This window comes from Acipenser ruthenus, chromosome 5, assembly GCF_902713425.1.
Source record: "Acipenser ruthenus chromosome 5, fAciRut3.2 maternal haplotype, whole genome shotgun sequence".
NCBI classification, from domain to species: Eukaryota; Metazoa; Chordata; class Actinopteri; order Acipenseriformes; family Acipenseridae; genus Acipenser; species Acipenser ruthenus.
Window position 1 is genome coordinate 13,950,165 of NC_081193.1, and position 144,179 is coordinate 14,094,343.

Consider the following 144,179-nt stretch of genomic DNA (forward strand, 5'->3'; position numbering starts at 1 on the left):
TTTTTCGTCCGTGAACATAAAGCTGATGTGACTTGCCAAAAAGCTCCAGTTTTGACTCATCTGTCCAAAGGACATTCTCCCAGAAGGATTGTGGCTTGTCAATATGCATTTTAGCAAATTCCAGTCTGGCTTTTTTATGTTTTTCTGTCAAAAGTGGAGTCCTCCTGGGTCTTCTTCCATAGAGCCCACTTTCGCTCAAAATGCGACGGATGGTACGATCAGAAACTGACGTACCTTCACCTTGGAGTTTAGCTTGTATCTCTTTGGCAGTTATCCTTGGTTCTTTTTCTACCATTCGCACTATCCTTCTGTTCAATCTGGGGTCGATTTTCCTCTTGCGGCCGCGCCCAGGGAGGTTGGCTACAGTTCCATGGACCTTAAACTTCTTAATAATATTTGCAACTGTTGTCACAGGAACATCAAGCTGCTTGGAGATGGTCTTGTAGCCTTTACCTTTACCATGCTTGTCTATTATTTTCTTTCTGATCTCCTCAGACAACTCTCTCCTTTGCTTTCTCTGGTCCATGTTCAGTGTGGTGCACACAATGATACCAAACAGCACAGTGACTACTTTTCTCCATTTAAATAGGCTGAATGACTGATTACAAGATTGGAGACATGTGTGATACTAATTAAAGAAACTAATTAGTTTGAAATATCACTATAATTCAATTATTTATTATCTTTTCTAAGGGGTACCAACAAATGTGTCCAGGCCATTTTAGAATATCTTTGTAGATTAAGCAATAATTCATCTCTTTTCACAGCTTCTTTGCTTTATTCTATGACATACCAAAGGCATGCAAGTATACATGATAAAATAGCTTTTAGTTTCATCACTTTTCAGGAGGAATGAAGCATTATTTCAATGAGCTGTAAGGGTACCAACAAATTTGAGCACGTCTGTATATATAAATATATTAACTTATTTTGCCTGTTCCTCTCAATAAAAAAAATAAAAAGTATAGCTTCTAAAGGCCCACATCTCATGTGCTTTCTGCACAATCTGTTTCCCATAATGATTGACACGATGCTAGGGACTTCCTATCCTGGCTCATTCCAGAACACATTGGAAGGGAAAGACAAGCACTGTAAAAAAAAAAAATAAATAATAAAGAAACTTATTTACTAACAAATATTACTATTTTAAAAATCAAAATACATCTTTGCCCGTGACACCTACGTAGTGATTGGGCAGTACATTACAATTCATAACTGTTTGAAAAGCTTGACACATTTTCCTTCTGAGATATAAGAAATGGGAAAACCCTTTCCCAGAGATAAGAGGATACTGAGGAGGACTATGTAGATGCCTGGTTACATCCATTCATGAAGACATGAGGTTTCCGACTGTGGCCGTGCAAGTCACAATACAACAGTATCTACAAAGAAGACATGCATGGGTTAATAGACTGGTACATATTAATACAATATCTTCAAGAGCTGGCATATTTGAACATCTATAAAAGAGAAAGCCCATTGATGTAAATGAGCGCCTGAGATCAAGGGACTGAGTCGTTAAGTTAACTTCACCCGAATATTTGAACTGCTCTATTGCAAATATACTGGTGTCACACTTTCAGAAAATACTTAAATATCCTTATTATTATTATATGTTATTATATATTTAAACCTGTAGTATGGGTGAAAGTATCAAAGGGAAAGAGTCACGTACATACACTTAAACTACTCACACTGTGGTCTTTTTGAAATTCCTCTATCATTTTATTTTTGTGTGTCAAAAACACGTACACGTACACATTCACAAGAAAACATTATGCACTAAGTGACAAGCTCATATACTGAGACATGGTTGTGATGACATAGCCAGCTGTCTCAGCTTAACGTTGTGTTGGGGCTCCAAGGCAACACTGGTTTTAATGTAGTAATAGGACTGCAGTAATCACTTTACTCTCTAAATTCAGTAATTTAATAGAACAGTGAAAGGGGCAATAATGAAAAAAACTTTTTTTCGACAGTCCAAAGCTTCACTGCTGAGCAAGCTTTTTGTTTGATGCTGAAATTGCAGGTGGATACACAGACTGCCAAAAGTCAGTGCTCATAAAGTCAAAACACTAGCAAGTTATTTTTCCTATACAGTATGAACCAAAAATATCTATAGTGTTTACCTGTAATTTCCCACTATTAGACCACCTGGATTCAGCCTGAAAACAAATCTCCTTCTTAGTTCCTGGCAAAGCAAAGTATTTTTACAGTGCTCCCCCTTTATAATGCTGTAGTCGGGAGCCATATTTAAGAGACTGTGCTATTTGTGTTCCGTCTTATAACAAGACTACTAGTGTTAGTGTAATGGCATTATGGGGCAAATGGGAGCCATGGCCTGCCTTATAAAGGGGGAGCACTGCATTATTTTGTTACATAAGAAAAGAATGATCAGAACAAGATGCCATTTTATATTACCATAATATAATCCATACCATGGGCCAGTATAATGTGAATAAGGTTGTTATTTATTTTTTTGCCTGCTACATCAGATTAGTGGAACTATTGTATTTGGGTCTTGCCCACAGTGAACATTGTTTGTGCTGTCCAACATGCTGTTTAATCTCTGTTCAGTCTAATTCATGTTTTTTTTAAATAAATATATATATATATATATATATATATATATATATATATATATATATATGGATTTACTGAGAGTGTGAAGTGGAAAATAAAAAAAAGCGTAATCATAAACCAGTTAATTTAATGCTGCATTTGGCATGAATAAAATATAATGGCAAACTGCCCCAGTCTTACAAATTTTCAACCAAAAAGTAGACGATTTATATTTGTAGTCCTATTTATATTTTACTTTTATTTACAAATTGTTTCCAGTTTGACACTGGTTTTCACAAACAGTTTTTCAATGTCAGTGGTTTACAATGTATCAGGATACTACAAATAAAATCAGTGCAAGGTCGCTTTAAGATGAATATTATTATAATTTAGGAATGACATTTGAAATATGGCACCTGGGCGAGGGGTGCCTCAGATGTCAGGAAAGACTCCTTTCATTACCCAGTTGGAGGGGGTCTCTCCCGGGTGGACCCTCGCTGTCAGCCCCTCCCCCAGTTTACTGGAACAACTCTCCACTGTATTCACAGGACACACAAAGCGTTCATTCAGATTACATTTGTCTGTATTCAAATTTCCCTTCACAAAAAAATAGTGCAAACTTAACTTTTCAGTTAAGACAATAAAAAAGTCTTCCAAAATGCAAAAACGGAAAGGCTTCTATAACTGACCTTCAAAATCTGTAACTGTCAATAAAAAACAGGTATTTCTAGCCAGGGTCTCTGTGACTCCATTCAAGTGTGAGACAAGACAGGAAAAGTGATACGGATAACTATGAGCCAGGTAATATGTATCCTCAGCATGGCTAAATTCCTGGAAATGGAAACAGGAATCTATATGGTTTACATTCTTTCACAGAAGGGAAATCTTCGTCAGCTCTGTGGGAGCTCACATTTCCCCTGAACTGGACCAGAAACGACAGAAGGTGTGGATGACTTCCTATCTGGTTCCATCCAGCAGGAGTCGTTTAAGAAGTGGTTTGCGAGTTCTCAAGAATGTAAATGAGATATGCGTACGTGTAGGGCAGGTTGTCAAACCACCATGCTAAATGCTGTGGGAACATCCACACTTTGAAAGGCTGCTTGCATTTGTGCTGCTCTCCACAACACTGTTAGCTTTTCTTAGTCTTTATGGAGAACAGCCATCAGCACAAATTCAAGCAGCTGTTTCTCCAATTGTTTCAGCTGGAATGGCAAATTAACATCATTGACCATGGCTTACTTGCTGTAGAGAATTCAATTATTATGATTCAGTTTTCTGTTTGGGCAGCTGTTGCTTTTTATTATTTCTGGTAATACTTACAATAGAAACTGTAGATTGTAGTATTGAACAATGGAGAGGAGGAGGATGTTGTATGATGGGTTGTTCCATGGTTTGTAGACAATATGATGCCCTGATTGAAAACCAATCAACCTGCCCTTCCTTGGCACCCCATCTTGAGTACACCAGGGGTTTCATTCCTTTAACAGAGAAAAAAGATGTGTATATGTGAAAGAATTTAAAACTGGCAACAAAGTTGTGAATTCCCCCCCCCCCCTCCTCAAAAAAAAAAAGTTTGTATGTATTCACCACTGGGGAGAGGGAGAGAGAGAGAGGGATGTGTGAAACCTGTATCTTGTTCCTGGGGGGTACTGACACACTTTAACATTACTACAGTACATACAATAAAACATGCATTATTATGATCTGCCACAGTTTAGATCAGTAAACATACCTTTACATCTATTTTAAATTAATGTAATATCTGTATACTTAACTGCAACAATACAGCAACCCCCCCCCCCCCCCCCCCCCCCGATTAATATGGCTTACCTACATTCAGCCACAATATTAACAAAATAGATTAACCCTTATCATCTTAGTGTTGAAGATGAGACTTTTCATACATGTTACTACATGTACTAGAACAAAGTTATATCTGATGGGACAGCATAGTGTATTTTTTACCTCAAAATGAAAGTCTGAATTGTGTTATTTATGTGCAACTCAATAACAGAGAGAGAGAGAACACTTGACATTTGCAAAGATTTCAAATGTCATAATACTGTACATACGTTCTCTTAGCCTGTAGCAAATTCCCGGATTCAAACCTCGACTCTAATTGCAGGCTGGTAGCAGAGTCTTTTGGCGTTAGACAAAGTGGTTCTTTGTACATTTCTCTGAATCAGACACCAACACTTTACGTCTCCATGGGTGACTCATACTCTCCATCTTACAGACAAGACCTGTAGAAAGAGATTTGCTTTACAGTACTGAAATTTAGTTTCACAATATTCTCCTTACAAATGATGTATGTAAACTTAATATCTTCTGACCAACATTGAAGATATAGATACATAAATCATTGTTTTGAGTAGTTTCTTGCTACTTAAAATTGTTTTATTCTTCGCTGAAGTTTTTATTTGCCTTGCACTTGCTTCCAAATAGGGTCCCACAGATTTTAATAATATTGTGAAAAAATCTTTCATTACAATATAAAACAAATGACTGAGCCAATAGTGCTATAAATCTTAATTTAAATATATGCTACAATTGTACAAAGCACAGAAAATAAAGACTAAGCAGCATTTCCAGTCTTTTGACCATAATGCTTCAGTGTCTCGGCAGGTTGTAATATGAACTGGTGTTGGACAAAGCTGTCTGAATCCTACTGGCCAAAACAGTCCATAAGGAGTTAAACACCGCATGGAGCACCCATTACCTGGCTTTTAGTCAATGTCTTGCATAATAGACAATCCATCTCAACACATTGGCCCAATTTCATAGGGGAAACCGTCATGGGAAAATATACATCTATACAATAAATGGAACAAATGTGGAACAATATTATATTTTGATTAAATACATCACCATCAGCGATGATGTACTGAAGTCACAGTCTGGGTGATTTAATTGAATTGGACCTCAAAGCCCAATATAATTTTTAAAAGCAATGATTTAATGATTTGGACAACAGATTTTGAACATTTACTGTGCACATGTGACATTTTATCATTTCCTGATCTGTTCCTGTTAAAAACTTTCCCACGAAGCCCTTCATTTTTTTCCATTCTTTCATACCAGAGTTACAAATTGAGTAACTGTTTTTAACAACAGAAATCCATATTTTTAATGGAAGTATACAGACGGGTGTAGGCCAGCAGTTGACATGCCATATTAGGTTGTGGTTATTCCAAAATATCTGAGTCACAAAGAGACATCACCCTGTAAAAAACAAATAAAACCCTAATAGATTTAATGAAGAAGCCATTCAAGATGAAGTATTTAACTACAGCAAGACCCAGAAAGACATGTATAGTCAGTTTTCCCCATTTAATCCACCTTGCAATAGAGGTCATTTTTTTCATAAACAAATACTTACTGTATCTCATTAATAGATTTATTTGGAAGGGGACAGTAAAGCTGCTTTCATGGTATGCCAGCATAATGTATTACTTTTGGCAGCTGGAGTAAAAACTTTAAAATGTGGTAAGGGATAGAGACAGTTTTCAATCCCAAGTTTTTTTTTTTTTTAACTAAAGCAAAATAAGATATGATTCATATTTTTTTATTTAATCATGATGTTAGAAATGACTTAATACACAGCTTATTCTTATTTAAATTGCACATAGTTTCCTAAAATGTTGTTCAAAAATGTTTAAGAGAGAACAGAGGGATTGTTTTGGTAATGGGATGTATACAAAATAAATGTACACAATCGTGCGCAATTTGAAATTAGATCACTTAAAAGAGACTCAGAGCAGGACTGCAGTTTTTTAAAAAAAAAAGGATCTTAATGAAGACTTGGACGACTAGCATCAGCAGCGGGAAACAGAAGCGGCTCTGTGGTGTGGAACCTGCAGGGAGTTTGGGCACCTCAGGGAAGAGTGCCCCTACGAAGACCCTGCTTCATGGAGGTGTACAATAGGAATGAGGTTGAGTCCCTTGATGAGTGGCTCTGCCTAAAGGTCCAAGACCAGCTGGTTTAGACGGTGGTTTAGACACCCTCCTGAAGAACCCAGGTTGGTGCCTCACCTGTGGAGAGTTCAGGCCCCTGACGGTGTGCTGCCCCCTTCAGGGTGAATAGGAGTTGCCACCTGCCCGAAAAAGGTAAAGGAGGAGGGGTGGCCACTCCCAGAGGAAGACAAAGAAGGAGCCGATGCTGTCTCCAGAGCCAGCAAGGGAGAAGCCATTGCCGTCTCCAGTGCCAAAAGGGGAGGAGCCATTGCCCTCTCCAATGCAAAAAGGGGAGGAGCCATTGCTGTCTCCAGAGCCAGAGGGGAAGGAGCCACTGTCATGACAACCTCACCAGCCGTTATACCTGCTTATGAGGGAAGTATGGCGAAAACCAGCTGCATATCCAGGCAGTGCAGCGCCCGCACATCCAGAGGGTCCAGCGCCCGCACATCCAGATGGTGCAGCGCCCACACATCCAGAGGGTCCAGCGCCCGCACATCCAGACGGTACAGCGCCCGCACATCCAGACGGTGCAGCGCCCGCACATCCAGAGGGTACAGCGCCCGCACATCCAGAGGGTCCAGCGCCCGCACATCCAGAGGGTACAGCGCCCGCACATCCAGACGGTGCAGCGCCCGCACATCCAGACGGTGCAGCGCCCACACATCCAGAGGGTCCAGCGGCCGCACATCCAGACGGTACAGCGCCCGCACATCCAGAGGGTACAGCGCCCGCACATCCAGACGGTGCAGCGCCCGCACATCCAGAGGGTACAGCGCCCGCACATCCAGACGGCGCAGCGCCCGCACATCCAGAGGGTACAGCGCCCGCACATCCAGACGGCGCAGCGCCCGCACATCCAGAGGGTCCAGTGCCCGCACATCCAGAGAGTACGGCGTCGCTATTGCTAGCGCAGCCCCTGTCGGAGTGCCCAACACCACCTCCCCTGCCAGAGTGCCAGCGCTGCCTCTCCTGACGGAGTGCCCAGCACCGCCAGGCTCAGGGGTTGGAAAGGGGGTTAAACCTGCACTGCCTCACGGAAGCCAAAAGGTCACCAAGGGGGTTAAACGGGCACCACAAAAGAAACCGAGATGTCACCAATGGGGTTAAATGGGTGCCCCCTTACAGAAGACCCAGGATCACCGAAAGAGGAGACGAGGGGACCACCTCCACCACAACCCTGACCTCCACCTCTATGTCCCAACCCGGTGCCTATGGGTCAGAGATCTCACCCCGGGCTCCCAGACATCCAGTGTTTGTGACCGGAGCTTTGGTTGCTGGCCCTAGCTCATGGGTTGCAGCATCACCAGGCACAGTCGGTCATCTGGTCTCCTGCTCTGCTCCCCCTGGTGATGTGGCTCCACGGTCGCCAAACCTAAAACTGACAAACACCAGTGAAATGCATTTTCATATATATCATCAGAACACATATAGGATTTCATTTGCATTATATATATATATATATATATATATATATATATATATATATATATATATATATATACAGACGTGCTCAAATTTGTTGGTACCCCTCCACAAAAAACGAAGAATGCAAAATTTTCTCTGAAATAACTTGAAACTGACAAAAGTAATTGGCATCCACCATTGTTTATTCCATATTTAATAGAAATCAGACTTTGCTTTTGATTTTTTATCCAACATAATATTGTAAATAATGAAATAAATGAAAATGACATGGACAAAAATGATGGGACCGCTAACCTAATATTTTGTTGCACAACCTTTAGAGGCAATCACTGGAATCAAACGTTTTCTGTAGCTCTCAATGAGACTTCTGCACCTGTTAACAGGTAGTTTGGCCCACTCTTCCTGAGCAAACTGCTCCAGCTGTCTCAGGTTTGATGGGTGCCTTCTCCAGACTGCAAGTTTCAGCTCTTTCCATAGGTGTTCAATAGGATTCAGATCAGGACTCATAGAAGGCCACTTGTCCAATGTTTTGTTCTTATCCATTCTTGGGTGCTTTTAGCTGTGTGTTTTGGGTCATTATCCTGTTGGAGGACCCATGACCTGCGACTGAGACAGAGCTTTCTGACACTGGGCAGTACGTTTCGCTCCAGAATGCCTTGATAGTCTTGAGATTTCATTGTGCCCTGCACAGATTCAAGGCACCCTGTGCCAGGCGCAGCAAAGCAGCCCCAAAACATAACCGAGCCTCCTCCATGTTTCACTGTAGGTATGGTGTTCTTTTCTTTGAAAGCTTCATTTTTTCGTCTGTGAACATAAAGCTGATGTGACTTGCCAAAAAGCTCCAGTTTTGACTGATCTGTCCAAAGGACATTCTCCCAGAAGGATTGTGGCTTGTCAATATGCATTTTAGCAAATTCCAGTCTGGCTTTTTTATGTTTTTCTTTCAAAAGTGGGGTCCTCCTGGGTCTTCTTCCATGGAGCCCACTTTCGCTCAAAATGCGACAGATGGTGCGATCAGAAACTGACGTACCTTCACCTTGGAGTTCAGCTTGTATCTCTTTGGCAGTTATCCTTGGTTCTTTTTCTACCATTCGCACTATCCTTTTGTTCAATCTGGGGTCGATTTTTGTGGCCGCGCCCAGGGAGGTTGGCTACAGTTCCATGGACCTTAAACTTCTTAATAATATTTGCAACTGTTGTCACAGGAACATCAAGCTGCTTGGAGATGGTCTTGTAGACTTTACCTTTACCATGCTTGTCTATTATTTTCTTTCTGATCTCCTCAGACAACTCTCTCCTTTGCTTTCTCTGGTCCATGTTCAGTGTGGTGCACACAATGATACCAAACAGCACAGTGACTACTTTTCTCCATTTAAATAGGCTGAATGACTGATTACAAGATTGGAGACATGTGTGATACTAATTAAAGAAACTAATTAGTTTGAAATATCACTATAATCCAATTATTTATTATCTTTTCTAAGGGGTACCAACAAATGTGTCCAGGCCATTTTAGAATATCTTTGTAGAATAAGCAATAATTCATCTCTTTTCACAGCTTCTTTGCTTTATTCTATGACATACCAAAGGCATGCAAGTATACATGATAAAATAGCTTTTAATTTCATCACTTTTCAGGAGGAATGAAGCATTACTTCAATGAGCTCTAAGGGTACCAACAAATTTGAGCACGTCTATATATATATATATATATATATATATATATATATATATATATATATATATATATATATAGATATATAGATATAGATATATAGATATATATTCAAGTAATAGTTGAAAAGGTATAAATAATTTAATATGACAGCTAACATGTAACAACTCCTGTTTCAATTTGTATTATCATGCGCCACTAGATGGCATCATCCTTCACTGGAGAAAACATTGAAATGCAATGATTTTTTTTGTACACAGCCCAGGAACCTATTTTAATACAGCTTAATGCAAGAACATTTTTAGAACTGTTTTGTTTCTAGCAACCAATAACTTCTACCTACAGAAGCGTCCTAGTGCCAATTAAAAAAAAAAAAAAAAGTATCTACTACGTAGGACTTTCTATCTTCTACGTATTTATTTATTTATTTTTTTAATTGGCACTAGGGCGCTTCAGTACATGCCAGTTTTAACTGTTTGTAGGGGGGGTCTACTTTCTAGAAGTCAAAGAACATGTTTAATGAGAAAGTAGCTTCAAATGTCATTAAAAGTCACCTGCTCTACATTTATATAGACAGAGTTTAAGTGAGGCTGGCTGTGCTGAAAGGTCACATTGTCAAATGATTTGTATGGCATGAGGAAGACGGGTAGGGTTCTCCAGAAAAGCTCAAAGCCAGGTAAATTTATTATCAATTACTATTAAGGAAACGCTTTTATCCAAAGCAACTTATAGAGACTTGGGGGTGTCACTTACAATAGGGCCTTAGTTTTACATCTCATCCAAAGGATGGCACACAAGGAGGTTAAGTGACTTGCTCAGGGTCACACACAGTGAGTCCGTGGCTGAAATTGAACCTGGAACATCCTGCTAACAAACCCTTGGTCTTTAACCATTGGACCAGCAAGCCTCCTAATTAAAAGATTTAAAGGAGAATATAAATGACAACTGACTACTAAGGGAAATATAACAAATAAATTAAAATGACATTCAAAGCTTTGGGAAGGATTTCTTGTTTTTAAAATCTAAACTTTTAGGAAGTTTTACACAATAACAAATGTACAAAACTACTGGACTATGTTAAAAAGAACAACATGTATGAAGTGAATCTTCAAGGCTATGCTTGCTAATAATGAATGTTTAATTTCTTACTTCAAATGCTTTAGCTTCTTACTGGCTTGTGGTGATGGGTCAGTGAACGTCATTGACCCTTTAGGCTCCGTACCTTCTGAAACACTTCTGAGGCCTCATTTACAAGGGGGTCCTGGAAAACAATAAAAAATAACAATCACAAAACACGAACAACACAGTAAAAACATGTGCGGTCCAAACTTAATCAGCAGCTTACAGAGATCAAAAGGACAGAATAAATAATCTTTAAAACCAGAGAAAGAAATATTTTTCATCTTCATACTACAGTGTGATGGAAATCGTTTTCTCTTGGGGAGTTGATATGCGAAAGATAATTTTCCCAAATGTGTTCAAACCCTTGGAACAGGAATGGAATGGAATAAGCCAGTGGCGTTTCCAGCCTTGGTGTTTTGCACCCCACAAAAAAAAATGGCCCTACCTGGAACTGACCAGATCTGTTGTGTCTGAAAGTTGACATCTATTCACTTATATAAATTATTAGTTTACTTATATTCATACCAATTAACCTAACATCAGTGTGGACACTTTTTTTGTGATACAGCACAGACAACAACTGGTGCACAGGCCTGATTCCTCTTTCCTACAGTAGTAAGCCGCATGGCAGAGAGTCTGACCAGTGTGCAATGTCTTGATATTCTTCACAGCCTGTTCTTCTGCTCTAATCTGACCTGCACATTTGGCTCTCGTATTTATCCCTTCCTAACTCCAACCCTCTTTGACTGATGTTGCTAAACCCACACCATGTGTGCTCTGCATTAGATTGATTCAACCCTGAAATAGAAAGCAAACCACAGAGACTCAATAGCTATAAATACTCATAAGCAACATATGCAATTTATTGACCAGGTAAATGTATGCAGAGTAGCCCAGCTGGGGATAAGCCGACATTAGTATACGCAGTCGAAACCGTGTCCGCAATCCAATAGGACAGTCGCTGCTTAGAGAGGGCTTGAGTCCGTTCACCATGACAAACGAAGAGCTGGTCAGAATGACACAGCACTGTCATTCTATCCATATAGTATCTCAATGCCTGAACCGGGCAGAGGAAATTAATCTCCTATCTGACTTCCCAGTAAATATTTATCACCTCAGGAGGTGGGACCGAGGACGTCACTCCATGGAGGGGCCTAGCGGCAGCTTTGATATATTTGATATATCTGACAAGCAGGCATATCCCAAAAGTATTGTTTTAGCAGTCATTGTCGAAGTGAAAGGGAACAGACAGCCTACTGGAGCTAAATTATCAATTAGTTTAGTGTTTTTTGGATGAGCGTGAGTGGGTCATGTGCAGGAGCGCCCCCAGAAATCTTTCACATGGTACCAAAACTGAACCACACTGACATCCCATCTCATGCCGATAGCAACTCTGCGTCAACATGCTGGAAAGTGTTTCAGCCTATCAGAGTGCTGCATTTTTGTTCTTTCACAGCATATACATTTTCACATTAGAAAACTGCAATCAAATATCAACACCGTTTCCCTTTCTAATGAATAACCACAGCACGCTGCCATTGAGACAGAACAGTAACTACAGTGACAGCCAAATAGTCCAGAACAACAACAAAAGGTACAAATAAACTAGGGGAAATCTAGCTCACAAATCTGTTATGCCGGTTTCATTTCTAATCATTACTCTCACAATCACTACAACTAATGTAATCATTACTCACCCAATAAGCATGGCTGTAGCAGGACAGAAGAGCCCTGCATGCAAATTTGTTGTGGTATTATAGTTTGATGTGGCTTGGCGATGTTTGCAGCTCTTCTCCGCCAGACTACATCTCGTCAGAATGCGTGGTCGGCAGCTAATGAATTATTAACAAATTGGCTGTCGAACAACACATAGTAAAAGTCTCGTGCAGAATGTGACCATCTCCAGGATGATTAATTTATTGCTAATTTGGAGATGGTCATATGTATAAAAACCCGTAGCTTTGGCTGAACGGGGTGGGTATACAGAGAGGAGGTATGTGAGTGAGGGAGGGAGAGAGCCAGACACGAGAGAAAGATTACAAAAATAACACAATTGCTAGGCGTGCTGGAAGGAACAGCATTTTTTTTTGTGATTTGTTTTAGTTTAAAGTTTTATTTTGCTCTGTGAGCAGTGCTTTGTGTAAAAGTGTTTGTGTTTATTAATTTGAATAAATATGCGCTCAGTGCTTCAACCTCCAGCACTGTGAGTGTCAACTTCCTGGTCTGGTGATGTCACCACTCAGCCTGCCAAACTTTTTTATTTTTTTTATTTTACACGTTGTGACAAAACAGGCAGTTAAGAACAACAACAACAACAACAATAATAATAATAATAATAATAATAATAATAATAATAATAATAATAATAATAATAACTTGGCAATTATGTGTTAATGGAGCGAGGTAACCAGTGGTGTACCACAGGGATCATTAGGTCCTCTGCTATTCCTAATCTACATTAATGATTTAGATTCTGGTATAGTAAGCAAACTTGTTAAATTTGCAGACAACACAAAAATAGGAGGAGTGGCAAACACTGTTGCAGCAGCAAAGGTCATTCAAAATGATCTAGACAGCATTCAGAACTGGTCAGACACATGGCAAATGACATTTAATAAAGAAAAGTGTAAAGTACTGCATGCAGGCAATAAAAATGTGCATTATAAATATCATATGGGAGATAATGAAATTGAAGAAGGAATCTATGAAAAAGACCTAGGAGTTTATGTTGACTCAGACATGTCTTCATCTAGACAATGTGGGGAAGCTATAAAAAAGGCCAACAAGATGCTCGGATATATTGTGAGAAGTGTTGAATTTAAATCAAGGGAAGTAATGTTAAAACTTTACAATGCATTAGTAAGACCTCACTTAGAATATTGTGTTCCGTTCTGGTCACCTCGTTACAAAAAGGATATTGCTGCTCTAGAAAGAGTGCAAAGAAGAGCGACCAGAATTATCCCGGGTTTAAAAGGCATGTCGTATGCAGACAGGCTAAAAGAATTGAATCTATTCAGTCTTGAAGACTACGCGGTGATCTGATTCAAGCATTCAGAATCCTAAAAGGTATAGACAATGTCGACCCAGGGGACTTTTTTGACCTGAAAAAAGAAACAAGGACCAGGGGTCACAAATGGAGATTAGATAAAGGGGCATTCAGAACAGAAAATAGGAGGTACTTTTTTACACAGAGAATTGTGAGGGTCTGGAACCAACTCCCCAGTAATGTTGTTGAAGCTGACACCCTGGGATCCTTCAAGAAGCTGCTTGATTCTGGGATCAATAAACTACTAACATCCAAACGAGCAAGATGGGCCAAATGGCCTCCTCTCGTTTGTAAACGTTCTTATGTTCTTAAAGATTTTCACTATTTTTCAAGGATTCAACCAAACTTATCTGCTTCCGTTTGCTCATTACTACCACTAAATAAACAGTGCAATCCTATAAGCTTAAAATGTCTGTTTCGCTTCAACTGATCACACAAGATTATATGTGAGTCCACACTCATGGCACAAGGATTTAATGTTGCTGGCGCTATGAGGTACCCCAGTGCTAGAATCTAGCACCATAGTGCCATATTTGAAACCCCTGAGCTAGTATCGCACACCGACTTTTTTATAAAATTACCAGTATTTCCATTCTTGGGTGCTCCGGTCTCCCAAATATCCCAATATTGATCATAATTAATGCAAGTAGGTGCAACACCATAATAATAGATCATAGATCACATTTCCATTCTTTATTTAAAAGAGCAAAGTTAAAAACAGAGCAACATTGCAGCCAAGCGGCCTTCATCAAGCTGTAGAGAATAGACTTCATCGGTAAATACATTAACACGGCCCTCAATTAGTGATCCAATCATTCAAAATTAACAATTCAAATAGTCATCATGATGTTTGCAAACAAGACTATGAAGATACAGATATTTGAAAACATGTACATTTATTTGACTTTTATGATCATACATTTCAATATTACCTTATTCAAAATGTAATTTAAATCTATTTTTTTAAAACATATTCAAAAATATTCATGACTGCACATACCCAAATAAATCCTGTGATTAATTAAATCATTGCATTTCAAAGCACACGTATCCAATAATGTATCGATCAAGGAGAAAGCAGCTTAAGTAATATTCTTTACTGAGTCCCTTAGGGCTCAGACTATCCAATGTAAAAATCCAGAAAGCTTCACGGCATAACAGAAAGAAACACATGTTAAAATGGTGTATCTGATACTACATAATAGGTCAAAGGAACCTCTTGCAAGCCTTGATTTCAAGGATTTATCTTATGCCTAATTAAACTAACCTTGTCCAGTAAGCATAGAAATGTATGATTCATTGGATTCCAGCATCATTTGAATGGGCCACTGGTGTACAATTATAAGAACATTTCCTTTAGATTTACTGTTATCTTGCTGATTCATCCCAGCCACCTACAGCTGCATATGAAATCAATGGTTTAGTCATTGCCATGTGTTAAAAACAAGCTGCCTCTGCAAATCTCTTACCAGGGTAGGGAAAAGAAGGAACTTAAAAATACAAGCTTTTCTAACCGCACCTAGCATTTACAAGGACTAAATTGAGTTTTGTGGCACATATCAGACTATTAATCATTGTTTTACTATACTATTAAAAAAAGACAAAAGCTCAAATGAAGCCAGCCCATGTTTGTTGTTTCTGTAAAGTGAGCTGCTGGTTGATCAAGTGAAGAATATTGAAATCTGCAGCCTCTTTGTGCAACTTCATTAAATTGTGAATACCTAATGGCCTAACTGTCAATAACACAAGTTCTCAAATCTGCTTTGTCTTCACAGGGGGGTGGGGTGAGTTGTGACAGCAGACAAGGGTGGGTGGTCAAGGCTCTGATTACTTATTTAATAAATACACATTTATTTACAATTAGGAATACATTTATTTATTTTATTATGCCAGGAAAGGCTATAATTTTGAAAACAGAAAAGAAAATGTTTTTTTTATTTTTATTTTATGCACATTTTTATAGGGAAACAGGATATTATGTAATAGATGGAATTTTACAGAGTTGTCATTGTACATAATCTACACCAAGGGAGGAGAACAATGTATTTTGGTCATGGCATTTGCAATGATTTAGAATATTCTGAGAATGTTTTGAATCCTGTTGTGTCAAAATGAATATACTGTATTGCACTCTCAAAATGATCATGTTGTGTAAATATGTTTTTCAATACCAATAAACTGGTATACAGTAATACACTGCATACAATGTAAATTTAGATCACATGGGATTCGAGGGAATCCAAAATTAAGTCATTTCCTGCAGGCCTGCCAAGAGCTGTAAAGGGCACCATGACATCTCTCATCTGCAGCCACGCTCCTGTGAGTCTAACAGATCATATAGAGCTTAAAACTTAATCTTCTGTATAAAAGTGTCGATATGGTTAAAAAAAACAGCCCCACAAAATGTGTATTAAATGCACACTAAAATAAGAAACCCTGTGGTTTTGAACTATTGTCAGCTTTTATTAGTATATACTGTATGCATTTTTATATAGGCAAATCGCTCAAGCATGGGAAGTATTTTCATTATGTCTGTGCCTTGAACTCTGAGAGGGTGAATTCTTAAAAGAAATGAGACTTTTTAAAACAAGACTGGTAACCATTACAAAACTAGTAAATTCCCAATGATTGCTGGACACCAACAATCAAACCATTAATGGAGTTTCCACAGCAGTGCTGGTTTTAAGCCTTTCAATGACATTTTAAATAACTGTGGCTTGTCACTGCGTTTAATGGGAAATTATTTTTTGTGTGTTGCTTTGGGGCACCAATAGATGATATAAAATCTCACATGTTTTGCAACAAAGGAATTACATTCCTGTTTGCATTATATGTTCCAAAAAGCACCAGGAAGTTAATTTACTGGCTAAATTCAAGAAATTCGCAAATTTCCACCAACAGAGGTCGCTGTACCCATATTTTTGTTTCTTGCCAATTGACCATATCAGTTATTATAAACACCAAAACAAGGGCATTCAATCATCAGGTATTTTAACACCTTTTACCTACATAAGTGCAATAGAAAAGTCAACAGTGAACAGTCTGACATTCCGAAAACACACAACACTCTCAGCCACTATAAATCAACACCAAAATCAGGTGGTTATTGCTATGGGACCATAGCATACAAGAAAAACATCAAAAAAGACAACACAAGTTACACGTGTAAAGAGATGCTTTACATATCCCCTGCAAAGAACAATATTTTACACTTTTAAAACTGTTATTTTTTAAAAATGTAACATGATCCTCTGTATAATGCACATGTAGCATATAAAAAGCTTATATACTTTTTCCAATATTATAACTAAGTTTTTCCAATGTTCTAACAGCAAGAGAACATTCAAAAAGAAAGTTAAATGTCTACAGTCTCTTCACACAGGGGTTGTACCGACAGACTGGAGAATTGCAAGCATAATACCTATCCACAAAAAGGGAGACAAAACCGAACCAGGTAACTACAGACCAGTAAGCCTGACTTCTATTATATGGAAACTTATGGAAACTATAATAAGATCCAAAATGGAAAATTACCTATATGGTAACAGTATCATGGGAGACAGTCAGCATGGTTTTAGGAAAGGGAGGTCGTGTCTAACTAACCTGCTTGACTTTTTTGAGGATGCAACATCGACCATGGATAATTGCGAAGCATTTGACATGGTTTATTTAGATTTCCAGAAAGCATTTGACAAAGTCCCGCATAAAAGATTAATTCGCAAACTGAACGCAGTAGGGATTCAAGGACATGCATGCACATGGATTAGGTAGTGGTTAGCATGTAGAAACAGAAAGTACTGATTAGAGGAGAAACCTCAAAATGGAGCGAGGTAACCAGTGGTGTACCACAGGGATCAGTATTAGGTCCTCTGCTATTCCTAATCTACATTAATGACTTAGATTCTGGTATAGTAAGCAAACTTGTTAAATTTGCAGATGACACAAAAATAGGAGGAGTAGCAAACACTGATGCAGCAGCAAAGGTCATTCAAAATGATCTAGACAGCATTCAGAACTGGGCAGACACATGGCAAATGACATTTAATAGAGAAAAGTGTAAAGTACTGCACGCAGGAAATAAAAATGTGCATTATAAATATCATATGGGAGATAATTAAATTGAAGAAGGAATCTATGAAAAAGACCTAGGAGTTTATGTTGACTCATAAATGTCTTCATCTAGACAATGTGGGGAAGCTATAAAAAAGGCCAACAAGATGCTGAGATATATAGTGAAAAGTGTTGAATTTAAATCAAGGGCAGTAATGTTAAAAATGTACAATGCATTACTAAGACCTCATCTAGAATACTGTGTTCAGTTCTGGTCACCTTGCTACAAAAAGGATATTGCTACACTAGAAAGAGTGCAAAGAAGAGCGACCAGAATTATTTCGGGTTTAAAAGGCATGTCATATGCAGGCAGGCTAAAAGAACTGAATCTATTCAGAAAAGGAAAATGTTTAGCAAACCAAATTTGGCAATTGCTTAACCATACAGAAAAGACAGGACACTGGATTAAAATATAAAAGGGAAGGACCTTTATTAGGTATTTTCCAGTTCATTGCAGGACCAGCAGGGAGCACCTGACTAAACAGCTCACATTTTACTGGCTTTGACTTCAGCGACTCACCTCTCCAGCACAGACAACAACATCCTTACCATGCACATGTCAGATCTGGAAACTCTCCTTGTGTCTCAGAATGAAAGCAAGCCCTAGAGCTGGCCTCCCAATACTCACTGTTGTAAACCTCGGACAAAAACACAAAAGCTGAAAGCATATGGTAGATTTGAAAAGTTTGGGTCATAAAATAAACATGGAACTAGTTTCAGTAATCTACTCATAGCTGCATTAGTGTTTAAGGTACTGTACCATTTCATAAAACCTGTAAATGGTTTTAGTCAGTGCAAGTTACATGGGCAATGTTCCACTACTTACAGTTGCATAAGGCAGAATAAATGTCAGACAAAATGAATCATGCATCAAGGGGTGTGTAATCTAACATTCCCAATGCAGTGAAAAGCAAAACAAAATGAAGTAACATGAAATAAAAATAAAAAATGCATTTTAAAATGTTTTAACAAAAATTGCATCACCATTACGTTATTCGTTTGGAAGTTGACTTGCTGCTACAGTCCAGGAATGATCTTTTTCATGATGTATATATAAATGATATATATATATATACCTGATATATATATATATATATATATATATATATATATATATATATATATATATATATATATATATATATATATATCTCTGATGTCTTCCTTTTCAAAGATGCATTGGGCATTTGACTCTACAAACCCTTTTTTAGTGGTTACAATTTAAAGTGCTTGGACTTGCTGTTGCTGCATTATAAAAATGATGAAGTGTTTTTTAGTATGGTAATAATTTCATATAATGTTTATTAACTGCCAGCAATCACATTTTTATTAACACACCTTGTTAATAACAATGTATTTATAAACAATTACAACAAAGTCATTAGTTAGGGATTACCAACTCCATCTCTTCCAAGTCACCATCACTGAAATATATGGACTAGCCATTATCAAACACAAAGAGAATGTATTAATAGTAAGCTAGTTGTGCCACTTAAAATAAAGCATTACTGTACCAAAGCGTGTATGCGCTATTTTGCTGGACTTCACTTAAAACAAATTCTTATCTTGGGGGAGATAGGAGAGCCAACAGCCAGCAGAAGGATTTCACCAGGCCCATTGATAATGACATTTATTAAGATACATGTATTTGTTTTCATTAAATTATGTATTGTGAAATGAACAGACCTCTCTCAAATGCACAATCCTTTTCTAAAATCTCCAACATTGTATATCATTTCATTTCCATCTCTATGATGGATGAAAGTAGAAGTAATTTTCTATTTGGCATTTACAGTATTATGTGCAATTTTATGCTTCTTTACTTTTTAGGGTTGTATGTCAGAGAGACTTGTTCAAAACCAAGCATAGACTGGTGTAAAAAATATATAGTTAGAAATTATTATTATTATTTATTTCTTTGCAGACACCCTTATCCAGGGTTACTTACAATTGCTACAAGATATCACATTATTTTTTTCATACCATTACCCATTTATACAGTTGGGGTTTTTTTCACTGGAGTAATCTAGGTAAAGTACCTTGCTCAAGGGTACAGCAGCAGTGTCTCCACTGGGGATTGAACCCACAACCCTCCGGTCAAGAGTCCAGAGCCCTAACCACTACTCCACACTGCTAATTGGAAGTAATTTCCATTACAGTACGGTATGTAAATATTTTATATTTGCCTCATTTACATTGATTTGTCTGTGTCCTGCCCTTTTCACAGAAAACACAAAACCTGAAAAACAATTAATCTCAAGCTAACACACTCCAGTAAAAAAAAAAAAAATCATTTTAATTATGTTTGCATTTTCAAAAAAACAAAACACAACACACACAATCTGACTTTCCAATCCCCCAAATCCACAGCAGCTGTTTTAACATTTCATGACCCCCGCCCCTTTCCCTAATTCACATCTGGTCTGTGTTAGCTTTATTCACCCACCATGTCCTGTCTCCTTTAACTCTACTTTCCTTGCACAGTTGACCACATGTGATGAACTCAGCAAAAGTCAAAACAGCACAGGCTCAGGTTTTGGGGAAGGGACGTTTTGCATTTCTCCATGCAGAACGATATTGTCTTATTTATTTTATCACCCTTTATGCATTCAGGAAACTTTTTAAAAATTTTACATGACCAAGAGGGGCTATGTATAAATTATTACTGTAAATGTTCCAGTACGTTATTGTACCTTTTTAACTTACAACCGTGATTAACAGAGGGCTGTGCAGTATATGTTTATATTTATAGCTGCACAATAACTAGTATTACTCAGGGCCGCCGAGAGCTGTCATGGGCCCCGGGAAAGGATTGGTATGTCCCTCTGTCACCCCCCTCCCCCGCCGTTTTCTCAAAGCAGTTATGTTTAAGTTATTTACAGTATTCAAACTTTTTTTTAGGTAAGTGAATAAATATTTTTTTTAGTACAAACTCCATGTGTAGGCTAATTGTCATTTTAATGGTGTTGCTGTACACTATTTTATTTATCCCATGCCAAAAATAAACCACTCATCTCTGCTCTTAACTAATAGCCTGTATTGGTAAATATATTTGTATTTTAAGAAATATAACCGATCATTCTCTAATTGTGTTTACTACCAGCTGAAGAAAGTACTTTATTTATTTTACACAATACAATTTTTCTAACAAACTGCTGCACCACGTTGTTTTGAGCAAATTATAGATCTTAATAATATAATAATTCATACTGTGGTATATATTGTGCAACTTTCGGGTTCTTTTAAAGTTTTTAAAAGTCTTTAAAAAATACACAAAATTGCTATGCCTTTTTTTCTGCTTTTTGGTGTAGTAAAAATATGAAATGCGAAAGTTCAAATCATTGTGTGAAAGGAAGTGTTTGACAGCACCTGGATACACAATCATTACACAACAGAAGCACATTGGCTCGGTGTGCAGTACGGGAGTTTTTCTATTTAATGTGGTGGTGGGAACGCAAAGGGTCTTGAGCAGGCCTAGTTGTTTTAAAATATTTTATATATATATTAAAAAAAAGTTCCCCCTTCATCAGAGCCCCCCTTCAGAACATTGGGCCCCCTTCGAGGCGTTGGGCCCCGGGTAAATTTCCCCGCCCTCTCGGTGGGCCTGGTTTTACTAGTAGTAGTGGAAGTTGTCACAGTAATACACTGAATGGCCAAAGAGATGGAGAATCTTAGTAAAATTAGAATGTCCACTAGTCAGCAACGTATGCAGATGTATGTGGTCATTTGACATAAGCACAAAGCACAACAAATAAAAACAAATGCCATTAAAAAAAAAAAAAAAAAACTAGCTAAATGCTATATAAATAGTTTTGTTACCGGTTTTGTAACATTACAGATGTGTTTTCCTTTCTCGAAAATGGAATACAGATTACATAAATTGGGGGCTTCAAAAGTTTTGAATGCTTGAACACTGAAGACAGAAACTAAAGTATGTTTGCATACAAAAAAGAAAAGATAAAACACGGTATATTTACAAATGATGTCAGACAATTTGTTGTTTAATTTGAACTGCTGACCTATAATTAAAAGTATGGTAAACCACAATTATGATATCGGTACCCTAGGATGTTAGCATACATATATTTAATTGGCAGTTTGACTATTTTGTGGAGCAATGCTATGATTTGCCATACTATTTTACAATAAACTATTCATAAAACAATATGATGGATTGCAAGGTTAATTAGATACAACGCTATTCCAATTTATTATTGTATTTTTACATCTCCGCTTTTAAACATGATTAAAAACGAAAACATCTCAAAACAATCACTGCATTTGAATCCCTCTTGGTAATCTGGTAGTTAAATGCACCCAAATGCTGTCGAAGAATAAAAGGTTTGCTTGGACCATGGTCTGATTCACAGAGTTCCAGGAACAAAAGGCAGCACACAAATACAAATGGGCCAAACAACATGCCTACATACATGCCTCGAGATAAACTTGATCTTAATAACTTGATAAAAATGTTATTTTTCAACATACAGTAACAGTACATCACACTGTAATTGGCTAGGTGGTTCTCTAGCTATGTAAAAGCATTAGTGTGACCAGCCGACAGAGTGATTCTAGATAACCCAAATGGATAAGTGGCTCTCCAGATGTATGCAAAACTATAAGTGTAACATATAGATGGCCAGACAGACAGACACACACCCCGTTACACCCCCAATATCTGATGCTTTATATAGCTTGTTTTTAGACAGGTCATTTCAACTGGGGAGTGAAATTGTCCCAACCCTTACTGGCTTCTTTCCTGCCAATAACCAATCAGTTGCATCCCTTATTGACTGATTTTTACAAGATCAACAAATAATAACCTGTGATCCAACTCTGAAAAAGAACGCTATGCAACAGTGTCTTTAGTTTCTGGCTGTGGGGTATTATTAAACAATACGGTGGTGCACTTTTCTTTTAAATTTGGGATTTTTTATTGTGTAGTGTTATTATTTGTTGAAATCTAGCTGTCCCTTTGATTAGTGTATTATTGTCTTGGGCATTTTTCTTGTAGCCTGGGCCCTTTTTTTATTTAATACGTGTCTTCTAGTATTTTATGCATTTGCTTTTTTGCTTTCCCTCGAGCATGTCTAGTGTATAAATACATAGACTAATAAAGATGAAATGATAGGGAAACCATTGCTTTTAAACTAAGTACCATCACTTCTATTCAATATTTTTAAGTATTAAAAGTAAACCATATATTTGAATGTAATGCAATACCTTTTTTCTACTGGTAACTTACATATGTCCTATAAGTAGGCGACTAACCGTACAGTACTGCACATGGATGCTGAATGTGATACTAGAGGGTAGCCATGTGTGTCTGAAAACAAATTAATATAGTGCAGGTACATACATAATATCATGAAAAACATTTTTTTTATTTTTGTTTTTGTATGTTTACAAACATTATCTTATTATTAGTATCCCTCCTGTTACACCCAGCTTCCAGTCTTGGTTCTAACCAGATTTGAAAACGCACTGTTCCTGACTAAACTAGACTGTGGTCATGCCCACCGGTTTTAAAAACTCACCTAATTATTGTTTAATAAATTCATAATGTGAGGGTTTTTTTGACCTATTGAACATTTGTAACCTAATTGCAGTATTTTTATTTGTTGGGGTTGAAAAAGCCATCTAGATGCATCATGGGCTCACCGGTTGACAAGTTCAAAGATGGGTGGTGTCCCTCTGAAGAACATCATTCTATCAAATTCTCCTCTTCAGGTTAAGGCTGGAAGGTTGAGAGGCCACAGGCCACAGGCCACATGCTAATAGTACCATAAACATTCTAGAGAATTCTGGTACTAGAAAGAGTGCTTCCACATAAGCACTCTAAAATGAACGTTCTATAAATATAGCCCTCCATAACAACGATCTTCTCTATAAAATGAGTATAAAACAGCGTTTTTAAAACTGTATACTTGTATTTGAATAAACAGAGAACAAAAGATTGTGAAAAAAAGATGGATTATTATTACTACTACTATTAATGACTTCGATGAATTAACTGAGGACAAAGATTAAAAATGTTATTATTGAAAAAAGGTTTTTCAGTTTGTCCGACAATACTTCTCTCTATACTACTTCGACTGTAGACATCTCAGAGGTGCTCGTATTTTCCGGGATGTCTTGATCCTCAATCCTCAATTGACATCTTATTAAAAAGGCTGAAATTTACTTTAAAGGACATTTCAATCTTTCCATTGAAGTATACATATATATACTCAAAATTGTCCTGTATTGCTTAAGGAAATACTAAACATTGTCCTGTATTGCTTAAGGAAATACTAAACATTTTTTCATTGTTTACTCTGTAGACCATTGTGCATCCAGCGCTCTCTGGATTTCTAAGTAAGTCTGAAGCCAGACCAGATAATTGAAGGCCAATGATCCGTGATTAATTATGCATGATCATGTGGAAAAGAGGATGATACCAGAGCTACCCAGTGGACAGAGAATGGCATGGTAAAGACTTCCAAAAAAATATTGCAACCCATTTTTAATTGTATAGTGTTGTAAAATGTTAGATTATGATTGATTGATTATGACAGGCATCAGTATTTGGATGGTTGTTTTTATTTTAACTGTGGGTACGCATGTCAGAAAAGGATCTGTAATAAACTATAAGGAATAAAATGGTCTTTCTTTTTACCCAGTACACAACTTTAAGGTCATTAAAGTCAGGAATAATAAAATGATATTTCTTAATTGATTTTGACAGAAATGTTCAAGTGGGGCCTTGTCTGGTTTACAGTTCTTATTTCCACATGGCCTAAAGTTTCGACTGTGCCTCATAAAAAGAATCATTAAAAAACAGTTTCCTCTTGCAGACCATCATGTTAATATCTGTTGCCAAATTGGAATGACTGTAAAAAGCAATTGCAAAATCCAGACATCCAGTATCATTTAGACAAAAGCCAAACATCTGTTTTTCATAAAACAACCAAATGTTATTTTCTTTAACAAAAACAAGATAATTACATAATATTATTGTAATTTAGTGCCACCGTGCTGATGTAAAAAAAAAATGTACCATTATTTGTTTAATTTGAAACATGTATTTAAGAAGTTAGTATTACGTTTTGTATCTAGATATTTACTGAAAACAAACTTTGTGTAATGTAGAATATTGGTAATAGATTTGTGCCAGTTTTGCACGTTAGGCTATTGACTCACACAAGGTACAGAATTTAAGTAAGAGAAATGACTCTGCTAAACCTTTTGTTAAAATGTAATTTATGGCTTTAAATGCTGCACACTGGTGTGTGTTATTGAAGAGTAAGTATAGGATAGCTGATTCCATGGCTATTAGGTACAATACACAACAGCAAGGCATGGAGTAGGTTTATAAAAGCAATGATGAACATATTTTACAAATTTGGTTTCTCTTGTAGAAAGCTGTAATGATTATCTGCAACTGCCTAGGATTCTCATTGAATGGCTGGTGTTGAGGGAGAAGGTTTCATGGAAGGAACCTTTCAAAAGAAGGAGAAAGTGCCAAGGCATGCGTGTTATACAAAAAGTTTACATCCATTTCTATTTTTCTTTTAAATGTAAACAGAAAATAATGTTAAAATAGTTCTCATACCCATGTCTTTTATGCCATGGTTTTTGTTCTCTTTTTCCATGACTTTCAGCTAATAAATTGTCAAGCAACTTGAGAGGTGTGTGTAATATATAATACATGGATGAAAGCTATATTTGCATTCTGAGCCATTCGAAAAAAAGGCATAATACCACAGTAGTGACGTTACTTTCCTCTAGAGGAAAATATACTTTAACTTTGACCTGACCATCACTTTCAATTGAAACACAAAATGTCTCATTTTCAATCACTCGACAACACCCACAGTACAGAAATGTTTATTAAATGATCAACAAAATGAGAATACGTATAAATTAAAAAAAAAAAAAAAATGTAAAGCTGGTACATTCATATCTCAGAGAAACTGGAGAGGAACGGGAAATTAAAACAAGGTAAAGGCAATCATCCAAATAAAGCTGAAGCACTAACGGATAATGACAAAGAAAGTCTGTACAGCACTGAAACACTATGTTTAAAAAAAAACAACTGTACTGCTGAACCTCGTCTTCTTTAATATTAGCATCACAAGGGTATCCATGTATTATAAAAAATAATAGATGGGCCTCTTCAGCGAGTTACAGGAAAACAATTTAATCTCGGGTTTCTGTGACAGTTTATAAACTCGACCTTCGGTCTCGTAATTTATGACATCACAGAAACCCTATATGTAATTATTTTCCTATAACTCACTGAAGCCCACCTATTATTTACATATATATTTATATATTACAGGAGGCTGTGTGGTCCAGTGGTTAAAGAAACAGGCTTGTAACCAGGAGGTCCCCGGTTCAAATCCCACCTCAGCCAGTGACTCATTGTGTGACCCTAAGCAAGTCACTTGACCTCCTTGTGCTCCACCTTTCGGGCAAGACGTTGTGGTAAGTGACTCTACAACTGATGCATAGTTCACACACCCTAGTCTTGTATCTTGTAAAGTGCGTTGTGATGGTGGTCCACTATGAAAGGCGCTACATAAAAATTATATATATATATATATATATATATATATATATATATATATATATATATAAACAAAATGATCCCTCACCAGATTCAAGTGCTTTAGCATGGAGCCAGTCATTCACTTATAACTAAAGCTGACTTAAGAAACTGATTGTTTTTTAAACCAAAACGGTTTTGAGCAGGTAGATGGAATTGAGGAATTGAGGTGTTACTTGATTGCTCTATGGCACATACCTTTCTCTGGCATATCTATGAACTGGTCAGAAACCTTATTCACTCATAATTGGTGCGCTGTGTTCATCCTGGTGAACAAAAACCAAAACCAATAAACGAATAAAAAATATATGTAAATACATCACCGTGTTACAATTTTTTTTTTTTTTTTTGGTTCCTGGGTAGTAAGTGTTATTTCCTAATTGCTTATGCCTCAAAAGTATAGAAAATGGCTATTATTCCCCACAAACTTTGCTTTTGTGACCAGGACAGTGATATTTTGAAATTTACCTATTTCCAATGAGAAAACGGGCGAATTTGTGTCTTTTCGTTCACATAAAGTCAGAAAAAAACAACATATGAATCCAAATTAACATGTATTTATACTAAAGTAATACAAAAATGACTACAAAAGATTTAGAAGTGAGTAGTTTTTTGAGATTTACGATTATACTGTAAATCACTTTCACGAATCAGCCCCCAAATGTAATCTCCCATCATGTTCTCGTTATACTGTCCTTGGTAGCGGCGTTCAAAGTCCAGTATATCCTGGAAGCGCTCGCCTTGCTCCTCCGAGTACGCTCCCATGTTCTCCTTGAATTTATCAAGATGAGCATCAAGGATATGGACTTTGAGGGACATCCTACAGCCCATTGTGCCGTAGTTCTTCACCAGAGTCTCAACCAGCTCCACATAGTTTTCGGCCTTGTGATTGCCCAGGAAGCCCCGAACCACTGCGACAAAGCTGTTCCAAGCCGCTTTCTCCTTACTAGTGAGCTTCTTGGGGAATTCATTGCACTCCAGGATCTTCTTTATCTGTGGTCCGACGAAGACACCGGCTTTGACCTTTGCCTCAGACAGCTTAGGGAAGAAGTCTTGAAGATACTTGAAGGCTGCCGACTCCTTATCTAGAGCTCTGACAAATTGTTTCATAAGGGCCAATTTGATGTGCAGTGGTGGCATCAGCACCTTCCGGGGGTCCCAGCCGTACTCATCATACTTCAAGGCGTCCAGCAAGGTCTTGATGCTGTTGTAATCCTCTTTGAGGTGCACCGAGTGAGCCAGGGGAAGAGACGGGTACTTGTTACCATTATGGAGCAGCACGACTTTGAGGCTCCTGGATGAGCTGTCAATGAAGAACAGTATAACGAGAACATGATGGGAGACTACATTTGGGGGCTGATTCGTGAAAGTGATTTACAGCGTAATCGTAAATCTCGAAAAACTACTCACTTCTAAATCTTTTGTAGTCATTTTTGTATTACTTTAGTATAAATACATGTTAATTTGGATTCATATGTTTTTTTTTTCTGACTTTATGTGAACGAAAAGACACAAATTCGCCCGTTTTCTCATTGGAAATAGGTAAATTTCAAAATATCACTGTCCTGGTCACAAAAGCAAAGTTTGTGGGGAATAATAGCCATTTTCTATACTTTTGAGGCATAAGCAATTAGGAAATAACACTTACTACCCAGGAACAAAAATTGTGTTACATAGTGTTATGGTCACATACACCTCACCCATTTTACTGAATGTGAAAAATATCAAAATAAATAGTTAACTCCCTAAAAAAATTATATTACATAATGTGATATCGACTTGTGTGACTGAAGGCAACAGAGGGAAGAAAAAAAAATGTCACAAATAGTTCGAGGATGAAAGGCCGCCTTTTGGAAATCTTGCAGAAACCAGGACCTGGAGACTGTCGGGTTCTGCACAGTTAGAAACAGCAGGTCCAAAGGTGCGGATTGGGGTCTGGAAGCCAGATATCTCAGCATGGGAACAAAAAAAAAAAACACCACACACCACACAGGAGATGACGTAATTTCTAGAAGGACATCCTTGAATGGGGAGAAGCATCCGGAGCACAGAACGTTGACAGAACTCCAGGACTTCTTAGTGATGGGCGGTTTGGAAGATAACGGTTAGAGTAGATCTTTAGCTGTCCTGCAGCGACATTTGTATCCTTAATGTTGTAGCAGATCCTTGAATGTCCTGCAGCGTCATTTACGAATTAGAATAGATTTCCTATTGGATCAGTTGAGATGGTTTGTTGATCTGGAGGATTGGTGTGTGTGTGAGTGAGTGATAGAACATCCAGTTTATCAGGGGTTAGAAGCAAACATTAGAGAAGCGAGTACAATGGATTCTAAGGCGACGAGCAGCTTTTGTAAAAACGTGTAGAGATGGCTCTTTATAACTTAACTGCAGTAATTCCCTTCTGGTAAGTTTGTCTAGCTTGTGGTTAGAGAAGTAATGTGAATAATGAAATGGAATGTCCCAGGCAAGTTACTGTTTGAATTGTTCTAGATCTTGAAGAATTGGCTGTGTGACACTTAGAGAAATCTGGCACATGGAACGAAATGATCACAGTATGATAAAACGGCACTTTTTATGTATTTGTAGCTGAACATTATATTTTGGTTAAATACTGGGAACACCTGTGTTATAAATGAATCACGGTAGAAACATCTGATTAAATACGAATTGGAAACTTCATATCACACACGCAAAATAAACTTAATACCATTATGCCCTCTGCAGACCTGATTGGCAGTCCAGTTCAGCCCACTCTCCGCTCTGAGACAACACCAACTGCGAGCTCGATTGCCAGTGCAGAGAAGGTACCAACCGTCCTCCGTCCGCCGTCCGCCTAATACCACCACATATAATATATGATATGGATAAATTCAGATGTAGGTCTTCATTGTAGAAAACTAGTGATAATCTGAATATGTAGCACATCACATTTTCTTGTTTCTGCACCCAAAGCTCAAATAATTCCCAAATATTTACAGTTTAGGTCTAATCCCTGAATCCCCAAAATATCTTCTTTTGGAATTCATATCACACTTATTAAGACTCATTCATAGTCTTGCTCAGGCATGCAGAACAGACTAAACTACAAAGGATGGACACAAGAGCATAGACAAACTTGGCCATTGTGCCTTGGTTACTAAGCTTAAAAACAACCCTCAGGGAAGTACTTTCTTAACTAAGATTTCAATCCCAAGCCTGGTGAAAACAGACATTCAGTGCCGAAAGAAGCCTTTGAAGGTTATACAAGGGCAGAACTCAAGAGGACTGTGGTAGAACTTATTAAACTGACTCAGAAGGGACCTACTTGGCATTTTTAGTAAGACGAGGGAACATGTATTGCAAGCTCTGTGACTTATGGGTGCTTGAATCCCCTTTGGTTGGTTCATGATATGGCGGTCTGAGAAAAGTGTCCAGTCGGAATGGACTCAAACTTTTCTGTACTGAGTGTTTAACTCAATTAAGCAGATATTTTACAATACAATAATGTAACTGTCTTACAATTATATAGCAGTTTCCAATCAGAAGAATCTAAATGAGCTTTACAATGTGTAGTGACTGCAGATAGGCAGTCAGAACTTTGTGCACAGTAATGTACGGGTACACTTTCTTACCAGTTTCAGTGACAATAATGGATGTGATTTCATGCAAGTACATTTCCACTGCACCCACCAGTCAAGGCTGCATGCTAAGGTTAGTTGTAACATGTACTTTACTGTACTTGGAAAGGCCTTCACCATTTTTGGTACCGTATTATTATTTTTTATGATTTATCACATTATAACAAATGTAGTTCAAATCCAACTTAGAGCACACCATTGCAACCAAAACATAGAATTGGAATAACTTCAAATACAAAATTAAGCTCTAGCATAATCATTGTACACTGTTAGAGTACATGTAATTCATTCTCTTGTGGATTATTATTCATAATGTATATTTAGCCTTGTGCCTGACCCATAAAAAAACATAGTTTATGCTTGAATAAATAACCTATTTGTTATGGAGAAAAGTTTCAATAGCTATAAAATTCCATTTAATAGGTAATATAAAACCAAGCCACATATATAACTCCCTCATTGCTAATGTATATGATCCGTAAAATATAGGTTTTTTAATCTTTAGTTAGAACAGATGTTTCATCAGCCAAAAGAGTGAGAAAATACATGCATGAAATGTATTCCACCTGGAGAAGGAGAATCTGGCACTTGCCAGCAGCTGAACATCTGGTAAAGTTTATTCTGGCGAGCCTTGCGTTTTTCAGGAGAGTGTAAGCACAACGCCCTTTTACTTTTTGGGTCTCAGGTGGAAAGCTGACATTTCAGAGCCTTAAGGTGGATAGGATATTTTCAAGAACAGAGCTTCTATATAGTGTTTATTAAGAAATCATCATCAGAGTCATCTCATCTCACCACAACCTTTCAAACTCCTTGAGAGCATTACAAATTTCAACTCATTTTTCAGAGGCACACCCTCTTGTCTGAATGTGGCCCAAAAGCCTTTTGTGGAAGCAACACTTTTAAAATGGGAATGGAACTTTAAATACCAGTATACCTTTTTTTTTTGCTGACGTCACTAATATGTCAGCAACATGACTGTGTGTTAGCTCTTCATATGTACAGCAGGTGCATATATAAACTGAAGGTTAGATGGCTCAATGCCTTTTAATTTACTGAAAAGTAACACAACTCACTTAAAGGTCATCACCTTCACTAAAAACACCCATACCAACTCCAGAGAGGTATAGACTAAAACCAGGAAAAACTTCTCAAATCATCTGGAGACATTAAAGGAGATTTTATACCCGGTAATTGTGTAATTGAGGGATGTGATATATTCGGCACATTTAAACAGTGATTAACTCTGGAACTTCCTAGCAACCTGATTTTGGACAAATCTGATCCTAATTAGTTTAGGATCTATACTGATACTCCCTTAACGGGATGGGAACCATAAACTGTATAACTATCCAGGGATTATTGACCCAGCATATATAGACTTAGCTGTCGGAACACAAGTATCTCTTTCCCCAGCAAGAATAATACTGTATGAAAAGCTTTGGTATTTTTTGTAATTACTGTAATAAGCTACTTTTTTTTTTGCAACAGACACAAGTGGTAGTTTAATGTGTAATTACAAGAGCAGATGCACAGGATGGCACTTGTCACCTCCAAAAAAACAGGAATGTTCCAGTAATGCAGTTTAAAGCATACAGTATGTTCTTGTTTCATAAGGGAACATATTTTCTATAAATTTTGTCTCAACACTCATAACCCTCTTATTTCCTGATGGGTAAACTGTGACTTTTATTTATTTAGTCACATTTAATAAAGATGGCAAGGGAATGCATTCTACTCCACTCAAATACTGAGTCAGCCACTGCTCAGGTAACAGCTCTGCTCTGTTAGATTCTGTAATGATGTGAATTAAAAAAAACTGCAATTGCTAAAGGGCATTCACCTGTTTTTGAGATGAGTGTTTGTCTTGGCCTTCAGAAGGGCAAGACAAACAGACTCATCTCAAAAACAGGACACTGCTAAGGACAAAAATATGAGGACAAAATCATTTTTTCAGACAAATGTTTCATTAAAACATCAGTTCTAAAAATGGTTTATTGCTTAGATGTCTTTTTGTGTATTTATATTTGTGTTCAGGCATTTAAAAAAATAAAATAAAATAATAACAACAACAACAACAACAACAACAACTATTATTATTATTATTATTATTATTATTATTATTATTATTATTAATTTTGATCCTGTTATTATATACAGTGCCTCAACTAAAAATGCTATGATTTTAGCTCTAAAAGCTTGGTGTAAACTAGTCAAATGCAGAGAATTCAGTAGGACTAAGTTCTATATGTTAGATAATGTCCAAGAGTTACTGTATAGACTCAGTTTTGTTTAGTTTATTTAACAGACGCCTTTATCCAAGGCGACTTACAGAGACTAGGGTGTGTGAACTATGCATCAGCTGCAGAGTCACTTACAATTACGTCTCACCCGAAAGACGGAGCACAAGGAGGTTAAGTGACTTGCTCAGGGTCACACGAGTCAGTGGCTGAGGTAGGATTTGAACCAGGGACCTCCTGGTTACAAGCCCTTTTCTTTAACCACTGGACCACACAGCCTCCTCTTTCACACCCAAGTAATAATAATAACCCATTCCTTCATCAGAGGCTGAAACCGACAAATGTTGCATATCAACTGTAAGCCATAAGTCAAGCCAGAAGTCAACCTTAGCGAGGCGATTGATATGCAGTTGATTATTTTAATGAGTGCAGAGGAGTGAGCATAAGACCCAATACTCATAATTCTGCCTGATTTAGTTTCAGGATTCATTTCCAATATCAAAATTATTCATGTTCCATGTCAGTCTAGAACGTGGTATTGTTGGGATGGCCGTTTTGGCTTTGAAAGCTCCCCAAGTGTTTACTTAATATTGTCTGGATCAAACACATAACTGAGGATCTCTATCCCACAGTGTCACAACATGGTACATGGATTCATTCATTCATTTCCTTACCTTTAAATAGTGTTTTTCTTTGGAAATGCTCCTCCTCACTGTTGGATAATCCATCTTCAACCCTGGGGATGTTTGTTGGTATAAGCACAGATTCAGAGTCTCCTATATGGGTGTATGATGTTAATATGTGAAGGGCCTTCATCAGTGTTCAAAGATCTCAGCCCTACAGTATTCATTGTTGTTTAGTAAATGCTGGCTAAACTTTGGTGAAACAAAAATTGAGAAAATCTAAAGATAAAAATCAGCAAAATGAAAAACATTTCTTGAATGTGGGATTCATTTTTTCAAAATGTGAAAATTGCATAAATGTTGTAAGACATTGTTAAAGTTTATAAAGTAGGAGCTTCATGTCTCTTGCTAATTCTGTTGTTTAGCTACCCCTGTGCCATCACTGAACTGGATTGAAAAATAGGGTGTAGGGTGTTGAAGTAGAACACTACATTTCCTCTACCTGTTCACATCTCTTCTAAGTTTTCATGTTCTTTTCAATGATTTCTGTTGTCTGTTGTTTCTCCATTTGTTTGACAGTAATTATACCTACAGATTAAACAAAAAAAAAAAACTAAGTTCAGCATCATGGTTGGACAGTTCAATTAAGTACAACTTAAACAATATTAAAGAAAATAAACAACTCAAAAGACAGGATATTACTTTTTACTGCAGTATTATATAATAATTCATTTTTCGATTAAGCTGCATTCATTCCTGGATACTGCCAGCCAGCAACTTGAGCTGGTTTCATAATACAATGCTTATAATGAACACAGTTCCCTTCATTCCAAGGAGCACACTTTCAGATGGCTATGCAATATTGGAAGCATGAAACAAAGCCTATTGTACTTAAAATCTGCCCTAATATTGCTCAAAGGCATGGTATTTTTGGGTATGTTTTGTCATCCACATTTATTGCATTAAACACATCATCATAGTTAGCTGTTTTTCACCCACGCTTGCATGACCCCGTGCTTTTTTTTTTTGCATGCTGGCAAGTTATTGCATTTTGCATTAGGCAGCAAATTGTCATGGCCCCTTTACATAGATTCTTTGAATAATTCAGAATTACTGAGAGCTTTAATGAATTCTAAAAGCTGAGTGGCAAAAATAGACACAATGGAGTGAGGCATGTATATTTAAAGACTGGGTGAAAAGAATGGAAAAAGAAGAGCAGAAACAAGAATTACTGTAGAAGGGAAAGACTCAGCAAAAACTGCTGGCAAACTAAAATAACCCTATCATTTTTAACATTCCTGGAGATTCATTGGAATTTTTAAGAAAATAGGTTTGTTATTTTAAAAAATACAGGAAAATCTATCAATATGCAGGTTTTTTTTTTAAAGTATAACTTTTGGTAGCACTATGCATTAAGTTTTTTGGGGTTTTTTTTGAGTAAATGTACTCACTTTTACACATTTCTGAAGCATAAATCTGATTTATTTTTGTATTTAAACTCACATCTATAATCTGTTTTGCCCAGTTAAGTAATGTTGTTTAAGTAAATATGCACAAAATGTAATTTTTTTTTTTTAAGTTCCAGAGCTTTATTAGCAGACTGTGTGAAATGTGACATTATGGAGTAGTCAACTTTATGTATCTCATTTTTGAGTCTGTCTAGCATTCATTCAGTTTCAATGACAGACAAGGCAAATCGTACTGTTCTAAATTGCATTACTGTGCTGTGTTACTAAGCAGATGCAGAGCTTGATCTAAGGAAAGTAATCCTCCAAATGTAATTGTTTAATTTAGGTTTAAACATACTTTCTTTTCCATGCATTATACATGCATTTATATATAAAAATAATATTCTATGAGCTTTCATAGAATGCTGTGTTCAGGGTCAGGGGCTTCTGGGTTATTCAGCTCTCCTCATTCGTGAAATCACTACAGTGCTCTATGAAAGTTCATGGTGTATCCTCTATGTAATCATACTTTGAAACACTCCATACGTGTGCCTTTAAAAAAAAGACATTTTGTTTACACTTCACAAGATTAATATCCCAATGCGTCAGAAAGCACAGTGGCCACATATTTCCATAAGCATTCAATTTCAGGACATTCCCAGAACATATGTAGATACGTTCCGGCCACACCCTGAGTGCATTTATGGCAGAGAGGATGTGAAACGTTCATCTGGAATCGTCGGTATGGTGTAGCATATATTCTGTGTGCTAGTTTAAAGTGAATTAGCTGGTGTGCAAGATTTTTTGAGGACGAAAAGACATTGTCCCATACTGCTTCCCAATCAGGACTACTGCCCAGTTTTTCAAGCTCTCTATCCCATATTAAGGTAACTGGAAGGGAGCTATTTTTAAAAGAAAGAAAAAAGTGATATAAAGAAGAAACTAAGTCTCTTGAGGTGACTGTTGAAGCAAATATATTAGTCACAGGGTGGATAGGTAACATAGAGTCCAATGGCACCCCATAGGCGCGAAGGGCTGACCGGAGTCTGAGGTACATGAAATAGGTAAAACCAGGGAGCGAGTGATATCCTTAAGGTCCTGGAACGTGCGAAGGCCATTATCATCAAAGATATCACTAAGAATATGAATATGTCTGGAGGACCAGGGTGGATAAGTAAAAGGCTGAGAGCCTGTCAGTAAAAAGGGATTTTTCCATATAGGTGAAAGCTTATGAATTTTTGAGGGGCTGCCAAGAAATCTGTTAACTTTCTTCCAAATATCTAATGAGTTTGCAACGATTGGTCCCATTTGAAGAGAAATAGCCCTGTCCTTAGGGACGGAAAATAGAAGATCCTGGAATCTGATTGGCTTAACTAAGGCTTGCTCAATTAGTCGCCAAGAAGCTGTAGACCTTGAATCCAGCCACGTTTTAAATACCCTTAGCTGAAAAGCCCAGTAGTAATATTTAAAATTGGGTACTGCCAGGCTGCACAATGTTTTAGGGTGCTGCAAAGTAGTCAACCAAATTTGTTTTGTTTGTTTAACTTAATTGCAGAATCAATAAAACATGTACATTGGGCTCCATTCATTATTAATTGTCGTTGTTTTATGTGGTTTTGCAGTATCCCATCGCACATGCTTTTACTGTGTATTTATTAAACAAAATAGACAATTATGCTTTTGAGAATGTTTTTTAATAAATTGTATAGATTTACAATCAATACATGAATAAATAATACAAATTAAAAAGAAAACATGCAGAATACATACAATTATTTTAAACGGTGAGGGATCTAAATATATATATATATATTTGTGTATCCAGCACAAGTGTTAAGTAGCCTAACAATTCTTGTTTAATTATATATATATGAGGGGAAACTAATTACTGCAGATGGAAGACCCACTTGTTCTCCTCCACAACCCATTATACTCTCCCGTTGAAGGGTGAATGAGTCAATCTCCTACCCTGACATCAGTGGCTGGCCTGTGGAACAAGTGACCAAAAATAATATAGTTTTATTACATGGTACTTTTTATGGTTATAATTAGTACACTTTTTTATAATAGGAGAAGGAAGTATAGGATCTTGGACCAAGGAAACAGACAGGACCACTTGTTCAAGAAGGAGAGAATTTTAAATACGCCTGGAAGAAGAAACGACTGCTATGCAGTACTAAATAAAGCTAGGTATTCACTACATTAAATAAATAGTACTAAATAAAGCTAGGTATTCACTACATTAAATAAATAGTACTAAATAAAGCTAGGTATTCACTACATTAAGGAAAGTTGGTAAAAGAGAATGATTCAACAGAAGATTAATTTTGAGCTTGCTGTTGTTTATATATGATCCTGCAGTGAAGAATGTTGTTGGTACAGTAGTTGTGGTTTAAAATGATTCAGTAAGATATGAAAGTATATTTAAGAGTAATTCTGGGATGCTGAATTAGGTTTTGTTTATGTCTGTCTCCAGGGTATCCCGCTCTCTCCCGCCTGTTTGAACATCAGCCCAGGTCACAGGAGTACCAGGAGGAAGGGCAGACCGCTGCATCATCTGATAAGCGAAGTCCTACTCTGCAGGAGTTAAGTAAGTGGCCGGGTCGGAAGACCAAAACCTGATTGCAGGGTGGATCTCCCTGCTTGTCCTTTTCAGAGTGGAGGGAGAGAGGAGGAGCCCCCTGGAGGCATATTGTGGACCTAGAGAGATCTAGCTGGCAACCGGGAAATAGTTGCAATTTAAACCCCAGGATTAGGGGGTTTTGTATCAAGTTCAAAATGAGTAAAGGGGAGCTAAATTGGACTGCAGGAATCTGGACACTGGAGGCCGTGGAAGGCCAGGTGATTATACAGCTGTATCGTGGATATACACTTTCGCTTTTCAAGTATATGGTTCAGGACATTGGAGGACTTAATAATCTGGTTCAGTTGGAACTGTAATACTTACCTTGCTGCTGAAAATCTGTGCACTTTAGTGTAGGCTTGTACTGTGTTGTTAAGGGTTTATAACATGTTTAGGATATTCATTGATAGATGCTGTATAGTGGTGATATATTTGATCCTTTTTATTGTGCATGATTTTACTGTTAACTGCATTTATCATTGTCATAAAGTAAGTTTTACTTACTGGTCCATGTGGTTCCTGTGCGTTCTTTGGTCAGGCCGGTAGTCAGTCTGAGATCCAAACAGCCTGTGGGGTGAAAAGAAGGAAAAATGTTAAAATCTGTAATACAATACATACCTGTGTAAAGTCAAGTATACCCCGTGACAGAGGTGCCATGGCATATTTCGTCCCTGTATAAAGGTATATTAACAAAGGTTATTAATGCATGTTAAAACTACAAGACAATAGTACTATGGTTTTGCCTGTGTAAAGAGACAAAAAGAGTCAATGTACTCAAATTTGGTTCAGGTTTTTCAATGTTACAAATAATAACTGAGCTATGGGTAAATATGTAAAGCATGTTATACATACACATGCATATAGTTTCATTACCATTATATATTGTAATTAAACCATATTTTATGTATTTATTTACTGTAAAGTTATGTATGTAATCACAGGCAGATCAATGTAATGTAAAGCATCCAGAGATAATACTGTAACGACCCTGGGTCTGCGGTAACCGCGTTCGGGAAGGTTCTGGCCCAGGGTCAACAGTTCAGTGCAGCAGGTGTTCAGGGACGTCAGAAACAGGAGAATCGCCACCAATCGGGCTCAGCTTGCCGAGAGTGCTACAGTGTTGGCAGAATCAGGGGATGAGATGTTGCAACTTCAGGGGTTTGAGAGCGGGAAGCCATTGGTGGCTGGTGCACCGGGGGTGTGCCCTGGATAGAGAAATAAGTAGGGGGCTGCTGCGGGGAATAGGGAGACAAACAGGCTGGTGCTGAGAGAAACGGGCTACTGAGGCACAGTGCTGCTGTGAGAGAGTGTGCTGCTGAGACTGCTGGAGAACGAGAGAGAGACAAGCTGGAAAGTGGGAGAAAGAGAGCAGAAGAAACCACGGGAAAGAGCAAAAGAGAAGCAGGACTAGAAAAGGACCAGAGACTGCCACTTTCATCTTATGTTTATTATTTGTCACAGTCTGAGTAGCACTTTGCTGCTCAGCTGCAATTGGACCACTGGCTGGTAAAGCAGCACACTTAACCTGCCCAGTGTAGAGTCCCAGCTTAATAAACCGTGAATTCGAGAGCCTGGTGAGCCTCGTTCATTTCCACACAACGATTAAATACCAATAAAACATGAAAAAATATGTTTTCATTTTTTTGTCTGCTGACTTAATCGCAAAACAATTGTCACGTTACTCGTTTACAACTACAGTGGAGGGTGAAATTTACCATGACAGAGGGACCTCCACTTGTAGATACTGCAGCCAGGCAAGCAGATGATAATTTGTATTTGCTTTGTTGAACCATTTTAATTTGTGCAGTTCTTCGGATGCCGGTCAAAGAAGCATTCATAGAGGCAGCTATTTGTTCCCATCCCTCTTTCACCTTATTTTCCCTGGGTTCTCAATGTTTTGTGCCATATATTATTGTCAACCTCCTGCAAAAAAATCTAATCATGTGGCGTGAAGTGTTCCTTTCGTTGTCTGCGATTTTTCAAATTCCACTTCATGCTGTGATGGTGTCTCTTCCAAGTTGGATACAGATAACATTGCTGAGTATCCTGGCATCAGCGCAAACAGCTTCTTAAAGGGAATGTTACTGTCTCACGATTGGGCATCAGATTTCACCTCCCACGCGGCAGTGATTGGAATAGAGCAAAAACATTGTGTCGGATTACGCTTGCGCCGGGCTCTCTTGGGGTAGACCACTCCCTGCAGCGCTACCGCAATGACTTTGAGCATTGCCCTTGTGCTTGCCCCTGTGTTATCAAAATTGGGCCCTTAGTCTGTTTTGAATTAACCTGAAAATAACATATCATAAAAAAAACATATAAACAACCACAGAAGCAAAGTTCTCAAGAAACAAACTACCCTCCTCAGAGGGTAGTTTTCTCCAAGACATGAGGAAGTGTTCATTACTGATTAAAAACCACAGACCACCACTGTGGGTGAAACGAAAACAGAATAATGAAGGGAAAACCTAATAGAAGCAATGCCAGCTGGATTTTTCAAATGTCTCTGCTTCAAGGGCTGTCTTTCACATTAACCTCCAAGTTGACAGGATCTGCGTTTAGTATCTCGTAACTGCATGGTGTACTTTAATAACTTGCTAGTGCATTTTCTGAAATGAAGAGTGCTTTTCCAGGAGCACCAATTGTTCCCTGGAAGTCTATCATTCAAGCATTGATCAACATCAACCTAACAAGACTAGAATACAAGGTGGACGACCTTTTATTGTCCAATTTAGATTTTAGCGTTTTTTTGTCTGTGTTTAGTACTCAAAAATAATTTATATCATATGTGAAACTTAACTGGGCCATACTAAATTTTTCTGCAAATGACAGTCCCTAACCTCCCAAACCCACAGGAATGCCAGAGCCAATATGATGCTCCATCTGTAATCCCAATCAAATACCAGCGACTTCACACAGCCAGGACACAAATCTGCACTCCTCTAACCATATGACTCGCCCTGCAAACCACAGCTGTGCTTTTACCATTCCTCTGTAGCATCTATTTGACAAGTGTTATTTAAATTCAGGAATTTGGTATTTCTTTAGGGCGGCATGGTGTTGCGGTGGTTAGTGCTGCTGCCTCACAGCACCAGCGGCCTGGGTTCGATTCCGGCCTGAGGGGTCAGTCTGTGTGGAGTTTGCATGTTCTCCCCGTGTTCACGTGGGTTTTCTCCCACAGTCCAAAGACATGCTGGCTAGATGGATTGGCCTCTCTTAGTTGCCATGCGATGGACTAGCATCCCATCCAGGGTGTAGTCCTGCCTTGTGCCCTGTGTCTGCCGAGTTAGGCTCTGGCTCACCGCAACACTCTATAGGATTAAGCAGTTACAGATTATTAATCATGCTAGTAGTGAATTTTCTTTTTGTACCTTTAGTTTCTTTTGCTATGTGCACAGTGGTAAATGCTCTGTTTCCCATGTAGAAAACATTTATTTATTTATTTATTTTGGAATCGGAACAGACTAAGGGAAAATAGACTTGAGATAGTTATTTGACCTCTGGAAGCCAGTTCACTGATTTCTTATTTACATTGTAAGACAAGTTTTTACATTTACATCCAACCTTGCTAAAGTAAATAAACTGTGTCAGGAGGCCTTATAAACTGTGTACTTAAAACTTTAATTGCAAATCATCAAAAAAAAAAACATCATCTTGGAATCCCCTGTGGGTCATATAAACGTTAATTCCTAACTTGTATATGTGACTAGTATTAGCAACTGTATACAAAGGAATCTGAGTTACTGACTTTGTTTCCTTTTGCTGTCTACTCCCTTTGCTATCACCTTTCAATCAGACATTGCTCAGTATTATATAAACAGGGCTTGTACACATTCAGATTAAAGAAAGCAAAACATTTACTATACTAAAAATGATATATGCTTAAGAAGAGTAATCCAATTTATAGTTTTTAGATGTTATTACTGTTGTTAGTGGCATTGTGTTGGAACCCAAACCACAGATAAAGTTATTTGCTGTTTCCAAAAGTCCAAAATGCATCACAATGGCACACTGCTAGTCAGAAGAGCATATTATACTGCAATTACTGTTAATCTTGATCTCAATCAACCCAGTAAAAAATCTATATTAAGTAATGTTTTTTACAATTGTAAGAGGAAAAAGTAGTTAACAGTATCTGGCAACTTGCATTATCAATCTAAAAAAAAAGAAAAAAGATCAAAAGCAAAACACAAGTCTTACCTAATACTCTCCTGTTTGATCAACTAAGATAGTCTTGGCTCCACCTGGGACTCCAGTTTTATCCATCAGTGATTGATTTTCAGCAACTCTTTTAGGACTAGATCCGTTATTATCATGTGGAACATCAGAGCATTCTAACACCTGTGTCTCTGAAGTTTACTCATTAACAGCTTGACAGCTACAAGATGTTCAGTTTATTAAAAGAGATTTGTTGGCAAGCCTTCATAACATTCCTTTCCATAATAGGGCAACAGCAAACTTAAAAATAATGCTTGGTTCATCAGAAGAGGAAGAATGCGGCTGTGTTCGTGAGGGTGAAATAATAGATGCAGCACAAGTTTCCATAGCGACACTTTGTTGAACATAACTCATGTGAGATAACACACTCACAGCTCAATAAATGCCTTTTATTACAAAGTGGCTGTGTTCCATACAGATAAAGTTACAGACAGTGGCTTCTTGTTACAGCAATGCTGATTAATTATACCATAATAAAGCAATTATGTGGATGCAAATTTCCCAAAGGCTACAAGAGAGGTTTGCATTGTAAGCTGACCATTAGGGCTTGAAACACTGCGGTCCTCAGTCAGAGATCTTTCACTATGTTATGGCCACGACTAAGCTGTAATACAAGAGTGTATCAGTAAATGAAGGTTACTCTTAGAATGGCATTTGAATTATGGCACACTATCCTTCCTTATCCCTATACATTTTTTGTACACAATTAATTATCACTTTTGTCCAATTTACTATTCCTGAATCACAGCTGTTTCTGAAGGGGTTTTTGATGTTTATTCTTGTGTTTAACTTCAAGCAACTATGCAAGTGCTCTGATTAAAATGAGTGTCTATTACAGGAACAGAAAACAAGCAGCATTGCTGGAGGGAGCATGATCTGCATACACATACAGTGACATGTGTTCCCAACACGGACTACACGGGATACAGCCAATGTAAAGCAATGTATTCTTGTAAACACTTCAGAATGTTCTGTCAGTAAAGTTATCAGGAGGGAAAACAAGAAATAGTCAAAAGTTGCCTAGTCAAGCAGAGTGACTTACAAGACATTTTGATTGAAATTATTATTATTATTATTATTATTATTATTATTATTATTATTTTTTATTTATTTTTTTTAAGTGAAGATCAACAGTATCGTATGAAAATAACAATTCATTACCTAGTGTTTCAATAAATATGCTGTCAAGTTGCATTGCAGTTTGTGCTACAGAACCTTCTTTAACCTATTTAAGTCTTTTGTGGCTGGCTGTTGAAAATCTATCCATTTGCTCAAAACAAACCTTCTCATGAGATTTATTAACTACCTGTGACTAATTGTCTCCATTCTTCCTCATAAAAATAACAGCGCCTGAAAAGGGTAAAAGGGGAGGAGAAGTGAATTCTTGCATTTCACAATGTTTTGATTTTCATAAACGTTTTAAATGTTAGGTATCAGATGCCTTTACTGTGTTTCACTAACTTGCCAACTTGACTAAATAAAATAGTAAACTTAACAAACCACATGTTCTGTTCTTTCTATTGGCAAATACAATGATGATTAACTAATGTAAAGAGCGTGCAAGAAAACCTGCTTAAGTCAATCTTTTTTTTTTTATTTTGTAGTATTGCCATTTTAGTTTAGAAAAACAATAAAAAAGCCAAGCATCATGTTGAAGTTTGGGCAATGGAAAACAATGGTGACTTATAACTTAGAATATTGTTTGTGTGTTGCATTTCACAGTGTTAGTGCAAAATGGGCTTCAGGGCATAAGTGCTATGTACCTGGTAATTGACACATGCAAGATCTCTCTAATGGTTCATGGTTTTTGTTGTTTTGTTCATGCATTTGGAATATACTGTAATAAAACCAGTGAAAATAATACAATACCACACTCAGTAAATAAACATTTCTAGGTTTAAATGCCTTTATTACTAATGTATGCAAGCCAGTTGCATAGATACAGGGACAGCATACAGTATAACCTTACAATATTTTGCAGTAGTAAGTTTTTTTTGTTTTACTGAAATGTTACATTTACCTGTGATAAAACAAAATGTGTCTCAGGAATAAAGATCTGGAGTACAGGAGGTGCAAAAAGCATTACAGTACCTAATGGGTAGTTTTAACAAGCAATTTGTTTGTATAGTGAGCTACATTCAAAAGATTAACAGTACATTGAATATTGGTGAACATTAACCAGAACAAAGGATGACATATTGTACAGGGATGTGAGTGATGTTCCAAGTCTGTGAAAGTACTGGTCTCATTTAGGTCTCTCAGCCCAACCTTTCACTGGATTTGTGAATGTTCTGCCTTTTTCTCTTAGCATTTTTAGAATATACAGGAGTTTAATATGAAATGTTAAAATGTAAAGGCTTGTGACAGAGATCGAATGATTCTTGGTGTTAGATCTCCCTCCCGACCTGTAAGGCAGCTGCATAAAGGGAACAGAATACCCTGGACTAAATGGCACGACAGTTTATTCCCAGGGTTAGGTGGAAGTCGGCCATCTAGAAAGGGGGCAAAGGTACGGTATACAAACTCAATGACCTGGACGGGAAACGGCGTGGTATCCATGGATTGGAGGAGCGGATGACCAAGGGGTCGTGGGTGACGTTATAAAAAGGGGTCATGGGTGACGTGATCTGCCCTTTTGTGAATGGTTATATTAAAGGACTAGAAGGGGAACCTGTATTGTGAAACATTAGTGTTTTGTTTGTATTTGTTTGTTGTTAGTAATACTGTTTGTAATTATTTGGACGGCTAACACGATCCGGAGCTGTCGCCAAAGGCCAGCATTAAACCCAAATCAACAACACTGCACTTTTATTTAACACTAAAGAACTGTATTCACCATGAGCACTAGAGCACGCACTGTGGACTGGTGTTTGTGTTTGTGTATGTGTTACGTGTGGGTGAACTAAAAACGGGAATACAAATAAGCAATCCACGCTGCTGTATTGTTTCATTACCATTGTTATTATTTACTGTTGTTTTGCCATCAGGCCACTGGATTTAAAAAACATTAAACAACATTGCACCTGGATTATAATTGTCTGTCTGTTTATTGATCACCTGCACCTGCACACTGCTAACCACTTTGCCACAAGGATTTATACTTATACTAAAGATATATGGTATTTTGTTACTGCAGCAGTCAGGCATAACACAGAGATGTTTTACAATCTCTAAAACATTTTTAATCTAAAAAGATAAACCTATGCACCCAAGCACCTCCACTTTCTGAAACGACCCTCATCGCTAACATCCATACTCAGATACAGGAGGCATTCCAAGTATGGTACCTGAGATATTTACATGAACGCTTGAAATAATTCTGTACCTTTGTTTTTTTTTTTTTTGTTTGTTTGTTTGTTTGTTTATTTAATTAAATTTATTTTAAAGTTGGTTGATATGCGTTTACTATCATAAAATCACATCTTTGGCCAAGCAATAACTTCCTCGATAACTACATTTGTTCAGAGTACCTGCTCTGAGTATTTAGCTCACTTATTGTATACACTGTATGCTATTAGAAGATGAGAATAAGAGTTAATCAATAATCCATTAATGCATGACTAACATTTACATTTTTAAAATGAAGTTAGCAAGTTAAAAAAAGCATACAGAACAGTTTACCTGCAAACTTAGATGAGCAGATTAGATTCTGCATTTGTTTTGCTATATTGGGGAGCTCATAGTAATGTATTGGCATCTCTATATGAAGGATACTTTTAACCAAATCTTTTGTGGTTCACAGATCTCATATGTCCACTAAGTATTTTAGTCATGTGATAACCAAGACATCCTCTCTTGACTCCATACGGCATATTTGCAAACTATTTACAGCCTTTAATTACTGTCTATTTTCAATGTTCTTCTTACAAAATGTGAAGCAAGCAATTACAAAGTGTTTAAGTTATCTTTCAAAATTAGACATAAAACCCTTCCATTTCAGGAAAGTACATGGGCTCCATATTTGCCATCTTAATACTGGGTGTTATGGAAATTAAAGTTATGATGAGATCAGACTTTTTGTAGAGTAACTTTTTATGCCCAAAGTTCCTACGGTGTGCATAATATGTTAAATATGTTGCTATGTGAGTGGTGTATCTTTGATTTTAGTACAGCTTGCACGACACTTACAAATATTTAAGCTAAATATTGTTAGACTTGCTAAAAAGCTAGTGCCATGCTTAAATTAAAACAGTGTCATTCTCACGGTTAAAAGACATAGAACAGACATGACAGCTTTTTAAAAGAAATGCTAAGAATGAAATGTTACAGTTCCAACCCTAAAATCTTATACTAGTACTGATTTGCTTGGGGGAAGTTTAGTAGTTATTTATTTTTTTGTAACTGTACACTGTAATTAAGCAACATGATCTGATTTAGTCAAAACTGGGTTCAAGATAAACAAGCTATTATGACCATTTTTTTTTTACCAAAACAATATATAATAATGGGTTTTTACTTTGTTTCTTTCAACCATATTTTAATTATGAAATTCATTGTCCCATGGATAGTAGTTATATTATAGCTTTATTTGCCAGATGGCTTTCAGTATTTCTGTCCTCCATAGTAAGTGTTTAATTCCATGTTTTATTGCTCATTGAGCTGGGGCTCCTGGGGGCCCGGGAGGCCCGGGTGGTCCAGGGGGGCCTTGTTGTCCTTTGGGACCTGGAAGTCCATGAATTCCTGGCAGACCTCTCTGTCCTTGTATCCCTGGTGGTCCTTTTGAACCAGGCAGTCCATCACGACCTGGTGGCCCCATGTCACCCTTTTGTCCACTTTCTCCTGTTGCACCTGGTTGTCCTAAAGATCCTTTTACTCCCTTGATGCCTGGACTGCCTTTATTCCCTGAAGGGCCAGCTTCTCCTGGGGGACCTGGTGGACCAAGGTAGCCCCTCTGGCCCTGTGGCCCATGGGGTCCTGAAGGCCCCACATCCCCTTTGCGTCCTGTAAATCCAACAGGCCCCTTGGGTCCAGGTTCTCCTCTATTTCCTTTCGGACCTGGTGGCCCTGGCAAACCTGTAAATTAATAATATAAATGATACGATTCTTTAAAATAGTGCAACAAGAGAAAAAAAAATAATAACTGCACCAATGTTTCTGTTTTCAAGAGGTTTTAATGATTATTTTTTATTATTTCATTATATTTGTTATATTTTTGATCATCTAAGAAGCCCATTGGATTTAACTGTGAGATAATTAGGTAAATCCTGCATAAAGATACATAAAAGTTCAGCTATAGTAAGCAAGAATGTCTCTTCACTACACCAAAACCAGCACATTACTTGATCTTTTGGATAGTACTTTATGCACTGCATGCAATGGCGTGCATAAATTACTGCATTGTGTGCTGACCCCTAATTTAATAGAGATGTGTTACATATAGCATGAAGCTATCATGGTGTGTGAAATTTAATTTCTCTTTAACCAATATTAATTACACAGTAATTCAATATATAGATGTGTAGTTACTATTTAATACTATGTAATGTGTGTAGTTACTAAATGTGAAGTAGAATGGTTGTAATTAGGCAAGACATAATAACAACTATGTCCAATAAAAAAAACCTCCAGATTAGGTCGATAAAGTTTGCCAATTCTCTTCATACAAGATTGTTTTATCATGTATTAAATTCACAGTGAAATAGTTTGTATCGTTTTTGCCATAGTGTCCTGAATCTACAATGTAAATGGTGTTTATTTTTAAAGATGAGCATATTCTATAAAAAATAAACTTCAATAATCCTAGCATTGTTTTTATTTAATTCTCTGTCTTATTGTTTTTTTGTGTTTTCATAGCTTTATCTGATTTCAGTTTAGTTTTCTCTAAACCTTTGCAGGGATGTCAGAATGTACCCATATAATACAGCTCAATGGTGTTTCTCTGATTGCATGCAATAGCACAAATAAAATTAATGGGACCCATCATTAAATTTACTGAGAATTTGTTCTTTGAAGTTGGTTTTATGGGATACTTAAGAAGGTATTAAACTCCACGTCATCTGCAATTCATTATACTTACTATATTTGAAAAATATCAAAATTCATAGCCAGTGTGAATGCTTTATGTTGTCTTTTTAAGTCATCTATTATATTTATAGTGTGTGTAGCTAGCTATTGTGATGTGATGCCTGTAACATAATCCTACGAGTCTCACCTTTCACAATGGTGAAGTTCTTGATTATCTGCCCATGCTTTATGTCCACCAGTTTCATTTCTTCCATAACCATTGATAGATTCCTTATCTCAAAATCTAGTCTTCCAGTCAACAGGCTGTACCTTTGTCGCAACAAATCTGCTGTGTAGATCATCAGATGGATTGTATTATTTAGATACTGTAGTTCCTGTTCATGGGTGCTTAGCCCAGCAGCACAGGACACTCTCACATCATCAATGTACTTCAGCATTCTGTGCACATGGTTATCCGTGGCATTGATATTGGCGAATATGGTACTTATTTCCATTTCATGAGAGGTCATTCGGCCCTCGAGTGTTTCAAACCTCTCGCTGGTTCTGTTTTCATAGTATTTTGAATGGTAATGGAAGTCTTGCATGTTTTCCTCATGCTCATCCAAAAAGGAAGAGATGTTATCAAGCTGCATCTGCAAGTTCATTACTTGCAAGACAAGGTCATGCATGGTGTCAGAGTTGAGACTGATGCGTTGCAGTGTGGTTGAAATGCCATTCTGAATACTTCTTACCATATCATTGGTTTTGCCAGTGGAAGACCTTATAACTCCCAGTATTTTGCTGTAATTCTGCCATTCTATCACGACTTTATGTAAAACCAACATTTCTTCATCCATCTTCCTCTGAATGCCATTGATCCATGAAGAGCTCAGCCCAACTGTGGAATTAATTTGTTGAACTGTGGCTCTTAAATCATATTGGTCCTGGACCAATGATTTCATTGATTCATCAGTTTCAGTTATAACAACCTGCCAGCCATGGACTTGCTCCAAGTATCTCTCCAAGGATTGGTTGATGAGCTTAATAGAGATTGAATAATTTTGGATGTCGCGAGCATATTTGCTATTTGAGTAAGTGAGACTTTGCTGAGTCTTGGCTGCTTGGTCCAGGGACTGTTCCTGAACCAAAATCATTTTTTGAATCTCTTCAAACTCTCCTTGTAGCTTCTCAATCTCCTGTCCAAACTGGGTGACGTCATGGCAGTCTATGCAGTTACTGGAGGATCTGTGATCTAAGCATAAGGATAAAGAAAGTTTTTTTTAAAGTGCTTTTTTCTTTCTAAAACTAAAGATCTGTACATGATTAACTGAAATAAAATGTAATACATTTAACATGTCATCGTATACAGAGAGCTTACCAGTCTAGTATTTTGAATGGTAATACAAGAGGCTAAAAAGACACTGCCTGTAGACTTTTCATGTACTGTGATATCAATTGCTTTATTAATCAATCACAAAAAGATATACCGAGCATTAAAATAAACTTCTCATTATTATAACACATTTATTTAAAAAAAAAAAATAAGGTATATAAATGGTGGACATTGAGGAAATGTTTTTGGTTTCTTTTAATCACTCGATCATTCATCCTTTACCATGACATGCTTGAGTGACTATGACTGAAGCATATGCACTTAAATCACCTAATTAGTGAGACAGTTGATTGGACACTGGATATGGAGTGATTTCAGCTGTTGAATTGCAAGCTTGAATAAAAGCAATAAAGAAAATCACAGAAAAAAAAAACACATGCCACGTCTGTCAAGAGAGCAGCACCTTCGTGCAATCGACATGTTGGAGGCTGGACTAGGGTAGCGTACAGTGGCTTGTCGTTTTGGGTGCTTACAGCCAGCAATTTCAAACCTGGCAAGACAGTATAACCAGACACACTCTGTCAATGACAGGCCACGAACTGGGAGACCAAGAGTCACAACACCTGCCCAAGATCGACAGATCATTTTGCAGCATCTTTGTGATGTCAATTGTTAGTCAGCACAATAAAAAGTCACTGCACTTGCTCTAAAACAGAGTTTGTCATCTAGTGAATTTTATCCAAATATAAGTGATAAGTTTCTTTTGATGCTCAAATATAAGTGATACATTTCTTTTGATGCTCAAATATAAGTGATATGTTTCAGTGTAATTTAAAAATACTTTTGCATGAAACTAAATTATTGTGCATATTACCGTTACAATATGCAAAACTGGGGGAAAAAATGTACTTAAACTAAAAGCAGGATAGGGACAGTTTTTGATTTGCATATCTACACAAGAAATTGTGACAAACACATGAAATAATGAAAAGTGAGACCCTACCCAGTCCTTTTATGCTTTCCTGGACTGTAATGATTTTTTTGTCATAAAGAGATTCGGTTGTGTTGAGGTCTTCTGATAAAGAGTCGACTTTCCTGAATACTTGTAAAATAGAAATGAGGAATGGTTTATAATAACAGCATTATTTAAAAAATGTAGATGTTTTCAAATAAACATCTGATACAACACACAATGGTATCTTAATTCAGAATTCCTCTTGATCCTAAATAAAAATGAATCACTCTGGCCATAGCATTTTTTTAAATTATTATTTTGGTGTAAATTACAATACAAGTATTACAATTCGTCCATAAAACTGTTATTCTGTTTTAAAATGCCTTTGCTACAGTATAGTGTACAACCTACATCCCATATACATATACACACACATATATATATATATATATATATATATATATATATATATATATATATATATATATATATATATATATATTTAATAGAAACATCAATCCAAATCAACCAGATGCATAATTTAACATTTCAAATGAACAGATTGTTGCAAAAATGACTTACCTAAAGATGCAAGAACTGCAACAGCAATAATAAGAAAAGCAAAGAAGCCATATAACACCTTGACAGCCAACTGGAGAGACCGGGTCTGCTGGCATTGTATGCAGCCACCTCTTGTCCTCCCTGTGAAAGCAATATATTGTTTTTATTACATGTCCTTTTCAAACATAATGCACTGAGGTTCAGTGGTACACACTGGTTTTAGGTGGTTATTTTCACGTTTAGCTTTTTGAATGAAGCCTCCATCAGAGCTGCCTTTGTTTGAACCTTGATTGGAAGCTGGTATGACATGGTTGTGTTGGCTCTCAGCTCACCATGTTGGGTGGTATGCTATAGTAAATACCAGTAGAACTGAAAATGCTATCTCATTTACTGTAAAATGTAACAGATGACTAGGGTGAAATTCACTGTTAATTATGCCAATCGCCATAAACTGAATGTCACTCTAACAGGATGGAAAATACATCTCTCAGTTTGGCACAGGTAGTTGGAGTGACTTACTTCTTGTATGCCGGTTGTGAATAAGCACATGCTTCTGAGCCAGGGCCTGTTTATTTTGGACCAGCTAGCAAACAAACATTAAAAGCTCAACTGTTTTCCATAGAGCACATGCTCTGACTCTTTGTAGAGCAGCCAACACTATTACATGTCAGTGTTTATGATCTGCCTCACCCTGAAACATGTACTGCATATATTTTTAAGCAAAAATAAAAACAATTACAGTACATTTAAAACAATTTTAAATGCTTGTGCTTGAATGTAAGCCTTTCTCTTTATTTTCTTTTGGATCAATTAAGCACTTTCTCTCCTTCTACTCCCCAAGATCTGGTCAAATAATGGATCTAGAATTACACATGCTTTTCCCAGTTCCCATGCATACTTGAGTACCTGTAAAGGGCAACTCAAGTTCCACACATACTCATGAAATTAAAAAAAAAGCAAAGTGACCCATACATTTTCATTTGCATATATGTAACAGTCAGTAATGTAGGTTACACTATTTCCTGTGGAAAGGGTGCAAGTGTGCTCTTATCACTTATCCTCTCCCATATTAATAATGAGTGACTGTGGGTAACAGACTTTGAGAAATGTTAAATCTTAAAATTGGGGCCTGGCTGGCTAGAGCTTCTGTTACATCAACTGACTGGAAAATCACAGGCCTGTGTTTCTACAGTAGGGGTGCCTGCATGGATGCAAACATTGCAAACGTCCTCTTTCAAACATAACTCTGGCCTGTGCTTCAATATGGGATGCTCCAGCACCATTTTAATAGCTCGTCTAATTGATTACCCAACCTTGCCAATGCAGCACTCCCTGTGGGCCCCCAAGCAAACAGTGACAACTCAGCACGACCAGAATTCGAACCTGAAAGCTCCTGATCATGTAACTCACCCAGCACCCTGCAATGAGCCACTGGGACCCCTCAAACACTGGTTTCTAATTATTTGTAAAATAAATGTTTCTTGTAAGCATTAAACAAAATGTATGTATGTTATCATCATCATCATCTTCAGCCTTTTTCAATCCACTGCTGGATGAAGGCCTCCCCAAGATTCTTCCACAATATATATACAGTATATTACCATGAATTCCACTGGGGTGACCTGCTAGTGTGATAAATATGAGTATACACATGCCTCTGCTGTGTAAATATATCATTCAAATTGCTTCAGAAAAAAAAAAAGATTGTTACAAACCAGTTTGCTCACAATTAAAGGAATGAATCAATTCTTCTTCTCCAGTCGGATCTTCCTCTGAAAGATAAATAATTGGAACCACAAGTCATTCTTCTATTCCTCAAGGAGAGATTGTACTTTATAATGCTAAAAACAATAACCTTTTATTTATATGCAGGTGGATTCCTGCAGTATAACAAAACTGGTTTGTTGTATTAGATGATTTCCAAGAACACATTTACAGATGTCTTTATTTCTCAGACTTACTTTTAAAAAATCTAAAGCACTAAAATACAATCCATCCAAAAGGATGTTATTATATTAGATAACCCAATCACTGTGAATCAATCCAATCACCACTGACTTTACTTGCAATTACTCAGATCATACCTTTAAACAGCTGGTTTTCATAGCCACAGCGAGTTTCTAGTGGGAGCAACACAAAAAAGAAATGAATTTAAGACAGAAATAATACTTGCAAATAGGTACAAAATAAAAATGGTGATGCTTCACTGTACAGGATAGAAGTGCTTAGAGAACTCTGATAAAGAAAAAGCTGAAGCACAAATACAGGCACTGTCTCGTTTCTTACTGAAAACTCCAGCACAAGCTCAAGCTTTTTCAAGCATAGTAAATGCTTTTTTAAAAATCAGGTGATGCTGCTAGTCTTTCAGACAGAACAGGATTTTTTCAAGCCATGAACGTTTATTTTCAAAGTCCACTTTTCCACTTTGTTTTCCAGTTCCAAGAGTGATGACTTATTAAGTTATAATCTTGCTCAGGGTAGGGCTGTAAAATACAGAATTACCATTTTTGGTATGCAGTTTTAATGTAATGTTTTTTTTCTTTTATTAAAATCACATGCTTTTTAACATTTGTTCTTAATAAATATATCCCATCCTACAACATTGCTGCAGCATTGGGTGTATAAAAATATCAAAACATTCAGGATTATGTTGAAATATAAATATTGTTGCAATATAGAACACAGGATACAGCAAAGATAAATGAATATGTTTCCTGTAAACACTGCAGGTGCTTTCTGTAATGCTTCAAAGAACAGCTGATAATTGATACACTAACGTCCAACAATCATTAGGTGTCCAGATACTTCCCTAGTGCTGCCTTGGTTTATTTACATCACATGGTATGCAAGGGGCAACCACTAACATGTATAGAGATTACATGCTACTTCTTCTATGGGTAAACATTACTAGCAATCAGAGAGAAGAAATCTAGAAATATATATATATATATATATATAACATGATTACAAAAATCTAAATAATGTTTTTTACACTAAGTCGAACGATTAATTTGTGACTGAATTAAACAAAGTTTCTTTAACATTATACAACACACACCAACAATAACACCCCCCTAACTTTTTTTAGATGCAGTACATGTCACATTAAATACAAATATAGGCAATACCAACAGTGTCTGAGAAGCCAGTGAAGAGTCTTGGGAGATGGTACTACGGGGATCCAAAGGACACAGTTCGTGTGGGAGAAGTTAGACAACAAGCAGTGGAAGGGTTGAAGAGCATAGACAGCTGCGCTCTACCAGGTAAACTAAAACTCTGGTGCTTTCAGTTTGGTCTACTGCCGAGGTTGCTGTGTACGAGGTTTCTTTGACAACAGTAGAGAAGCTGGAAGCTTTAATCAGTTCATACATCAGGAAATGGTTGGGAGTTCCACGCTGTCTCAGCAGAGTGGGACTTTATGGTAAAGGAATACTGCAGCTACCAGTCTCAGCTCTAACCGAGGATTTTAAGTGCGCCAAGGTCAGGCTGGAAATGACATTAGTAGAGTCACGCGATAAATGCGTAAGGGAGGCAGCACCTGTGTTGAAAACTGGAAGAAAGTGGGCGGCAAAGAAAGCTGTGGAAGATGCAAAGGCTGCCCTTCGAATTGGTGATATCATGGGGCAAGTTCAGCATGGAAGAGGGGGTCTTGGTTTCAGTTCAGCTCCTCCTACATGGCACAAGGCAGCCCCAGCTCAAAGGAGGAAGCTGGTAGTCAACGAGGTGCAAAAGCAGGAGGAGAGGATGAGGTGTATAAAGGCCATTTCCCAGGCCAAGCAGGGAGAATGGATGAGATGGGAGAGTGTGGAACAACGCAAGATTGGCTGGCAAGACCTATGGTCAATGGAACAGAGCAGGATCAGTTTCCTCATCAGGTCAACATATGATGTGCTCCCATCACCACAGAACCTAAACCTCTGGGTAGGAGAGGATCCCTCATGTCCTTTGTGTTCATCACCTGCAACATTAAGGCACATTTTGACAGGATGTAAGGTGGCTCTTAGCCAAGGACGGTTTACTTGGCGCCATGACCAGGTGCTGCGATGTTTGGCCTTAGCATTGGAAGACAAGCGTAACATGACCAATAAGTTGTCACCTGTTCCATCAAAACATTACACACAAAAGACAACATTCCTCCGCCCAGGAGAGCAACCACCAAGAAAAGGTGTTAAAACCAATCCTCGCCCAGGACAACTGGAAGCTGCTAGAGACTGGAAAATGCTGGCAGATTATTTTTCCACCTGAGATTGCCACCACTAACCTTCGACCAGATATTGTCTTGTGGTATGGATCAGCACGCCTTGTTCACCTGGTAGAGTTAACAGTGCCATGGGAGGATGCTGTAGATGAGGCGTATGAGAGGAAGAAACTGCGGTATGCTCAACTAGCCACTGAAGCGGAACAGCGAGGATGGAGAGTTCGGGTTTACCCAGTGGAAGTGGGTTGTAGAGGATTTGTGGCACACTCTACAACCCGGTTTCTCAGAGACGTCGGATTCAGTGGCCAAGAGTTGCGTCGCACAGTGAAGAACTTATCTGAAGCAGCAGAGAGGAGCAGCAACTGGCTGTGGTTGAGACGGAAAGATTCTGGCTGGGGATCTCAAGCACAATAGAAAGAAAGAAACGCTGATGTACAGGTAAGTAAGCTGGGCTGAGTTGAGTGGAGGACGGAGGGGGGTGATGCTGGGGCGCCAGAATCACCGTCAAGCCCTCTTGAGGTGTCGTGGGCTAGTCGACGAAACACTGAGGATGGAAGGTGCCCACTTGAAAACCCCAGAGATGTACCCTACTTAGCTCAATCCAGACGGTTGTCATGCTGATGCGCTGGGGAGGCCGCACTGTGGTTGATCCCCGGAACCAGCATCGCAGCCGTTGTGTGTGCTGATGCGCCAGGGAGGCAAAATAAGCTGATCCCTGGAGCCAGCATTACACTTCAGCCATTAACACCAGACAGAAGGATATCTACATCATCATATGGAAGGAAACGTAAATGGATGGAGACACATATGGATCACATTAGTTTACTGTAAAGCTACGTCTTAGTTGGTGCTTATCTTGGCGAGAGCCGAGTTCAAATCAGCATGAAGTTTTAACATCTACTCTCGTGTAATGGAAATAATTTATACTTTACACTGTAAGAATACTTATTATAAGCTTAATTGGTCCAACTAATTAATTTAGGGTACTGTTGGAACAGAAACTGGAAGGACACCGGCCCTTCCAGGACCAGGATTGGAGGCCCCTGCTCTAGACTGATTCCAATGTGTGCTGAATGGAGAAGCAGAGGTAGGTCCTCTGTTTTTCTTTTTTTTTTTTTTTTCTGTTTTTCACTTTGTTGACATCACCTTTTTCTAATTTATTGCCAGGTCCGTTGCATGTCAGAGAAGAAGTCTATTGGCATTAAAGTGACCTCACCTAATGGCACCATACTAGATGATGTCATCGTATAACTTTTCCATTCTTCTACTTTTCCCTCCAGGGTTCCTCCTGGCATACACTCAGCACTCTACATACAGTATGACTTGAGGGTGTTTAAACAGCGAACATCCCTAAGAATTAGCAATGATCAGGCCAGACAATCAAAAGCCTCAAGTAAGTGTGAGCTGCCTGTGTTACAGACATAGATTGGACAAGAACCGGCAACAGTGCAGTCTTGTTGCAAGTGAGCATCTTAACCACAGTACAGTTTAGCAAATTCAGGGTCAGTAATTACAGTGCTTTTCCTCATCTTACCCATAGGGGTCAGAATCCATAACTAACCCATTGCCCAATGCACAGAAAAACAACATTTTGTAACCACAACATTGACACATAAAATGACAGCTCCTCAGAATCCCATTTAAAAGGTCTATAGCACTTCATTTGTATTATTAATATGGGATCATTTTCTCAAGCTGCTAGGATCTTTTTTTTGCCTTATTATTTGATTTCATATTGTTTGTACAATAAGCCAACCTTAGTTCAGCAGTTAAGACAACCCATAGCTTAAAAAAAAGAATGTGAAATTGTATATGAAGATCACAGAACAGTCTGGACCTGTGATAAAACTAATAATTGTGAGCTATTTCCTAATATGAAAGGAATATGAAATAGCTAAACATTAACAAGACCTGCCAAACAAAGTTAATTACAGAATTATTTTCTTAACAGCAACATTAACAAATGACAAGTCTAACTCTCAGATTCCTGTGTAACACATCCAACATTTTCCTTTCCTAAATCAATGTATTTTCTTGCACTGTGTTGGTTTAGCACATTATGTTCCAAAAACAATGCAATAACACAAATAACCATGCTGTAATTGAATGTATAGTATGTTATCATTCTCTGTCAGTGAGATTAGATCTTTTGGAAGCCATGTGTTTATTAGAATATATCAATCCCTTATCATACCTTCCTGTAGTCCTAGCTAATTAAAGTGTTATACATAGCTGTAGCTATGGTGAACTTTTGTTTTTCAAGCAAACTATATATACAGTATATTGTGGCATAGCAGTGTCACGGTCAAGACTGGTCAGCAGCAAGAATAGCGGACGCAGAGACAGCAGACTGCTATTCAGCACTTTGGCACACTTATTTACCAACAGGAACAAACTAAAGCTTTAAACAAATCCAAACAAAAACACTTCAAAACAGCACCCAGCAACCAATTGCTCCCAGTCCTTTCTACACTAATTCTTAATACTGTTCAGGCATGGCAAAGCCTTCACTGAACAATCTCTTCATGACTATCTCTTTTTGTGACTATCTCTTCTGGACTATCTATTCTGGACTATCTCTTCTTGTGACCATCTCTTCTGGACTATCTCTTCTGGACTATCTCTTCTTGTGACCATCTCTTCTGGACTATCTCTTCTGGACTGTCTCTTCTTGTGACTATCTCTTCTGGACTATCTCTTCTGGACTGTTTCTTCTTGTGACTATCTCTTCTGGACTATCTCTTCTTGACTATCTCTTCTGGACTATCTCTTCTTATAACTATCTCTTCTGGACTATCTCTTCTAGACTATCTCTTCTTGTGACTATCTCTTCTGGACTATCTGTTCATGACTATCTCTTCTGGACTATCTCTTCTTGTGACTATCTCTTCTGGACTATCTCTTCTTGTGACTATCTCTTCTGGACTATGTGTTCTGGACTATCTCTTCTTGTGACTATCTCTTCTGGACTATCTGTTCATGACTATCTCTTCTTGTGACTATCTCTTCTGGACTATTTCTTCTGGACTATCTCTTCTTGTGACTATCTCTTTTGGACTATCTCTTCTGGACTATCTCTTCTTGTGACAATCTCTTCTGGACTATCTCCCTTCTCTGCTACCGCTGCACAAACAAACATTTGTTTGTTCTTTATATAACATGTGGCCAGGGATTGACTGATAATCAATAAATCAATACACACTTTTCCCATTTAACCTAATTAACATGTGGCTGTGAAAAGGATGGCCATCTTGGCTCCAGGCTGTTCCTCCACTCCTGAACCAAGATGTCAGCCAGCCACAACAACATATTTCTAACTCTGCGGGGCCTCTGTCCTGCCACTATATACTGTATATATATATATATCTTATATATATATATATATATATATATATATAGTATTTATTTATTGTATTGTATTTATTTCTTAGCAGATGCCCTTACCCAGGGCGACTTACAGTTGTAAACAAAAAATACATTTCAGGAATCACAGTACAAGTATTAATACAATTAAATATATAAATTAAACTATGGGTGGAACTGACAACAATAATAAATGAAATTACATTTTCAAAGCCTTCAGGATTTAAAGATTTTCTGGGTTTTTTTTTAAATGCTAAATTCCTTTCTCATTTCACATCTGTTTTTCAATATCTGTCCACCTATGAAAACAAGCTCAGAGGTTTGTAAAACATCCATATAGGCACATTAGAGTGTGGTATTTCATGCTAACTCAAGGTTTTGCTCAAAATAAACCAGATGATTGTAACTACATCCATATGAGTGCCTCCTAGGTAAGTTAAAAAATAAATACCATCCCAATGTTAAACTGGGTGAACCCAGACAAGTTCTACAGCTGTGCATGCTCTGATGAATGTCGAGCTTGTGGATGTTGAAGGCTAATGCAGCACTGGTGTTTGTCCACAGAAACGGCAGAGCTTGAGCAGTGTGTAAGCCTGATAAGTGACTACACCATCATTGGGTTCATGCTTTAACAGATCACTCAGTCATGAACAGTCTCTGAGATATAACTACTCCATCATTGGGTTCATGCTTTAAATAATTTCATTTGAGAGCGATTACAACTAAGAGCAGTTACTTAAAAATATTTGGTTATAAGATTAAATTCCATTAAGAGCAAGTAGTAAGTACAATAAATGGATAAGAACAATTTCAAGAGCAATTATATAAAAAAAATGTGAATACAGTTACCTTTAAGTGTAAAATCAAGTACAAGATACAGAAAATACAATTATGATTGAGAGCAGTAGTAGAATATAGCAAAGTGTGGAGCAGTTAAGTGCAAGTACAAGATGATGCAAGTACTGATACAGTTGGATGCCACATAGTCCAGTATAGTCAAGAGTTGTGAGGCTTACAGATGCTGTTTGAACAGGTGTGTCTTGAGGAGGTGCTGAAGGTGGTCAAGGACAGAGTAGTCCTGATATCTGTGGGTAGGTTGTTCCACCACTGAGGAGCAAGGGTCGAGAAGGAGTGGGGGAGTGGAGGGGGTGTACAGCTAATCTGCTGGTGGCAGAGGAGTGGAGGGGGCGAGAGGGGGTGTAGGGAGAAATAATATTCTGGAGATAGGAGGGAGCAGAAAGGTTGAGACAGCGATAGGCGAGTACAAGTATTTTGAATTGGATGCGAGCGGCAATAGGGTGCCAGTGGAGGGAGCGGAGCAGCAGAGTAGCGTGGGAGAAACAAGGAAGGGAAAAGACAAGACAAGCAGCAGAGTTTTGGATGAGCTGGCGTGGACGGATAGCGGAAGCAGGAAGGCCGGCCAGGAGGGAGTTGCAGTAGTCAAGGTGGGACAGTACCAGGACCTGAACTAGGAGCTGTGGAGTAGTCAGTGGTGAAGGGCATATGTTGCTGAGGAAAAAGCGACAGGAACGTGCCTGAGTAGAGATGTGTTGAGAGTAGGAGATGGAGAGGTCGAGAGTGACACAGAGGTTCTTTGTGGATGAGGAGGGAGAGAGGGTGGTGGATTCAAGAGGAATAGAGATAGAGAGATCAGTGGTGGGGGAGGAAGAGGGGGGAAGAAAAGGAGGTATGAATTGGAGATGTTTAAGATGATGTGAGTGCATCCAGAAGGAGTTGGTAGAGAGAGGTAGTGATATGGGAGGAGATGTGGGAGTCAGAGGTGGGAAAGGAGAGGAAGATCAGGGCATCATCAGCATAGAAATGATACGAGAAGCCAAGGGAGGAGATGAGGGGACCCAGGAAGCAAGTGTAGAGAAAAAACAAGAGGGGTCCCAGGACTGAGCCCCAGGGGACATCTGTAGAAAGAGAGCAAGAGGTAGAGGGTGAGCCATGCCAGGACACCCGGTACGTTCGATCAGAGAGGCAGGAGGAGAACCAGGCAAGAGCAGTGCCGGAGAGTCCCAGGTCAGTGGGGGAGGACAGGAGAATAGAGTGGTCAACTGTATCAAAGGCTGCAGAGAGGTCAAGGATAATTAGGACAGAGGAGAGGGAGGCGGCATGGGCAGAGAGTAGAGAGTTAGTGATGGAGAGAAGAGCAGTTTCAGTGGAGTGTGCTGGGCAAAAATCAGGTTGAGCAGAGAATGTGTTGACAGAAAAGCAGAGTGCTGGCGATGTACTGCTCATGTAAGGGTTTTAGCAAGGAAAGAGAGAAGGGAGACAGGACGGTAGTTCTGGAGGGATGAGGGATCAAGGGAGGGTTTTTTAAGATGGGGGTGATGCAGGCCTGTTTGAAAGCAGAGGGGAAGGAGCCAGAGAGTAGAGAGGTCTTGAGAAGAGAGGAAATGAAAGGGAGTAGAGCATGGAGCAGCAGCCTGGAAAAGGTGAGTGAGGAGGGGATCCAGAGTACACATGGTGGGTTTGTGGCCCTGGAGCAGGGAGTCCAAAGGAGGAGAAGGACGGTAAATTAGTAGGGATTGCAGAGGGTGATGGGGAGGGAGTGAACAGAGGACAGGGGGTGGGTGGAGTAGATCAAAAGTGGCCTGGTAGCTTTTTCACTGAACAATAAAGTGTCTACATGTCAGTTTGCAGACAGGCTTCAGGGTGATGTGTGGGAGGGCTACTTCAAGGTTCTGAAACATTCCATACTATATGAAGGCAATAATGCTATATATTCATTACCATGAAGAGATTCTGTTGTGAGGGGGCTAACAGTAATTATGTGCCCGTGTGATAGATTAAAATCATATCTAGGATGCGGATGTAAGGATGATACTAACCAAACTAATTTTGAGTGCCTTTATTCAATTAAGCCAGTAAAACATGGCTATAATTATATTTTTATTGGAAATAATACTCACTGTATTAATTCTATGTATACTCATTTAAATGTTGACAGAAATTGTGATTAGATGTTGTATCTAAATGTTCTTGGCATTGACCCTGATACAGACATGCAGGTGCAGTTTGTTAATATAGATAAGCATGGCCTTGATAAGAACAAGCTTTCAATAAGATGAAGCATATATGGAACGAGTTGTATAGTTCTGTTGCAGGAAATGTGGGGGGTGTATTGACTGCTGTAGCTTGTACGTTCTATATATGGAACAGCAAAAGGGTGAATGTATGTGAAAATGTATTGATATATTGGTTAAAATTCCACAGACAGTTGAAATTGGTTTCATTCGCTCGGGACCAGGAGATGCCTGGGTTGTGTTTTTCTAATTGCATAGCGGGGTGTTCCAGAACATTCTGTTGAGTACATATCAGCTACTTGCCTAACGAGGTGTTCCGGAACATTCTGTTAAGTTCATATCAGCTACTTGCATAGCAGAGTGTCCTTGAACATTCTGTTGGGTACATCCCGTGTTATCAGATAAGAAGTATGGTAACCATTGGAGGAGCCTGGAGGAGGCTGTGTGCTAATGGCTATAAATATCAAATGAAAAGGGTGCTCCTTTGTAGTTCTCTGTACTGCAGAGGGCTACCCAATCCGTATGACGGCATTGTAAGCTATGAAGATTTCTACTGAATAAAAACTACTATGTTGAGAAAAATAGTAAGTCTCAGTGTAAATGTTCTCCTCAACCACACTCTACAGGTGGGGAAGGAGGCGAGGTACTGAAGAGTTTGCGAGTGTCAGTGATTTTGGAGGAGAAGAAGGAGGCTGAGATAGAGGGATTCCCTGATTTGTGATTGTGTTTGTAGGTGTTGAGCTGCTTGCCATCAAAGGTACAGTGTAAGGGTTAAGGTTCTCAGTGGTTCAAGAACATGTAAGCACTTATTTGAGGGGTAACCTACTACTAATATTAAAAGAATGTAAAAAAAAAGAAAGTAACAACAAGGTTCTGTATTATTGAAGATATTAGCACATGTGGGAATATTTACAAAAATAATTATTATTGGAAATGTTTAGTATGTTAAGCAATATGCTCCTAGTTAAATTTACTGACATTTCTGAACAGTTAATGTTAGCTACTTGCATAACTATGATACATAGTTGCATTACTTGTACTGTAACACTTGAAATGTATTTGCTTACGATTGTAAGTCGCCCTGGATAAGGGTGTCTGCTAATAAATAATAATAATAATAATAATAATAATAATAATAATAATAATAATAATAATAATGATACATGTTAAATCAGTAGTATTTGACTTGCTGTGTCTGAGGGGTCAACTCAGGAATTGATTCGTTTAAGCTAGGGAGAGTGCAGGGGAATGTGAACAAAGATGGTGACTGTACCTGCTGTTTAGCTGTGTATAGATCTGATTGAATTATCCATTAAAGAGTTTTAAGAAGCCAACATCCATGGCTTCTTAAAACAACAGTTAACATTTTACACAAGCGAAAATGTGTAAAATATTCTGAATAAAACTGTAGAAGCAAGTGATTCTTGAAATGTATTTTTGTTTACGACTGTAAGTCGCCCTGGATAAGGGCGTCTGCTAAGAAATAAATAATAAATAAAATAATTATAAGTAGAGGAATGTGCACATTCTGGAAACAATGGGACAATTAATGCACATGTCCTGAATAGACAGTCTGAAGCACACACTGTAGTAAGATGAAGATTAAATAATCAAAATATTATTTATATGTATTTTCATATTTTAAATCATAACATAACGCTTGAATAAGGAACTACAGGGTAGAGCGAAATGCTTGGCATAGTAATTCCAACAGGTAATTTGTGGCTCATTAAACAAAGTTCCTTTAGACACAAGATGCACCAAACCCCCTTACCTGTAACTACCTTCTAGATACAGTACATGTCACATAAAATAAATAAAAATGTCTACTTTTCACTGTCAGAATATTCTGATAAACCTTGATTAAGGGAATAATCTTTCAGACATGATTTATCAGTCAAGGCCTAATCCAGTTTATGTCATCAGATTTTTTACTTTAATTTATCAAACAAGATCTCAAATTCAGCAACAGATGTTCCACCTAGCTCCTAGTCTTTCCATTTGTTTCACTTCATAGCTCTTTGCTGTTTTCCTTGGATTAACACCATTTATTTTATTTAGTTATTTCATATTAATGTGGTGGTACCAAATCAAACAAATCAAGCCTGTGTGTGGTCTTGGTGTGACTTCACATTCATTTTTATACCTGACTCATACAAACTGGTCAATTGTTTTTGGCGTAACCTTCTACTTTTTAAATATGAAGAATAGCAATATTCCTAGGCCTCCAAAAAACAGGCTACACAAAAATGTTGCTGTTTATCGTTGTCTAGTAACAAAAAAAATGTATTGTTTATTTTTGTGACAAAGATGGAAAAGGTTACTGTTCAATTGGCTCTTAAACACTGTAATTATCAGTTGAGCAAACTGTAAAGAGAGACAGGGCATGACTGTTTTCATAGACACACACAAGCTGCTCACCAGGACAACGCTAAGCTGACCTCAGCCGCAGTTCCATTAACTAGTAAACCCAGGAACTCTTGTATTTATTCATGTCTCTCATGCAGTTGAACCAATACACTTTCCAGTAAAAACAAAGTCCTCATACTTGTTATTCCTTGTGGATCCTCCTCCATTGTTTTGTTCATTGTATTGTGTTTTTACTCTATTTTTATAAACTTAAAGTGGTTATTTTCAAAGGAAATGCAATGAGGGTCAGCACAAAATCTTCATTATGGTTTACATTTCAGGACTGGCATGTACTGTATCCTCCTCAAAAATGCTGCGTCATTTAAGTATCTTGATCTCGGAATGCACATTGAGAGAACTATAATGTAGATTTAACCTCATGGTTCCTCACTAAATTGGAACATCAGTCTGAAAAGACTCTTTGTATTTTAATTAAGCTGTAAAAATAAGAGAGAGAAAACTGTGCAACCTTTTGGGGATATAAATGATCCAACTCAATGAAATCGGACCGTCTTGACAATGAACCAAAGTTATGTGGGTAGCTTGTACAAAAAACATTCTATAATAATCATGGAGACACAAAGATAATTACATTGTATCCCAAATGTGCTACATAGCCAGAGGATGTCATACTTTGCACACCTTACTCCAGTTACATCATAAAACAAACACATCAGTTTTAGCTTTACACTGTTAAAGTGGTGCAACATTTCCATGGTATAATGTTAATATAAAAACATTTACTTATGGGGCTCCCGAGTGGCGCATCCAGTAAAAGCACTCGCTAGAGTGCAGGATGCACTCTATAGCCTGGATGTTGCGAGTTCGAGTCCAGGCTATTCCACAGCCGACCGTGGACGGGAGCTCCCAGGGGGCGGCGCTCAATTGGCCGAGCGCCGCCCGGGGGGAGGGAGGGTTAGGTCGGCCAGAGTGTCCTCGGCTCACCGCACAGCAGCGACCCCTGTAGTCTGGCCGGGCGCCTGCGGGCTTGCCTGTAAGCTGCCCAGAGCTGCGTTGTCCTCCGACGCTGTAGCTCTGAGGCGGCTGCACGGTGAGTTCGCAGTGTGTAAAGAGGCGGGCGGCTGACGGCACACGCTTCGGAGGACAACGTGTGTTCATCTTCGCCCCTCCCGAGTCAGCGCAGGGGTGGTAGCGGTGAGCTGAGCCTAAAAAATAATTGGGCATTTCAAATTGGGGAGAAAATAATAAAAACTAATTGGCAACGACTAAATTATTAAAAAAAATAAATAAATAAATAAAAACAGGTACTTAACTATTTAAAAACCTCCTGAATTTGTATTTGCAGCCAAAGCACAGCTGTTCATTTCCAAAACAACAACAACCATCATGACAAAGTCACCCCAAAGCAGTGCACAAAGGAGGAATATGCACTTCATTGATTAATTAAAGGGCCATCACAGTGACTGAACATGCTGACATGCATCTGTATTATTTAGACACTGTGGGGATGTCAACACCTCCTGGGAGGCAATGTGGGATCTGAACATCAGACATATTTGTTTTTACATCCTAGCGCTGAAGAAGTCCCTAATCACACAATCTTACTTCTCTGATTAATCTACTTTCAGACACAGAAAATCATGACGAATGATGGCAACAGTAAGCAAGTTCAAAGGGATTCATGAACAATTGTTTAACGTAGAGTTACACTGAACTACCCTGAACTCTCTTTGCAATACACTATAACTGGGCATGATGGGTCATGCAGTTGAGGCTTAGAGGGCTGATGCACTAGTGCACATGCTGGGGTGTACTGTAGTGGTCTTAATGGTACCGGTTACCAAATTATTTTACCAATTTTCTCCCAATTTAGAATGTCCAATTATTTTTTCCTCTCACCACAGCTATTCCCTACACAGCTCATGGGAACTGAAGGTTCAGTGGGCGTCCTCCAATCCCACGACCAAACCAGCTTCCTCTTCAACACCCAGGAACTCTAAAGTGGATGTCAGCGAGCTACCGGCCTCTGGAGAAAAAAGGCCAGCCCTGAAGATGACCTCCTGAGCTCACCAGGTGCCTGGTTGGCAGGGTCCGCTGTAGTGCTATGAGGAGAAACAGTCCCTGACAGTTTTGCAATGCGACGCTCCCTCTGGAATCACCAGCGAAGTCCGCACGGCCATGCTTTTACCAAGTGAGCCACTGGAAATGGCACTGGATCTTAATTAAAATAACAGCAGTATTTACAGCAGCCGCCAGTTTGATCAATTGAATATACTTGCTTTCTCTGATACTTTTAACAAACATTGATTTCCTAATATAGAATCTAAGTAAACTGTTACTAGTACTCTAGTCACAGGGGAGTCGCAAAACATTTCAAAATACTTAACAGAACTAAAACAGGTAACCACTGTTTAGTTTAGTATCCAATCACAAACTTCATAACTGAGGTTTAAAACTGACATATGAGCTAACTGCTTAAAAAATACTTGGAGTCGTCAACAAAAATCATGTTTGTCCAGGAAACCAAATCTCAGAGTGGCTTACAGAAAAAAAAACACCATTCCGTAGGAAACTGGCTTTGTTTCAGATGGAATAACAAACACACCTGTTGACCAGCAGGTTTTGGAATTTTACCAGTCTGCTATTGCTTATTTATTAAAGTCTGCTATCGTATTAGCAGAAAAAAAATAGTTAATGTAATTAAGGTACAATATATTTTGCAAGCAAACACTGAATCCAAAGTCAGCTATTTAGTATGTTAATATTATCTTAATATAACAATAATATAAAAGGAGTTTTGGGATTACATTTTTTATAAAGCCTACTTAAGATATCATCATCATCATATGAATGGCAAGTCTCCAGAATCCACCTTGCTATTACTGTAGCTCAAATGCTCTAAATGGCACAGTGTTTTCTGTAATACTTTAATTGTAGTCTTATTCTTAGTCCCTATGTTGGACTTCACACAGTTTCAATATTTTCCTTTTGTATCAGAATCTGGGTTGCATTAGTCCGCTGAAGGAAAGCAAAACAAATGTCTGTCTGGTGTAACTGTTACTTTAAATCAAAGCAGGAAAAGGATTTTAGAAATCCAAAGAAAACTGAGCTAACGTTTTTCCTGGACCCAGCACCCTTTATTTTTTAAAGAAGTTGTCTGTGTGCGTCTGTGTATTTAAAGGTTTTAAACTCAGTTATTTCGCTCTGTGGAAATCAAAAACAAGTACCCACACTAAAAAAAGACCAGAAAAAGACAAATCACTTACCTTTCATGGTTTTGCTGATTATCACTTTTACTAAACAGGTTGTCAAGTAATGCTTCACTCCTCAAGTGCTTCTCAGAACAAATCCCCCTTCTTTAAAGGGTCTGTTTTAGTACCAAATAGTTTCCTGTAACAGAAGGCATATGCAGAGCAGTTAAGCGACTGTGTCCCAATGCTGTGAACCATAAAGTGTACTTTTCTAAGCTATCCCTTTAGGAATTTCTTGTACAACTAAGTCTAAGGAGTTGTAAGGCAAGCAGAAAACTTTACCCAACTGATTTCTCTGCTAGAGATATCTGTCTCCCTTGTAACAACTGCAGTAAAGGCATCCCCACTGAATCTCAAGGCAGCTTTCACCACTAACTCTCTGCTTGATCTGTAGCCTATGTAAACTTCCTCTATAAAAACACGAAGAAAGATTTCAGCAGGCTACATGTTACACATATATTCTACAGTGCTGCTCAAACCAGACATGCTAACACAATTGGAAAATATAAAAAAGGAAAATAAAAATGCTAGCTAAGAGAAACATGTTACAGAAAGTATGTGCAACAGCAAATCAGCAGTTTGGATGAGACTAATTGCTAACAAATGCCCAGGTCCAAAGGAAAAAAATAAAATAACTATGTTTTTAACCTAACACAAAAAATTCAAAATGATTGGGGCACCACTGATGCATGATCATCACCCTGTCCAGTGTGGGATTTCTGACCTCATGTCATTGTGTCTTTTTAGTTTTCCAGGTTCAGCTTTAACTCTTTCCATACCAGAACCAGACACAACTACTTCCACTTAGATACAACTCTACATGCTCTGGATACCTGTCTAGATGCAAGATGCAGTATCTGAAAAAAATACACATAACAGAAGTTATTTATATATTACATTACCATTGTGTAATTATTTTACTTGAAAAACTGCTTTGTATTTGCCTTTATAAAAGTTTGCTACGGTATTTTTGCAGTTTTCCCATGTTTTTCCCTTTGTTATACTATGCATTTACCATAGTTTCCTCATGGTTTCTCATGTTTTTTAATATGCTTTAATGTACACTGTAATTGAGCATTCTTGCCTATGCTTTAGCATGCTTTCACTGTGTTTTAATACACTTTACTAAGTTTTTACTTTGGGAAACATTTATTAGGGTGGTCTTACCATGATGATAATGGCACAATAATGGGAAACTACCATGTACACTATTTACTACATTGCACCCCATAGTGAGTTCAATGATAATTTTAAAGACACAAGATAAAAAGACAGTGCTCATTGAGGACATAAAGACTTGGACATGTCAATATCGTATCGTATCTATCTATCTATCTATCTATCTATCTATCTATCTATCTATCTATCTATCTATCTATCTATATCTATCTATCTATCTATCTATCACTATGCAAAAATGACTAAGTAATGCTAAAATAATTACCTCATAATTATAGTAAGAAACTGCCTAGAGAACCTTTCTTGAGTCTGTTTTGTATAAACATAATAATGGCATGATGAATATTGTAATCGACCTGTGCTATGAGTAAGACTTACTCTTCATAGTCAAGTTTGCCTGAGTGGAAGCAAAGGGTTTGTCATAAATTCAAGAGTGAAAACGCTGTAGATGTACTGTATTTCACATTCCAGACCACAGCATCTCACATACAGTAAAGACACTTTTATTATAAACTGAGCAGAACTTAGGGCTCCTCCCCTGTTCTCTACCTCCAATAATATCTGCCAAGCTCCCTATTTAAATCCCAAGTCATGCCTTCATTCTCTGTCTGTGATTTTCATTTCCTCCATCCTCCGTTCCTCCTCCACTACGTTGTTCCACGTAAGTGAAGCTCACTTTCCAATCTTAGAGGCCCAGCCACGCTGGCCTTGCCTTCCGCCAGGAAGGTTCTCTGCGAGCCAGAGGGGACCCTCGGCCAGATCTATCTTAACTTTCATTTTCCTGTTCTCTCCCCTCTAGTTTGGTTGAAGTAACGGTTGCTGCCCAGCCTTGGAGGCTGATCGGTTTGGTCTCACCTCCACGAGGGCGGATCTCCACGAGCCAAGAGGAAACCCTATACTCCTTCCTAAGTCACAAAGCACTTCTCTCTATTCTGAATTCCTGAGGTTCTTCCTCCACACAGGCCTTGCTCCTGTCCCGTGAATTTTCCTTTGGATCTAAAACAAGGTCTGCTTCCATACTGTACACTTCCCGATAGGTGCAGATGGGCAGATGTTCTGTACTGAAAGCACATTCATTGTCTGGCGTGCCATGTAAATATTATTTTTTTAAATGCCAAAATGAATGTGATCTGCTCACTTATTCAGAATCACGAATCACCATACTGTAGGTCTTGATCAACATGTTTATACTTTGGAGGTGTGGGAGGTTACAGTTATTTTAGTCAGAACATTATGATATCATGTACTTCCTGGTAGCCAATTTGACAAAATAAACAAACATATAATAAGAGACACCTACTGTACCCTGGGATCTGACTTAAAGCTGCAAGGTCTCACATCCACACTCAGTTTTATACAATATCATTCCTTGGTGTTCGTTCACTGCATTTTGTCATTGTTTATCCTTGCATGCACTGTACTTTATCAGAAAGTAAACATGTTGACTTGAAATGCAGTGTAGCTGTAGATAGGGAGACAACCTGCCCCCATCCCCTCTCTGGAACCTGCTTGCCATTACAGTTTATCACGCTGTGAGCCAAACGTACACGGTTTTTTTTAATACTACTGGCACAGAAGGAGGTTATTTAGGCTCTAAAAAAGACATTTAAAAAGAGGGCCACGTGATATTTTTTAAAACTAACGCAGAACATTTTCAAAATGGGCTTAAAAGGCAGAAACATTTTAAATATATAAAAACTTGAAAACAGAGTAGCTGGGATCTGTGTGCACGTGTACAGTGATGCGCACATTCTACTAATTGCTTGTTATGTTAGTTAATGAGTGACTGGCGCTACACATGTACTTAACCAAGGTTATATGCATTCTTGTTGTGAGCACACTAGGTGAGTTGAGTAGCTGAACAAAGCTGTTTGCAAAGTTGAGACAACTTTTGTGAATGGACATGTTAAGTCAGCATTAAGAGTTGTGGCAATAAAGTACCATTGCACCGAAGAAACAGTTTGTGACTTTTTACTGGATTCACAACACACAGCTCTTAGCATTTTCCTTCTAAAAGCAGATGACTAACATCTGGTTTCACAGAACGTTATTAGGTAAGATATTGCTTGATGTTGGTGCTACACTGTAACTCGGGTGTGTGAAGCCAGACGTTCTGTAAGTATATTAGGTCAAGGTCTTTTATATCTAAAAAAAGAGTATCTAAGTCCTGGGCCACCACATTCAAACAGAAGAGTATCTAAGATAGGGTCCTGGACCACCACATTCAAACAGAAGTTTATCTAAGATAGGGTCCTGGGCCACCACATTCAAACAGAAGAGTATCTAAGATAGGGTCCTAGGCCACCACATTCAAACAGAAGAGTATCTAAGATAGGGTCCTGGACCACCACATTCAAACAGAAGTTTATCTAAGATAGGGTCCTGGACCACCACATTCATACAGAAGAGTATCTAAGATAGGGTCCTGGGCCACCACATTCAAACAGAAGAGTATCTAAGATAGGGTCCTGGACCACCACATTCATACAGAAGAGTATCTAAGATAGGGTCCTGGACCACCACATTCAAACAGAAGAGTATCTAAGATAGGGTCTTGGACCACCACATTCATACAGAAGAGTATCTAAGATAGGGTCTTGGACCACCTCATTCAAACAGAAGAGTATCTAAGATAGGGTCTTGGACCACCTCATTCAAACAGAAGAGTATCTAAGATAGGGTCCTGGGCCACCACATTCAAACAGAAGAGTATCTAAGATAGGAGTATTCCTTTCTGGTCTGACATCATTCACAAAGTCACCCTGTGACAGACACCCACTCCGATCAGCAAAAAACAAAGAGAATTAAAATAACAATTGCTACGTGTGCTGGAAGAACCAGCACTATACTTGTTTGGGGTTCGTCAACTGTGTGTTTTGTCTGTCTATTTATTTTGGCCAATGTGCCGTTTGTTTTGTTCAGTGTTTTGTGTTTTCTTTAAATGTTTTATTTGTTCATTTAATAAACCAGCGCCAAGGGGGAGAAATCAACAAAAAAAAGTACCATCTCTTAGTAATACATTAATGTGACCACCAGATGGTCACATTCTGCACAAGTTTTTAATATCTGCATGGTCGACAGCAACTCTTAATTAATTCACTGCCAACCATGCATTCTCATGAAATGTCTAACAGAGACGAGCTGCTACCATCGCCATACCACATATAAACCAAACAATAATACATTTAAATATCACAACCGTTTAAATAACCCCCACACAATACATTTAAAGCCCAATACACCACACACTAATTATACCCCCCCCCCGTGTTTTTAACTAAACACTAATGCAAATCCCCATTCTTAAATAAACAAAAATAATGCATGTCATCAGCAGAGCTTTGCCCTGCCCCCTCTAATTTCTCGATTGATATTTTTCTGCTTTAGTACCAGATTGCCTAGTCACTTTTATCACACATGCTGACTTGTAGAAGAAGAATAAAACCAAGCAATTTCCTGTGCATCATAGTTAGAGCAGCTAGAATAAAGTAGATTGCCTACAAATGGCTTGTGAAGGGCCAACAAGTCCACTAAAGCTATTAAGAAAAAGACAAAAATCTGACTACAAGCTGGGAAAAATGTGTTTGTCAGGAAGAGAGAGGTGAGAAATTATCAAAAGCACAGTCAAGAGAAATTAAAACAATCATAGCTAGCATTCAGCAAAAAAGGGATGGTGTCTACATGCATCTTATACATGGCATGCAAGGCATCTCTCAATTGAAAAGTCTAACTATTCAACCCTTCTTCACACTTCTGTTCAAGAAACCACCATGAAAGGAACTCCTGAAAGTGACGTTCATAGCAGAGAAAGAAGATCTAAAGCAGACTGGAATATTTTTTTCTTTTTCTCGAAAAAGTCATATAAAAAAGACAAAAATCTCTGTAAGGTGCAAACTTATAATGTTCAACAAAATATTCTCAAAGCAGTTGAGATTCGTTCAGACAGTAAACTTCTCATTAAGATCAGAAATGAAGATCTTATTGCGGCAGAGGCACTGTATCACAAGACTTACATCACTTTATACACAAGTAAATCCAATCTGAAGACTTGTACGGGCTGGTAAAAATGAAGATGATCCATATCAAGAAGCCTTTAATGCCCTCATAAGAGAAATAGGTGATGATGTAATACTCAATAGAAAAGCATTTCTGTTGTCAGATTTTCTAATGCAATTTAAGAAACATTCCCCAGCTTCAATCACCGAGTCTTCAGCAAATTACCATGTAGAAAAGTGACAGAAGCATTTGGAAAATCATTACGGTTCTGATATAATTATTCAACGCCAATATGGTCAGTCTAAGTCCGTCCTTGCTTTCAATAGTAAGAGCTCTCTTGCTGGTGCTGCTGCACTGAAAGATGAAATCAATGTACTGAAGATACATGAAAATCTATATGGAGGTGAAGAGCAAATATCCGATGACTATAAAAATATTGTGTCATGCTGTATCAATTTTATGAAAGGAAATTGGTAACATCAGAAGACCAAAAGAATACCCAAATCCAGATGAGCTATCTATTCAACATTCACTGAAATTTGTGCCATCACTTCTTCATTGAACAGTGCTGTGGCTCTTGGACAAAAAAGCTTTTGAAGCAGTAAGTGATGACTATGAGCTTAGTCATGACTGTATGGAGAAGAGCTTAGCTGTTTCTGAAAGCATTATCTACAATAGCCGAAAGAGCTTAACTCATCTGCATTTTGGACTGCCAGTTCAGCTTCACGCTGCAAATAGTAAGAAAGGAAAAATCAACATCCCACATTCATGTGGCTTTTCATGTTCGTATGATGTCCATCGATTCACCACTGCAGTTGCTAAAGAAGAGATCAGTAAGATCAACAGTGGAGTTTATATGCCAACTGGGTTACTTCACCAGGAGAAAGGTGGATGTCTTATACAGGAGGGGGATGATAACATTGATTTAAACACAGAAACTGTAGATGGAAAATAAACTTTTCATTCACTAGCAATGGTGGGGTTTCAAAAAGGTTTCACAGTAAGCAGCGAGGTGAGAAAGATCAGGATAATCAAAGGAAGTGATAAGTCCCTCAACACAGAGGATATCATAGCAAGTACCAGGAGTGCTTCCTTTATGAAGCCTAACTATAGACCTGAACCTCCAAGGGTTCATAATGCTACAAACAAGATAAAGAGCTGCAAATATCAAGGTACAAATACAGAAGATACTTCATGGGTGCTGCTGAGAATGGTGAGTCATAATGAACTGCCACTGCCTCCTTCTGATGGTACACAAATTATTCGATTTTGGACAGGTTTCAATGCAAGTCTTTTTCTCTGAAGTACAGAGCTTTACAAGAGCTGTTTACACACCTGTGATACAAGCAGAGCATGCAAATATTGCCACAATATTTACTTGCTTGAAAAAGATCAAATAAATAACAAACGCCCTGGGTCAGTCTACCCCAATACAAATATTTGACCAGTAGCCATATGCTGTGGCCCAACAAGTAAAATGGACAGGGCCTGAACTTGGAAATGTGTTAAGGCTTGGAGCATTCCATGCCCTATGCACATTTATAGCAGGAATAGGAAAGCTATGAGATGATGCTGGCCTGAAAGCTTTGCTTGTTAAATCTGGTGTTTATGCAACACACACTGCAGAAATGCTGCTAGCAGGAAAGCAGTTTCATAGAGCTGTATGTGGGCTTATGCTCTCATTTGAAGCCTTAATGCAACTGAAGCGTGTGGCATTCTTTGACTAGAATGAGACAAGTGATGAGGGAAGAGCCATGTGTGAAGCTCTCTGGCAGCATGTAGCAACACGGCATGCTTCCTACCAAAATGAAAATGCCCAGAAAGCTTTCACCATCTTGATAACTACCTTGAGGGAACTTTTCTAGCATTACTTGTTCATTTCCAAAATATCAGAAGAGAGCAATCTCCAACATTCAGGCTTTGGGATATGTTCCCAGATGTAGTTCATATACTGCTGAACAACCTTAGAGCAGAGCGAGTCGCTGGTTGCTTCACCTTGGTCCTACTGCTTCCAAATTACTGTAAAATGTGATGTGTGATTTTCATGGGCAAATCCCCTGTGAAGACATGTGTACATGTGTGCAAAACAACTTACCTTGCATTGAAATGTGTTCCTGTGAGTGTGGGAACATGCCTTAATCCTATTGTAGATGCCATCACAAGTGATGATGAAGATTGAGGCACATTATTCAAGATACGGTAGAGGCACAGAAATGCCTTTTTAATTTATTTTTTATAAAAAATACTTAATCTTAAGGCTCATAGACTTTTGTTGTCATTATTGCAATTTGTTAACAAAAAAAGTTTCAGTTTTACCTTGTTCAATAAGAAATGTACAAATAAAGTTAATTAAAGTGTTAAAAGTGTCTTTTTAATAAAAACATAGGATGGCGTACAATTACCCACGTTCTACGACTGAACAAAATTTTCTCTGAGGGTAGTCATAAAACAACATTGTGGCAGGGTGCCCTGCCCCTCTGCGTATTTTTGTGTTTTATGGTGTGTGTACGTATTGGTGCACGGAGTGTGGGTTATGTAGCACAGGTGATTTAAAATGTATATTTGTATTTAGGCACAGAGATTGCACAACCACTTCACATGCAGATCAAAGTGGGTATTTGTTTGGGGGCACAGGGGTGCACAATTAGTCCACGTGCAGACTGTGCCGAGATTCAAGTGCATGACTGATTAGCAATCGAGTTTCGGCACAGCTGCATAAAAGAGCGAGTGCTTCACACAGGGTTGGTGTGTTTGCAGTGGAGAATGGGGGAGAGAGGAGAAATAAAAATAAAGAGAATTAAAATAACAATTGCTACTCGTGCTGGAAGGACCAGCACAATACTTGTTTGGGGTTCGTCCACTGTCTGTGGAGTTCGGAGGAGGAACGTGTGGGGAGTTCAGAGGAGGAACGTGTGGAGAGTTTGGAGGAGGAACATGTGGGGAGTTCAGAGGGGGAACGTGTGGGGAGTCCGGAGGAGGAACGTGTGGGGAGTTCGGAGGAGGAACGTGTGGGGAGTTCAGAGGGGGAACGTGTGGGGAGTTCAGAGGAGGAACGTGTGGGGAGTTCGGAGGAGGAACGTGTGGGGAGTTCAGAGGAGGAACGTGTGGGTTCAGAGGAGGAACGTGTGGGGAGTTCAGAGGGGGAACGTGTGGGGAGTCCTTATGGTTTAAACATTCCAGGACTCCTTCAACATATGCAGTCACAGACAAAAGTATTTGGGCAATTAAAAAAATTAGAAAAACCACAAAGTGATTTCTATAATTTCTAATTGATCTATTGAAAGATATAAATTAAAGTAGAGATTCAGCTTTATAATAAAACAACAAATTATTACATAACATGCATAAAATGAAAAAGAACATGCAAAAACTAATTTCATACTTTGACAAATGTATTTGGGCACCCTTCAGTAGTATTTTGTGTGCCCACCCTTTGCTTCCTTTACAGCTTGCAGTCATTTTTTGTATTTTGAAACCAGTTCCTGGCATCTTTCTGGAGATATTTTTGCCGATTCTTCAAGACATACGGTTCTTGAGTTCTGCAATCGACTTTGCTTTCCTTTTTGCAACAGCAACCTTCAAGTCAATCCACATCTCAATGGGATTCAAGTCTGGGGACTGAAATGGCCAATCCATAACTGTAATCTTCCTTTTTTTCAGAAATTCCTTTGTAGACTTTGCAGAATGATTAGGGTCAGAATACTGTTAAAATACAAACTTCCGTCCAATAAGCCTTCTAGCACTGGGTAACAAATGAAAGTGCAAAATGTCTTGATATTTTGCAGCATTCATTGATCCTTCTACAATACAAAGGTCGCCAGTGCCTGAGGAAGAAAAACAAGCCTATACCATCACACAACCTCCACCATGTCTAACACTGTGCATGATGAACTTTTCTTTAAATTCTTCTCCTTCTTACTCCAAACATATTGATGCTTTCCTGGTGAGAGAAGTTATATTTTGGATTCGTCTGACCATAACATTTGGTTGAAGAAATCATCTCGCTTCTTCAAGTATTCAATGGAAAAAGCTTTATTTTATGTATTGTTTTTAATAAAGGTTTGCATCTTGGTTTTTACGCCCATGGACATTCATCTTGTTAAGGTATTGCTGAATTGTTCCTTTGCGAATTTCTTGACCATCTTCTCTCAATTCTTGTGTCAAATCAGTAATCCAAGGATTTTGCCAGACTGCTCAAATGATTCTTCTTCCAGTTGAGGTCGTAAATAACAGTGAATTTTATTTACAAGACAAGTTGAGTTATTTATAATCTAAGGGGAAATACAGTGAATGCTGGTGCTGGTTCTCGGGAAACGAAAAACAATAACAAACGAAAAAGTGTCCACAGGAACAGTCCTCTGTGACGGTGGTCCTTTTTCACCCCGTTTTTCTTTTGTTCTGTCCATTCACGCTGTTCCTGTCTTTGTTTATTCTGCAATATATATTTTGTTAGCACACATTCCCTAGCCTTTCTCTCACCTTGCTCCATTCACCAACCTAGCGTTGTGAGGCAAGACACTCCCTTTTGTACCGAGCCCCGCCCCTCTAGTCAGCCGAACGCCACTACCTACTACACAGGTGTTCTCAAAGATGGCTGACTAGAGTAACAGAGCCTGGACCACGTATGCTGTCCTCCTTTATCTGGAGATCCTCGTCTCCTCATGTCAGGAGGTCGAATTGCAGACGGGACCCCCTTCTGTCCAACACAGTGGTCAATGACACCTTTTCTCCCCAGGAGTTGCAGGGGCCTTGGTCAAAGTCATAACACTGTCAATGTATTCAAAAATGGACGCTTTTGTTGCCCTGTGAAAGCAGATTAAAGTGTTTAAGTTAATGGGTTTTGGTTATTTTAACTTATACCCTTTGAGCAACATGTGCTGACTCTTACTCACAAGAACAGGGGTATGAAGTCTGAATGAGGCTTGTGAGAGCACCGTGCATACTGATGTTCCAAAAAGAAAAGAAAAAATCAAGAAAATGAAAACAGTACTTGTACTTGAAACCTTCAACGGAAAATTACTTGAATCATCAATCACCCACAGCAACATGTTTCTGACTCTTACATCATCTACTGGATGAATTTAGAGTTTGTGAAAGTGTAGTGTGCATTGGCATTCAATATTTGACCTTTTTCTCATCAGATAATGGAATTGGAGGCTTAAGTATAAATGTCCTCCTTTTTAATAGGTAATCTGCCATGTGTGGGCATCTGAAATGAGACACAGAACTAACAGGATGCTGATTCAATGACTTCACCTGCGGAGACTTTGATTCATTTATTTTCTTTTCTCCTAGTGTAAAACAAGCCGTATACTGTAGATTGTTAAACACAGCCTGAAGTAAAAGATGCACAGAGCTTTGTGAAAATTAATTAAAACTGACTAACATAGGTGAGGATCAACAGGCAGGCTTGCTTGACTGAGTACAGATTATTGTTCTCATTTTTATAATGTCACATCAAATATCGAATTTACTTTGATGCTTTTAATTAGAATGAAACAAGAAACAAAACAAGAAACTAAGGACAAGTAGGAGTGAGTACAGTTCAGCATTTGGACAGGATGAGGAGCAGGAGTCACAGTATTGGAGGAGTTTATTATTATTTGTTTATTTAGCAGACGCCTTTATCCAAGGTGACTTACAGACTAAGGTGTGTGAACTATGCATCAGCTGCGGAGTCACTTACAATTACGTCTCACCCGAAAGACGGAGCACAAGTGATTTGCTCAGGGTCACACAGTGAGTCAGTGGCTGAGGTGGGATTTGAACCGGGGACCTCCTGGTTACAAGCCCTTTTCTTTAACCACTGGACCACACAGCCTCCAGTTTATTCAAGGCAGGCTTGTCTCTGAGGCTCTAAGAACCACAGCCTCTTCTCATAGTAGACACAGTGTTTGTAAAACAGCTCTTTTAAAACATGTTTAAATTGCATCTTCGGAAGTTAGAATAAAAGGATACTTAATAGCAAACCTCATTAAACGTCTCTCCTGAGGACATCAGTCACAGGCATATAGGGACGATACAGAGTTTGAGAAGCTCAGTAATACTTCTTTATAGGGTCTGTTAATGATGTTTTTAAAAAAAAAATCTATTGTCCAGAGTTTAAGAAGAAAATGTTGGCCCAGCTGGAAAAACTGTTAGACAGTGGGATGGAAAGCGTATTACTGTATGACAGAAAACATTGCAACGATTTGAAACGCTGCCGTCTGCTGTTCGTCATTATTATTGTCATACTGTAACCCTTTTTGTTACAACTATAAGATTGTGTAGTTTTGAATCAGATCATTCTTTTTTTTTATAGTTTAGATAAATATTACTGCATTTGCGACTGATTTTACTGACGGGTCACATATATTTCACAGCCTACAGTAATATCTATATATTTCGGTAAAGGAAGCAACTACCTTGGAATTGGAATCAAGAATCAGAATTATGGCAAAACCTACAATAGGGAGAATGCCAGTGAGAGTCTCTCTTGAAATGTTAGCTTGTACAAAAGAGTACATTGAAAAACAGTGACCAAATCTATACACACACATACTACAAATGAAAAAAACAACTTAAGAGAGAATAAATCAGAATGTGGTGTGCAGAGAAAATGTTGAATAATTATGATAAAGCAGATATATTTCAAAATCTCCTTCCAAGTAGCATTTTGACCCTGGCACTGCGGAATGCGGCCTGTTATTTGCTGCAGAGAGCTGCCCTGGCCGTGTGCCCTTAAGGTGGTTTTTTATCCACTGTCATCCAACACAGTACAAGAAAAGCAAGACTAATTTCTTAGTACAAAATGTACCCTAATATATAGTAACTATACGTTGTAAATAGACATGTATTATTATTATTATTATTTATTTCTTAGCAGACGCCCTTATCCAGGGCGACTTACAATCGCAAGCAAATACAAATACATTCAAGTGTTACAATATAAGTCATACAATAAGAACAAGAGTCATACAATAAGAACCATTACTTTACACTGTTTTCCATGGCTCCATCTAATTTACCATGACTTTACCATGGTATGTATGTACAGTACTACATTCTATAATAGAAGAAAGGTGAGTAAATCCATTCAAATATTAAAATATGAAATCTGATTTCAAGCAGTTTCTCAGTGTCTCCCTGAATTGAATTTGTTTTGTTTGATTTGATTGCCCAAGAAAGGTGGCCTATGCAACATCAAATGTTTGGATGCATCTTGATTAAACATTACAAATGGCATTGAAGATTGAGCACAATAAACAGGTTAAAGATCAGAACGTAATATGAGTAAACTGCAACTGTTTTTAAGTGAAAATATCTCCTGGCAGTAGATACAGTAATGACGGCTCCTTCTGTTGATGTTGCAGTGGTATATTTGAACTGATATTTGCGGTATAACATTGCCCACTACTGGGGAGAATTAGGAATAGCACAGAGTCATCACAGACAACGACACAACTTCTAGAAAACTCCAAAACCACAAAGAGCATTCTCGAGGGGTGACTCACTCCAGTGTCTAGGTATAAATACCTACAATAACACAGCCTCTATTCAGTGCTTCCGCTGGGAGAAGCAACTAATTAAGAAGGTAAGTAGACCAAATATGTTTTTTATTCATATTTATTTAATTATGGGTTTAAATATCCTGAAAGTAACATTTAAAAAAAAAAAAAAATGATGTTGCGATACAACTAAATTAACAATGTTGATGCATGAAATAACCTGTAATTTAATTATCCTGTATCCTTCTTTAATTAGTATTCATCATGGTTTACGCTTTGTAGCATCATACGGTATTGCTGATTTCATATTTCTTAATATTGCAGTGCTGCAGTACTGGCATACTTAAAACATGTATAGTCTAGAAGTCCTGTCTGACTGTTGCATTTTAAATGTGAAAATGATTAGAATGTGTAACCAGTTATTACAGTGATCCAAAGCCACCTTGGGCTCACTTGTTCTAGTTAAATTGGTCCAGCATGGCAGTTGAGTTGCAAGCATTAAATGACATGATTATTTGACATACAGTACTTGGCTGTTGATTTTTTTTTTTTCTCTTACTTCCATAGCAAATTAATTTGACATTCAGGGTATAATGGTTCAGATGAGTTTCCTTCCAATCAGCTATCTTGTCAAAGGTAGTTTATCCCCCTGGATTGATTGCTCTCATAAGTCAATGATAATGGAAAATTCCAGTCAAAAAAGGTCACTTACTGTAAGTGTAACTAAAGAAAAAACATTTGCCTTTCTGTACACTGCATTAATACTGCATCTCTGCTGTTACACTGTTAGAAATACAGGTTGTGAGATAAGGAATGGTTTTATTTAATGTGGTTTTATAAAATGATTTAATATTTACATCAAAAATTGCACAGCAGTGTGTATATCTGAGCAAAGAAAAACAAGCAAAAAAAAAAAAAAAAAAAAAACCAGCACAGGAGTGGCCCATTAATGTTAGATATATTTGTTATAAGATCATTATTATTACCAGTTAAAAAATTAAAAAAGTGACACTTATATATATATATATATAATATGACCATTGAAACCATAGTTCTGTTTAAAGATTTACCATTTAAAGCTAACTGTCAATATAATGCAGAGTTTTATATTTTTAAAGCAAAAAAAAGTGCATTCTCATCATGATTTAAGTCTCACTAATGCTCACTTTGTGTCACTGCATTTGCGGCACAGGTAATAGGATATTTACTATCTTCAGGATTTAAGTAGCTCTGCAGGAAAAAATAAAGAAAACAAGAAGACAATCTATAACTGCCACATTGCTAGATCTGCATTGCGAACACATGATGGCTCCGAGTTCTGGTTTCATAATGCATTTCAGTGCCATGAGCACATTGTGCAAGTTATGTAACAGTTCATGCTGACGGACAGCCTCTGGTTTCCCGAAATTTCCAGTTCACAGTTTATTTGTTGAGAAAAGGCTTCCTCAGAAAAATAAGTTAATGGAAATGTATTTAAAGTTTGGGGCACTGTAAAGTCATATTTATTACAATGTAGCACAACTGTTAACCCACTTATAATATTCTGACCTTGCCTGTCTCTGTCAGACTTAAAACCAAATACAGATGCATTGCAAAGGAAACACTGTAAAAAGCTTTGTTTAATGTTAATCTTCATATGTTTTGAGCTTTTCAACGCTGTACAGAAAAGAAGCTTTGTTAGCTTCAATATTTTGATGTGGGTTTTATTGAGATGATGAAACAATGCAGGATTACATGTGAACTGCAAAGTAGCTGTTTATATTGTACTGCAATTATTGAGAGTTCTAACGTTGATCTGCTTTTGCAAAATAAACGAACTATACAGCTTACACATTTCAAACAAACTGCATGTATTGTATTGCAGAACGTGGAATGAGAGTAATGGTCTAGCAAGCATATCTGAAGGTAGAGGTTTCCAAAAAATGTACGTTGGCCCATATACGTTCTCAATTTGAATCGTCAGTTCCAATGCAGTGCTGGCAAGCTGCAACGTGGTGGTGTGTTTGGGTTCCTAATTCCTAAAGAGCCGCAAAAAGACTATAAAGTATTAATCTGTCTTTTCGATTCTATTATTATCTTCTGTTATCTTTTCTTGACCTTGCTTCATGTTCAGTCAAAGAAATCTGATCTACAATAGCAATACAATGTATTTATATTATATTTACCAACTGACAGTAGACAGAGTTATATATACAGTTACTTTTGAACTATGAACTATGATTCACACGGATGCATCTAGCAGTCATGTATTGTAGCACAGTATTAAAACATGTGTCTCTTATCCTCTCCATTGTAAACATGCTGGACAGCCCATGCTGCCTTGGTTTACAATATAGCTGGAGACAATGGAATTATTTTCTACGCGTTTTCTTGAGGGCAAAGTTTGGTCCACTTTTTTTCAAAAGTAATTCGAATAATGTCTCTATCTTCAAATAAGTTGTTTCATGCTATATTATATTTAACATTAACTGACAGTGGTACATAGGTAGAGTTATTTATACGGTTCTCTTTTAACTTTTTGAAAATTAATATTTTCTTTCAGACCCATTCCAGCTGTTGTGTTTCTTTAAACGGTTATGAAGATGAGGATAGCCGTGGCATTCCTGGTTGTGTGCCAGCTCTATTCTATGAGTGAATGTCAAAGTAGACTTTCACCAGAAGATCTTAAACGTAAGTACCAAATCAGGTTTTGCTGGTGGGATGTTCAGTAAATTATTCCTTATAAATCTGTACTATATTAAATAAAATACTTTCAATAGTTTCTACAGGAATGAAAAAATAACTTCTCTTACCAATCAGCAGTAATGCTTGCAATACAATTCATGATTATGTCTTTGCATCAGTGGCGTAGCTAGGGGGGTGGAAATTCATTATTCAACGATGTGGGAGAAAAAGAAAATGTCAGCCCCTGCGACACTTTAAACCCTTCGCTTTCCGCCAAAGAACACTTGAAAAAATCAGTCAAACAAATATCTAGCTGTGATTGGGCACAGTCCTGTCATTTTTCCACCAGATACAGCCTTCGACAGCCTTCGACTCCTTTGATTGGACAACGCGTGTGCACGTACTGTTCAAACTGACGTGCGATGAGATGGCCAAATCGAAGATTAAAATAGAAATGGACTTTATTGTTGGAATGTGTTTTCTATTGTTTTGGCTAGGTTACAGTATTTGCACTGTTCAGATTATTTTATTAATGTTAATTTACACTATGTTAATAGTGTATAATTAATACAGCAAAAACATTGGAACTCTGTTTTGTACTGCACAGCTAATGCTACTTACTGTAGCTTTAACTGGAAGGCTTTACTTACGCATTCTGATGCGGCTGCTGAACTGTGGGGAGTTTGGTGTCTCAGGACGAGGGGGAGAGATTAGGCGCGTTGTTTTATTCACCGTTTGCTCATCCGGCGACACTCTGTGGTCACCAAACTGTTGTTAAAGTCAACAGGTGACGCTCACCGAACTGTTGTTAAACTCACGAGGAGCCACCAGTCACTGGTCTAGAAAGCTGGTGAGATTCACCAAAACAACATGGATGCCGCCATGGAGACTGTCAATGTAGAGTGTGGGGAGACCAAATTAAACATTTTATTCAACTCTCATGGCAAACCGTTTAAGAAATGGTAAATAATAGAAGTCCTACTGAATCCCATTCATTTATCAACCTTTTCCTTCCATTTAAGTAGTCAAATCCAAAAGCAAAGACATCTGAATTTAAGTTGATGGAGTTTATAAAGATGACAGTATTTGTATTATCTCTTAATTAAGTCATATTAAGAGAACTGCTTAGCACAATAAGAAATAAAAAATAAAAAAAAACACGTCAAAACATTTGTATGAATTTACTATTAAATTTAATTTAGCATGTTACTGGAGAGAATGTAAAGCCTGGTGGAGAAAAGTGTGTGATACAAGAGCAAGAAAACCCTCAAGTAAAGAGTGGAGTCGGAAGCTCGTGGACACACTTTGCTGGGAATTGCCAGTTGTTATGTACAGTGTGACTGCAAGTCTTTCTGCAGGTGTCACTGGCATCGCATGTGTATTTGTGCTTTGAAGCAATGGTACCAATCTGTTTAACAGATCGTCAATCCTTTCTCCTGTCATTCTTAAAATGTCTTTCTGGATACAGCTAGTCACCAAACTGTTTTAATCCAGTCACTGGTGAAGGTGCTTCCGCCTCACCAGTTTCTTTGCAGTGGTGAATAAAACAACACGCCCACAGTTGCTATGGGGGTACTTTAAGCAAGTACTAATGCTGTAACAAAAAGCAACAAACCTGTGCCAGGGAAATAAAGAATATTGTTAAGAGGGACGAGACAGGAGTTAACTGCGATTAACTGACAGCCCTAATTATTACCCATCTGCAAAAATCCCCCCCCCCAAACTAAATCCTGGCTACGCCACTGGTTTGCATAATAAGATGCCAGATTGTAAGATGGTGCTGATAAGATGTGTACTGAACAGTGGACCAAATTATTTTTTTAATATTACTCGTTCATTTTACTTGTTAAGCAACTATTATAAATTGAATTTCACAGAAATATCCCTATCGGGAGAGAAGTATTTAGACAAGCACATTGATAACGCTATCAATGGAGTCAAGAGGATGAAGAGACTGATGGAAAAGTCTGGAGAAGAGCACAAGAAGTATTTAAGCATATTAGACAGAACCAAAAAGATGAAGGAGGTTTGTAACTGCACCAGTTGATTTGAGCTTTACATAAAACTTCCTTTTTATTGATACCTACTGCTTAAGATTTTTGAGCTTGAGAATGTAAAGTGAGAGCTGTATTTTGGATGGGAATGAACGACAGGTTAAGTTTATTTTGTTTGCTATAACCAATTCAAGCAGAGACTGCCAATTGCCTTGGACTGTTCTGAACTGCACAGCGGTTTGATGATGTGGACTAATGTCCGTTGGAAGACAAACTTGAACTGAATAGGATTAAAAACAATTGATAAAAGGCACTAGACACTGTTGAATTAGTCAACTGTGTCATATAACCCCCCAGCTATTTTAGAATCTGTAAAAAGAATACTGGGTGATTTAGCTCTTGACTGCATTCAGTTGCAAAGTCCTATGTGACCTATTCTGTTTTCCTTCTAGGACGCGCTAAAGAATGCCCAGGAAGTTGAGTCAAAACTAAATGCAGAACAGGAAGTGTGCAATGAAACAATGCAGGCCTTGTGGGAGGAGTGTAAACCATGCCTGAAAAACACATGCATAAAGTTTTATTCGAGGACCTGCAGCAGTGGCTCCGGCATGGTGGGAAGACAAGTAAGTGTATTGTATTTTTTTTTAACTGTAGGGAGGTTCATGACGTCATGATATTATTAAGTTTTGAGTTACTAGAATTTCTTAATGGCCACAGACAGTACCGGACACTATCCACGCTATCCACAAACCTATGGGGTTGTTTAGCACATGTCTAAAACCAGCAGAACAAAATCTTTCTGCTTTCTCTTCCTTAGCTGGAAGAATTGCTCAATAGGACCACCCCTATGTCTATCTGGATCAATGGAGAAAGGATGGACTCCCTCCTGGAGGAAGACAAAGAACAAGACAGGAGATTTGAAGACCTCGAAGAACACTACTCTGAAGTTGCTGATGGGGTGGACAGCATCTTTCAAGACAGTATGAAGGTCTTTGATCACATGCAGTCCTCCTTTCACCACCCGTTCTTCAGTGACTTTCCCCGGATGCCGTCTTTTCTCAATGACGAGGACCACCCATTTGTCAGAACGAATTTCCCCAGCTCCAGGTTTCCCATGTCTGAACGCGGTTTTCATGGCTTGTTTCAGCCAATGTTTCACATGGCCCAGAGAATGTTTGACTCGGCCAACCAATACATGGAAAGAGAGGGTAAATATGACACAATGCCATCTTCTCCAACAGGTAACTCTCAGTTTTTTTCTTACCTTTACACAGTGGTATAGCTCTTTTTATTGTATTATATTACATTACACTGTTCTTCTGTAAAAAAAAAATATGTCTAGACTGCAAGCACTCAAGTGAAAAATGCATATATTGCAGTAAGCACACACATTTGGAAGGAGGAGGCAGGTCTGTTTACATTGGGTTCAACAAACGGACACATCATATGCATATTTTCATTTTAGAAGAGGTTTATGTTCTCTCTGGACAGTACAACATCCATTGCACGGGATGACTGGTGACACTGCTTTTATCTCCTTAAAAGCAATGGTTCTCAGCCCGGGATCTAAAAATGTTTTTGGACTGTATCTTTTATTTTATTTTACCTTTTTTTATCTAGATGGAAAGGGCAACGAAGATGTCATTGTGTCCGGACAAAACAGAGGGGACCGCAGGACATGCCGTGAAATTCGACGCAATTCCGCAGGGTGTCTCAAACTCAAGGAAGAGTGTGAAAAATGCAAAGACATACTGTCCATTGGTAATGTACATTTAGAACCCAGCAAGTACAGCAATACACAGTCCTTATAAAAATTAATACAAAGAAACAAAAAGTGTTTTTGTTAATATCATTTGATGGATGCACAATTTAAATACATATGACCATAAGACATACAGTATAACAGGAAAAGGTAATTACGCCTTTCCACGTTGTTGACGTTCATTATGATTTCGTACTTATAGTTTCTTCTGGCCCATATGCTCGCTACCAACGGAATGCAACTATTGTTAATATTTAATACTGCAAATGAAAGTAGCAAGCTCCAACTGAAAAAAATATTCAGGGTTTAACAAAGTTACCAAGCAGAACATCACCGATATAAAACACACATTGTGTAGAAAGATGTGTGGAAAGCTATACTGTATTTAAGCTACAATACATTCCATGGATGGAAAATTAGCTTGCCATCTCTACATGCGCATTTCCCCCACAAATCTGAAGTAATTAAAAATACCACTATAGATAGTAAAGGCTATATAATGCATAGGAAAATGGACATACTTCTTTTGTGTGTGTTACTTAGAAGTAGGCTTCCTTTCTGGCACTATGTTTGCTCTCAGAAGCTGCCTCCTGCACGTAGGTTATCACGTCACACTCGATTATGAATATCACTGGTTCTCTGACGGTTCTGCCATGTTGAATCTATATATATTATGTATGTGTCTCCAGCTTATTTGACTATTATCAGTATGACACCTGGAGGTACAGCCAAGTGACTGGAGTTTGTACATTATATATTTCATTCGAGCCTCCACTGCTCAGCTGTAGCACACATCTTTCTTTCAGATTGCTCTGGGAAAAGGCCACTACAAGGCCCCCTCAAGGAGGAGTTTGAGAAAGCCCTGGCCATGTTTGAGAAGTTCACGAAAGAATATGATGAGCTGCTGAAGAAATTCCAGCAGGAAATGCTGAATACATCCAGCTTGATGGACACCCTCAACAAACAGTTTGGATGGGTGTCTACACTCGCTAACGCCACCAAGAGGCCAGACGAATTCTTCCAGATTAAAACTGTGAGCAATTCATTCAGAGATACTGTATTTAAAAACAAATTTAAAAACATGTACACATTATTTTAAGAATAGGGTTCAATATTTTGGTACTGTAACAGAAAAAAAGGTGGTGTTATGTAAGTAAATTATTAGTTGCTGTAATTTAAGCTCTGTACAATGTTGTTTTATTACAGAGGGTAAGTAGCTTATATTTAGATATCTTTAGGTGCTTAATAGCAGAATGAAATGAAATAGAATGAAACAGAAATGTATGAATTTCTTGTCTTTTACTGACTTCTTTGAAGTAATTTCACACTAAATTAATGTTGCTTGTTATTCTGTGGCAATAATGTTCCCAAAGCTTCTTATTTAACTCCTATCTTAAAACATTTCACCAATTTCTGTAGGTGATTTCAAGAGGTAGCCAGAACCCAGATAACCCTGGAGACACCAATGTTTCAGTGCAGCTGTTTGACTCCCCTCCAATGACCTTCACAGTACCTGGTGATATCCCTTGGGACGATCCCAAATTCTCAGAGGTAGTGGCAGAGGAGGCTCTGGAGCGCTACAAACAGAATATTATGTGAGTGGATGAAGGGCCCATAACTGTTTTCTGTATCCAGCGATTGAAACATCCAGTCATTCCATATGCCTGGACGTTCTCCATACAAGACTGCAATCTGAAGTAGAAACAGTGGTCTGTCCTACAATGCAGAAGTGGTTAGGTAGTTTGATGATGGCTCCCAATTTTAATTTCTCATTATAAGGATGAATGGATATAAAGTGACAGCTGTATTGGTTGACTACTGCTTTATTGTAGGGGACTATTTTAGATTTTGAATTTTTACATTGAAAGTAAATTCTCACAGATAATCCAAAAAAGGGGGGATTTAAGTACCACTATGTGTGTTCCATGACATATTTGATCCTACCGATTCAAATTAAAGAGCCAGTATCATGTCCATATAAGTTAAAACAATACCCATATTCTGTATTGCACCTTGCTTGCTGTGCTGTTCCCTGTCTTCCAGGATGCTTGAGGCAACTGCAGTCTATCCCAGAGTTTGGTGGTATGTTTACATTTGTGGATGCAGTCCCAGAATTAGCGTCTTCATTCTTTCTGGTTAGGTAGTATCATGGTTTCCCCAAGCTAACTTATACAGAAAGTAGCTTCTCATGTTGCTAGGATACACTGTCTGGCGTTACGTGCAGCAGTGTACTCTGGGATGAATTTCATTAGCCTATCAGTTTTAGACATTTATTTATTTATTTTTTTTAGACATTATTAAAAAGTCATTTTTTAATTTTCATAAAAAAGCCAGTAATTGTATATAGTAAATTAAATACCAAGACCAGGCTTTCATAACCAGAAGCCTGGTCCTTCCAACCTGTCATTTTGCATAGGCTATTTATTCATTAATTTATTTTTTATTTTATGTTAATGTTACTGTAATAATAGAAAAAAAGACTTACAAACACATGTTTGAATTACTAAAATATCAACCAACTAGAATCGTCTATATAAATTATTTTTTGTATATTGTGGTGGCAGTAATTTAAACAGAACAGCATTTCACTTGTCTCACTATTATTAGAGGTACAGTACTATAATAACTGGCGATTTGACTAGCATGTGAGGAATAGACATTATGGTTTTTTTTTGCCTACATCTTTTTATCTTGACCACAGGTCTTGAAAACGCATCTCTTAATAAATAATTAGCAAATGTTCATAACAATTTTCTTTCCGGGACCTAGGCCTAAATAAAAAATACACAAAGGATTTGCTCAGGTAACTCAGCAGGAGGTGGGTCTCTCAGAGAAGGGAAAACGAGAGAACAGCAAAACACAGCATGAAAACTGTTTCAGGTAACATTGTTTATAATTGAAAGAGAACACTATGAAGGTTAAACTATGATACTGGATCTTTAAAATCTATAAAATAAATAAATCAGTATCACATGCTACTGTAATTGGACCCTAGGACAAAGCTACGTTTTTAACAACAGTCAAAGGCAGGTTATTTAAAGGGGGTTTTACAGTATTGCGACTGATGGTGTTATTGTTTTGTTTTTTTTGTTTTTTCAGAGTGGTTAAGTAACAGACAGCTTTTGTTATGCGGGACTACCTGAAAAGCCATAGAACTAAACTTCCATCTTCAAGAAAAATGTGTCATCGCATTACTGCTGAACTACTGCTGTGGGACTAGAACTATTGCACTATACATGTAGACAGTAAATTATCTTCCTAACATAGTGATGGATTGTACATCAAATAGAATTAGAAATGCAATAAAACATAATGTAAGCCTCTCTCTGTCTTTTTTTTTTTGCATTTATGCATGGCACAACCTAAATTGCATATGTTTTTAAATGTATGTCCATTACATTTACCAGCTTTTTTGCATTGGGGGAATCTTACAATCTCAGTTCAAACGTAATGGACTGTATGCTGTTTACCCACAGAACCATGGTCAACTTATATCATTATGTACATTTCAAGGACAGAAGAACAAAAATTTGCATGAACACTTGTCATATCACAAGTATATAAAAAGCAGCTTGCCTAAATACAGAAGAGTACGGCTTACTGGAGAGCACATTCTTGAAAGAAGGATAGGGGCACACAATTTCTATTACATGGTTAATCTTTATTTGATTATGCATTCCATTGCATTTCTGTCCTCTCAAGCTACTTGACATTAGGTACTGGTTTTTCATACCTACAATTCTCAACATACAACTGTTGCTGTTATTTACTACTGTCACCAACTGCATGACAACGTCCTTGACAATGCTCCTGCACACATGTTATATTTTTATGACAGTTTTGAAGGCAAAAAGTCCATATCTCAGAATCCGTGATCACTAATCAAGATTTGTGTTTCTTCTTACATAACAATTCCATTTAGAAAATTAAAATGTAATATATTGTCATACTGACATAAGTAATCAGCACTGGACCACGTATTAGCATAATGTGCTTTCATTTCAGATGTGCAGGAGTTCAGATGATTAGTATGTAGGTCCTACGTAGTCTTCTGGTACCTTAGTAAAGCCGAGGAGACAGATGTTATTGCCTTTGTATTTGCATCACAATGATAGAATCCATCAGTTTCATAGTAGAGGCAGTCCACTGTTTCAAGCACGTTGCTCTTGTTGACCAATCTGCTGCTCTCAGATAATACTTTTTTGCGAGAGTGGTGCATGACCACCAGGATTACCTTTTTATAAGCTATTGGGGAGGAAATGAAACTCAGTAAGGCTCTATGGCAGTAAGTATTATTAAAATGAAAAAACAAACTAGTAACACCACCTAGCAAATACTAAATATGATATGTCTTACATAAATTGTCCACTTGTATACACCAAAGGTTAAATTATAAACAAGTTTTACTTACGTGAAATGTTCTGGATAACTGCATCAATATCAGTGCCAATCCGAGAGATAACAGGACAAAAGAGTAAAAGCACCTTATCAGAATTATATTCACAGGCTTGCTTCTGAAGGTCTATTCCCATGCTCCTGAGATTCTGAGAAAGTTTGTCCAGGAATGTAATCTCTGCCCCAAAGGTCTTCCCAGTAATGAGGGTTTCGATTTTGAGAACTGGAAATAGAAAAAAAAAAAACAATTCTCAAAGTGTATGATCTGTTTGAGAAGAGATATCGGAAGTTAAGACAATTGCCAGTGAAACAGTGTGTCTCTATACAGCAGCAACTTCGTCACATGACCTCACTATGGCAGCCATATTAGGTCACAGGTCAATGACATTTAGCATGAAGGGTTCATACAACCTTGAAAATATGAAGTCACTATCTCAAATTGTTTCTAAGAAACCATATCAGGCTTTGACACGGTGATGGCTGCTTTACAAAATACTTCCACAAAAGTATATTTTATGATACCCATGACTGATCTTGACCAAGAATATGTAGCCTGTATCTCAAAGCATTCATTTTTTTATCATCCTGAAACCAAAAAGTCACATGACCCCAATATGGCACTACAGGTCACAGGTCAAAAGTCAAGAGGTATTAGCAGTTTTAGACGCGGCGCTAGGTTTGCAAATTCAGAAAAGGTGCCTTCACAGGGAATCTACACAAATTCAAGTGCTGTGTAGTTATAAAAAAAAAACAGAATTCCTTGTAGAGCCTCTTTACTGTGCTTTTTATGCACCTACTTATTTTATGCAGTACTTAATATTAGGGCTGTCAATTAATTGCAGTTCACTTCTGTGATTAATATTTTGTTTTTACACGTGTTAATCACAGTCCTCTGTACTGACCCTCTCCTCTTAGCATACTGTAATTCATTCCCTGCAGTACCATATTAATATACAGTGCTCAAGCGCATACAATGCAGTGAGTGCAGTTGGCGTTTGCGTAGAAAGTCATAGTCCATGAGCCAAAACTCAGAAAGGCCTTGATTTTTTAGTTGGCTGCAGCCCCCATCAGATTTTTTGGTATAATTTTGTTCCTTAATATGTCTAGATGCCATTTCTGCCTGTTGCCAAGTTGAATAATTGTTAGTTTAGATGCAAAACAACCTATTTTGAGCTTACTGAGCTTACCTACCCTTACTGAGCTTCAGACAGTAGAACGCCATCACTGCAGATAATCAAACCAACCTTCTTGTGTTAACTCGTGGCACTGCTAAATATAAACATACTACACAGCTGATGTGAGGCAGTGATATGTGATGTAACAATATCTCACCAAATGTAGCATTGCCTGTTTTATACAGAATATTGAAATTCGTATTGAAACTCCTGTTGCAGGTACTTTAAAAAAAAAAATACATACCGGTATGTATGTATTTACCTATCAGTACATTTTTGGTATATTAATTTTGATGGTCTATACATTACCAGGACCTGAAAACATATCAATTCATCTCAAACTGACAAATACTGTGTCGCCAAAATAAATAATAGTCATGTATAATAATGTACGTGTGTGTGTGTTTATATATGCAGTTCTTAACGTGGTTTAAATTACATTAAAACACTGAATGCTCATACCTACAGATTGATTTATGGATTCGTCAAAGAAAGTGTTCTATAATATGCCAGCAAGCCAGAACAACAAAATGAAACAGAGCAATGCCTATGATCTATCTAAGGACTACTATAATTATTTATCAAAATAATAATTATCTATTTATTTATTTATTTTTAAATGACACTGATAAGAAAATATGCAGTATAATTTGAAATGCATTAAGGTGAGTAATAAACTGACTCCATTGTGATTTAGCAGTTGGTTCAAACAATTTTCTATATAATTCTGTGTAAATAAATATAAAACTATAAAGAAGGGGCAACAATATTAATCCAGAAATAGGACAACAGGTTTTTTTTTGTGCTGGGTTGTTTTTTGGATGATAATAATAATAATAATAATAATAATAATAATAATAATAATAATAGAATCATTAATAAAACAAATTAATGAGATGGATGCAGTAATTGTATCAATTAAATATGCAATTAAAACCAAGATTAACTAAGATTACAATTTTGACTCGTGAGATTAATCATGATTACTTTTTTTAATTGCTTGACAGCCCTAATTAATATACAACCGAAATCATTACTTACTCCTATGGCTTACTCCAATCAAACCACTGCACCAATGTCTGACTTCTGGGAACATACCTTGCATGGGAGGGTGATTAGGCTGTGCAGGAAACCCTTCATGGTCCTTGTGTTCATCTAGGATATTAGCAGGGAGATCTGTTTGAATGCATTTATCTTGTTTTAAATCATTCATCTCTTCCCTCTTCGTTTGATGGGACAACTCTGCAACAACTTGAATCTGCTGCTGAAGTACGCCTAAACATTTCTGAAAATCTGCTTCCATATCCGTGAGAATCCGATAAACGTTTTTCACAGCACTCCCAGAAACAAGCGGATCTATTTCAAAAATAAAATACAGTTGATAAAAAAAAAAAAAATGCATTTCAATTAGTGGCACAACTGCAGTCAATCAATCAAGCTGCATACATATATAAATACATGCAACACTGAATCGGTATCACACTGCCAGCAGCGTTAAATGCAGAGGACAACTGTATGCAATGCATGGTTAAACTATCTGTGTAAATATATTCCACCATTTGTGTGACTTCATCATCTTAAAAACTTTAACCCCTGGAATGCCACTTGCTACATATTTTTTTCCTTTAAGGTCTAAAAAGTTGATTGATTTGTTTTACACTGACTTTTATGTCAGATTAATACCTAAAGTGACTAATTGTTAAAGGGATTCCCCTGTGTACACCGTTTTGTGAAGTAAATCGCCGTCATTATCTCCTGTCAGTTCAGGCCGCTTGCTATCTCATTCCCTAAAAACTTTTTTTCAATGGTCAGAAAAGTTTGTTTGGATGTACGTGATGCATTCAGTGCCAGTCAAGTGGTTAATATGATCACTTTAATTTTCAATTTCATTTACCTTTCCTCAAATCTTCATTTCCAAGAAGCAGTTGTTGTACTTTTCCAGAATGTACACACATATTGCTTCCTGAACTCTGCAAAATAGGATTAGTTTATTAAACCTTTTCACACCATAAAGCCAGGCACTGGAAGTGGTCTTGGGACTTAAGGGGAGCTTACTTTTTTTTTTTTTTTTTAAAACCTTTAAACATTCTTGGAACATTCCTCCAGCTTTATCACTTAGCCTTATTTTTATTTTATTTTATTTATCACCTCCTTTATTAAAAGCCTCTCAGTGAAAAGACACTCTACTATTAAGGTTAAAACTAAAAACTTTTTATATTCATGCACTCAAAGAATCATCCATTCCAACTCTTGACCAATGTAGTATACACAAATCTTACCTCTTTAGACAGGCTTGCTTATTATCAATAACTGTGTTTGACGTATAGAATTCTGATGACCTACTGGCCATATAACTGCATCAACAAACTTTTAAGCAACCGGTAAGTATAGTATACAGTCAGCACTCGGATATACGACACTCAGATATACGTCAGTCACCTTTTACCGTCCTTGTATTAAGAATAAAATCAATCCCCATTATATATGTAACAAATGAATGCACTTACTCGTGACACGCGATTTCCGACTCTCTTCAATGTTACAATTGACTTGTTTAACTGTCACAGCCTGTGTTTTTTTTTTGTATTGTTTTTTTTTCTGGCCTGGCAAATCCTTCTTTATTATTCACTGCAGTTACACAGTGCTTCCTCCAAAAACAAAGTGAACAAGACAAGGCACGGTAATGTATATATATATATAAGCTAATAATTAAACAGTTTTAGATACTGTGATGCATTTTTTAAATCTGCGATCTTTAGTTGCTTTTGTGCATTTTCATTTGCAAGTGAACTGTGACATTAGGGCCTTATCGAGCACTATATTCTGCAATTTTGGAGACTGACTTTGGATACTGTTTTAATTCTGGAAACTGGTGTTGTTATTTTTCAATCTTTTGCTGGATTGCATTGCCTTTTAAGTTTTAAGCAGTTCTGTGCATGGGTAACATTTTGATTTCACTTTGCTGTTGTGTTGTTAACGTGTTATTTTACATACTGCTACAATACATACCAGATTTAAAAGTATGTACTGTATTACAGTTCACGTGTCCAGTCGTCTCTTTTGGCAAGTGAATTCAAATACTACTTCTGTTGAAAATATAGTACAGTACCAACAAAACCAACTACAGTACATCTAAATGGAAGCCTAGAATAGGCTATTCTCGCATTAAACATGTGGAGCGTATACTTATCACCACAGTGTGAGAAGACTAAGTAATAGTCTTGGAGCAGAAGTGTGGAGTAGTGGTTAGGGCTCTGGACTCTTGACTGGAGGGTCATGGGTTCAATCCCAGATGGGGGACACTGCTGCTGTACCCTTGAGCAAGGTACATTACCTAGATTGCTCCAGTAAAAACCAAACTGTATAAATGGGTAATTGTATGTAAAAAATAATGTGACATATGTATAATGTGATATCTTGTCACAATTGTAAGTCGCCCTGGATAAGGGTGTCTCCTAAGAAATAAATAATAATAATACTTATTTTAAAATACAGCCCTTTCAGCTATGTATTTTTGCCATTGTATCTTTTTTTGTGTTCTCTGAAAAAACTGACAAGTTTTTGTCTTTTACTGCTATGTTATTCCCCCAACTCGTGCGCTAATAAATTTCAGTGAAAGAATGAACATCTACCTGTACAGTTCCTCAAACCCAAGTCATATTTTTTCTTTCCGTACGAAATGTGTGTGTGTGTGAGTGCGTGTGTGCAGGGCAAGCGGTTGTTTGGGTGGTAGGGGCAGGTTACAACGTCACTGAAGTCAAAATTTGATAGGGTCGGATATGTGAGTCCTGACTGTATACACAAATACCACCTGCTGGTAACACATACGGCATTGAATCAAACAACTTTTATGAATGAAATAGACTCAAAGTACATACCCACCTTCACATTCTTTTCCATGATGAGATTCATTATTTTTTTTCTCGTTTGAAAATTAGACAGCCCTGGCATCAGTTCGTTCACATCTTCTCTTGTTAAAGTAAGAAACTGTGCTTCATCAATGTTTGCACCTGTCAAATCATTTTGATTAATAATGTTTAGATTCAAATACACAGAGCCTTATGTAGAGCAAACTGTCCTCAGTATAAAACCCTTTGCTTAATTCCAGGCCAACAGAAACATAGTTGAGGTGCAATTAACTATTTAATCAAGAACTTTAATATAAATGTATAATAGCACATCACTCTGATATCTAATCCGAACGCATTGGGTATCACAGTGATTTATAACTAACTACAAATTTCAGCTACACTAGCATGGTTGTGACTGGTTCCCGAAAAAGAAAATGTGTTTTTCACCAGTTTTATGTCTGTCCACAAAATAGTATAAAACAATTTACAACAATTCCTTAAATGTTTTTAGAACTTACTTTCAAATACTTTTGCAGCCTCTTCAGTTACCTCGTCCATAATCCACTTATAAAATAATTCCAAACCTGCTGGTTTAATCTGTTTACAAAAAAAATATTGAAAATGTCTATAATGCACACAAGAGAACACATATTACAAAGAGGTTTTAAATGTGATTTATAAGAGTCTAAAATGCTTAGTGTGCCACAGTTTAAAAATCTTGTTTTTGGTTTTTTTTCAGCCTTATTACAAAGCTGCCTCTGAAAAACATGAGAAAAAAATGACACTAAACATTATTTTAAAAACAAAAAAATGAAAAAAATAATAATTAGAAGAAAGTGTAAAGTAAACACAAGAACCATCGTGATACAGGAGTATCGTGTTGTGCATTGGGTTATGATGGGTTCAGCACATACAGTACTTACAGGAGAAACAGATGCTGTAGAACATGTGGGGGGACCAGCAGAGGGCGCTACTCTCTGTGGGCCGACACTCTCTGACTTAAAAAACAGCCTGATTAAGTCCTTTGAGTAACTGAGGTTCCATGCACTCTATAAACATTAAAAAAACAATTGTTACTTTAATATCAACAAGCTAACCCTGTACTGGCATATACAACATTTCAAAATAATTATTCTAGTTAATAATTAAACTTTTTTTCAAAATTTGTGCGCACTCCATATTTATTTTATTTCTCTTTTTTTCTCTCTCTCTTTTTTCTTCCCTGGTAGTTTCAGCAGTAGGCTATTTATAGTCAACCATGTAATTTGCACACAGTTTAGACCTGGTTTTAACATGTCAATTGAAACACAAACACGAACACTGTTGATGGTTTGCTAAATCACTACATTTGCATGTAAATGAGGACACTCCCCTAAAGTTCAGCCCATGTCCAGCGCTAACGCTGACTTGCCGAGTTGGCACTAAAACATGGTTGCTAAATCACATATGTGGAAAAAGTTTGTTTGCCCACACGTGCGCCAGATTTGGTGCGCTAACTGTTCTTAAAAGTGTTTTGCTGTTGCCTTAGGGGTATGCGAACGTTGCTAAATAGGGCCCCTAGTGTCAAAGCCGGAGCATTATTCAGACATTAATCACTGAACACACATTAGTGACATAAAAACTCATTTTGAAAATCTGTGCTTGAAAGAGGCAAGACTGAGGTGTGCTGAAAGAGCTGTGATGAAACGCTTACATGGCACCTCCTGACAAAGTACCTTAATATACACCAGTAACTTCCCTTGACCCTCCACACTAAACTCACAAGCACATATTTAAAAACAAACAAATAAAAAAATAATTAGAAGAAAGTGCAAATAAAAAGTAAACACAAGAACCACCGTGATACAGGAGTATCGTGTTGTGCATTGGGTTATGATGGGTTCAGCACATACAGTACTTACAGGAGAAACAGATGCTGTAGAACGTGTGGGGGGACCAGCAGAGGGCGCTACTCTCTGTGGGCCGACGCCCTCTGACTTAGAATCCAGCCAGCTGTAGTCCTCTGGGTTACTGAGGTTCCATGCACTCTATAAACATTAAAAAAAGCAATTGTTACTTTAAGTATTCAGTATTGTTACTTTTATATTAAAACAATGGCTAACACAATCTCACCCTGTACTGGCACATACAACATTTCAAAATAATTCTTCAGCCCCTATTAATAGGGACTGGGTTACCGTGTTTGATTTCAGTGGATCAAATATATACTTGTCAAACCCACATTATTACTGAATAACACTGATTAACGTTTTTCAAAATGATTATTTGGCCAGTTACTTTAAAGGCCAATGTGGGTCTAAAGGCACTGCGTCTAAACGTTTAAAAACATCGCTTAACTAGTGCTTTGAACAAAACCCAAAAGCCAGCTTTCCCTGAGCTTGTTAAGGCTGTACTTGAAGGACAGCTCTAAAATTAATTAGCCACTTCACTAGGTCAAGGAGTAAACCGATTTACAGTATAACAAAATTGGTCGTCACGATTAGTTATATTATAACTCTAACCAGAATGTCTGGGCAAGCTACTGTATACTGCTGTACAAATACAGCCTTAACAAGCTCAGGGAAAGCTGGCTTGAACATAAATTAATAAACACGCTGCAGTCCAGAGCGCAGAATATAAATATACACCTAGGTACAAAGCCTTATTACAATGCTGTCTGTGAAAAATGTACGACAAAAAAATGACTTAAAAATAACTTTGAGTTTAAAATTACAGGAGCATACACAAAGCATTCCTTTTTCCTTTAACAAAAAAAAAAAAAAAACATACAAACAAAGACACAAATCACAACAGGTTCAAAACCGTAACCCAGAGCTGTTCAGTCAAGTAAATATTCCAGGAAATGTACAGGAATCTTTTAAGTTTCATTCCATACTATTTACTTTTTTCCAATAACAATCCTAGGGCTCTATTTAGCAAATATGTGCGCAGCAGCTATCGCTAGTACAAACATAACAAGCGAACTGCTGCGATAACGCACGAAAACATGATTTAGAAGTCGGGTCTCATGCGTGGGCTAACGCACATCACATAGCGAATCATGCGCCCAGCCAAGCAAATCACTGTGGAGAGATTAAGGTTACAAGCAACAAGGATTCAACATTCCCTTTAAGAGCACCGGTGTGTCTGCGACAGCGAATGGAGGGTATTTTGAAACCAAAAAAAATGAAGGAAGACAACAGCGCAAATGCTGTGCTCTCTGCATGTCTCCTTCCAGTTCAGCCTGAAGCAGTTGGCAGATGTCAGTGATTGTTTGTGTGTTGGGGCGTAATTGCTGCATACATTTGGGTGTCAGACAGGCTCAGAAAAGACAGATGACTTCTAAATATTTGGGGACGTCTCCTCCTCTTCTCTTTGTCTGACCACGTAGAAATTATTTATTTATTTATTAGCAGACGTCCTTATCCAGGGCGACTTACAATTGTTACAAAGTATCACATTAATCCAGTGCGCACTCCATATTTATTTTATTTCTCTTTTTTTCTCTCTCTCTTTTTTCTTCCCTGGTAGTTTCAGCAGTAGGCTATTTATAGTCAACCATGTAATTTGCACACAGTTTAGACCTGGTTTTAACATGTCAATTGAAACACAAACACGAACACTGTTGATGGTTTGCTAAATCACTACATTTGCATGTAAATGAGGACACTCCCCTAAAGTTCAGCCCATGTCCAGCGCTAACGCTGACTTGCCGAATTGGCACTAAAACACGGTTGCTAAATCACATATGTGGAAAAAGTTTGTTTGCCCACACGTGCGCCTGATTTGGTGCGCTAACTGTTCTTAAAAGTGTTTTGCTATTGCCTTAGGGGTTTGCGAACGTTGCTAAATAGGGCCCCTAGTGTCAAAGCTGGTGCATTATTCAGACATTAATCACTGAACACACATTAGTGACATAAAAACTCATTTTGAAAATCTGTGCTTGAGAGAGGCAAGATTGAGGTGTGCTGAAAGAGCTGTGATGAAACGCTTACATGGCACCTCCTGACAAAGTACCTTAATATACACCAGTAACTTCCCTTGACCCGCCACACTAAACTCACAAGCACATATTTAAAAACAAACAAATAAAAAAATAATTAGAAGAAAGTGCAAATAAAAAGTAAACACAAGAACCACCGTGATACAGGAGTATCGTGTTGTGCATTGGGTTATGATGGGTTCAGCACATACAGTACTTACAGGAGAAACAGATGCTGTAGAACGTGTGGGGGGACCAGCAGAGGGCGCTACTCTCTGTGGGCCGACGCCCTCTGACTTAGAATCCAGCCAGCTGTAGTCCTCTGGGTTACTGAGGTTCCATGCACTCTATAAACATTAAAAAAAGCAATTGTTACTTTAATATCAAAACAATGGCTAACACAATCTCACCCTGTACTGGCACATACAACATTTCAAAATAATTATTCTAGTTAATAATTTAACCTTTTTTCAAAATGATAATTTGGCCAATTTGGATCTAAAGGCACTGAGTCTAAACGTTTGTTTAAGAACATCGCTTAACTAGTGCTTTGAACAAAACCCAAAAGCCAGCTTTCCCTGAGCTTGTTAAGGCTGTACTTGAAGGATAGCTCTAAAATTAATTAGCCACTTCACTAGAGGTCAAGGAGTAAACCGATTTACAGTATAACAAATCGGTCGTCACAATTAGTTATATTATAACTCTAACCAGAATGTCTGGGCAAGCTACTATATACTGTTGTACATTTTACAGAGCAATGATATAGAGTAGCTATCAGTATACAAGAAATCACTTAATGTACTCTGACACGCAACAATATACAATTCTTCAGCCCCTATACTCTGATATTCTAGTGTACACCACAACTCCAAAGCCGCAGCCAGGCATACGTTTAAAAGAAAAACGAGCCTGATCCAGGGACAAGCTTTAGTATTGTTTGAATATAAATTAATAAACACGCTGCAGTCCAGAGCGCAGAATATAAACATATATTGCCTACTGATATTTTATAAACAAGCAAAAAAAAACAAAACCCTTGCGGTATCAACAGTTACATACAGTACAGCACCATTTGTGTTATTATAGTGCTATATTATTCATTACTACCTGGCTTGCATGGCCATGCCTCCGTTCACTGTGCGACTGGTCATTTGCCATTATTTCATTAACAACATGGGTTTCAGCTTTCCCTATTCTTCCCCTTGTTCTTTCCAGGTGCTCGTCTTCTTCACTCGATTTTTTAAAATGGCAATACATTCTTATTACTAACACGATTTTTACTATGGCTATCTTTTACGAAACTCATACTACATTGCAGTCCTGCAACAGTGTAGGTCTACTTAATATCATGTACGACAGTTTGAAGAAAACAAAAGTGAAACTTGTATGTGTGGGTGTTGCAAGGGGCGTTTCCATTTTATTACACTGAATGACCCATATACAGTAAAACAGGGATTCTACTCTTTGTTTTGGAGGTAGGTGTGAAATGTACGCATCCTTCCCGTGGAATCTTTACGTGCCTTTGGCTTTCTTCAGTCTCTTCGGAACGACTCCTTACTCTCTTTAACTTCACGTGCACGCACGCGCAGCAGAGACAGACGGCAGGGAGAAATCTAGGTTTTTTTTAACCAGTAGGCTAAACTATAAAAAAAAAAACCTTATTACACAACAGGCTCATGTATTTACCTCACCGAAATATAGATCGTTATTAACGTTTCAAAGCAGAGTGGTTTATATCAAAATAGCTTTAGTGCAGTATCTTGACGTAAAGTCATTTGTTGTAGTCGAATTATTATTATTATTTATTTATTTATTTATTTATTTATTTATTTAATTGTATACAGCAATAGGCTAATATTTGGCACCCTCTTTCAAGGATTAACATTAAATGAGACACTAATTCAACTTGTCTTGTATTTGGTAGCACTGTCTCGTGTCTGCTGTGCTGTTTTACCATTTCTTAGTCTTCCCATTCTTTTTTCTGAGGGAATGCCAAATATTATAGTATTTTCCAACTGTGTGTGAGTTTAACATTTTAGCAATACATAAAGCCTGCAACCCCGACCCACAGCCCACACATTCCTTGACAAGCCCCTCTCCTTATCATCAACGCCACACTTAACAAAGAACATGGCACCTCCCTCGACAGTTCTCAAATATTACATGTATCAAAAAAGTTAAGTCAATTAAATGATTATTAAAAGTATATTAAAATACAAACATTGTTAAAAGTACTAGATGTTATAAGGATGTATAAAAGTTATAAGATGCAATTCATCCACTTGTTCCCAGGTCGTTGTGGATTACCTGTATACTGTATGCTTAAGAGTCAGTGAGTTCAAGTTTATCTGACCATTATTTTTGCAAGGATGCAATACCTTTATTTAATGTGTACTGTAGTGGATTATCTGTACAGCAATTTGTTTTTCACTTTCAATTTCCTAGAATTACCCTGAAGGATTTCAGTTATTATAACATTGTAGATAACATGAAGATTGTGTGTTTCCTGATAATCGCTGATATGAAATATTTTGGGTATGATCCATAAACAAGCTTATTAGAAATATAAATATAAACAAATATAAAACTACACAAATAAATATTATATTGTACTTAGAAACTTAACATGTACAAAAACTAGTAAAAATACAACAATTTGTCCACACATACCTCTGCTTAAAAGTCGCATAAAAAACCAGCTTCAGTCATTTGTCCAAAAAAAGTGAGAGAACTTGCTTACATAACAAAAAAATAAATATTGACTCCATCCCTTGAAAAATAATTTTATAATGAATTTTAAAAATAATGCAGGTTAAAATAGCGCCGTTATCAAAGAATTAAAGTCCTGTAGGGCTGCGAATTAGTCGTAGGCTTGTATATGAAAGACTTTATTTTTGCAACTTATAATATTTTTTGAATAATATACTGTAGGTGGTAAAAAGCTGGGTACTGCAAATAATGTAGTAATTATATTGTGTGTATTATACGAACATAGATGCTCATTCTGAGATAGAAAATTGACTACATAGGGCTAAAAAAAAAAGCATATGTAGAGCGAAATCAATAACGTTAGAAGATACGCCATTTCTACATGTCCCTCAGCCATCCTGCAACTCTCAACAATCTGTTCTGCCAGTGTGCAGGAGCTGTGATTGTGGTATGTGAAATAATTATATTTTTTGTAACCCACGGAAGGCGGAAAGGGGTGCAAATGCACCCCAAGAATGTACCATTATTCCTGTTTCCCAAAGCCACAGAGCCAAACTGCAGGTACTGTGCTGTGTGCAAACCAGCGGATGATGATAGCACTTTTAAACAGACAGCATATGACGCGGATACAGTAAAGCAGGTATCAGGCTATTTAGAGATTTGTCAATAACAAAACTAGATGGAGGAAAAAGTGTACCCTTGTCATCAACCCTGAAGGTCCAAACATCCAACGATGTCTGTTTATCAGTTACCTTTCATCTAAAACATACAGTAAATGTGAACCTACATGCAATACTTAATTTCTTCTTTACACCCTCCATCTTAGAAAAAAAGGTACTTCTAAAACACAGCTATATCGTATCACGTAAAAAACAAAGATTACAGGTCATTTTTGGATCTATGGTTTCACCATGCTTTCAGTACCATAATTATCTATGATGGAATGTGCTTGTTAACACATTCATTTTTCTAAACATGTTTCACACCTTTGCTCTTCTGCTACCATTGTATATATACACCACAGTAAAAGTTTATAAGGGATCTAAGCAATAAAAACTTTGGGCAGCCTGGGATAAGTCTAGGCTCACCCTTGTCCATAATTAAATCAACAAGCTCACAAATAGTGTTTTTAATCTGTGAAGTATTAAACTTTGTATACACGGCATGCTATATAGACAATGCACGTACACTATATATACTATTTGAATCTCACAACAGGCATTACAGCTTAAAGGTACCTGAGTTAGCTAAAGTGTAAAATTGTGATAGATTCATGTCTGGTACTTTTCATCACTATCTAGCATGTAGTTAGCAAAAAAGTAAAAACACTTAAGTATAATTGCACTGATGTATATATGAAGGTGTAGTGAATACACAATACAAAATAATATGATATGTAATCTGGTTTGATAAAACCTGCATATGCCTACACGCTACTTACTTGCACTGGGATACTCAATTGTAAGAAAAAACTAGGATATAGATGTTAATTATTGATTAGTCCACAGCATTTTAAATGCATTGAATCTAAAGGCTCATTTTTGTAACGTCACCAAAGCCAGAACATTCTGCATTTGTTTTTGTTGGCAAGTGTCATTTTCCTTTCTGAGAATTTAACTACGAGTGATTGAGCTAATCCTATTAGTTTAATAAAAACTAAAAATTGCATGCTGATTGAAGTCTGTGGATAAGAATTTTCTTGTAGTAATTTAATTTACATATGGAAAATGTGTCTGGAAGGTTAATTTTAAATGGTCTTTGGTAAAAAAAAAAATGTTCAAAAGATATGTAAAGTGGGTATTTTTCTCTAAAAAACAACAAAAAAACATATTCACTAAAACATAAACATTAACCATAATAAAAACGTAATCAGTTGAAATAATGATATAAAACCTCCGACCAACTTTGGAAATATGTTTATGTATGGCCAAATTTAAGTGTCCTGATTAACAGACGCTGTGCTTCCTGACAGGAGCCTTTCTTCACTTGAGCTCTGGCCCAGGAACCGAGCGCAGCAGGGGATCTTTTCCATTACAGGCTTGTGCAGTCCATTGTACAGGGCGGCCCCTACAAGCAGGACAATGAAGCCTAGGACCTGCAGCCCATGGAACCTCTCCCAGCCCACAGCCAGGCTCACTGCCCAGATGACCACAGTGCGCAGGCTGTCCAGCACCATGCGCGTGGTGGCATTGATCTCCTTGGTGACGCTGATCCCGGCAAAGTTGAAGAAGGCAATGCTGATGATGTTGCCCAGCAGAGCCAGGACAATCATGGGCTGGTTGCCGATCTGGCAGAAAGCATCCAGGGAATCTTCCAGGACCTGCCGAGGGTTGTTGCCAAAGTGACCCGCAGGAATGTAGTACATGGGGATGAGCAGGAGCGACAGGGTGACAAAGCCGAAAAAACCTGAGAGACAAAACAGAGGAAAAGGGTTACCCCTTTTATTAGTATAGTTTTTTCTAATTTTGTTACAGTGTATCTGGTAAATCACAATACAGCCGTTTTACAGTTAGCCCATCGTCCCTACATTTTTTTAAAAACTCTTTATAATAATAATAATAATAATAATAATAATAATGCATCATTGTGTCCATCATGTCTAAAAATGACATTAGGTAGACCAGATTGTAACCATTTACCTGTTGTCTGTACCACTCTGAACCTACCTGAAACTAAAACTATTAGACTGTGCTAATCTTATTAGTTCAAGCTAATTTGCTTCTTGCTTTTACTGTCCTAATGTTTTACACCTTGACCTGAACTGAAGAATACACCAGTTCAAAGCATAATGTCAAATACAAACATCAGGTACCTGACACTTTATAACAATTTTCATGGACACTGTACCTTCTGTGCCCACGGCCCGCAGAGGATGGACATCATGCTTGTAAACAAATTTCTCCTCCAGGACCATCTGGACGGCAACTATGACCTGAGCCATTATAATAAGGAGGTCACCTGTATGCCAAATGAGAAACATTTTAAAACACTCCTTATATACCCGATGAAGGATTTAAATATAATACAAAAAATTGGTCTGTTTCATTCTTGATTTATGTGCATATAGTATTTTTGATAAATCACTAAGGTGTTTTAGTGTATGACCAGAATCATTCTCAAATGTGTGGACATTAGAATAACGTGTGTTTATAAGGTAAGGATGCAAATAAAACAAATACCAACTTAGCTTGTGAATCTCTCTCAATATACTTTGCACAGGAGGAATTGTAAAATACATTGCGTGAATAAAATGTAAAGCTGGTACCTGTAATGACTTCGCTGAGCTTGTGTTGTTCATCTTTTTCTCCACTTACAAAGTCTGCCAGGCCGACCACCAGCAGACCAGTGATGGTGATGAAGATTCCGATCCATTGACTGACCATCAGCTTCCGTTCCAGGAATGCCACGGATAACAGCCCGGTGAAGACAATCACTGCTCCCCGCAGCATCTGGAAACTTGAGGCACTGGTCATGTTGAGAGCTGAAAAAAATGATAAATAAACAAATGAACAAACAATAAGACTGTAAACCAAAACTGCTGTTTAATCAATTTCTGTAATGTTTCTATAGAATTACCTTTTCCTTGTATCATGTTAAAGGATTGCCTGTGCATCATGTTAAAGAATTGCTAGTGTCTGTATAAAGCAGGGGTGTCAAACACATGGCCCCCGGAGCGATGTTGTCATTTATTCAATTGGATACCAGACCTGTCAACTCTCCCTTATTTGCTGGGTCTCTTATGTTTCTTGGACACTTCTCCCGGATATCTACCAGGACAGATTTTCTCCGAACTTTACTGTTAAACCCCTTTATGTCAGCAAACTAATTTCTGCAAAAGTAATGTACTGTCTGTGGTTACTGCAATCTCTGTCTGTATATGGCAGTGTTTAGGACCCAGGAGAGCCCTGTGGCAGGCATGCATTCAGTGCAATGAATCATCAACAATGGCTTATCATGCGATAAGCCCTCCCGGTAAGAAAAAAATAAAATATTGATGCAAATTTCAAGCTTCTTGGACAACAACATATTCTCACATAATCCGAAGCAATGCTGGAAAATGGCATATTTTCTGTAAACTATGCAGGACTGACTTTAACTGTGAGAGCAAGAATGATGTTTTAGGTAAACACGAGAGATCACAAAAACACCAGAAAAGCCAGTGATGCTCATAAAACCAGTGCTTCAATAACAGCTTTCGTTGCCAAAGGAAAAACGGAGGTCAAATAAATTACATACCCCAATGGAAATGTATAATTTCTAGAAAACAAAGAATTTTAGGAACATTTTTTTGTAGCAAAAGTTTTGTTTTTGTGGATGAGGAAAAGAAGTTACAAGAAATAGATGTCTACAATTATTTATTTCAAAATATTTTTTTTTGCAAAACTCCAAAAATGCTAATTCGAAAGCATTCATACCCTTTGATGCTATGATAGTACTGTCTACAAGGTGCTAGAAATTTCAATACGATAATGCAGAACCTAATTCTAAAAAAGTCTAGAAAATACTGGATTGTTGGTGAACATTCTTAGAGAGTATAAAAAGGTTAGGCATAGGATGATTGCTGTCATTACCAATAAGTCAATATGGGGAAAAAGTAAAGACCTTAGGCAGAAAATTATTTATTGTCATACAGCTGGAGAAGAGTACAAGAAGATTTCCAAGCATTTGAGCATCCCAATTTCAACTATTGTTTCTATTATCAAGAAGTACAAGACTCATGGTACTGTCACAACGCTCCCTCGGTCTGGAAGAAAGAAGGTTCTTTCACCAAGAACAAGTGAGGAAGGTTAATAACAATCTGAGATTGACTGCCAAAGATATTCAAAGTGAACTGGCTGCAATGGGACTGGGGTTTCCATTTCAACCATAGGTCAAGTATTGCATGGTAAAGGTCTCAATGGTTACACGCCAAGGAAAAAGCCACTCTTAGGAAAATGTCACAAGGACAATTGCTTAAAGTTTGCAAAACAGCATGTGAATGATGGATATGCGTTCTTGTCAAAGGTTTTGTGGAGTGATGAAACAAAAATCAAGCTATTCGGTCACGCTGATAGTTGTTACGTTTGGAGAAAGTCTGGAGAGGCATACAAAGAAAACAACACCATACCTACTGTCAAGCATGAAGGTCGTAATATCTTTCTATGGGGTTGTTTTTCCTCTAATGGCACAGGAAAGTTAGTTCCAATACATGGTAAAATGAATTCCATAGCAAACCAAATGATATTGGTCAATCATCTGAAACCCTCCGCTACAAAACTTGGTTTAAAACGCAACTGGACGTTCCAACACAACAATGATCCAAAGCACACATCAAAATCTACTTCAGAATAGTTAAAGAAGAATAAAATCAAGGTTCTGGAATAGCCTAGTCAAAGTCTCGATCTAAATCCAATTGGTATGAGTTGAAGAAGGCTATGCATAAGAGAAGTCCTCGGAATTTGAATGAACTGGAACAATTTTGTGTTGGACTGGTCAAAAATCACTAAAGAACCATGCCAAAAGCTCATTAACAAATATCCTTATCGTTTAAAAAAGGTTATTATTGCTAAAGGTGCCTCAACTAGCTATTCATTTAATTTTCCTTGTCAGGGTATGAATACTTTTGAATTAGGATTTTGGGAGTTTTGCAAAAAAAATTGCTGAAATAAATAATTGTAGACATCTATTTCTTGTAACTTATTTTCCTCATCCACAAAAGCAAAACTTGCTACAAAAGAATTTTCCTATAATTATTTGTTTTCAAGAAATTTCTAGAAATGATACATTTGCATTGGGGTATGTAAACTTTGGACTACAACTGTATGTAGAGACCTTTACATGTTGTGACTAGTTCAGCAAATCTGTAGTGGACATGTTCCCAGACTCACACACTGTGAAGTATTCTGCAGGAAAGTCTAAAAGTCACACAAATAGTGAAAGGCACTCTTGTTCCACCTTTCTCTTCATGGCTAAAGACACAATGACACTTCTCACTACAGAACTTACAAATCAGAACTAAAACCCTTTTTTCTGGTATCACTGGTGTCGTAACTCGAACCAGCTGACACACTGTTGTCGCTGATTCACAGCAATCACAGCAACATTATAATTTGTGTTGCTCATGCGAAGGAACTCGCTCAGAAGCATGTTTGCACACGTGTTCTAAAGAGTGAGTGAAATAATCTAAATCTGTGCTGTTTAGGGGAATGTGAATATGCTATGTTTGATCATTGTTGTTAAATACGATAATTTTGATGTTTTGGGTTTGTCTTTGTATTTTTATAACTGTCACTTGATGTTTTCGCCATATGAAACGAGTTTGACACCCTCGTTTAAGAAAGTGTACCTTTCTTATACTTTTTGGAGCAGCGGCACAACACAAAGTACAATACAATTTGATTTACATAGCATTGGCATTTCTCTGCATTTGAATCAGTGATGTGTCACGGTCACATAACCTGTAATAATACTTACCAACACTAGATGTCTACATGTGACTGCTGGATTATTTTACCAAAAAAAACCAAAAAACTGCAAGCAATACAGTTGTGCTTCTCTATTTGTGCTCTTAAACAATGATAGCCCAAATAATAATAATAATAATAATAATAATAATAATAATAATAATAATAATAATAATAATAATAATAATAATAAAACGACATACCGACATACATGATGCAGGTGGCTGTCATGTCGCACATGGCTGGCGGGAAGAAGTAGAGGGGGTTAAAGGTCTGGCCCGTGTTCATCTTCGGTTCTGGGCTCCTTCTGTCATGACAAAGGAGAATGTGGAACAGCACCAGGCAGCTGAGCTCCCCGAGAAACATGCCCACCGCCTGCAGGAAACAAGACAGGTGACAGTGGCATGACCCGTATGACACGGACCACAGGAAACTGTTTGCTGTTATAACTCTGCTCAGGAAGTTGTTAGTTTAAAGTTATTTTATTAGGTATCAATTTAAATAATGTCTTCAAATCTATATAGAATTTCACAGATGAACTATATCTGAATACTATAAAGCTAAGAGAACACAAAGCCACTTTGTCGCTTGGAACTTGGTTTCAGGGGAGATTGGGGTTTGATACAGCAAAGTTGCCTCAAACTAGGTCTCTCTGTCTCCTGGAACCAGGTTTCAAGCCACTGCCTGAAAAAAGGGCTTTGTGTTCCCTCAGCTTAAGAATAGCTGAATGTAATATCTGAATGTGTGTTTTGGTTATTTTCTAATACATTTTCCATTGCTCTGAGGATAAGACAATAGTATGTACTAAAGGGCATTTACAGTAGACTTCTACATAAAAACTACAGTATGCAATCAGAGTTTTTTTTTTTTCCAGTCTGTGCCTTCTCTTGCTGGATTAAATTCAAGCAAAACAGATTCTGCTTCTTGGCACGCCGCATCTCTTTGGAACTGCTTCCTTCTTTTTCAGTTCCCTTTGATGGCAACTTCCTTCTTTCTGCTCCTAATGCTTGAATATTAGTTCAGGACGAAACCCTTGGAGATGCATCATCTCATTTACAAGGGGGATCTGGGGGACCGCAGGGTTCACACAACAAACATCCACACAATGGCATAAAGGCAACTGAAGTACTACTTCAGTCCAGCATAAGATTCACTTATAACCCTAACCCTAACCCTAACCCTAAGCCTAGACAAGTCAAGTGTCAAGTCACGTCATTAGCAGCGCATGTGGTTACCTGAAGGAAAGGGTGTGAGAAGGAGTGTTCTGTAGATCCTTTGCATCCTGGCGCAGAAAAGTTATCTGCCCATCTAGATAAAAAGAAAAAAACAATATATAAGGAACTGATACAAATATACAGTATGGCAATAAAAAAATGATGTTGTCTGAAGAAACTATTCGAACTTGATTTGTATGACTAATAAGTGTCCCACCATGACATCACTGTTAAGAGTGGAATGGTTAAGAACAAGAACATGCATGTACAAAACCAAAGAAAATGCATCTCTTTTTTTCACAAAAGAGAGCTTGTACCTCACAGGTGCACACATTCATTTCATGTTTTGCACTACACAACTAGACTGAACATGCTGGACTCACATTACCTACTACAATAATACCTGTGGCCAAAGCAAAAACAATTTGCACAAACTTCTTTAGCAGCGTCTTTAATACCAGGGGGAAAAAAAAGAAAAAGAAAAAAGCCCTTTCGACAAAAATTGTTTGAAGTACAAACTATATGCTGACAGAACAGCTAGCCTGTCTTCTGTTGCTTAATGGTTTCCTGCATGGAAGATAAGTCAGGCTCTATATACTGCACAAACCTGCCCTCCAGCTCCCAATTTGCTGTTTTATAAGTTTCTCTGAGAGGAGGCAAGACTCCATTATGAACTCCTATCAGCTATTAACCACAGTACTAGCAGTAGCAGATCACTTGATCTGAGCACGGGTTTTAATTGGAGGGGTCCAGAGAGTTTTTTTCATCAGATAAGACAAGCCTCCGGTACACATACTAGTGACAGCAGATGACGTAGTCTGATCCCTGGTTTTAATTGGAGGAGCAATTCAAACCCTCCTGCCCCCTGCTGAAGCACTGCTTTACTGTGTATGCGCAATTATGAGTGAAGTTGAAGGAGACCAGAAAAAAAAGAAATCCATCATAATGGTAAGAAAATTTAAAAAAACATCTGAGACAAAAAATAAACTGCAAAGGTTTCACTTCCACAAGGAACTTGTGAGCCATTTGTTTATTCTGCAGGGATGGCGTGGCGCGATGAAGAAACATTTGCTCTAATCAACATCTGTGTCGACGATTCAATCCAGAGAAGCTTGGATGGAAGCGTCCGTAACAAGCAAACCTTCTTAAAACAGATGAAAAGGCGGTCATGTGAACGTTTCTGCTTCCAGGGCATTGCGTACGAGCATTGTGTTCTTGCTTCTGTCACCTAGGTCGACCCTGCTGTTATACATCCCCATGTGTTGCTACAACTATTTATAAAACCTACCTGTAATTTTTCTTTTTATTGTTAACATCCTGTGGTGGGGTTCACCCCGCTCATTGGTTTCTGTCATTTGCTAATCTTAAAAAGAGTGTGTCTCTAGACAGAATGTATCTATTTTCTGAAATAAATTGTGTGTACAGTACTGTAGTGACTACATCATCCTTACAGGGAGAGGAAAGCAAACAGTTTTGTTCAAGGAATATACAGCTAGAATATTCCACGTTTTATCATCATCTGCTATTCACGATGTGCAGTAATTGAGATGGTTTAACAATGGCAATGATAATTAATACACAGTTGTAAATTAAATAAGGGTGTTTAAAATATTAATGGTGCCCCTATCAAAACCTTTATAGTTGTTTTAAATGACACAGTTTAGCCTGCCTCTTGCTCAACAAAGGTTCACACTCATTTGTTTTTAATCAGCCACCACGCTCTGGTTCTAATCTACCCTCTTTTTATTGCAGTATTTTAAAAGTGTGGAAGGCAGTGAGAGTGGAGAGGGAGGAGGAGACTGACAGCTCAGAGCCTCCTAGAGGAACCACTTCTTTTTAACCCTCTTCTCACAGTGCAATGCCTCCAGTCACTTGCACTGCAGGACAGGTTTGTGAGGGGGGGTATCACAAGACTAGGGCTCCTGATGGCACCTGGACTCTCTCGCTGACTCAGTGCAGCCAAATTGCTCACGTGCAACGTGCTCACCTACATACACGTCTAATCAGATTAAATAATCAGATATGTGTCACACTTGTTTAACAGTCAAAAGTTTATAGGGTCGGATATGTGAGTGCTGACAGTATTTATGTATTAATATTGTATGAAACTAAAGACGATACTGTATGAAGATAAATTAAAGCTAACTTACTTTCAGAAAGGAACGTTCTGTATCGTATTCAGTGTATGTTCATCCACAACTTTAAACACTCAATTACAAATCTTACCTAAATCTATTTTTAAAAAACAACAATTGTGTACAATTCTACCCATAGACCAATTTTATTTAATTTTCATGTAAAAACAAGACTAGTTGGAATTATTCTCCAGGGTAGCCCCAATTGTGTCAAACTATTTAAAAAAATAAATAAATAAAAAAACTCAATGCGGTAGCCTTATAAATACATTGCCGACCAATGCTTAAAATAAAATTATCAGCCATCCAATGTATTTATTTACATTTCAAACGTACAAAAGTGGATCTTCTCCTTCAGATCAACTTTGAGTAAGTGCATTTCTGCATCCTGATGGGGTCATATTTCGACTTGGGGTCCTTAGATAGATAGATAGATAGATAGATAGATAGATAGATAGATAGATAGATAGATAGATAGATAGATAGATAGATAAAGAAAAACACACACACACACACCCTCGTAACTGCACCAGTTTCATTGGGGTGTGTCTCTTCAGGAATTTGGGTAGGAAAAAATGTGCACCTACGGCACTGATCAGAAAGTGATCTGAAACCTGAAAGTACTGAGACCTCTTGAAAATACCTCTTAGAGAGACTACATTTACAAGTGTAAAAACTTATCAGGATGTTAACAACGAAAATAAAAATTACAGGTATGTGATTTAAATAGTTGTAGCAATGCGTGGGGACTCTTTAAGAAGCCCAAACAGTATGAAAAAATCTGTGTGTGACCATATATTGAGTAACAAAACAATTGTTTATCACAGTAACTCATTTTTCAAAGGCACTCTAACAGTACAATATGCTGTAATACCATACCACAATTTGGGAAGCCATGCAAGCTTGTTTAGACTTTGGCCTGATAAATCTGTCAATTGTGGCTAAACTGCTTGTCAGCTGAATGGCTACTTTCCACATACATGAAACAAGATATCAAAACCGGATGCTTTTATTGAAGCTTTGAGTTTATTATAGTATTAAAGTAGCGCTTTGCCTGTCCAGACTACATAATAGCTAAAACACCCATGGATATATTGCTATATACCATAGAAAGGCTTTACAGTACTCAAGGCCGTAGCCAGCTATGAGGAACCTGAGGCACATGCTTAGGTTAAAATCATACTAATAATTATTTATTGAGGTCATTTTACATGTTGCTTTGCCACAAATAAAAATGCATTCATCCCTTTTTGCATTGGAAGTAAGTCGAATACTTGAAGGTTTATTTCAGACAATGTATGATTGACACTGGTAGTTGAGGTTTGTGTCGAGTTCATAGGGCTGCGGTTTGCAAGGAGCCTCGCAGCTGGCCATTCACATTAGTAGAAGTCAAATGCATATTCATGAGCATAAATCAGAACACAGCCAATCAAATCGACGGTCAGCCGAAAAGCTCGAGCTGCAACCCTCATTGGTTATGATGTGTTTGTCAGCTGTCAACCCACTTAAGATCATTTTACTGTTGAATGTGACTTTATAATTAATATCACACAAAACATTATGTATGCAAGCACTTGTCTTCTCGGTATTTGGATAATGACATCACTGTTAAAATGATTTGTTTGATAGATTAGGATTTAAAACTAAGTATAGTGTCTACAACAAATATTCTGGCATTGCTACATTTCTTATTTTCTTTTATATTGAATTTAAATATTGCAAAGAAAAATCTACTTATTTGCACTGTACAAAACCACACTGCTAATATAGAACCTTGGTACTCAAAATTTATAGTACCTTATTCAGAAAAAAAAAACCTGTTAACTAAACTTTTGGATTTTAATAAACAACATATTAAAAAAAAACTTGGGGGGGAGCACGGGCAAGCGCTTCGGTCATTTTTCAAGGCTGGCTATGGCCCTGAGTACAACATGCTAAACTGAATGTGGGGGAAAATATACTAGAACTGAAAAATGACTGTGCATAATGGTCAACTTAAATGGGACAGCAGTAATCGAATACGTTTTGAATCTGAACAGCATCTATATCATGACATTTTTTCCATAGCTGTTAAGGTATGGAAGATATCAGAGAGAAGCCTACTCCCAAACCAGAAACATATTTAAAGAAATGGTCCTCTAATTAAGTGATCATTTTCTGATATTTTAACTCTCAATCTGAGAGGTCAGAATGTGGTGTGTCTTCATCTGCACTTTTTCAGAATCCTCTGCATTTCTTTGCATTTCTACAATAAACATTACAAGTGTATCTCTGTACTGCATATTTATTTACGTTTATGTGTGACATATAAAACGGTGTCCTCGGGGCGTCTTAGAATATTGACAATTTGGTTTTGTGTTATGTTTAATATTGAAAATGTTTTGCTTTCTTCAAACTGTGATTCTACAGGGTAAACTAAAAAAAAACTCTTCTGATGCCACTGCCTATTTCCTGTCAACTGATATTGATATATTGATATTCCTGCTGTCAGAGGAATGTAACCAGAACTTTGCACTTTTTCCTGACAATTTTCAAGTGTCTAGAACACTGAAACCACAAATCATTCTTGCTGCTGTATGTATTTTTTTTTTTTTTTTTACTGGAGCAGGAAAAAACATTCTAAGCATACATATGAAATATGAGCTCCAATGGCAGTCTGTGATAAATACACACATGCATGGCTTGTAATAAACTTGCAATTAAAAATACCACGTTGTGTTGTATCATAAAAAAGCAAGTAACTGTTTCTTTCAAGTAAAATGTATCGCTCAAGAATTTAACAGCCACCACCTGTTTAAACTTAAGTAAAGTAGAATCACTAAAACCGGAGCAGACGGTACATATGGAACGCATTCAAGTCGCGTGACATTGACTGAAACACGTTTATACAAAATCTACAAGTAAATCCTTCGGCAATACTTGTAAAAATGAGTCAGCTTGTAATCAAAATTGAGTCAGTTTGTCAGTATCTCGTGGTTAGTGTCTAAACTGCTGACACATCATTGGCTTGTCAGGTCACGAGAGCTGGCGGAACCCAGTATTCATCTTCTGTTCTGTAGAGACAGCGGTGTTCCCTGATACAGCAAATCTAGTCTGGGATATGTAGTTTCATAAATGGCAATTCTCCAATATACCCAGTAGACAAACAGAGCATTAAAAACTACAAAACTCAGAATTCACCCCGAGGTCTTAAAATAGGTTTCATTCAAGTAACTTTAAATTGCACAATTGTTATTTACTTGAATAAGGCAGGCAGGCAAATGCATCGAATACATAAATAATAAAACACATTATAACGTAAGTTTGCAGGTACAGTAAGATCAATGTGAAAACAACAATAACAATATATAGAGATCGAGTGCTCCATGCAAGAGCTGGTTAGTGTACCCGGACAGGGCTTCTCAAACCCGGTCGTGGGGACAGCCGGTGTCTGCTGGTTTTCATTCCAGCTGAGCTCTCAATCTCTTAACTAGACCCTTAATTGAACTGATAATGTGCTTAATCATAACTTTTTACTTGTTTTCATTTATTAAATAGTTGCAGATTTCAAGTTAGTTAACATTTTGAACTTGAACTGCAACGACACAGGGTTCCCCAGGACCGGGTTTGAGAAGCCCTGACCTAGGACGATAGTGGAGTTTTAATGTTATTATTATTATTATTATTATTATTATTATTATTATTATTATTATTATTATTATTATTATTGTAGTTGTAGTCGTAGTCGTCATCCTAGTCGTAGTACAGTAAATGCATTGTTTAATTTGCAGCCCAACCTTACAATATACACTTTTTTTTTTTTGCTGACCCTTTCTAATTAACTTTGAAAATGCAAAACTGCATTTGAATCTGATAACGTCCAGAAAATGCAAATGAACAAGTAGACCCTAAACCACTGTCATTTCGAGCACATGTGTAGTGTAGCACATCATGAGAATTTCTCTCACTAATGTTTTATCACTTACTTGGCTGATAATGTGTTGATTGAGCCTGTGATAAGCATCATTCCAGCGAGAAGGAGTTGGTATTTTGTCCAAGCCATGGTGAAGAATTCAAGACAAGAAAGAAAAAGGATACCGGTAGTGGTTTTCGCTTTACCGCAGATCTGTTTCTGGACTTTGTTTTTGACTGCAGAACTGACTGTACATTCCTTCCTGTATAAAATCACATGACTGCCTGTCGTGTGTCAGCTGAGAAGCTATGCTTGTACTGTACTAATACAAACACATCTATATCAATTTGTTTGTATTAGTACAGTACAATCAAAACAATAAATAAATAAAATAAACATTTTAACTAAACGTTATGCCATAATTAGAAACTTCCATACTACTAAATTAATCACAATGAATACAATGCCACAACAATTATGGGAGCTTGATATTAAGGAAACACTGCCTGGTGAGACCTGACATAGAGAGTAACATAACCTGTTCTTCTCCTAATGCAAAATGAAGGTCAATTCAGTTTAAATTATTACATTAAGTATAGTATATCCCTAAAATAATGTATACTTGTGTCTTATGTGATTCAAACAAATGCTGGAGATGTGACACTGATACAGGATCCCTTATACATATGATATGGAATTGCTCCAAATTAACATTTTATTGGGAAAACATTGTATTCCATTTATGTGAAATAATAGATTATGATATTCCATTTTCAGGTGGACTTGTAATTCTTGGGGACACCTCACCTCACTACTTCCACTAATTCTTTGGTATCTAAAAAGCTCTATTACTTTCCTGGAAAGACTCCAAGCCACCTTCTTCACAAGTTAACTATGGAAGTATGTATTGTTAGATAATATAAACCTAGAAAAAAATATCATATTCTTTAAATAACAAACTTGAGAATTTTAAAAACATAAGGTATAAGAGAGGGTCTCCAACCCTGGTCCTGGAGAGCTGCTGTGGCTGCTGGTTTTTTGTTTCAACCAGTCTCTCAGTTACTTAATTGAACCAATTAATGGCTTAATTAGTCAAGATTAACAGGTTTTCCAGATCTTTAGCCACTGGTTATGTAAAGACGCCTAGAAAACCTGCTGGATAGGGGCTCTCCAGGACCAGGGTTGGAAGCCGAGTAGGCTTCACTGGGGAAAATGTTTGTTTAAAATCCAAAGCTGAGAATAATTAAACTTTTTCATCTCTTCACTCCTGTCCTCCTCTGCAATCAAAACAGTCTCAGGCTCCAGTGGTTAATGAGCACAATGAGCTGGAACGTAATGGGCTTGAAAGATGAAGAGCACTTACTTTCCTAGAAAAGAAAAAAAAACATGACTGTTTCACAGGTTGTTTGTGAACCACACCCTGGTGTCTCACAGTCATACCTCTTCCATGACGATGCAAGTCATTCAAATCAAGGTTCCATTTGGTCAGGCTGAAGAATAGCAGCTCCTTCTCATTGCTTATGAACAAACAAACATAAAACCATCTGTAACTGTTCACTATGGTTAGACCTTGCCTAGTTAAAGCTGGTACACCCCCAAGGTGATGTCTCTTCGTTCATCGTTCATGTCCGCCTTGGGAAATCATACACACGCTTGAAATTCTCTCTGAGGCAATACAATGATGTGTTTAAATTACAAATATTATAGAACAAAATCATTGTCAACATGGCAGAGGTAGGAGGGGAGTACAATGTATGTAAATAATACTTTGAGCATCTACAACTCTTTTGGGGCAATTTTTTTTTTTTTAAATTTGGAAGACAGAATTCAGAATTCTTTTTAATTACTGTGGATGGGGCTACCCATCCACGCTACTAAACAAATACAATAACAAAACAAAACAAACATGGCTACGCCGTCACATAAATAAATAACACAAAATAAATACAAAATAACACTGCACAGGGACGGAGGGGGAAACCCTGTTCTAAAAATAAACAAATAAATACGTATAGGGCTCCTCGCCCTGTTACATATCCCCCCCCCCCCTTGTGCGCAGCACACATGGCCCAACGGCCACCTCCCCCCTTAGTCCCAAAGTCCCGGCTAACAGTCCCGGCCCAGGAACTGGGGAAGCAAAGTGTCTCCGAGGGCAGCCACAGCGGGATGTCCTCTTCCCACCCAAACAGCTGTAGCGTCCCGGTGGACCGTGCACAGGCCAGCTCCTCCGGCCAAGGAAATTTTGGGGGTGGTCTCCAGACTTACCCCCACTTCTTCGTGGCCAGCAGCTCCCCTCCATGGGGCTCCGACCACATTATTTCCTGCCGCATGGCAGGACTGGTAGCGACCCCAGGCGAAGCAGAGCCCCTGGCGACCTCAGGAGAAGCAGGACCCTCGACGACCCCAGACGAAGCAGGAGCCTCGATAACCCAAGGCGACGGCAGCGGACCCTCAGGAGGCGACGGCAGCAGCAGCGGACCCTCGGGAGGCGACGGCAGCAGCAGCGGACCCTCGGGAGGCGACGGCAGCAGCAGCGGACCCTCCGGAGGCGACAGCATCAGCAGCAGGCATCCTTGGGCGATGCAAGGCAGGCATCCATGGGCGGTGCAAGGCTAGCAACTCTGGGCGGTGAAAGGCAGGCATCCCTGGGCGGTGCAAGGCAGGCATCCTTGGGCAATGCATGGCAGGCACCCCCAGGCGATGGCGAACTGGCATCCCTAGACGATGCACGACAAGGTGGCAATGGACCCCCTGGATCTCGTCCCAGTCCATCCTGCCTGAAGAGAGAGGCAGCTCCTGCTCCTCTCTCTCGGGTGGTGGTGGGACCAGCAGGTACTCTCCCTCTGCTGGTGCCGGCGATGGAGGCGGAACCAGCAGTTACTCTCCCTCTGCTGGTGGAGGTGGGAGCAGCAAGTCGTCTTCCCACGGCGGTGGAGTTGGTACCAGCAGGTATTCTCCCTCTGCTGGTGGAGGTGGGACCAGCAGGTACTCTCCCTCTGCTGGTGGAGGTGGGAGCGACACACAGTCCTCCTACGGCAGTGGAGATGGCACCAGCAGGTATTCTCCCTCTGCTGGTGGAGGTGGGAGTGACACACAGTCCTCCCACGATGGTGGAGGCCGAACCAGCAGGAACTCTCCCTCTGCTGGCGGATAACTGGGCTGTGAACGTTCGGCCTTCCCCCTCTTGGGTTGTGGACGCACCGACTTCCCCCTCTTGGGCTGTGGACGCACCGACTCCCCCCTCTTGGGCTGTGGACGCACCGACTCCCCCCTCTTGGGCTGTGGATGCACCGACTCCCCCCTCTTGGGCTGTGGACGTTCTGGCTCCTCCCACTCAGGCACAGGATGCTCTGGCTCCTCTCACTCAGGCGCAGGATGCTCTGGCTCCTCCAACTCAGGCGCAGGACGTTCGGGCTCCTCCCACTCAGGCGCAGGACGTTCGGGCTCCTCCCACTCCAGGTCCGTGTCCCCTCTCTGCCTCCTTCTCCTCACCTTCTGCTCTCTCTTGGCCTGTGGAGGTGATGGGGTCTGCTGCTCCAGCAGCCAAAACCACCCAGACGCACAGGACACACTCCCCATTGAATAGGCCTTCCAGAAGCAGGGGTCTTCATAGGGGCAGTCCTCCTGGCCATGCCCAAACTCCCTGCAGATGACACACAGGGGGGCCCCTCCAGCCCTCCACTGTTCCTGTTCTGTGTCCCAGTACGGTGGGGTCCTGTGACCACCATCTCCTCTCACTTCTCTCCTGCTGCTGCTTCTAGCAGCTCATCCTTCTTCCTCCCATCCCCTCTCCTCCCATTCTCCTCTTCACAAGTAATAAAAAACGAAATAGAAAAATAGCAAAAACGAAAAAAAACAGAAACTGCAGTATCCTCTTTTGCCTGCGTCCAGGAGGCGCTGGTGATTCCACACAGGACACCACGTGTGACAGGGCGGCTGGGCGGTGACGTCAAGGCAGAAGCAGGAACTAAAACAAACTGACACCAAATACTGCAGATTCAAACAGAAAAATAAATAAAAGGTTTGAACAAAAACACACTGTGCTCACAGAGCGAAAATAAATATTTTAAATAAAACAAACCACACAGGTCAGGCTGGGCAGTCGCTGTCACTGTTCCTGTATATTTTAATTTAGTTTTTCTCTCTCTCTCCTCGCTCTCTCCACTCCTCTCATACACCCACCCTGAGCTGGAGAGCTGCAGGATTTTTATACAGTGGCCGAGGGGTTTAACTAGCAAGCAATTATTCTATTACCCCTCGGCCACATTCTGCACAAGTTTTTTTTTAAATTACTGTGGATGGGGCTACCCATCCACACTACTAAACAAATACAATAACAAAACAAAAGTATTGTCAAAACAAACAAACAAACATGGCTACGCTGTCACATAAATAAACAATACAAAACAAATACAAAATAACACTGCACAGGGACGGAGGGGGAAACCCCGTTCTAAAAATAAACAAATAAATACGCTCCTCGCCCTGTTACACCAATATTATAACAGCAAGAGAACATTCAAAGAGGAAGTTAAAAGTCTAAGAGATACAAATGGCAAAATCATAGACTAAGAATTCTCAGCTGGCTGACTTCATCTGTCAAAATACTGCTTGTTTTCTTAACTAATCGCGTCGCACTGATGATGGCAGTAACACAACACGCTTGCAAACTGAAGGTTATAGTTTCAAACTTTTTTATATTTATTATATTATAATATATTTCCGTTTTAAAACAGAAAGAAATCATTTAATATAGAATTCACAATAAGTGTGTACCCTAGTATATTTCCATGTTGACAAAAAAGTTGTCATTAAAATCGGATGTCCTGTAATATACATGTGCATGGATAAAAGTGCCTGGGGTCTGCAAAAAAAAAACCTGAGAAAAAGAAGGACATGCTTACTTTGGTGACTTATTACTCTTACTGTATGACAAATATTTACTTTTTTCTACACTTCACCTAAGAGTGTTGGGAACTACCATTCCTCTCAAAAGTCTTTTTGTTTTAATTAGCAATGTCTATAAAACCACCGGAATTATACAGTGTCTGACATCACTGTTCTGATTTACTGTACCAGAGATGGGGGGGGGAAGTATTTTTCAATGGACATAGGGGGTGCCATTGTACTGTATATGCATTTTCTATCATAGGCATGCATACATTTATAATCAGTTAGCGGTTTCTATGTGAAAGCATATTCTTATGCCAGGTCTCTCTGTCTTCACTGATACAGCCTCAGCCATATGTTCTGTGACGGCTTCTAATAAATACCGTTTTCCACTAAAAACTAGATTAATTGACAAGCACACTTTACAGCATTTCTTTCTTATCAAACAGATAGAATGATTGCCCCCACTTTCTTATTTAAGGCTATTATTATTTAAGGCTATTATTATCTAAGGCTTATTATCCTGTCTTATTATAGATTTCAGAACTTTGATGTCTAAGTTAAAGCAGTGATAGCACAGCATATTTCAAAGATTTTCTAAGATGAATTGTAATATGCTCAGCGGAGCTTTTCTCTTTGAGGCTGATAAGGGCTCCAGAGAGCATGTTTGTTTTGAACCAGAGCAGTGTATAAGACAGGAAAATTGTGGCGATTTGGTGAGGCTTGGTACAAACACCACCATTTATAGCCAGTCAGCCACAATGTTGGGTTGAAACTAAACTATGCAGGATCTCCCACAAAACTTTGGAAATGCACCTCAGTTAACTTTACAAACAAACAAACATTGATGACAGTATGTGACGGAAATATAATGAGTTCTGGTTGTAAATCTCCCTCCCGACCTGTGAGGGCGCTACGTAGCGAAAGGAAGAAGGTGAGACTCTGTTGCAGGAACGTATTGACCCGGAAAGTAAACGAAGTAGCAGCTGCAGGCAATAGAGTCAGCTGCAATCGTTTACCAAGGGGTCATGCTTGATAATATAATCTTTTACTTCGCTTTGGTTCCGAAATAACCCGGAAGGACCCGTGCAGTGATTATTGAAAAAGTGTTTGTTTGTTTGTCTTGTCTATAATTGTTACGTGTGTGTTCATAGACGGCTAAACTCACCTCAACCAAACATGTACAATAACTTGCTATGTAAAAAAATATCATTGTGCTATAGACTGTTATTGTTAACTGTGGCAGGGCAGGAGCACTGCCTGAAAATAAAGTGCTGTTTCTCAGGTGTTTTGGTGGTGGTTTGGGTTGGGTTTAATCCCCCAGCATGCCAAAATACATGTTGGAATGTGGCTGGTTTCAAATGAGGTAATTGGTGCTAAGTGGGAACAGCCCCATGAAATAAAAAAGAGAGCTTGACGCTCCAGTGGGAAGAGACCACCAGGGAGCTGAATAATATCATTGCAAATCCATGCAACAGCAGCACATTTTCAGAGAGGAATACAATCATGCCAAAAATATCAAATCAACAAACAGTGAAGAAGTATTTCACCACTTCTTTGTACAAAAATTAAAACTGTGTCCTAAAGGCAACAATAAAGACACTGTGACTGCAGCTGGGGTTGATGCGTGCAACTGTAGATGAGAAGAGACACAGAGAAGCAGAGCTGTGCACATCCAGCTTGGTCACCAGGTGTCACTGTTGTTGTGTGTAAAGCGAATGGGGGTGGTTTTAACAGCATGGTAGTCCAAGGTGTAATTTACAACTTTTCTTTTTCAAAATGTGAATATTTCACTTTTACTCATACTGAACACTCAATCAAAAAACAAATGCTTCATGAATTTTCAATTTACCAGGTCTAATTTTCCTTTCTAACTTCTTTTCTGTCTTATACACAGCAAATGAATTTATCTGCAGGCAGGGGCACTGGAACCGGAGGGGCCAGAGGGCCATGGCCCTCCCACTTTAACAAAAGAAACATGAGCTGTGGGAAAACATGCTCTCATATTGTCAGAATATCTTTGAATCCGCCTTTACTTCCCCACGCTGTGTGCAAAGGATCCTGATAAGCAGAGTTCACTCGGGCTCTTGTATACCAGGATCCTTTGCGCACAGCGTAATGTACATTCTCATTGAAAATATATATATATATTTATAAAACATTAGAAAGAAATCATTATATTGTGGCTCTTATGGGGACACTGTTGTCTGCTAGTTCATGTTGCTACAAAACTCAGACTGTAGGTGGCATTGTTGCCTGTTACTAATCTTGTTATACATATTGCTGTTAACCCCGGATGTAGTGGAGTTGAGAGGAGAGTTGGCGGCGCGTCTTCTCTATTTTACTTTACCGTCCTTTGTTCCGATTATACCACAGACACATTTACCTCCCTTCAAAGCTGTTTGTTATTATTATTATTATTATTATTATTATTATTATTATTATTATTATTATTATTATTATTAAGCTGCTTTTTTCCAAGAATTTACATTTTAAGGTTAAAATTATTAAAATATGATACATTATATATAAACAAAGACAATTATAATGTTTCTGCATTGTAAGTTACAGTTCAATCATAATATAGTAGTGGAGTATACGCAGTAAAATGATACAATGCAAGTGAAGTACAGTACATGATGTAGAGGAATAAAATGCAGTCCGATGTTTAGAACTAAACGTTACCCCTGGCTTCTTTCTCATTTGTGTTACATAGGTTGCTAAATGGTCCCCTCAGTGAGTTACATTAATGTCAAATCTATGAAGTTGTCATGCTTCCCCGCTCTATATCTAAATACCTTATCCACCAATACTAAAATATTCTGTACTATCTGAATAATTCAAAACCTGTTCATTCCCTTTTATCAGCTCCTACAGAGAATACATAATATCTGCTGACATGAGAACAACATAAATGTTTTGATGGTAATAGGTACTGAAGTCCGAATTACTATTTAAGTCTGCAGAGACTGGAAAAGGGCAGTGTTGCCATGGTACCATTAAGTATATTTTGTCCATATAGTTAAGCACAGCCCGTGGCTTTTTTGTTGTTTGTTGTAAAAAGTACATTCAAAAGGATGTTCTGTTAAAAAGTAAGCTATCATATTTATTTGGGAATAAGGACAGAGTTGTTTATACAAACTTGGAAAATATGACTGTGGCAGGATAACGTCACGACCCAAGCTGTTACTGGCAGGAGTGAGATTCAAAGACGGAGAGCTGCAGTTAAAGCACACGTTTATTTACAGTAAACAAACCGGGTACAGGGACCAATATAAAAGTTTAACTAAAAACACAAGTCATACACAAAACCCTTTGCTTTTGCTTTTGCCAGTGGTTTTCACAAAAGGTTCTCTAAACACTCTCCCAAATTCAACCTACTAAACAAAAGCTTTATCCTCCCTTTATTATTATTATTATTATTTGTTTATTTAGCAAACGCCTTTATCCAAGGCGACTTACAGATTCTCGGATGTGTGAACTATGCATCAGCTGCAGAGTCACTTACTATTACGTCTCAGCTGAAAGACGGAGCACAAGGAGGTTAAGTGACTTGCTCAGGGTCACACAATGAGTCAGTGGTTGAGGTGGGATTTGAACCGGGGACCTCCTGGTTACAAGCCCTTTTCTTTAACCACTGGACCACACAGCCTTTATACCGTGTGGCTAGGACTTGGTTGATGATCCATTATTCAATCAAGACCCAGCCACATTCCACACGTGGACAAAGTTAAATCCAAAATAATAAATCTTTATTTACATGGGCAGGGTTTCTGCGGTTTCTGCCCTGCCACAATGATACATTGGAATCTTTGCTAGGCCCTTAAGCTGAGGGAACATGAAGCCACTTTGTGGCTTGGAACTTGGTTTCAGGAGACTAGGTTTCAGGCCCCTGCATGGCACACAAGAGGAGACTTGAGATTTGATACAGCAGTTGCCTCAAACTAGGTCTCCCGGTCTCCTAGAACCAGGTTTCAAGCCACTGTTTCTGAAACCATGGCTTTGTGTTTCCTCACCTTTAGACTTACAGTATTTCAGTAGTGGTGCTGGTGAAGGCATTGCCCAGCCAAGGCCGTTTGAAGGGGCAGGAGTTGCCGTGAGAAGGCCGGGACTCCGGGAGCCCAGAAGTAGGTCAGTTTAGGGGATGTTGATCCCAAACAGTGTAGAGAGGGTTTGCATAGAGTAGTAGGTTCTGGAGCGGGACGTTTCTTTTAGTAGGATTGCACTCTCCATTTGTGTGGCATACTTTTATTTTTTAGCTTTGTTTTCTTTTGTTTTCTTTCTACCATTGCTTGTACCCTAGTGTCAGTACTTGTGTTTATTAAATCTGCACGCCTGTGTGGAGTATCAACACCCAATGCTCTGTCTCATTATTATCCAGTGACGACCCACACATGTGACAACCCCCGCTGTTACAGACTCCTTTCAGCGCAGTTCAAAAATTACATGTAGGATTGTCACAAAGACGGCCGGAGTGGGTGGCGTCAGACCAGAAGCAGGAAATAAACAGACAGAGATGTGTGGTTTGGTGAAGCTGAGCGAATGCTTTCGCTCAGCATTTAATAAACAGAACAGAAAATAAAAGGTTGGAACACAAAACAGGACACGGCACTATACGCCAAAATAAAAAGACAAACAAAACGGACTAGACAGACAAACAAACACGGTGAGCAGATTTCAATACTATTAGTTTAACAATTACTACCTCCGTCTCCAATCCCGTTCTCCACTCACCGAACACCCAACCCTGAGTGAAAGAAATGTGCATCTATATATACTGTTGTGCTGGGATTCAATTACTAATTAATTATTCACTTGAATCCCAGCACGTGAATTAATTCTGTGCAACCCCGTGCTCACATATTACATTCAACCAGCACGTGAAGTGATTTGTGCCCTCCTCGTGCCTAAATACAAATCTACACTTTTTAAATACACGTGAAACACAGACCCGTTTATATCCCGTGTACCAATCTATACACCAACATTTAACACACGCACGCAACATACAACACATAATATGCACACAGGGGCGGGGCACATTGCCACAAGGATATAAATAGGTTAATACAAATCTTTGGTAGAAGCATAGCTGTGTGCATTATTGGGGTGGCCGTGAAGCCAAATCCCGATTTTGACAGTATAGTTTGATGAGACAAATGAACAGCAATCTATTTTATATGTGCTCTGCCTTATTTCTTAATAAATAAAAATGAATCACATTACTAATCAGTGTTGGAACTAATATCAATACAATTGTTTGGATGATGGGGTCACCCAAATGCTTTCCTGATAGAATGAAAATATTAGTCGATATTTAAATATATCTGACACTTGTATCTGACATTTGGGTTTTCCACTGATGAAAACGCAGATATAATTACATAAGGATTTTCAATAATTCATTAAAATACACTACTTTAATGTCCAAGACAAACCAGTTAGGGTATCATGTACAGTAAATCATCAAGGCAAATCACACCCTAGCATGTCATGTTCCGTAATGCTAATGAGCATTCTATTAAAGATCCATTTTGTCATCATATACTACCCAAGGACAGTGATTAACCTTTACATTATACTGACAACAAGGAAAATTAATCTCCTTCTATCACGACATGGGTGGACAGGCTCCTGGACTGGGCTGGGGAGAATCCAGTTGTTGTTGTTCACGTAGGAACAAACAACAGGAGGCTCTGCGAAATAAATTTATAGAGCTAGGGCAAAGGATTAAAAGCAGAGTCTCTATGGTAGCTTTCTCAGAAATACTGCCGGTGCCATGCGCAGGGCCAAGACGACAGAAGTTTTATCACGTGGCTAAAAAACTGGTGCAGGCAAGAGGGGCACAGGATTATGGGGCACTGGGGAACCTTCTCATGGGACGTGGCCGGTACAGGTGGGACGGGCTGCACAAGAACAAGAGGGGATCCAGTGCACTGGGGGAGACAATTAAGAGAGTTTAAGCTAGGAAATTGGGGGGCAGGGAGGCTAGAGCCAAGGGGAGCTACACTACAAACAACAACAAAGTGCAAACAACAAAGTGCAAACAAATTGTTGCCGATGTTCATAAACTAAAATGCTTATATTTCAATGCAAGCAGCATAGAAGCATAGAAATACATTTCTAGAATTAGAAGCCAAGTCATTGTATTTATCTTGCTCTTAATTGTATTATTACTTGTACTGTGATTCTTGAAATGTATTTGTTTACGACTGTAAGTCGCCCTGGATAAGGGTGTCTGCTAAGAAATAAATAATAATAATAATAATAATAACAATAACTATGACATTATAGGGATACCAGAATCCTGGTTAACTCCAAATGATGGAGACGAGTTTAACATGGAAGGATATGTTAGTTAGGAAAGATAGACCCCCTAAAAGAGGGGGAGGGGTCGCAATATAGATTACAAATTACTTAGACTAGGAAATACTGGAAAGTAATGGCAACAACAATGAATCAATATCCGTTACATTAAATGAAAACAAATCTAGTGGGAGTCTGTTATAGGCCCCCAAGTTCTGATGAAAAACTTATATGCAAGCATCAAAAAAATAAGTAAGGAAGGAGACACCCTAATTAAGGGAGACTTCAGCTTCCCAAACATAAACTGGGACCACGTGACCTCAGACAACAGTTCAAACATGGGAATGATAGAGTTAATGCAAGATTGTTTCTTATCACAAATGGTGAATGCCCCGACTATATACAATTAATGTCTAGATCTGGTATTAACAAACAATGAAGCAAGGATACACAATTTACAGGTAATAGAACCATAGGAATTAGTGACCATAATATGACCAAATCAAAGACAATGGTAGACAATTTCAGGAGATCAGACTACAAAGGAATGCAAGGAGCTTGTAAACATACACTGGGATAGAATACTACTAGATAATGAAGTTGAAAACAATTGGATTAGATTTAAGGATATAATATTAGCAATGCAGGTTAAATGTATCCCAAAAATGAGAAAACTTAAGAAAAAGAAACCACGATGGGTAAATCAATATATTAAGCTGGGTATTAAATAAAAGAAAATGATATCTTTCTATTAAATCAAAGGGAATAGACTCACAAACAGAATACAGAGAGGCCTGTAGAGACCTAAAAAAAAAAAAAGACTAGGCGTGAAAAGGGAATTAGAGAGACAAGTAGCTAGTAGATAGCAAACTTAATCCAAAAGTGTTTTTTCAATATGTTATTGCTAAGAGGAAACTAAAAGGAAGCCAGTAGTGTACATGACAGCAGTCGTAATTTAGTGACTAAAGACCACCAAAATCTCAGATATACGTAATCAATACTTTGTACAAGTATTTACAAAGGAGCGTTTATACAATATACGAAAGTTAACAGAATGTACACAAACATCATTACCAGAGTTTGTTATAAAAGAAAATAAAGTACTAAGGGAGCTAGCAGCACTTCAAATAAACAAATCCCCTGATGGAATCTGTCCAGGAGTCCTCAGGGAAACAGAGAACAGATTTTTAAACCAATATGTTATATATTCAACAAATATATAAATAAAAGAGCCATCCCACTGGACTGAATTTGGCAATGTTGTTCCTATATTTAAAAAGGGAGATACATGTGACCCTGGGAACTACAGACCTATAAGCTTAACATCAATCATATGCAAAATCATGGAAACTATAATAAGGGCCAAAATGGAGGAATATTTCTATAGTAACATTATAGGAGACAGCCAGCATGGCTTTAGGAAGGGTAGATCTTGTTGAACTAATTTACTAGATTTCTTTCAGGAGGTTACTAGAGTGTACAAGGATAGTGCATATGACATCATCTACTTAGATTTTCAAAAAGCATTTGACAAAGTACCGCATGAAAGACTATATCTAAAGATTAAATCAGTAGGAATAAATGATAAAGTAACAGCATGGATTCACAACTGGCTACAAGATAGAAAAGCAGAGAGTTATAATTAGAGGCCAGGTATCAAACTGGAGTAACGTAACAAGTGGGGTACCATAGGGATCAGTATTGGAACCATTGCTATTCTTAATCTATATGAATGACTTGGACCAAGACATAATCAGTAAACTATGCAAATTTGCAGATGACACAAAACTGGGAGGGGTAGCCAACTTTCATAATACAAGTACTTTAATAATACAAAGAGATTTAGTCAAGAAGCTTGGGCTGACACATGGCAGATTCAATTTGATGTGAATAAATGTAAAGTCTTGCAGATAGGGCGCAAAACCATTAGAGGCAAGTACAACATGAATAGTAACGAAGTAGAGGAGGCTATGTACGAAAAGGACTCTGGGGTAGTAGTGGATGAATCTCTTAAGCCAACTAGGGAAGCTATAAAAAAGGCAAATACATTGTTAGGTTATATAGCGAAGACAGATGAATTCAAATCAAGAGAAGTTATATTAATTATACAACGCACTGGTACGACCACACCTAGAATACTGTGTTCAGTTCTGGACCTCATATCATAAGAAAGACATTGAGGCATTGGAGAGAGTACAGAGGAGAGCAACACGACTAAGTCCAGGATTGAAGGGCATGTCATAAGGTCTGAAAGAGCTGAATTTGTATGGCCTATACAGGAGAGCCAGAGGTAACTTAATAGAGGTATTTAAAATGATCAATGGGGTTAACAAAGTAACTGCTCAGACTTATTTTTCTCAGGACACAGAGAACAGAACCAGGGGCCACAGGTGGAAGCTGATAAAGGGCATATTCAGAACCGAGGAGCTTTTTCACTGAAAGGGAGGTGAACCATTGGATCCTTCAAGAATAGACATGAACAATACTGTATAACCCTCTCTATGACCATGATAAGACCTTTAGCTTGCCGCCTGGAGGAAGGGCGGTCTATCTAGCCACAGATTCCCAGAGGTTTCATTTCCCCTGCTAACCTGAGTGCTAATGGACCAGGTTGGCATCAAAATGGTCTTTTCTCATTCTAGAATTTCTTATGTAACCTTTTTAATTTTTTTTTTTTTACAAATCACTGTCATCTCATTGTATTGTTTTTAGATACATTATTTACATACCTTTGTTTTTTGTATGTGGCATTTATATGACTGATGCCTTTTTATTATAAGATAAGTCTGGGTTTTTGTTTCCGTCGCTTTTTTATTTTATTTTTTGGTTGTTGCAGGCTGCACTCATGGTCCTTCAACACAACTTAAACTTCTTGTCAACCCATTGTAAGAAAGCTGCACGTTATTAAGAGCCGTTCAAGGCCAAATTGGAATGCAAAGAGAAACATTTAAATATGCCCTGCCATATTTTAACATTAAATTAGGTCATTTGCATTTGGAAGGAGAATTTCTCTGCCTAAAAGAAAACTACATGCAAACCCAAATGACCCAAAAGTTACTACCAAAATAGCGTGACAAAAACCACACCAATGTAAAACAAGTAAAGTTGCAATATGACATTTTATTGTTTATGGTAAAGGTCTTGTTATTGTAACATTCCTTCAAGAGAGAAATTAGATTTTTTTTTTTTTACTGTGTACTAGTATTATGTTTGTCTGATTAATATTCTTAACAGTCTATTCCAAAAGGTAGTCATTTTACAGCCTCTGAAAATAACAATGCCAAGCTGCAGATATTTTCTTGATAGATAAAAACATCATACAAAAATATGTTCCATCCCATTCCTAGCAATTCCTCCTTCTACCATGTACTAATTCAAGCTGAATATTTTATAGCCTTCCATTTGCAGATCAGTACCATTTATTTTAGAAATGATGAGAGGCAGCATGCTCTTGCAGTGGCACATATTTCTTAAAATAAGTCACAATACAGACTGAAGGGAAATTGTTATTTTATTTTAAAAAACAATTGTTGAATTATTGTACAAGGGTTACAAGGTGAAATGTGTCAGAGATTCAGTTTATTTGGGGATTTTTAATCTGACCAATGACAATATACACTATTAAAATATTAGTTATTTCAATGTAAAGAAGTTTGAGATTTGGTATAGTAAAGAAGGAGCACTAACAGGTTAGTTAATATGGTGCTCAATCAGCCAAGCCACAAGTACAATTGGCAAAATAAAGCAATTCCCATTTGTTTAAAAACATTAAAAGATCATTTCAACTAAACTGTGTTCAGGGTTCTCATTCAAAATGTGGACCGTTCTGCACAGATAAAATCCATAATCTGTCTGTCACACTGCCGATAATACTTTTATCATCTACCCCCTTTCTAATGGCATATCCAAGCCGTGAGGGGGCCATGATTTTCATCATTACGTTGCGGTGTCTAAAGCTGAGTACCTTGCTCGTCAGCTACCAATGACTGCTTACTTCTGAGAAGCATTCACCAATGACTGCTTTCTTCTGAGAAGCATTCACCAATGACTGCTTTCTTCTGAGAAGCATTCACCAATGACTGCTTACTTCTGAGAAGCATTCACCAATGACTGCTTACTTCTGAGAAGCATTCACCAATGACTGCTTTCTTCTGAGAAGCATTCACCAATGACTGCTTTCTTCTGAGAAGCATTCACCAATGACTGCTTTCTTCTGAGAAGCATTCACCAATGACTGCTTTCTTCTGAGAAGCATTCACCAATGACTGCTTTCTTCTGAGAAGCATTCACCAATGACTGCTTTCTTCTGAGAAGCATTCACCAATGACTGCTTTCTTCTGAGAAGCATTCACCAATGACTGCTTACTTCTGAGAAGCATTCACCAATGACTGCTTTCTTCTGAGAAGCATTCACCAATGACTGCTTTCTTCTGAGAAGCATTCACCAATGACTGCTTTCTTCTGAGAAGCATTCACCAATGACTGCTTTCTTCTGAGAAGCATTCACCAATGACTGCTTTCTTCTGAGAAGCATTCACCAATGACTGCTTACTTCTGAGAAGCATTCACCAATGACTGCTTACTTCTGAGAAGCATTCACCAATGACTGCTTTCTTCTGAGAAGCATTCACCAATGACTGCTTTCTTCTGAGAAGCATTCACCAATGACTGCTTTCTTCTGAGAAGCATTCACCAATGACTGCTTTCTTCTGAGAAGCATTCACCAATGACTGCTTTCTTCTGAGAAGCATTCACCAATGACTGCTTTCTTCTGAGAAGCATTCACCAATGACTGCTTTCTTCTGAGAAGCATTCACCAATGACTGCTTTCTTCTGAGAAGCATTCACCAATGACTGCTTTCTTCTGAGAAGCATTCACCAATGCTTCTTATTTTGCTGACATGCTGGCAAATCTGCAGTCAATCACTTTGTCTTGGATCAATTCCAGAAGGGCAGTAGCTTACAGCTAACTAATATTCACCCTTTAACATAAATAATAGGCAGGAGCATGGCCTTAGAGGCAGGAGCATAGTCTTAGATCTCTTCATACCCTTTCTATTAATAATAATTTTGTATCATTTGAACAGACCTCTAAGGCAGAAATGTAATCTGCCTTGACACACTTTTACCATTACCTGCAGGTACGAGACTTTGTACGTAAGAAAAAAAAATAATTCCCTCTTGCCCCCCGAGTCTTACATAGACTCATTACTCAGGTTGAAGCCCGATTATGTGGGAATGATATCTGAAATGTATAAGACTATTCTCTCTCTGCTTGTCCCTTCATTATCCACCTTAGACGTATCCTGTGACACATGTAAACAGGTCCCTGCCTCTCTTATTCATATGCATTGGTCCTGTCCCAGGTTGATCCCTTTCTGGAGCTCTGTTTTTGAGACCCTCTCTCACACTTTGGGTATCCCCTTGACCCCATGCCTCTCCCTGCTCTTTTTGGGGTGGTGTTGGATGTTTCAATGCCTACAATAAAATATGAGATCCTAGCCTTTGCCACTTTGTTAACTAGGTGATTCATCCTGCAGAACTGGAAACAAACTGTCCAACCCTCACATCTCCATTGGATCAGAGAAATTATGTACTTTAATAAATTAGAAAAATACAGTATATACATACTTCTTTCTTTTAATTCCTAATTTCTCTTTTATTTCTGTTAGTTTATTAGTTGCTTTTTTCTTCCATTGCTGTATACTGATCTGTTAAAACAATAACAACACAACTTCAATAAACAGAATTGTAAAAATAAATAAATAAACTAATAATGAAAAAGCTAGAAAAGGTACAGTAGACAGAATAAATAGACACTGCATATAAAACAAACACACATATACAGTACATGTATTGTACTGGTAAACACTTCTGCTCTATCATCTATTAATAAATAGTGGGATATAGTAGCTCTTGATGGATGATGTTCTACTCTTTAATGACTGTAGTCTCAAGTTCAGCAGCATGTTGAAGCTTGGGTGAATGTTTTTTTTTTTATTTTAAATTTAGTCGTTGCCAATTAGTTTTTATTATTTTCTCCCCAATTTGAAATGCCCAATTAATTTTAGGCTCAGCTCACCGCTACCACCCCTGCGCTGACTCAGGAGGGGCGAAAATGAACACACGCTGTCCTCCGAAGTGTGTGCCGTCAGCCGCCCGCTTCTTTACACTCTGCAGACTTTGCAGACTTACCCTGCAGCTGCCTCAGAGCTACAGCGTCAGAGGACAACGCAGCTCTAGGCAGCTTACAGGCAAGCCCGCAGGCGCCCGGCCAGACTACAGGGGTCGCTGGTGCGCGGTGAGCCGAGGACACCCTGGCCGACCTAACCCTCCCTCCCCTGGACGACGCTCGGCCAATTGAGCGCCGCCCCCTGGGAGCTCCCGTCCACGGTCGGCTGTGGAATAGCCTGGACTCGAATTGGCGACTTCCAGGCTATAGAGCGCATCCTGCACTCTAGCGAGTGTTTTTACTGGATGCGCCACTCGGGAGCCGGGTGTATGTCTTTTAAAGTTAATGTAAAGTACTAGCTGTGTTCTATTGTATTCTTGTTAGGGGATTGAATGAGAGAGTAACCAGAGTGGATTGGGTGACTTCTTGGCAGAAATTGTTTTAAATTTCCTGTACTGTAGTTGGGATGTATGGGGTGCTTTGATGACCAGTCGCAAATTAAAGCTTTGGTTTCTGTGAGAAATGGCTTTTGACTTGCAGGTCTACTAAGATAACTGAATAACAGAGGTGCCTTCTGACTGGCGCCACTGATATTCCAGAGATGTAGCCGTTTATCTTTGGTTTCCCTTCACTCATTGTCTTTTCAGTGATTAACTTGTGGGACCTGGCCAGCCTTGACAGGTGGCTGTGGTTGTTTTTCTACTTCTATGGAACTGGCAGATTGCATGTTGATATGGTAACTATCATTTGTGTTCTGTAGATACTTCCATTTGCAATGACATTAGCCATTGCAAGTGTATTTACAGACAGATGGGCAGCATTTTATTTTCTGTGGTATTTGCATAACTACATGTGCATCCCAACTGTCTGCAAACCTGTTTATCGATTATTTATTTATGAACAGTCTGTGTACAATATATAGATGTGGACATTTCCATGTGAGAATGTGATAGAATGGAGAAAATAGGTGATAGAATGGAGAAAACTGTGGGCCAGGATTGGTGGTCCAATTAATTAATTATTCAATGTAGTTTAAATAAGGCAGGTGTGTTTAAAAGGCTGCAATAGCCTGTATGCTCACAGGCTGGAGCTTAGGAATGAGCGCCAGTAGATGGCTACAGAAAGCAGCCAAAAAGTTTGACTGTATATTGTTATTATTTGTTAAGATATTTTATTTGTTTTATTTTAGTTAAATAAAATAACTCTATGCCATCGCTATTTTAAACGGATGCCTATTTATCTTCCTTTTGTCTGATCTCTACCTTAATACACACCTCTACAGTGTGTTTTGAAAAAGCATCACAATTTCTGTTTGAGTTTGTAGAAAGAAATCTGTTTGTATCCTTATGGAGATTCATTATTGGTGCACAGTTCTGGTTTGAGACGGTTTCTATATGATCAATGCCTTTCACTAAGCGACTTGAGAGATATTGAGAACTAATAGTAAACCGTAATAGTATTTAGACTACAGGTTGTCTGCATGTGAATTCTGAAGGTCCGTATTGGAATATAAACTGCAGAAATTGTACTTCAAATAATAGCCACAGCAGAAATTGTATTTCAAATAAGACAATTCTGGCACAATATACTATTACTGTTAAATATTGAATGCTCAGTGATCAGGAATGGGCATGATGTCCTTCAGGTACAGCATCCAATTATTTTAACAAATACTTTTTATTAAATCAGTGTACAGGGCTTTGAAGAGTGAATGTTGATCTGAATATTCAATAGTCAAAAGTCAAGCCGCACAGCAAACTTTTATCTGGTCATTCTAAAGTACGTAAATAATGTATCATCATCTAGTTTAAACTGTTGGACCAGTTGATGATATTCCCCCAGCATGTTTCTGCTTTTCAAGATATTATGGACCCAAAATCGATGACTGTGACAGCTTTTACGCCGCCGATGTGCAATATATAATAATAATATATCTTCGTCGCTGTCCGCCATCTCGACTTCTTGTGCATCCCAGGTTTGCCATTTCTTGCGTTCTAATTATTTGAAAGCCTTTGGTGTGAAAGCAACTTGACGGCGTCAAAATACGCTGGACACTGACGCTTTGACGCGACGCGCTGAGTGTGAAAAGACCTTAAAGTAGCGCTCTGCCGCGGCACAAATTCTACCCCATCCCGAATGTATTAACTGGCCCAAAATTAATGAGGCATGGCACAAACTGACACATTTAAACGCTTCAATGCTCTGCACCGGTGCTCCAAATGGGCTACAGGTAGCACAGATTAACAGACAAATCTGAAAAATAGTGCCTCCCCAAACTGAACAATAGGTAGGTCATTTGGAGAGGCAGAAATGGCAGCTCAGAACGGGCTAACCTGTAAATAAAATGTACAGGTCTTAACCCACTAAAGCCCGGGCAGCTCATCTGGAGAGGGAGAAATGACCCGTGTTGACTAAGTGTCATGACTTTATATTATATTATTATTATACTATGGCTAAAACCAAATATACATAATGTACAAACAATTGTAATTTATGAAATAGCTGGTATCGAGATATAATTTCATCCTCAAGGACAGGGACCGATTAACCTACAGTATACGCAAATTACGCTATAGCCCACACAAGGTTGTTTGAGACATTTTACAAAAAATCACTGCACAAACCTTGGTTACTCATTTCTTCAAGTTGTACAATTCATATTTTGCAGTCAGACATTGCAGAGTTCATTTAGCATATGTTGTTTTAAAAGAGTAGTTTTTAAACACAGTACTGATGTAAGTAAGGTTTACAGTGAGTGAAGCATCCTCACACAGGTCATCAGTAAAGAGTGAAATCAACATGAATGATTGTACTGATGTAAGTAAGGTTTACAGTGAGTGAAGCATCCTCACACAGGTCATCAGTAAAGAGTGAAATCAACATGAATGATTGTACTGTAGTACTGAAAGACAACAACAACAAAAGAAAAACTGCAGTTACACAAGGTTTATAGCCCAATTGTGGAGGTAGTCGAGTGAAGTGTACGTAGGTAGGCTAAGACAGAAGAATTCAATGCAATCCCACATCTTTTATTTGATGGAAACAAGAACTGAACTCAAACAATTAGAACTTATACATAGTTACAAAGAGAACTCTTATTGTATTACTTGTATTGTAACACTTGAAATGTATTTGCTTACAATTGTAAGTCGCCCTGGATAAGGGCGTCTGCTAATAAATAAATAAATAATAATAATAATAATAATAATAACTCCTGGGAGCAGGATAACTTAGCTAACAACCAAAACAGCAAGCCAGGCATATCCGAGTTGCCAATTGAAAAGGCAAGTTACTAAGTTTGAGATACAAAAAAAAAATCATATATATATGGTTCAGAAAGACAGAAAATATATCTACCTATGACACGGGGGCAAATGTGCTATAGGGCGCATCCTGCACTCCACACAGTGCCTTTTTCTGGATGTGCCACTCGGAAGCCCCTGTCTCTCTCTCTCTTTTTCTTTTCTCCTGTCCCACAAGAATCTGTAAATAAAATCATTATTATCTGCTCTGGAAAGTGTTTTGAACTGGAGGCTCCCAAGAGGTTAAAAAAGCATAAGATACGTGTATCTGAAACATAGTATCATTTAATGTAAAATTCTTTGCTTTGTCTTTCCTCTAACATCACCATTTTGTTATCTCCAGCTTGAATGGTTTGGTTCCACTGGGCTAGATTTTCACATCTCATAGGCCAGAGAATTTGGAGAGGGAAACCTCACTTACCCTATTGCTTACCTATACAGAACCAGGTCCCATAGCTTTCCCTGAAGAGAAAAATAATCATATGGGAGAAGTGGGGTCACAAGAACAAGGAACTTGAAGGTCAGAGCTTCAACCTATAGCCTATATCATTACCATTCATTTGCTCTTTTCAGTCCTGTTGTTTTATCAAGTTCTACGTTTTCTCCCTTAGGATGTAAAATTGAAATTGACAGCCTTTCATCCACTTAACCTTGTGAAATAATCTCAATATCTTGCATATCAGTAATTAAAAATCAATTATGTTTTAACCTGACCTTCAGCTGCAGTACCCCCATTATATCACTGCACAAACCTTGGTTACTCATTTCTTCAAGTTGTACAATTCATATTTTGCAGTCAGACATTGCAGAGTTCATTTAGCATATGTTGTTTTAAAAGAGTAGTTTTTAAACACAGTACTGATGTAAGTAAGGTTTACAGTGAGTGAAGCATCCTCACACAGGTCATCAGTAAAGAGTGAAATCAACATGAATGATTGTACTGATGTAAGTAAGGTTTACAGTGAGTGAAGCATCCTCACACAGGTCATCAGTAAAGAGTGAAATCAACATGAATGATTGTACTGATGTAAGTAAGGTTTACAGTGAGTGAAGCATCCTCACACAGGTCATCAGTAAAGAGTGAAATCAACATGAATGATTGTACTGATGTAAGTAAGGTTTACAGTGAGTGAAGCATCCTCACACAGGTCATCAGTAAAGAGTGAAATCAACATGAATGATTGTACTGATGTAAGTAAGGTTTACAGTGAGTGAAGCATCCTCACACAGGTCATCAGTAAAGAGTGAAATCAACATGAATGATTGTACTGTAGTACTGAAAGACAACAACAACAAAAGAAAAACTGCAGTTACACAAGGTTTATAGCCCAATTGTGGAGGTAGTCGAGTGAAGTGTACGTAGGTAGGCTAAGACAGAAGAATTCAATGCAATCCCACATCTTTTATTTGATGGAAACAAGAACTGAACTCAAACAATTAGAACTTATACATAGTTACAAAGAGAACTCTTATTGTATTACTTGTATTGTAACACTTGAAATGTATTTGCTTACAATTGTAAGTCGCCCTGGATAAGGGCGTCTGCTAATAAATAAATAAATAATAATAATAATAATAATAATAACTCCTGGGAGCAGGATAACTTAGCTAACAACCAAAACAGCAAGCCAGGCATATCCGAGTTGCCAATTGAAAAGGCAAGTTACTAAGTTTGAGATACAAAAAAAAAATCATATATATATGGTTCAGAAAGACAGAAAATATATCTACCTATGACACGGGGGCAAATGTGCAAAATGGTATTAAGGGCAGAGTTAAAGAATGCTTTGATCTTGTGTGGGCCCCTAAAACCTCAGGGCCCAGAACAAATGTCCCAAAAGTTCCTCCAGTCTCAAATGCAGAAAGAAATGAAAGAATCCACTTCTTAGTTACCTTTATTGTAGCTTAGGAGTTACACATAACTCAGTTCCCCTCCCTTGGTGTACATAGGCGTTTGAGCATAAAGTAGTCACAGTGCTAAAGTAAATGAGGAGCGTAGCAGTAAGACAACATGTCATCCCTCTACTCTGAACTCTTCTTGTCTCCTCTAATTGACGTAATCTCCAGTGCTCAGGACGAGGCATTGCTATTCTTAAAGGTACAGCACTCAAAATAGGACAAAATAATCACCAAACTACTATCAGACCTTTATCACAGTGTTGGATACGGTGTTTTTCTGTGACAGTTTTAGCAATGGAAATTAATTGGGGGGTGCTTAACTTTTAAAAGCATGCGCTATGTATCACTGATGTTTCTCATCTTTGCCCAACCCCCGTTTGTGTTTATATTTCAGTTATACTTCATGCCATCTGATCACGCTGTGTCTTCTTTGGCACAGTATTGTTATTCGTGCCGTTGCTGTGTGTTGCTCAGTCCACTGTCAAGTTTTGCAAGATACAGTAGATGCAGACCTGTGGTGACACCATGCTTTTTCATGGCTGGATGATGCAATTCAGAGCTCATTTTTAGATCAAGTTGGTAGCTATTACACACAGCACTGATAGGGCTTGAGGCTACTCTAATGCAGGAGAACAGAGAGCTACCACCACTGATGTATTGTTCTGTAAAGCACCATCATCTGTAACTATTTTATGCAGATTGAATAAAACAAAACAAAATCTAATGGTGATGTACCATCACTGAAAACATTACATGAACATGATCATATCAAGCCTAAACAAAATGCTGATCTGTACCATATAAATCTGTCCAAACAAGTTACATGCATTGTTATTTATTTTTTTTACAATGAAAGTCAATGTTAGGCACCCTTGTGGAATGCAGTGGGCAGATTAGTTTTGCGCCATCAAGGGAGTGGGGAACTGCCTTAAAGTGGGGGACTCACTGTGCACTGTATCTAATCTAAAAAAGAAACCAAAAAAACACAACTGTTGTAATTACACTTGCACTGTAGCACTTGTTGCCGATGTAAGTCAAGGGAGAGAGAGTTCATGTGAACCGCAGGTCTTCTCTTATTGAATGTTTTCATTAACAAACCTAAAAAAAGTGACAGAAAGAATGACAACAAATTATAAACTGTGAACAATTTTTACAAGGATAATTTTAAAGGCAACATTAGCGGAAATATAATTTCCTGTTTACTTAGGTAACACAATGCAGCATCCACAAATAAATCTGCTTATACACTGCTGATAACCGGTGCTCTTAACAAGACTGGCTGAAATGTCAGTATGAATAAGCGTGTTAAAGGGGAGTATTTGTCACCAGTGACGAATTCTATCAATAGGGGTTTAAATAATTTGTTGCACTTAATTGTCGAGTTAATTGAATTACAGTAATCAGTCGCGTATCCGACTGCAGTGGGACCAGAGTAAGGGCGGATATGTAAAAAGGCGGATAAATGAATCTTGTTTTAAATGCCATTATACACAGCTGTATATACAATTACTATATTCACGCCATTATTTTGAGATTCAGCTTTTCAATAAGCCTGACTTCTATTATATGTAAACTTATGGAAACTATAATAAGATCCAAAATGGAAAATTACGTATATGGTAACTGTATCCTGGGAGACAGTCAGCATGGTTTTAGGAGAGGGAGATCGTGTCTAACTAACCTGCTTGACTTCTTTGAGGATGTAACATCGACAATGGATAATTGCAAAGCATATGAAATGGTTTATTTAGATTTGCAGAAAGCTGTTGACAAAGTCCCGTATAAAAGATTAATTCTCAAACTGAATGCAGTAGGGATTCAAGGAAATGCATGCACATGGATTAGGGAGTGGTTAACATGTAGAAAACAGAAAGTACTGATTAGAGGAGAAACCTCAAAATGGAGCGAGGTAACCAGTGGAGTACCACAGGGATCAGTACTAGGTCCTCTGCTATTCCTAATCTACATTAATTAATGACTTAGATTCTTGTATAGTTAGCAAACTTATTCAATTTGCAGACGACACAAAAACAGGAGGAGTGGCAAACACTGATGCAGCAGCAAAGGTCATTCAAAATGATCTAGACAGCATTCAGAACTGGGCAGACACATGGCAAATTACATTTAATAGAGAAAAGTTTTAGGTACTGCACGCAAGCAATAAAAATGTGCATTATAAATACTGAAATTGAAGAAGGAATTTACAAAAAAGACCTAGGAGTTTCTGTTGAATCAGAAATTTCTTCATGTAGACAATGTGGGGAAGCTATAAAAAAAGGCCAACAAAATGCTCGGATATATAGTGAAAAGTGTTGAATTCAAATCAAGAGAAGTAATGTTAAAACTTTACAATGCATTAGTAAGACCTCATCTAGAATATTGTGTTCAGTTCTGTTCACCTCGCTACAAAAAGTATATTGCTGCTCTAGAAAGAGTGCAAAGAAGAGCGACCAGAATTATTCCAGGTTTAAAGGGCATGTCATATCCAGACAGGCTGCTATTGCGTTTTCGATACAAATGCTGCAATCATAGTGTCTTTAAGACAGTATTGTTATAATTATGCTTATATAGTGTAACTATGATTTTTTTTATTTTTTATTTAAGAGTTGGTGCTACTGTACGTTACCTTAGGAGGGGGACTGGTAACAGAGATACTGCTGTTAAAGAGTAGTACATTGAGGCAGTGAGCTATTGCTCGTGAAGTGGGAATGGCTAGGTTTTGAGGGTGTCTGGTTACATACTGTGAATCTAGAAGATTAAAATTACTGTAACTGGGTTGTTATGCAATATTGTTATATGTAAACTGTGTTAACTATTTTATACTGTGTAATAAACATTGGAATAATTTTACTTACCTGACTGGTGGTTCCTGTTCATCTGTATGTGGTTTGGGGTGGTCCAACAGAATCTAAAAATGACCTGTGCAGAGGAAAAGAGACAGAAAATAAGGTTAATAGTATATTACAATATACTTACCAGTGTTTCCCTGTAGTCATACATAAGAGTAGTGGTGACATATTGCATCCCAAAGGAAAGAAACAGATTACATATATTTTCTTCTGAAATCTCACTGATGATGTCTGTGACATACGTAAAAATATTACCTGCTGATGTACTTTCTTGGCTCCTCATAGTCAACACCTACAACTTTTAAAACAACAAAAAGAAAAACTAAACAACGTGATCATTCAGTGCAATAAATTATGACAAACTGAATGTATATCAACAATCGAATTTCAGTCCATTGAAATGCAAATCATTAAACATACAATGGAATATCATAAACAATCAATGAACTGTTGTAGTGCACAAAACCCTACCCATTATACAAGCAATAGATTTCAAAGACAACATCATCCTGGGGCGGGAGACCTGCCTTGGAGGAAGATCTCCACTGTGTGATGTCATTTCAGTCCCACAGACAGAAATTCACTGGTGCAAGGGCTGCCTTGGAGTCAGATCTGCCTCACAGACACAAAACAAAGCAAGACATGCTGTGTCCTGTTTTTGTTTTGCAAAAGCTGTCAATGCAATCACCATGTTCCCTATCCTTCCAGTTAGCCTGGAAAGATGGTATATTTTATGTTAAAGCTGGCATGGGATGGGGTATGTCATTTTATAAGCACAATAGGTTTCATTTGAGTTTCACTTTTGAGTTGCATGTTTTTATTTATCTTCTTTTTACACTGTGAATCAAGAGTAGTGTTTGTTTAACTACATCTAGTGTGATTTGTCTATGTCAGGTGTTTTGAAATAAATATTTTTCTGGTCTTAAATTTATCTGGTCACTCTACTGTAACAGAAAGCAGGGTGTACTGGAAATAACAGACAATACTGCAGCAAAATAATGAAGTTACAATAAGCACATTACCTGTAAATAAATATCAAGTAAAACTTCCCTTATAAAAGTTTACCACAGTAAAAGCATAGCAAGGTGTAATGAAGCATAGTGAAAGCATGGTAACGTATAGGTAAGCATTGTAAAGAATAGTGAGGTATGGTAAAGCATATTAATAAACATGGCAAACCAGGTTAAATTATTATTATTATTATTATTTATTTCTTAGCAGACGCCCTTATCCAGGGCGACTTACAATTGTTACAAGATAACAACGTTAAATGGTAAAAATGCTGTGGAAAAATACTGTGGTAAACTTGTATAAGGCCTACTCTGTAACATGTAAAGCTAAAATGGCTAAATAATGTCAAAACTTCTGTGAAGTGAACACCTTGACGTCATTTTCTTTTTGCCCAGTGAAGTCCACTTTTCATCAAATTGTTTTCAGTTCAATACTTTCTACTAACCTAAATCCCTCTGGAGTTGAACCAGAGAAGCAGATGCCCTTTTAATGGAAAGCTTTGCGACAGTGATTTGATTGAGGAAGAGGTCTGGCACGCGGCAAATGAAAGGGAAACAAAATCTGTGTCTACTTTTCAAACCATAACAGTCATGTTGCCAGCTGAGCTAAAGACATTACAGGCCTCCTGCACATTTGGAAGAACAAAAGGTAATTCTGACACACAGTTCAAAGTTCAGTTTTTCTTTACTTTGGCACTCACTTACAGTGGAGTCTGGCAGCAAAATTCCAGCTTCCATTTACATTTTGCTTACATGATGCTGTTGAGCTGTGATTTCCACTATAGACGTGGTTTCTAGGGAAACTGCATAGAGACCTTTTAATGGATAATGTCATGTTAGAGACCTGCACTTCATATGTGACCAACAATTGTGTGAAAGAATATTTAGAAGTACAGTCTAAACAGTAATTTAATTCATCCCTCTCTCATGTATAATCAGTCTTTTCTTAAAACCAGAATCTCAGGATAAAACCTAAATTACCTTATTGTATTGCTGAAGGCTGATTCAAACCAGAATCGGATTTAGAGCAATAATAAAAATGATGTAGCAATAAACCACAGTGGTTTTCCTAGCTATTTGGGCTACTTTATCTTGTTTCCCAGAGAGCAGACAGGAGTGAATGAAAAAAAAATGCACATACAAAATATGTTTCTTTGTTTGAATTGTTCAAAAATAAAATGCTTGCACTAACGAAAGAGCAAGAGCTCTGCCTCCAAATGGTGTAGTGTTTTGTGGTGTTTTGGTGGTGGTTGGCAGGGATGGGGTTAATTCCTGTCCCTGCCAAAAACATGTGAGAATGTGGCTGCTCCAAATAGAATAACTGGTGATAATTGAGAGCAGCCACATCATATAAAAGGAGAGATCAGGGCTCCATTATGAGAGAGAATACCAGGAGCTGGACCAAAGAGGAGGGACAGTGGTTTGTTTCATTTGTAAAAGCGTTAGCACTTCTGGAAGGAGTTAGTTGTTTTTTTTGTTGTTTTTTTTTAAATAAATATACAGGCCTGCCCTGTTTTAAAAACCTACCTGTGCTTGTGGAGTGCTGTTATGAAGACACTCCTGCATGTGGCAAGCTCAGACCGGTTTGTTGTAGATCATTACGAGAAAAAAGATCTCCTTAAATCTTGTTTCATTAATTAACTAGCTTATCTTTTGATTAAAAAAAAAAAAAGTACAACCAGCAAATAACTGGCTTGTCTAAGACAAAAAAAACGAATTTATTCTACATCACCAGCCTTTCTTTGAAGGTCACTTTTCAGTATCTGCGCAATAACTCTGTAGTGATGTCAAAGCCGTCTGTATGCTAGATTTTAAAATGTTATCCTGGAATCCACTAACAGTCTGTGTAATCTTCAACCGGCAGTATGTACACAAGGTCTTTGTTTAATTCAGTTATTAATATTTTCAGCTACAGCATCAGGTACTGTAATTAAACTATGTACATATGGTGTAGAACCAGTATACTGTGTCTGATCCGGATCTCCCTGTTTAAATAACAGTGTTATCTGTAAAGCAAATGTTCCACAATAAAATCGATAACAGTGAACGAATGCTGAACAAACCTGAAAAAACAAGTTTTTAAAGATGAATGTGTTTTGTGAAATGCTAATTATAATACTTTTTCCCCAATAAAAACAAAACAATAATACAATGTCAGACTTCAAAGTAAATTTTAATTTGTTTGGTGACTCCAATGTCCACACATTCTTGGAGGATTTAGACCGCAACAGTTCGGTAACAGAAGAGGCAGTATTAATTTAAAACATTTAAAAAAATTAAAAAAAACAGTGAGTACTACAAAACACCTCTCAGTAAGTATACTGCTGAAATGAATACAATTGACGCCAAAAAAGAGAAGAGCAGAATATTAAAAAGAAAAAGAAAAAAGTAACCGCTGGGCTGTGTCAGTTTTTAATGATTTGGCAGCACAAACAAAAAATATTATGGCCTGGAAAACTGCATCTAGACTGAAATAATTAGGTTAATAGATCGTCCCACGGAGAGAGAATGATTCACGCCAGCTCGCAAGCTGTAGCTGCTGAATACTGTGTGCCAGCTGATGTTCTCACTTCAACAAATAAACTTCTTAAAACTGTTTTCAGATACCCACTTTAAAATCGCAAACATCGTCTTCATT

General features: G+C 38.0%; 5 protein-coding genes and 4 long non-coding RNA genes across 16 annotated transcripts; 4 read left to right on the forward strand and 5 right to left on the reverse strand.

Moving 5' to 3' along the window:
* The first annotated feature begins 6,425 nt into the window (after positions 1–6,425).
* LOC131737192 (serine/arginine repetitive matrix protein 2-like) lies at positions 6,426–7,626 on the forward strand. The gene has a single exon (XM_059024747.1). The coding sequence runs from the start codon at positions 6,856–6,858 to the stop codon at positions 7,624–7,626; it is 771 nt and encodes a 256-aa protein (XP_058880730.1). The 5' UTR covers positions 6,426–6,855.
* A 28,469-nt stretch (positions 7,627–36,095) lies between these two features.
* On the reverse strand, positions 36,096–41,631 carry LOC117402767 (uncharacterized). Its single transcript, XR_004544495.3, has 3 exons — positions 41,233–41,631; positions 37,540–37,602; positions 36,096–36,399 (listed from the first exon to the last, which is right to left on the reverse strand). It is a non-coding gene; the product is annotated as an uncharacterized LOC117402767 (long non-coding RNA).
* On the forward strand, positions 36,393–37,544 carry LOC117402768 (uncharacterized). The gene is made up of 2 exons (XR_009328660.1): positions 36,393–36,602; positions 36,889–37,544. It is a non-coding gene; the product is annotated as an uncharacterized LOC117402768 (long non-coding RNA).
* On the forward strand, positions 39,617–42,750 carry LOC131737089 (uncharacterized). Its single transcript, XR_009328661.1, has 2 exons — positions 39,617–39,739; positions 42,089–42,750. It is a non-coding gene; the product is annotated as an uncharacterized LOC131737089 (long non-coding RNA).
* A 1,826-nt stretch (positions 42,751–44,576) lies between these two features.
* LOC117402619 (scavenger receptor class A member 3-like) lies at positions 44,577–66,937 on the reverse strand. 2 transcript variants are annotated; one of them, XM_059023679.1, is made up of 8 exons: positions 66,539–66,937; positions 66,272–66,395; positions 52,127–52,162; positions 51,758–51,814; positions 50,064–50,183; positions 49,530–49,628; positions 47,402–48,445; positions 44,577–46,263 (listed from the first exon to the last, which is right to left on the reverse strand). In XM_059023679.1, the coding sequence occupies exons 2-8, from the start codon at positions 66,276–66,278 to the stop codon at positions 45,842–45,844; spliced, it is 1,785 nt and encodes a 594-aa protein (XP_058879662.1). In that variant the 5' UTR covers positions 66,279–66,395; positions 66,539–66,937; the 3' UTR covers positions 44,577–45,841. The 2 variants fall into 2 exon arrangements, with proteins under 2 accessions (XP_058879662.1, XP_033859842.3); XM_034003951.3 differs by having other exon boundaries at positions 51,770–51,814; positions 66,539–66,935.
* Positions 66,938–78,848: 11,911 nt separating this feature from the next.
* LOC117402917 (clusterin-like) lies at positions 78,849–88,661 on the forward strand. 5 transcript variants are annotated; one of them, XM_034004576.3, is made up of 11 exons: positions 78,900–79,004; positions 79,486–79,631; positions 80,783–80,842; positions 81,461–81,588; positions 83,460–83,608; positions 84,029–84,199; positions 84,394–84,817; positions 85,197–85,337; positions 86,145–86,371; positions 86,758–86,933; positions 88,438–88,661. In XM_034004576.3, the coding sequence occupies exons 4-11, from the start codon at positions 81,495–81,497 to the stop codon at positions 88,448–88,450; spliced, it is 1,395 nt and encodes a 464-aa protein (XP_033860467.2). In that variant the 5' UTR covers positions 78,900–79,004; positions 79,486–79,631; positions 80,783–80,842; positions 81,461–81,494; the 3' UTR covers positions 88,451–88,661. The 5 variants fall into 5 exon arrangements, with proteins under 5 accessions (XP_058879666.1, XP_033860466.2, XP_058879667.1 ...); XM_034004574.3 differs by lacking the exon at positions 80,783–80,842; XM_034004575.3 differs by lacking the exons at positions 79,486–79,631; positions 80,783–80,842 and having other exon boundaries at positions 78,850–79,004.
* A 131-nt stretch (positions 88,662–88,792) lies between these two features.
* LOC117402916 (uncharacterized) lies at positions 88,793–100,103 on the reverse strand. Of its 3 annotated transcripts, none has more exons than XM_059023682.1 (10): positions 99,828–100,103; positions 98,942–99,067; positions 96,661–96,786; positions 95,683–95,808; positions 95,278–95,356; positions 94,791–94,918; positions 92,803–92,878; positions 92,007–92,264; positions 89,750–89,956; positions 88,793–89,396 (listed from the first exon to the last, which is right to left on the reverse strand). In XM_059023682.1, the coding sequence occupies exons 1-10, from the start codon at positions 99,975–99,977 to the stop codon at positions 89,356–89,358; spliced, it is 1,317 nt and encodes a 438-aa protein (XP_058879665.1). In that variant the 5' UTR covers positions 99,978–100,103; the 3' UTR covers positions 88,793–89,355. The 3 variants fall into 3 exon arrangements, with proteins under 3 accessions (XP_058879665.1, XP_058879663.1, XP_058879664.1); XM_059023680.1 differs by having other exon boundaries at positions 88,793–89,583; positions 99,828–100,099; XM_059023681.1 differs by lacking the exon at positions 95,683–95,808 and having other exon boundaries at positions 88,793–89,583; positions 99,828–100,098.
* Positions 100,104–102,543: 2,440 nt separating this feature from the next.
* LOC117402642 (solute carrier family 35 member F6-like) lies at positions 102,544–115,389 on the reverse strand. Its single transcript, XM_034003989.2, has 6 exons — positions 115,187–115,389; positions 109,108–109,180; positions 108,076–108,247; positions 104,695–104,910; positions 104,277–104,387; positions 102,544–103,835 (listed from the first exon to the last, which is right to left on the reverse strand). The coding sequence occupies exons 1-6, from the start codon at positions 115,261–115,263 to the stop codon at positions 103,363–103,365; spliced, it is 1,122 nt and encodes a 373-aa protein (XP_033859880.1). The 5' UTR covers positions 115,264–115,389; the 3' UTR covers positions 102,544–103,362.
* A 21,714-nt stretch (positions 115,390–137,103) lies between these two features.
* Positions 137,104–141,343, reverse strand: LOC131737200 (uncharacterized). Its single transcript, XR_009328786.1, has 3 exons — positions 140,787–141,343; positions 140,538–140,601; positions 137,104–138,780 (listed from the first exon to the last, which is right to left on the reverse strand). It is a non-coding gene; the product is annotated as an uncharacterized LOC131737200 (long non-coding RNA).
* Between the last annotated feature and the right edge of the window lie 2,836 nt (positions 141,344–144,179).

Bases quoted from the DNA above. Each gene is read 5' to 3' on its own strand.
- LOC117402642 (XM_034003989.2), bottom strand. From the start codon at position 115,263: ATGGCTTGGACAAAATACCAACTCCTTCTCGCTGGAATGATGCTTATC. The intron at 104,388-104,694 runs GTACCAGCTTTA...TTTGGCATACAG, and splicing joins GCTCAGCGAAGTCATTACAG to GTGACCTCCTTATTATAATG. The intron at 103,836-104,276 runs GTACAGTGTCCA...TTTGTCTCTCAG, and splicing joins GCGGGCCGTGGGCACAGAAG to GTTTTTTCGGCTTTGTCACC.
- LOC117402917 (XM_034004575.3), top strand. From the start codon at position 81,495: ATGAAGATGAGGATAGCCGTGGCATTCCTGGTTGTGTGCCAGCTCTAT. The intron at 81,589-83,459 runs GTAAGTACCAAA...TGAATTTCACAG, and splicing joins TTCACCAGAAGATCTTAAAC to AAATATCCCTATCGGGAGAG. The intron at 86,372-86,757 runs GTGAGCAATTCA...CAATTTCTGTAG, and splicing joins AATTCTTCCAGATTAAAACT to GTGATTTCAAGAGGTAGCCA.
- LOC131737192 (XM_059024747.1), top strand. From the start codon at position 6,856: ATGACAACCTCACCAGCCGTTATACCTGCTTATGAGGGAAGTATGGCG.
- LOC117402619 (XM_059023679.1), bottom strand. The intron at 51,815-52,126 runs GTATGATCTGAG...TTTATCTTTCAG, and splicing joins TGAAAACCAGCTGTTTAAAG to AGGAAGATCCGACTGGAGAA. The intron at 50,184-51,757 runs GTTTGTAACAAT...TTGCTTTCACAG, and splicing joins CTTTAATTGTGAGCAAACTG to GGAGGACAAGAGGTGGCTGC.
- LOC117402916 (XM_059023680.1), bottom strand. From the start codon at position 99,977: ATGTATTGCCATTTTAAAAAATCGAGTGAAGAAGACGAGCACCTGGAA. The intron at 96,787-98,941 runs GTAAGTACTGTA...TAATGTTTATAG, and splicing joins CTACAGCATCTGTTTCTCCT to AGTGCATGGAACCTCAGTAA. The intron at 92,879-94,790 runs GTGGGTATGTAC...CCTATTTTGCAG, and splicing joins TCATGGAAAAGAATGTGAAG to AGTTCAGGAAGCAATATGTG.